We start from the raw sequence: 144,179 nt of genomic DNA, 5'->3' as shown, positions 1-144,179 counted from the left end.
CAGCACTGAGATCAAAGTAAGGAAAGTGCAGTGCCTAGTATTGTTCAGGTCCCAGAAATCTGATGATTCTAACATTTGAGACATGTTTTCTACTAAAATTAAACACTAAATTATGGATTTCAGCAATGCATGAAATATAGCTTTCTTCTGAATTTCTACATTGCATATCATAATAACTATTATTCTGGATATTAAAAACGGTTCCTTTTTATACCATAATTTTAATTGATGTAAGGCAATAATAAAATAAAAAAACTGCTTTGTTCTAAGTTTATCTCCTAAGATTAATTTGTCATTTGAATCGTCTTTATTCAAGCCCTTTGCTTACTTTTGTTTTTGTTAAGTTTAAGTTAAAAGTATTTAATTAAGACATTGTCTGATTTGAACAAGGCTTTTAATGATGAAAATATTTTTTTGCTTAATTGCGTGTTGAGCCTGGTTTTGAAAAAGAAAAATTACATGAGTAAAACAACATGTTAGAAAGAAAAACAATAAGTGGCATTTTTTTATTGGGAAGAAATTCATTATCTTTCAAATTCCTCACTAATGAAAGGCAGTATTTTCCCTCTCTCCATGCACACATTCATTAGGAAGTCTGGTGAAGGCCTTCTGCACTTACTTTCCTCTAATTACATCATCAGATCCTAATACTGTTACAGTCAGTTGCAGTGTAGTTGTATGCAACTAAATCCCTGCTTCTAATTACTATTTTAGTCTCTTTTTCCCTATGACATGTTGGTGATAGATCATTATTTTTCCAGCAATTTGTTCGCATTTATATGCAATATAATTGGATCTGATTAATTATTATGATTAATGACTGCAGAGGTTCCATGCAAAGCTATTAATACTGGTGGTATCAAATAGAAGACATGGACAAATTAAAGGCAGTGCGGTACTGTGCTTGAACTAGTATAGCCGAGGCTTTTTAATAACCATTTGCTGCATTGAATCAAAAACATATCATGTAAATTATTTACTTGCAGTGCAAGAGCCTTGTAAATCTCCATATGATAAAATCTATCAATATGGCTGTGGACAGAAGCTGGAAAAAATGCAAGACATAGGTTTAATAACTATCTAAAGAAATTCAATGAGGTAAATATGAGCTGTAAAAGACAATCTAGTACTTGAGAACAGTGCTTCTGAAGATATATATTATATCATAATGTAGATGTCTCTACTGAAAATAGTTTTCATTATTTTTTATATTAATATTATGAGGACAATTAGAGTTTTTTGTGTAAATCACACAATTTTTTTACATCAATTGTCAAAAGGCTGTTTATTCAGTACAGTTTGTGGCTACCTGGAGACTATAGTGCAAGCACAGGGCATTAGGCAGGACCACAGCCTAGACAGAATCTCAGCTCATTGCAGGGCACACACGCAAGCACACACGATGCTAGTTTACCTAGCCAGCATGTCTTTGGAAGGTGGGAGCACTCACCTAGATAATACCCATATGAACAAGATGGGAGCATGTGAACTTCGCAGAATTGAACCCAGGACCAAAGAGCTGTGAGAGCTGCACTAACAGCTATGCTATCAAATTGTTTTATGTGACATCTTAAGCAAATTTTTCAGTTATTTTAATGGAGTCTTTGCTTTATTTCACAATAAAACTTCACAAATCCTTCAAAGGAGGACTTTATATTTTGGGATGTTCTCTTTTAAAATAATATTAGAAATTAAGGTAAAGAGGCTCTTAAAATATTACAGTAACTATTTATCAAAATGCCTGAATTTCATAATACAAGTACAAATGACATCCTGAGAGATGAGATCCTGGATTTATTGATTAAGGATCTCATCCAGCTGTTTCTTGGAAGAAGACAGGATATCAACTTCAAGAGCATGGCTTTTTCCACAAATCCACAATCCCTTTCCTAAATATTGCCTCCAGTTCTCAGTTCTTAATGCACTTCAATGTTATTATGATTAATGTTTTTGGAAATCATTGCTAAACCACATCTCTTTCTTAAATAGATTTATTTCCAATAGTCTCGGCTCAAACAATTGTTACATTATTTCCTCACAAAATAATTAATACATTACAAAATAAATGGGTAATCTTAAAATGAAAAATGTGTAAATAGTCAAAATAGTTTTAAGATGTTTACTGTTATTCAGTACTGTACATAAATCACCATAAAATAATGTACATGTAAAGGTTTAGAGACAGTACTGTTACATTTAACAAAATCTCTGACTAGAAAACAGGTTTGGTAAATCATATCAGATTACAAATTTAAAATGTATGATCATGATGTTCCTCTCTCTATACATCTTTCCAGTTCCTTAATTGACATCATAATTAATATTTTTAGGGTTCCTCAGAGTAATCTTTTCAGAATGTCTATTTCTGACACGTATACAGGAAAATATTTAGAAACATAGCTTTTGTTTACTGTATTTGTATTTACATCAAAATGCTGGTTCAAAATATGTATAATAAACTATGTTGACTACAACTTTTTGCAAAGGCTTTTTTTTTGTAAAAAAAGCATTAATGAAGAGAATTTTCAAAAAAAGTTGCACGGTTAGGCAACTCTTTCAGCATATATGTTTTCATTTCTTATACATATCACAAATACTTTTTACTTGCCAATCATTCCAGAGAAATCATTTACATTCAGTTTCATTAAAGTTAAGCAATGAATGGCTTTATGTTTAGTTTATGTCCAGCAGGTCTCACCTGACTTTGGTGTTTATACATTTGGATGGCATGCTTGAAATCCACAGAAATAGTCAATAGGCTTTCAACTAACAAGAGCTGATGATATTAATAGGGATGATCAATCTGTCCAATAGCAAGCATACTTTGGGTTTTTTTATTAATGAAGAATTAAAACTGTCAAGTTTTATTTAGCCCATATTTAAAACCTAGCAATTTAGCCCTTTCCAAAAAATACTGGCAGAATGTTCGCGTTAGACAGTAGTCAATTCATTTTGCATAGGAATGGCTCATTAAAAAAGTGCTGTGCATTTGTATGGAGCTCTGATTGGACAGTGTGCAAAATGGATTTATGGTGTCACTCAGTGCTGAAGAAGGACTAATGAGAGAGGAAGAGAGAGTATTGTGGTGTGGGTAATTCTAAAGTACATTCATCCCTTCAGCTGGCATTGCTGGGGGAAAGGAGGTGTCCCTCATTATGTATGTGTCTCAGGAGCTTTCTTTAATATTTTAATAAATAACAACATCAGCCCAACAAGAAATTAATGAATAGTATCATTAATAATGAGCTAGAGCCTTGTAGTGATAGGACAGATATTAAATTGAACCACTGTGGGGCTCTCTCCAGAGACTTGGGATTTTTCCAGCAGCAAACAAGGCCACTGAATGAAGCAGCCATCGCTCTGTGCCAACAGCTTTTACAACAGGTTGAAAGTAATAAAAGAGGATTTTCTGTGCGATAAAGTTAAGCCCTAGAAAATCTGCTGGTGTAGATCGGTGTGAAAAGTACTGCCAAATGTGATCCTTAATTAAACTTTAATCAAGATAATGCTGTTTGCAGTAGAAGTAGCTAAAAAGAGGTGTCTGCTGCAGTACCTCAAACGTCTGCCTAATAGTTTTATATTGTAGCTCTTTCACATTCACTTCTTTTTGTACTTTCATTTATTTATCACTTTTAAATGAATGCATCTTTTTGCATTTTTTAGTTATACCAAATCATTTAACTTGCTCTTTTTTCCCTTTGATTAATCCATTATTTGATTAATTGTTGAAGTATCACACTTGACTGCCTAAACTCAGATCTTTTACATAACAGGATGGTAATCCTGGGAGAGGTGTGAGTGATGGTACTTGATGCTTCTGGTTTTGTGGGAGACTGGAGTTTTCTTGCTAATCAGAAATAAACACCACCACCAATGTAAGGATTCATCTTGGAAATACAGTATTTTTTATAACATGATGACAGGCTTTAACAAGGTGTTACAATTTATTTCAGCAAAAAATAAATAATCTCCAGATACCTTCTCCTGCTTTGAACCTGAATGCTTTGTTTCCTTCGATTTGTGTCTAACAACACGATTATATTTTTGAGCAGTTTACATCCACTGCATTCTAGTGTTTGTTTTTTACCTTTTGGCAATTTTATTTAAAATAAGTAGCACTACTATTGCAAAATCTAAGCAACAAACTCTAAACCTATTTCCTTTTCTCGCAATGCCAACATTATAACGTGATATAGGAATTTGGACCTGCTATAACTGCTAACTATCTGTATCTTAAGGTACAAACTCACCCTTGAGATGTTGAATTATAGTTATAAATTAATTTTGCTTTACAGATGAGATAGAGCAAACCTGGTCTCATATCCTAATATTTAAAATATGAGCATTTCTGCTATGATTTCTATCACAATATAGAATATTGTATGTTTAGACGTTTGCACCATACACCAATGGCTTTTAAATATGAATTTTCATAGGTAAAGATACATTCAAATTTAAGTTATATTAAATACATTTGGGCAACATTCAGGTACTATCTCATACCTGGAGTTTTTATGTTTTAAGGAAGCAATAATAAATTGGTATCGGTTAATTGGGTGTGCTTTAACTACAGAAAATTACATTATCTACAATATCTTGCTGAACTGTTCAGTAAATATACCCAATTTATACATTATGTCAAAGTTATGTCTCTACTACAACTAAACGAGTTATTATGAGACATTCATGTGGCCAGTTGATTAAAAAAACCCTTTTTTTTCTTAGTTCTGTCCCTTCTGATGAAAGAAAATGAAAACTTAACTCACAGTTAACTCACAGTCCATGTATAAACTGGAGATTTGGGATTAGATACAAAAAAACAAACAAGCTGACAAGTATTCACAATCACCAAAGTTTTGCACACAGTTACCAGAGTTGGTTTCTTTTGGTTGAATTTTATTTTTCTCCACCTCTTTAACTGCAGGTGAAAATGTTAATTGAGCCATTCAAAAAACTGGCTTGAAATTCATTTTAAGTTAAGGGGATGTGTACATGTTATCTATCATAATCCAAAGAACATAACATAACCAATTCCTAAAACACTGATTTACTGTAAGTACAAATCCTTTTATTTAGTATTTTACTTTTTTAGTTTTCTTACTTTTGAGGTTATTGTGATAACACAGAACATCTTGATTTATAACTAAAAACAAGAAAATTGAAGGAAAATGACATTCATACATTTTTTACCCTCTATTTTACACAGTGTATTATGAGTGGGGACTGGTGACACAAGTGCTCCATGTCCCCTCCTTATATTATATTTATTCATTCCCTTCTGTATCTGAAAATACAGGCAATTTCTTCATAATAAAAACTGGATTAGCATGTATCACAAGGATGTACCACCAGCTGTCACTGAGAAATTAGACCATCCTGCCCAATGCTTCTAATGATAATGAACACATTAATAAATTAATGGCTTAGTTCTCATACTTTTATTAAAATAATAATATTGCTGAATCCCTAAGAAATAAAATAGACAGAACGTAAATGCACATTACAAAACCACTTATTTTTAATGAGAAAATTAGTCTGCAGTGTAAGTCCCAATTCCACACTATGGTCATTTTTTAAGTAATTTAATTTGCACCTGTTGAGCTGCTGTAAACCTAGGTCCATGATTAATTAGACCATGAATATTTTGTGCACTGTTTTAGACCAATCTTATCTTGTCGATTGTCTACTTGTATATAACATATAAGTGAATACTGTACATGTATTTGTTTATCTTTTATGTCAAACAGTCTTCAGGGCTCCAAAAAGCACCAGGTAGAAGAAATAGTACAGATGCTGAACACGGTCACAACATATCTGTGTGAAATATTTATCGTTCCAAGTTGCCTGCTTTAATCAATATGATAATCAATCATTCAATCAAAACCATTTAGAGGTCAGACAAAGTGTGCTTTTGTCAGTCACTAGCAAAATTAATGGGACACAATTAGCTCACAGTTATTAAATATTTTAAAAACACAAAGCATGGATTTGAAGTCCTATCTTAGACTTCTTGGACACAGACCATTGAGGAGGTGAAACAAACAGCCCAGAAGTAAAAACAATTCAAATGCCCTATTCTTCTAGCATAAAAACTGGTGCCTCACTTACAAAATATGTCGAAAGTTTTTTTACATCATGGTTTACTGAAAAATATTTAATTTCAACCAAAATACATTTTCTGCACATTCACATACATGTATAGGTTGAGCCTCATATTATTACAATGAATATACAGTATGCATTATAATGTAACAATTTTCAACATTTTGTAAAATCCTTAATATAGTGTATATATAGGAGATTGAAAAAATTGAAACCTGGATATGAAGGCATATAACTTGTGATAGACTCCCAGCTCATAAAAAAATAAAGCACACCAAAGCAGGAACGTGTGTTGATATAAAGTACACTCACTGACAAAATATTAGGAACAACAACAGCTTGAATATAATGTACCATGCATTTCAGTCACAGGCCAATTCCGTCCTGTTTCTAGGAAGATTTTCTTCAGATGAAGCCATGGTGCACATTATGATGTACTGTATAGCATTGAACTACACATTCCTCCAGTTTTAAATAGGACTGAGTTGTGAGAACTGTTCTGGCTATGGAAGGGAATGAGTATCAGTCTCATAGTCTTCAAGGCAAGTTTGCATTGCCTGCCACTGAAAAAAATAATTAATGTGGCTGAAGAGTCCTAATATTACAGTAATGTTATACTATTACACCCTTGTATAACAGTGTAGGCCGCTGTTATGGAAGCAGGTCTTATCAGGGTCTTGTACTCAGCTCTTGCTTGAAACATTGAGTTAGACTGCAATCTTTCACATGGAGATGCAATGATTCAATGATTAAGATTTTGATTGACACAAAGTCCAGTGATTAGTGTCGCCACCTGATTTTTTTTTACTGACCTGGACAGCTTTTTTTTCTGTGAAATTGGTGTCTGCAGTGAAACACTGAAACAAAGCTATTGCTTTAAATGAAGTTTTTCATTGGAGGAAACTAAACATACAGTGACAACAAAGCTACAGTGCAATGAGCACTTCACCTCCACTTGTTTGTTTTTTTAACTGCAAAGATCCAATATGGGATACAGTATTTCCATCTCAAGAGCCATTGGATAGGGTGGGTTGTTTTTTTCCTATGGAGCAATACTCTCCTCTAATATTTTGGAGGGTGGTGTATATCTACACGTGTTTATACAGCTAACAGCTGTCCTGCACAACAATCAAAACAGAAAGAACAAATTATCCTTTTCTATAGTTTTGCAGACTAGTTTTACTATTAAATGCAATTATATTAGACCAGTAAAGAAGTAAAATATCAACATTTTTGTAACAATTAATTGCCTCTCAGTATCGTAAGGATATTGAATGTTTTGTTTTTTATGGAATTGTACTCAAGTGTGACAGTTCAATTTGATAGTGGGGGGTACGGTAAAAAAATCTAACTGCCTGAATTAAATCCTTCAAATTAAAAGTACAAAATGATTCATAAATCATGTGACATTGTCGGAGTATCTCAAAATAAGAAGGTATGTGGAGATTGATATGCACTCTGTGACATTCTGTTCTGGCCTGTTAGGCCACCAGAGATTTGTTAAGTATTGCCAACATTTTAATTAGTTCTCAAAACAATCCAAACCACAAACATTCAGTAACTGTCATAAACAAATTCAAATTGTGTGTCAAATGTATTAACGTTCTTTAACATTAAGGGGGAACTTGACATCCTGAATTGCCATAGTATTGATTAGAAAACCTAATTGCAAAATTGTTTGCCTTTTTTGCTTTTTGACTGTAAGGTAATGAGATGAGATGGAGATCCCTGGGCACATGTTTTCTGATGTACCCAAAAGAAAAATGAAATTTTGAAGGTATATTCAATAGAAGGTCTATTGGTCTATAGAGATCTTGCAATGTGACTTTATCTATCTATCGCCCAACCAAATTTAGACTTGACAATGTGCAGACCTCCAGGAAAAAGCTGCCCAATAGCTGTTATTGGATATTTAATAACATAGCCACTTATAACACTATATTTACTGAAATCAAAAAAGATGGTCATTATCTGTGCTGGTTAGAATTCCACACGGTACCATGCCATGGGGAAATGCCCTCACCCCCTCTTTTTTAAAAATATAGATTTTTATATCCTCTCCATTTGGAATCACAAATTATCGACCTGGCCCCCTATTATAAACCCTATTATTACTCTTGGACAGCCAACCTGGGAGTGTGGACTGTGCTCCCTTCACTGATTCAGATGATTCACATCAGACCACTTACAATTTTATGAATGGTGATCTCAGTAGTGTCACCCTCATGGGTGTCATGTAAAAAATGACGCTTCTTACCTTGCCTCTTCAGGTTCTTAAAGTCATCATCTCAGGAGACTATTGTTTTAACATAATGTGTTTGCCACTTGTTTGAGTTGTATGAATTTGGTACTCCTTTGATGGTGGTTTAACTCAAGACTATAACAACTACAGTATGTACTGTACAGTACAAAGCGTTGGTGCTTTTTGTCTAGCCCTCATTGGATGTACTGACTTAAGGGGTCATACTGAAAAGCATAAAGTGGTGTAAGAAATGCTCCCAATCAGGAATCAAATCTATCTTAAACAATCATTTTCATGTAGCAATTATAAGACCATTGCAGCCTATACCACAAACTGTAGCTGTTATCAACAGATAGAACACTTAAATTGAACAGGGGTCTGTATCAGAGATTGACAGAAGTATAATCAATTAGTGATTAATTCTTCATCTCATGAGCCACTACTGATTCATTTATGGAAGAACTCAAACCTACTTTGATGGTGATTACGTGTTGCTATTTATTTAAACTTTTGTTTTCAGAGATGAGGATTTCAAAAGTGTAATGATATGTTAACAGATTCACCTTTATTCTTGGAAAGCATTGCAATATAATATTGCTTCCTGATGAGAATGTTCACATAAGTTAGCATTTTGGTAAGGAATGGTAATGCAGAGTCAAAATGTGTAGAGATCTAATCTATTTGGCACTCTATTTAGTAAAAGGACACAATGACTTGGCCCTTTGTAACTATTTCAGCCCAAAAATGCTCTCTGTGTAAGTGATTATGTAAATCAATACAAACCTCAATTTATCATTGTTCTAAGAAGTTATTTTTCAGGAAAACTGTTTTAATAAGTAAAAGTCAGGTAAAGTGATATTTTCCTTTGTGCTACAACTGTGATAAAGGGACTTACTGTGTAGACATGTTTACATCCTAGCACCCCATTCAAAAACAACATTTAAAACCAATACTCAATAAGCAAAATCAGTTAGGTGTCAACATTGTACAACTGAATATACTTTTGAGTAGAGGGAATAAATAAATGGAAGGTAAAACCAAAAACATTTCGATATTTCAGTTAGGTCTATAGTTTTAATACATATATACATTATATGTATACAGTACATGTATTAATACAGTATACATATCCTTCCATTTTCTAACTGCTTTATCCAGTGTAGGGTCACAGGGGATTATAAACCTAATCTGGCAAGCAGAGTTGCAAGGCCACATACACCCTGGATGGGATGGCAGTTTGTCACTAGTCACACAGAAACTAACACAGACATGCACACACTCACACTAGGACCAATGTGTCTTTGTACTGGGAAGAAATTGGAAAACCTATTGGAAACCGACATGAACACTGTTGGAGCATACAAACCCCAGGAGCTGGACCCAGGGCCCCAGTGCTACAAGTCAGCAATGCTAGCCACTGTACCAGCATGCCATCCAACATTACCTACTGTATGTTGATACTCAACCAAGACAATTCTAGGCACCTTTTCTCCACTGTCAACATCCTAAGTGCCCCCCCACATTATCTGCCACATCCCAGCTTTGAAACACATTTTCAGAGTGTTTTAGCTCCAAGATTGACAACATCTAACAACATTTTCTCCACAACGTACTGTGTGTTACCACTACACCTCCTCTCTAGTTTTGCTGGTTCCCTTCTCTATAGTTTACCTCTACTGTACGTGATGCTGCATGCCTTAGTAAATTCACATATGAAATCAGCCTCCTGTCTATTAGATCCCATTCCCACTGCTTTATTTCAATCCCGTTTTTCTACTCTCTGCCCCTAAATTGGGAGTGATATTGGTTCCACATTTTGACGTTGACCCACATGTGAAACATATTGTAAAAACATAATTTTTGCACCTCAGAAATACCAGTAGACTACATCCTATGTTGTTAACTGTTGCTGTTTCTGGTCAGCACTTTTCTCTTTTCTTGAATCGATTACTGTAATGCCCTGATGGTGTATCCAAATCCACATTGAACAAGCTTCAACGTGGATTTAGGTATGTCCAGAATTTAGCAGCCAGAATCCTGACCAGGTCCTGTGCAAGTGATCCCATTACTTAAATCCTGGAGTTCTTGCACTGGCTTTCTATCAGGTTTCATGTCGACTTCAAAATCCTCATGCTTATCTATAAGGCTCTACATAGTCTGGCACTTCAGTACCTGTCTGATTTACTATCATTCTACTCCCCACCTCACAACCTTCGTTCACCTAATTCTAGTCCCCAGTTTGTCCCCCAAGCCCTCTATGTACTATAAATGACCGGGCCATTTCCTGCTGTGCCCCAGAGCTCTGGAATTCTGTCCCTAAGGATATTAGAGAGTAACCTTCCCTGAGCACTTTAAATCAAGACTCGAAACCTTCTTCTTTAGAAGAGCTTTTATTTAACTGGTTCTGTTACTGCCCCCACTGCTTTTCTACTGTATTCTAAGCACTAATTTTAATTATGTAATTCTGCAGTCTCCTCTCATTGTGTAATTTATTTCTTACTGTAAAGAACTTTGAGAAGCCACTTTAAGGGAGCTATATAAAATAAATAAAGTTCATTAAGTAAATATGTATCAAGAAATATCATAAAACAACATAATAATTACTCGTTGAGTTGGGTCTAAATGTAGAACACAAATATCCTTATGCATCAGCTTTTTTGATTCTACAGTTTACTTTGAGTCTGTTTCACTGCATTACAGATACCAGAAATCCTGGATAATATTTAAGCCTTGTTACAATTGTGTATTTTCTTTTTTATGTTTTTACAGTGACACTTTTTATTGCTGTTAGAAGAAGTGCTTTCACAATGGATGTTTTCACACTCTGGGGATAATCTTCAGCAAATGTATTCATCTCTGTTTTCATATTATTGATAATATGAGCTACAGTAGGTATTTTTTAAAATCCAGTAAGTATGAAAACTTGACACACACCACTTAGCATTTCTCCTTTAAAACAACATTTATTTTCAACAAAAAAGAAATCATACTAATATCAAATTATACTGTATTTCGAATCTCTGAATAAAATACCTAAAATGTTAGAAACTGGAACCTTCTGACGAGACTTAATATTATTTTGAGTATATTAAGTCAGACAAGATCTGTTTTAAACAGACATCTGTTTTTTTCCTTTTGTAAGGTGCAGCATAATATAGTTGTTTACAAGAAATATGGGCTTACAGTATATAGATCTTGTAAGCAATGCTTTATAAGAAGCAATATTACTAGTTTGTTAGATGGTCTTGCCTTTTAATGTTGTGAAACAGTTACAACTAAATAATATGTAGAAATACCATAATTCATAGCAGCTTCTCTATGTTTTTAATACAAGTGCTCTTAAGAAAGTCTATATAAGCCTTATTGCATTGGTTGAAGTGGAGGTATACCTCATTGATGACCCCAAACAAGAGGAAAACAGCTGTCTGTTGTTTCTTGCTTTGATGTAATATGTGCAAAGAATTAAATGTCTCTTCAGAAGATTCTACTTTGGAACGCTGTGCAACACTCATAGATGATTAATATTCATATATCCTATAATAGATAGATAGTGGTTTATGTCTGGTCTGGTGCCAGGATATTTCCAGAACCGCACTTTGGAAAAAGTATTGTCTGCTACCATTTAAACAGTGAGAACAGATGAACAAAAAGAAATCTCTGCATAGACAAAAGAAGGATTGACAACATCTAAAAAATCATTATGAAATGACAAGGATATTGATTTTTTTCCTCCAAAACAAACAACCATATTTTAGGCGCTTAAATAGCCTATTGATCATTTTAATAAATGTTTGCATCTTTACCCTTAAGTTGCAAAAGTGCAGGAGCATTTATATATTTATATATGAATATGTATGTCCAAAGCATTTTTTCATGTAAAGACTGAAAAAAAAATAAACATTTAACCACACAATAGTTCATTAGTCTTGAAGGAAAATCTGACTTAATTAGGTTTCATTTTAACAAATTTTATTTTTCAAAACAATGTAAAGTTACAAAAATTTTACTACCGTTCTAGCAGTTGTACAGGATGAGTTAAAATGCTAAATGCTCCCAAATATGATGATTACATTGTTCACATTCCTAAACACAGTACCTCAAGAAACAGAGTTCCCTTCATTGAAACATGATTTACTTAGTTGACAAATTTCTTAAACAAGTATTCTTGATCTTAAAATAACAGGTAATTTAGAGTGACCTACAATATAAGAATAACTGGCTTAGGGCTTTCCAGGAGTTTTAGAGCACCTATTATACAATATACAATGTAAAGTACAAAAAATAGGTAACTGACTTTGAAAGTAAATAATCTTGCTTAAACACATGTTTAAATATGTGAATTGTCTAAAATTTCTTTGGCTTAAGATTGGCTTGAGTTTTGGGAATACAAATACTAAGGATGATTTAGTGATTATTACTTTCAGAAAATAACTATTTGATGAACTATGATAGGACAAGAAGGAAGCAGACCACAAAGAATTAGGCAGAAACCAGACTCGCTTTTGATTAACAGATCAGCTTACAATTCAGCTTAAGGCTAGTTTATTTTAACAGTTAACAATGACAAAGCCATTCAATTTAAGATACTGTACTAGAGTGGTTTTAGGTGTATAAGCTAAATTAAATAAGAATACATTCCAGAAAGATGTTGATTTAACTACTATATTGCTGGACCATAGAACACATAACACACGGTGTTGTTGTGTGTCAGTAGTAAAGCTATACTGTAACAGCAGGTAACTGCAGAACCAAAGTGATTTAGTTATTAGTACTGTGACAGTGGAGCACACCTCCCACTTCACTCCCAACTCCGCGGCACGCGGGAATGCGCACCTACAGCACCTGAGGCTCGTCAGGTTTACTATTTAAGATCCCCACGAGAGCGCGGACCATGTTCGAGTGCTGAACCAGTGTTCTAGCGAAATGGTTACCGAATTATTATTTCTTCCCTTTAGGGGAAAAGACTCGCCTTATGATACGACTACATACCGGCACACCGCTCGCTCCCTAGCTAAGGAAAATAAGCGCTGTGCCGGTGCTCAGGCAGTCCACGCACTCCCCGACTTTTATAGTAATTCTGTGCTGGCGTATCTGTACTGCCTTCCGATTTTGTACAGTATAGTACTGATTTTTAGAAAATGGCCTTGCTTACCTACAAAGCACTTAATAGTTTGGCCGTTGATTCTCTTGTTTACTGAAGTTAGTAAGCATTCTAACCTCACAGTTGAGGTTAAAGAGAAAAGGTGAAGCTGCTTTTTGGACTGGGCTCCAAATTGCTATGTACTTCACTACTGTTATAATTTAAACTGTTGTTTTCTGTGACAAAATGTTAACTTTTAGCTTTTAATAGAATTATTACAGTCTACTTTGGATTCTGATTTTACCTTTTTATTGTTACTTTAACTTGGATTTTAATTTTAATACCTACCTTTACCTCCTTTACTGTTGAATTTAATTCTTTTACTTTTCTTTTTCTCAGCTTGGCATTAGTCTTAGCTTTTACTATTTAGCAAGTTTTTTTTCTTTCATTTACAAATGTTAGTATGGAAGCCTATTACCACCATGGAGAAAAGAAATATTGCTTTTAAACACAAATTGTTGCATTTGTGACTGTGATTTCTTCTGAACTGGTAATGTTCAGAAGAAATAAGAAGGCTGTTCTTAATGTTATTACAGGGCTAAGGTAGCAGATGGGATGAGTTATAGAGCTCCACCTGTCCTGTAGTAACTGCCTTTACTGCTGGAGCCACATTGTTTATTTTTAAATGTAGAATTCCCACTAATTTCTTTTTCTCCTTCAAACCTTTTGTATTACTCAATCACCTAACGTCAGCTCTTGTAGTTGTGCAGGAGAGGTGTGGACTGCACTTGTAGGTACTGCGGTATGAACTTATAAAGATGTTCTCCACTATTCATAACTATTTATACTGCAAGCCCGTGACAGGAATGAGAAAGGAAAGAGTGACTCAGCCCTCAGAAAGAGCCGTGAAGCTGCATTGGCGTTAGTGACTTAGAGGAAGATAAGATGAAACTTGACCGCTTGAACATCATCTCTAGGAGAACCCTGGCAATGGATAGCTAATGACGTAGTCCAAATCTCAACAGCGATAAGGACTATAGGGCAAAGCCACCATTCTGCATGGATAACTTTATTTGTTGGAACATTGAGGAGTTCTGGGACTGGATGGAAAAAAATCAAATACTTTAAATGTATTTTCTCATTAAGTACCTCAGGAAACAGCGTGCAAGAATAAACAGAGAATTGTTTTCTAAATCTGAGTGTTGCCATGCCATTGAATAACAAGCTAGATGGTAAACTTTTACGAATGCTAATTGTACGCAGCAGTGCCATGTTTTATTTTTGTGTGTCTGTCGTCCCTCAGGCAGAGAAAAAGCCAGCCAAGGCCTCTGGACACCCGTTTTAACACTGTTCTAAGGTTCAGACATTTCACCAGATTAACCGACATCTGGCCCACACCAAGGGAACACTTGGCACAAGTCAACGGCGCCACACTTCTTGACATAGAACTCTCTAACTTTCCAGTTGCCCCCTTTCTCTTAAAAAAAAAAAAGAAGACAATTCCAAAATCAGGCGACTTCAATTTTTTTAAAAAAAAGAAATTGGCATTTGTTTTAGTTTATACCCACTCAGTTCACAATTGCTGATTGTGTGTGACTCGGCTTTGCAGTTGTAACCCCTTTTTTGCTCGAGATAGATTTTGAGTTACATGCACATCCCTCTGACAAGCCCAACTGCAGATCAAATTGTCATTTGACATGTTGTAAGCTCACAGAGCCTTGCAGGAATGTTAGTGATGACTGGGAGGGGTTTAGCCCCTCTCACTGACATCACTGCAAGCCCAAACTCACCAGGGAGTCGATGTCTGCCAGAGAGACCCATGGCTCACTAATACCAACCCTACCCAGGCAGCTCTCTGCCAATCTTGCGCTGCCACTTGGGGAATCCAGGTCACAGTTGTCTGGTGACATGACCAAGGCTAAAACCCGTGATGTCAAGGTTTTTATTTAAGTATTAAAAGCTTTTTAAGCCCCAATATTCCTGCAATTCTCCCCTGAAAGCAGGATTTATGAACTTGGAATCCTTTGAGGCATCATGTTGTTTCATAATGGTATGAAATCCTGCATTGTCAAGCTTGTGTTTGTTTTTTGCTACAGTTCTGAATATGGAGATGAATAGCAATGTCTATTGATATATTCCTGATAAAGATTGGTTTCTCATCAATTTTAAAATCACAAACAAGGGAATTAATCCCAGGGAGTTTACATTTAAATGCTTCTGGGACCAGACTGTTCCAAAAAGGAATATCAAAGATATCAAATCCAATGCGATCTGACATTGCAAAGGCTGAAAAGGGCTCACAGACACCCAGCCCAATTGTTATTTAAGACTGCTCTCTGTAAGAAATTGCATGAAATAATCTTTGGATGTTTTCTCTCTAGTGAACTGCATAAAACAGCTTTTCACTTTAAATAGTTAGAACAGACCTGCATGAAAATGGACTTAAAGCATGAAAAAGCCTACCTGATGCATAGCTCATCAACTACATGACGAATTGCAATGCAATAAATGCAGAATAATGCATTTATATATTTCTAAATGGTTAAAATTTGAGCCTCCAATTTAAAAAAATGTATCACGATTTAAATAAAAGTAGGAAACTGAAATGCAACTTATGAAACTTAAATATGTATTTCCTTGAGTATCCATAAGACCCTTAAGTGTTACATAATCCATTACTCTCAGTTACTGTTTTGTTTGATAATACAATTCACTAACATTCTTTCTACAGTTTTTTTTTTATGGTTTACATATTTTTCAGTCATATTGTTTGCTGTAAATTGGTTTTCCATTGTAGGATCACATTGGATTTTAAATTTATTGTTTTTAAAATATATTTCAATTATTATTATTTTAGTTTTGACATAAGCAGAAACGAATGTGCTGGACTAGCTGCAAGTAAAGCAGAAAGTGTTTTTGTCAAAAGGGTACGAGGACCAATCTTTGATTTCCCACCCACTAAAATGCAAAGGGCTGCAAGTCTCTTGTCACAGGTTCGAAGAGTGACCTTATTTGTTACAGATATTTCCCAGGGTTATGTGTAGTACATTACAGTTGTTTTCTTGCCACTAAGAGGCACTTCTTGAAATGAATTAAGTTCCCTTTGCTTTGTTAACTTTCATGGCATGTTTTCTTACCAAAGCCTTCACCCTCTGAAAAATTAGTGGAAGAATTTGACTGATTATAGCAGCTGTGTTGCTTGTTCTGTTGCTTGTTCTAAAAGGGATACTCAGCTGAACTTGCATTTTTTTTCTTTCATTTTGTGCTGTCTGCATGAGTAATTACCTCCCTGATTTCTGAGATGCAATTGAGTAGCTTCCACATTAGAAAAATCCAAAGATTGATAGAGCCCTCTCTCCTAAAGGATTAGTTTTCTGTTGTAATTCCACTGTGTAGGTCATTCAAATAGCAAATAGCTACAAAGTTTAATTTGTAGCAGGTACTGCCACCTAATAAAATCATCTGAATACAATACATTATGATTCACAATATGTGATTAATTGATTGATTCATCCATTCATTCATTGATTTTTAAGGTGGTATTTCAGTTTTGCAAGCCTTCCTATCCCTTTCTCAGGAAAATGTAAATCTTTGATTTAAATTTAAAGTTCCATCACAATATGATGGTACAGACTACTGCAAATAAGTATGTTCCACTCCATGCCTTTGTGCACCTTTTGATAACATCTTTTGATCATAATGACCAATCAGTGAACAAAACAGTTGTAATGCAAGAATAATCCTAAAACATTATTTCCCATCTATTTGAAATTCAGGTGCAAGCTGTGCCATTATAATAGAAAAATGTTGCCCTGAGGTCACACTTTGTGACATTTGACAGTAGAAACAATTAAGTATTACATTTTGAAGAATTCAAGAATGTCTAATTATGTACGTTTGTGTCATGTGAAGTGTTTTGTTTGACAAACAGTCAAGTCTTTCCATATACTGAACAATTGAATAGAAACCTGGAAAGGATATTTGAGTGGTTTGAATTTTCCTACATATTTTTTTCGTTAATCTTATTTTTTCAGAAACTTTCAATATTTTAATTAGATTCTCAATAGTTTTCTCATAAAATTATGGCATTTAATACAGAATTATAAGAATACATATTTCATCTGAAGACATTTCATTTCCAGTAATCAGCAGTGGCTCCTGAACTTGTCATAAGCTGTGAAGGACAACATATTTGACTTCCACAGTATTTTCTTCTGATGAACAAAGTGGGGAATTTTGAAGAATGAGTTTTGGTTCCTCAGTAATTCATAAAGCTAAAAATACGTCTGAAAAGTAAGATTATATGTATAAAATTACCTATGGTGCACAACAGTAACCATGCATTGTTCTGGGAGTTTTATTTACTAAAGAGTATCAATCTGGTGTTCTGAAATATCAGGTGGAAACTGACAGATATACCACAGAGAATGGGAAAACCATTACAAATGAGATTATAAATGTATAACAAGTCCAAACATAACCCAAGTGTAATATTGTTTTTCCCATTGACCATTAAGGGGCCTACATCCAATTTTGCTTTAAAATGTAACTTTCTTCACTTGTTTTTTAGAAACTATTGCAAATGTTGTTTCTTATCTCTGGCAAAATTACTTTTTTAAAAAAGACTTACACAAAATCTTCCCAGTGCTTGGTAACTCCGAACAATATAAGCAGTACTTTAAAGGTCATTCCTGTGTATAAGTGTATTATGGCACTGGAAACTGATATTACTGATGGACAGCAGAGAACACTGTTTATTTGGCCTCTCCATTTTTATACATTCCTGTCTTTAACTTTTGAAAAAAAAAAACATGACGTACTCATTATAATTGAAGATGAGTTGTGAAACAAGAGTAAAATAGTGAAGATACTTTTATATTTCAAATCTTCTAGCACATTGTGGCAATATGGTATATTACTTGCAATTAGTAATGGAAATCCTAGGTCCTAAAAGGAAGCAATTGTTTCCTCCATTGCTCCTCCTTTGCTCCACATACTTTTCAGTGCTCAGATTTACTATATTTACTGCTCTGCAGTAATAAAAGTCATATAACTGAAGTTCATCTATCCATCCATTACCATTGTAAGCTGCTTGTGCTAGTGAGGGTCACAAGAAAACCAGAACCTATAGCAGAAGCACAGTGCATGAAGTGGGATTGATTATACACAGCTTTTTCTCTATGGTTGGGATGTCATCCCACAGCCATGGAGAAAAGGATGATTTAGAATGACCAAATCACTTCTCGTTGGTGTGTCTTTCAGAGTAGCAAACTCATACCCATGCCAACATGTTAATAACAATGAAGATCACACATAGAGATATGCTGAGGAGTAAGAGCACTAAGTCTGGATCATATTGTCATCATTAACTCTAGTAATACACAAAAATATCGCAGAGACATTTTTAGAATTGAATGTTGTAAATCTAGTTTCCTACTCAGTCTCTGTTTCTATTACTCTGTTCAATGAAACAAAATATTCTGCCCTTCTAAGATTGAAAAAGACTAGAAGACAGAAAAACACATATACATTGTGTCCTGAAGCTGTAGTTATGATACCCCATAAAGTATTATGATATGAAAAAAACTTTTGAAGCCTGCTTATATACAGTATACAGTAAAGTATGAATTGTGGTTGCTGCAATGGCTTTAAGCTAGTCAATTAACAGCATGGCTCCAATATGAAAAGCACTCAGACATGTACTGTAAATCCCCATTGTTTCTTATTGGGTTTTTAATTCTTAATTGTTCTAAAATGGGCCCTTGTAATATTATCAACATCGTGATACCTCTTACAATGTCTTGACAAAGGACAAAGTACATAATGGTTAACATCAATTAAAAAAAATCAAAAACTAATATCAAAACTACTTCCTTATTTTAAATAGTTTATGCTATAATTTCATTCTGGTGATTAAATTAGTGAAATGGAAAATACCTTTAGAATATACTTGGATAAAATTGCTATCTTATACTAAAGTATGGTCTGAGCTAAAAGACCAAAGCTAGTACTTTGATATTAATTTTCAAATTCTGATTCCTGAACCAAACAAATAGTTAAACTAATCCCATTACCTTAAAATATAAATGAGAGTCTGTGTTAGGAGTTGTCACATATTGTGTGAAAACCCTGCACAATTCAGAACACTTCCTTACTCTTGCTCTTACTTACTCTCAGAACTTTGTGATGTTGATAAAAATCCAATGAATCCAAAGACAAATCTACTGAATGTTGATCACGTTATCTAGAGCCCTGTCAAGAAAGTCTGCTCTTGTTTTTTGTTGTCACTTACTGTTTATGATTTTTCATATGGAATCCACTAGCGGTTTTTCTAATTATGCCATTGTCATTCTAATCGATTAATCACCCGATCTGGGTGATTAAAGCATTTATTAATCTCACACGCTCATTCAGAGTTTCACGTTAAACTAAGAAGTGCCTTTAATTATTGTTTGATTACTGCAGTCTAGCAGACTTTATTACTTATGAATTGTTCATACTGTCACGATTGTAGTCCCTCCCCCTTAAGGGCGCTCCGGCTCTTTCACTTCGAACTTGATTTTGTGCCCCTGCCCGCTGTTCCAGCCTCCTTCCAGCCCACCTTAAAAACCAGACGCCCACTCTGTTCCGGGCTCTGCATTAGATCCCGGACTCGCTTGGTACGGGAACCGAGCGTCTGGTCCCGTTCCCCCTTTCTCCCCCCCGACCCTCCACCAGATCCCACTCCGGTTTTTAATCCTGTTTGTCCTCGTCTCGGATGGACCGCCCGGCTTTGGACCTTTTGCCTCCCTCTTGGATTTCCCTTTGGACTCTGATTTGGATTGTTTGTCCCGGACTCACCCCGCTGAACACCTGTACACTATGGACACGCCCCCTGTTTACATTCCCAACTCCTGCATGCTTTTTCCCCCATGTTTTCCTCACTCATCCCCGGATTGTGTTGTCTGCATAGGGTCCGGAAAGAACACTTTCGTGACACATACAGTACCTATAGCTGTATGACTCTTACAAATGAGGACAGATTTTTTATGTCTTTCATTTCTTGTTATATGTGGAGGTAGCCAACAAGAGAAAATGCTCCAAAATAAAAGATGATACAAGGGAAACTCCATGAGAACAGAATACTTTTAATACATTTACTTAATTGTGGAAAAACACATCATAATAATGTTTGTTAATTTTTGCAAACATTATTGATACCTTGTGTTTGACAGGCATCAAAATTAGATGTAGGCCCCTTAATGGCCAAGGAAAAATGTCCTAGGCTGTAGGTTTTGTTTAAGTTTTAAAAATGTTGGTTTTATGTTGATATAATTCACTTGCCATTGTCATTTCAACTGTTCTCCGACACTTTCTAGATTTTCTTCTTGTGTGAGTTTTCACTACAGAACAAGGGTACAATATTTTAGTAAATATGAGATTTTAAATTTGTTATATAAAGTCGCTGATTTATTAAAATATTGTACCCTTAGTTATTAACATATTGTAATGCCCAAAGTTATTAGTTAAATAAGTTAAATGCCAAGAGCACAATTAATCATTTAATTCTCCTATATTCAATAATCACTTTTTTAGCTACTGCAATAATAAACCTAAATAACAGATGATGTTGAACTATAGTACTCAGTATAGGACACTTTTAATGATACAGCTCATTCAGAGCTGATTGCTATTGGCTGGCTGAAACAGAGGTGCAAATAGCAGAATCAGTTGTATCACAGTAGTGTTGTGGATTCTAATTCAGAATTTCTTTCCAGTACGTCTTTTAAAGGATTCCTGCTATTTCCGTGCTGCCATCCTAGTATCAGATTTTATTATGCCTTTGCCTTTTCAGGATTGTTTATTCCCATAGCAAGTATTTACAGCAGTAAGTATTGGTGTTACAATTACTACCACTGCCCCAACAAACCAATGAATATTATGCACCACATTTAAATTATGACGCTAGTTGTTTAGATGAACACTGTTCCCTTCTAATCAGGGCATCAAAAGGATTTTTCAGCATACCAGCTGTGTTTTAATGTAAGCCAATTTTGTAGTCTTTTACCATGATGTTTCTGGAGATGTTTTGGGTATTTTGAAAAACTGAGCATTTTTCAACAGGAAACTTTGCTGAAGCATTGCTAAAAATCCAGATAGGATGCTTATAGGACACATTCAGAAAAATGTTTTTATTTCTTGATTTAAAATTTAGATTGGAAAAGCAAATAAAAACTTTTTTATTCCATAAAGGTACTGTACCAAACCAATAATAAATAACCGTATTTTCTCCATACAGAATTTGAATTTTACACCAAATACAAAAAAGGGAACACCACACTTTATTATTTAATACCTGTTTTCAAACTATACAGCCTAATTGATGGAGTGGTACACCTTTACAACACTACCCATTATAGTGAGGCAATGGCTATTACTGCATAGATACATTTACGGAATGTATACTTGTCAAGACCGTAAATATCATTTTGTCAGATCTCTGCTCCAAATGTTTGGCACTCCTGGAGTCAGGAGTCAGGTGAGGAGGCAACCCCATCACCTTCCCTTTTCTGATTATGCTTTTCTTCCTCCAATTAGCCCAAAAAAGCAATTGTCTGGTGCAAAAACATACAATATGGAACAAAGTTAAGAAGTAAAAAAACTAAAAAGAAACTGCAACCAATTCAAGTGCAAATTGGTGCTACTGAGCTCTAGAAAATAGAGATGTCAAGTTCTCAGTTCCATTAAGTTGCTGGACTTGCATATATGAAGTAACTGTCTTTTAGAAAAACTTTTCAGCTGTTAATGATGATAACACGGGGTTGATAAAATAGGGTTTCATTTTGTCAGAACTTTTTTATTTTATTACAGTCAATCAATCTCCCCATCATGCAAAAACCCCATACCACAAGAATTTATACTGTATAACTGCTGACCAGACTCACCGAACATCAGAGACAAATTATCCACAAGGTACAGACTCTCACAAATCGGTTTAAGAACCCCAGTAACCAAAGCCCAAATGTCCCAAAAGAGCAGTCTAGCGTCTCTGTCTCTAAAACCAGCACTTCTTTGTGACCTGGCATGACGTCTTCCAGCACATCAAAGAAACTCTGAGTAGTTTAAGAGACGTGTTCCTCAGTCCCGGCCATCATGTAAAATGTGGTCATTCATGTGTTCCCCCTTTTGCTTTTCGTCACATACAGCTTCGGATAGAGGGGAGGACCCTTTTTCTACTGTTGAATGTAGAGTCCCTAGTGTCCAAAATCTCTCCTGGATGCTGCGGTGCAAACTGTGTTCCTCTAGTTTCTTCTGTCTCTGTATGATCCACAATTCTTCCCTCCCAAATTCTCCTGAGACTAGCCAGGGCTAAGAATTCCTTTTTGTGGGGATGAAAGCTTCTCTGTGATGTCTTGAGTATGGTTAGAGCACTGGCTCCACTGGCTGTATGCAGATGGAAAGGTGTAAGGATGTGTTGTACAAGTTAGACATGTCTAGCAGTCCCACAGACAGTTGCCACACTACTGCAATTCTGTATTTCATAAGTATACATCATGTGAATGTATCCATTGTCTTACCATAACAGTCTTTATTAGCAAACATGTCAGTATTTGGCACTAGTTTGCTTCATAAAAATCTGGACTGGTAACATGAAATTTGTAACGTGACAGAAGTAAGGAAAAACAGATCTTCTATTTTGAGAGCCCAAGCTTCACAATCATAATACCTATCCTACATTTTCTCCTTAGGTCTCAAAATACATCTGAACAGTATAATCTTTTTAAAAAAGATCTCCATTTGGTATAAGGAGAAAAGATGCAATTGTTCATGAAAAACTGAAAATACCCTAGCCCTCTGAATATATTCTGAGCATCAGAAGAAACGTAACACTTTCAACTGCATCAAAAGTCCAAAGTATTAACAGGAAGTCGACAGCAATCTTGTGTAACAGATGTACTAATATTTTATTGAGAAAATATAACAAGATTAATTATGCTAATTAAAATCAGTCATCAATAGGATTGATTAACATTGGTGGAGTGAGAAAGTCCTTGGCCAGTAGAATGTGTGACCTCCATTGAAAGCAGAGCAAGGGATACATGTACCAGGTTGCAGATGCTATCTTTTGGGTTTCGATTCCAATCCTCTTTATAGAGCCTGCACAACCATGTTCCTGTTCACTGGTCTCTGAGCCCTAGACAGTGCATCGCATCCCATTGCCAACAAATGTTCAATGGGGATCTGCTCTTGCAAGTAGGGCATCCATGGTCAACTATCATACTCTTGCTCTGCAAGAAAACCGTTGTTACACGAGCAGCAGGAAGATGTGCTGTGTTGTTCTCCCACAATGTTGGCGTGTTAGGCTGAGATTTCAAGAAAGGCAGCAGGTGAAGTCCCAGGACTTGATCAATGTCCATCGCAACAAGTCAAACTCTGTAGAAACACTCTCCACTACTCCTCATCAACCTCATGATACCTGGGCTACCAGATTGTTATTGGCTGTTTTGCTACAACTTCTCACCAAGTTAGAACTTATGTGAACACCCCAAATGACCCAAATGACAAGCAACAATGCGTTGACCATAGAATCCAGCACCTAGCATAGCAATAGCAATAAGGTGCTGTTTTTTAAATATTGGTTCCTTTGTGTGTGCTTTTTCTTGATTTGTGCCAGGCTTAACATTCAACAGGCCAGATCACCTCATCATCTGTGCCCAATCAACTCTATCACTAATGAGGTGTTGTAGTGCTTATGCAACAAAGCCACTCATGTGCATCACAGTCATCAATGATTAATTAATCAAAACACCACCACAATCCATGTACATTATTGTTCTCAAAACACAAATGCATAAATAGATTGATAAGTTTCTTTTTATGGTTAAGTATGTTTCTTTTATATGTCTTTAATGTGAGATGCTTGCTTACTTTTTTCTTATTTTGACTCTTGGGTTGCATGAATCAGCAGCATATTCATACACAAACATTTAATTAGTGATCACTCCATTCAAGCTCATTTAAATTCACTATCTCTGACTGACAAATCATGGATGCTTTGCATATTAGGCTCAGTGTCTCTAAACCAGCTGTACGGATCACTGTATTAACACTACCCTGTAGCTAAACATCTGGGCTGCACTGGGAAAGGCAGAATACTAAATATTCCTCACACAGCAGTGGCCAGATGGTGGTAGACAATATTATGCAAGTATATTAGCAACTTTCAACTTTTAAGGTATTGTACTAACTGGTATTTTTTATTTTAACAAGTATTTGATATTAAATTACCTTGTAAAGTAAAATGTTACAATGACATACCTATAATTTATGTCTGTCCAAATTATACTGTATGCTGTTAAGTGTTCATTTTATTTGATCTTGCATACAGATTTCAAGTTTTCTAATTTACTATAGTTTATGTGTCTCACTCCATTAAATCAATAGCTTGTGGTGTGTTATGGTGCTGCTATCAGGACTATGTACTCTCTTCACTTAATTGTACAGCAGTTTCTAGCACCTTAGAAAAATAATGCAATTTTCTTTTCTTAATAATGGAAAAAGGAAGCAAAAATGTAGTGCTACATGTTATTCATTACAAAGGTGTCCAATAATTCAGATGTTGAGACTTTCTCATTTTCTAATTTTATTTATTTTGTGTTCAATAAATCAGAACTGCATTATTACAAATGCAATTGTAATAATAATCAAACATTAGCTTTTTGGTAGTGATAGCTATCACTTTTCTGTCACATTCACAATTCATTTTCTCAACTTTATTTTTCTATCTTCAACCAACATCAACCATTTGAATTCTGACACCAAAAAGGTGCTTTACTGCACAATTCAAGCATGTGTCCACATTCTAATCAAAAGTGAGTGAGATGAATTACTTAAGAATGGCAAGCTATATTTTAGAGAAACCCTGTCTTCTTATTGCCAATAGTATCAAGATACATCCAGTATATGTTGCAGAAATTGCCAGCTGCCAGGACTATAGTTTATCCATCTAGATATTAAAAAAACAAATCCCCAGACTTTGTGGTTATTTGTGCCATGGTCCTCCGGGACAACTTTGTATACCCATACAACATAGCACACTGCACTGTGTTTTTTATACCCAGTTCTGTTTTCTGTCAGCTTCATAATACTGCATTTTACCTTTAAACGTGTTTTAGCAGAATATGAACAGCGTGGTGTCTTGACCATTTTAACATTCAAGATCCTACAGTAATTTTAGTACATTTCAGTGACTAAAATATACTGTTCTCTTTTCTTTAACTTAAAACATTATTATATTTCCATCAAATTATGCATGAGAAACACTCCTCTGTATTAATACTATTCTATCAAAAATGAAAAGGTTTGTCAAAGTGCAGGTATTTTTACATATTTGTGAGGTTCATTTTCAAATACTTTCACACTGATTTTGTTTCTACATATTCATTGAAAAATACAGAATTATTTACGCATTAACTAAACAGAATTAAGAAATTCACTCTGAATTTCCATAAACACCTATTATATGACTCAAAGTGATTCCAAACCAGGACTTCAAGATGTTAAAGTTTCATGCTTTGTTGAACGTGTTTGCATGATGTCCTGTCGGCTGGTCAATGTGCTATGTTTATAAAAGGATAATGTGTAAAAGCGGAGCAATTTCTGTTGTTTTTTTCTACACTAAATACCATTTGATAGTTTCCTGAATCGCTACAATTAGGCTAAATGGAGGACATTAGCAAAAGTCATTGTTTTTCTTCCAGTAATATTTGCAATATTTAAAGATTTCTTTGAGATGGCATTATCTACAGGCAGTTAGGAGTAAGTGGATCTTACAAATTTTCTGCTTGTTTCCATAGAAATTTATTGATCGGTATTTAATTTCAGTTAATATTCCTTTCTATCAGAGTGGCATCCTTGCTTACACTCACTGCACCTTCCCCACGCAATCGTTTTTGTCTTTTGTTCGGCTCAGTAGGTTTCCTAACCGGTCTGTTTTATTGAGTAAATTCAAGCTGTCACTTCATATGCCTGAAGGATGACTCAAATATAACACATAATAATAAAGGAAAAGTAGGATAGAATAATCTTGTCAAGCCTGTAAAAGTGATTGCTTGAAGTTGTAGCATTCAATCAATACACTAATTCCACAATTTATACTCTTTTCAATTGAAGAGGAAAGAAACCCTGATATGGTATTTCTTGGCTCACTGACCAACTTTGACCTTCTGTATATGTGAATGCAGGATTAGTGTGTTCTGCTTAAAGAAATCACCTATAAAAATTGGGAAGCAAATGTTTGACATTTAAGTTCAGATCCAAAACCTAAACTGATTAATTCCACAGAGTAACAGCTCTTGAGCTTTTGCTATCTTTAAGGCTTCAAATCCTAGACATTCATCTGGCTGGGGAAATGAAACCGTTGTTGAAGGTTTTCCTAAAATCTTGTTTTTTATATAGAGTTAAACAGTTTCTCTCATACACCTGTATTTGTGATGCTTCATTGTTTAAATCGGCAATGCCTGATGATTTAAGGAATGTTGTTCTAATGCAATATTGTATTTTAATAGAAAAATGTGCATACAGCTTACCTCCTCTTATGCAATGTGATGTACCACTTTATTCCTTGAAAAAACCTTTATATGGAATGATGACTCACACTTATCACACTTTTATATGTGGTTTCTTAGGGGATATTACTGGTATATGTTTAGACTTTAACCAGGCTTTTCTTTCATTTTAAGAATATGTAATCAATATTATATAAATAATTTATAAATTTCAGTTTCTGATATGTCACAGTATCATTAAATTCTATTACGTAAATAACTGAACACTTATTTACATATGGAACTGTGTTCTGTTTATGAGATAGATATATATTTGATTTTTAAAACCAATTTGAGAGTGTTCTTTAATTCTTTACATCAAAGAGCAAGTGATCAGTGAAAAAGGTGTGTGCAATTTCTGCCCTCTTTATTAAGTATTGCTCTCACATATTGTGTCCCTAATCTCTTTGGAATGCTGATGCGCAAGTAACATCTGTGACAAATACACTGAGCCATGTGTTTCTGAAACAAGAATTTGACATCCCTACTTAATGACTAAAAACTAACACAAGTCATTTTACAACAGGGACTTTAATTTCAAACATCAGGCAGGAAACAATAAGCAACTTCTCAATGTAGCTGGTCATTTTTTTCATTCAGATTAAGAATAGGAGGATAGAGAGTAGCAGACAGATTCAAGTGTCGAAAACACGGATGAGTGTACAATGTTTTTATTCAATTCCTATGAGAATATCCCAAGATGTGCCAAAGTCTGCTATGCTTTTAGAATGCTTTTCATGCTTGATGGGAAATAATCTGTTATAATTTCTATATTTATAGATTTGAATGCTGTCTCAAGCCACGTCAGGGAACATCAGTTGTAGATTCAGCCAACTGTCATTTATGCCATCTCTTCCCCAAAATGTGACTATCTGAACTTCAATGTTTCTTCAAGAGCAGGTTTTTAATAACTGGGATATGGTGTCAATCCTGGCTGGCCCTGTCACATTCCAAGTACCTATAGAGACGATCATAGTTTGCTCTTCTGGCTTTAATTTGTCTCTAGACAAGCTTGAACATGTGTTCCTTGTCCCTAGTAGAGGTCATAGCTGAAGGCTTCATTGGAATTGGAGTCTGCAGTGCATCCAGCATTTGAAAAGCAAGACCCCGGCTTACTAAATATATTGGTATCCCCAATATGCCAATCTTTCCTTAGTGAAGTAGCATAGCTTTAGAGATTTGGTGTGTGGAAAGGTGGACTTTCATGTCTGATAAATCAACTCCAGACACCTGAAATTTTTTTTTTTACCTCTAAAAAAGTTTATTTTCTTTTTTAAATTGTAACTGGGGTACTAAAATGTTTGCTATATACAGACTGTGAGGATCACATAATTATATATAAAAGGTTTTTGTGTTTGAAAGGATCAACTGATTAACTTGTGTGTGAAATGCATCAACTATTTGTTGTTGAAATATCTAGGCTTTAATAGTCATAAGTGTAGAAATTAAAACTCTAAAAGTTATCTTTTATACTATTTTATTTATATATCATAATTACGTCCATTGCTTATTTTAAATTTGACTTTTATTCATTCACAAACAACATAAGATTGCTGTATGTTACTTGACAGTTTGTAATGAGTATACAATTTAATGCCAAAACGGTCTCTAAATAAATAAATATATTAATATGCAGAGTACATGAATATAAAACAAGTCAAACTGTGATTGTGATCTAGAAATATCCTAAACTTCATTGCATTTCAAAATATGTCAATATTTAGAGTAATGCAATAACACTAAACTATTTTGAGATATCTTCGGATAAATCCTGTAGCTGTAAAAAAACTGAATTATTTTTCAAGTTTTTCCTACTCTCCTTCAAAGCTATAAGCCAGCACCAAAAATAAACATATTCTCTTAATGAGATGCAACTATAAAGCAGATAAGAAATTTCAAAACTCTTACTTAATTTGAAGATAACATCGCACTGCCTTTAAATATCTCTAAATGAATCTGAAAATTATTGAATAGTACAAGCTAAAAAAATTAATTACCTCTGCCATTTATTGTCTGCTTTAATGCCAAAATAGTGATGAAGATTTGTAAAGCATCAAAATATTTACTGTGAAAAATACTAAGTGACTTTTTTATCTCCCACTTTTCAGGCACTGAAACAATTGCTTCTAAGTCAATCTATGGATTTGTGACATTTTCACTAAAAATAAAACAATGCCTTTGCATGAACCAATGGCTCAGTTGAGTGGTCTGTTAAGTAACTTAAATGGAAACAGTTGTAAATTTAACTTCAACACCATTGAATGGTGAATATATTTCTTGAGAATCTTGTGGAATGTGTCAAACTCAATACATCTGTTTTCTCTAAGCTCTGTTTTCTCTAATTTGGCTGGCTGCATAGTTGAATTTGTATGAATAGGATTTAACAAAATCAGTCACAATTCAAGGGATGAAAAAAGAAACACAGGTGTGATGCACGAGTTATTAAGAACACATGTTTAAAGAGATGGTCAATGCAGTGTCACTGGCCTGTGGCACAGTGTGTTATGTGTCAAACCAGAAGCCCTGAGATGTCAACTCCAATTCCAAACACTTTATATTTTCCAATTATAAAATCATATTGACAAGTCCTGTCTTCAACTGCTCTGCCGCTGAGAAAGAGGAGGGGAAGAGGCACACAGTGGTGTAAAAAAGGATCTTCCTCTTGCATGGGAAGAAAAAAAAATAGTCAGATGTCATCCTGATCACTAAATGTCTGTGTTGGTCAATTACAGCACAAGATTGACAGGGAAGTCCATGACCCCTGCGATGCTGACCTCCTGGCTAGCACTTCAGTGGGTGTAAAAAGCACAGCCTGAGAAATTGAATGTGAGGGAAAAAAGCTGCTGCTCTCCTTCATGTTTGTTTTCTTTTTTTTCTGTGATGTAAATAATTTTCAAGGATTTTTGTGTAATGCTTGTGACTTTGAACTCCAGCGTAAACTGGACGTGGATATTGAGCATGTGCACTTTGAATCATATGTGAAAACATAGACTTAAACTTGATTCAATACAAAAAGAAAGAATGCAAGGCTCATAACAAAATTTCACATGCTTAGAACTGATGGTACTGCAATCTGAATTGCATATTATCTTTTATAGAAAAAAATAATATATATTTAAAACAAAATATGCCACAGGTCCATGCGATTTTAAAAGAATATAAAAATACATTTCTTACACTTCTGACTTATGTTCACAGGCATTGTAAGCCAGTGGTGTTGTGAGTCAGGATGTTGTGGAATGTTCAGTTGCTGGGGTTACAAGCACTTTTGGCCTTTGCAGATGTGTACAGTAACCATAGCAACAGGTAGCCAATAGCATAGCGTTCTAATTTGTCCTTAAAATGTGTTCTCAATTTTTAATCACTTCTGTAGCACATTTTTTGTTTTGTTTTGAGTTTATTTTTTAGAGTGTTCATCTATGACAAAGAAATAAGTTGTAATTAAACATTTACCAGACTCTTATTCATAATCATATTGAAAGAGAAAATTCACTGATGACATTATACATCCAAAACGTGTAACAACATATTTGGCATGTGCTATACCAGAGAGGTTTCATAGATAAATATAATTAATATAAACTATATAGACTAAACATTCTCATAGCTAGCTCAGTTGTTTCTTGTAAAAATCTGCATTCTGAAATAAATGCAAAATTTGTTTGTATGAGAAATGTTTATCTCACAATTGAATCTGATTTTAACATGACATGGTGAATGTCATGTCTTAATGCCCCGAGTCTTTGCACCAAAGTGCAGAATGAACCTGATTCTCTGTAAAAAGCAGCAAATTATTTAAATATTACTAATATCACAATTATCTAGAATCAGTAGTAATTAAAAAAGTATTTCCAACTGCAGAGCTTTTCTTTTACTAAATCACAGCTGCCAAAAGAAGTACAGTGCAAATGGGAGTGCTTATGATTGTCACTGAATGAGCTTCTTTAAACCATAGTTTTTTTAGAAATCTGGTTATGATGAAGGCTTTTTTAACCTTGCTGGGAAAAAACGCTGTAGTTTTTTTTTCCTCATAGGGTTCAACCATTTAAACCACCCTTTTAATTCTTAGATTTGATTATTGAGTAGAATCCACACTCTTTATCCAAATGTCTGATCTCTCCAGGACATGTTTGGATTCCTCTTCAGATCACCATGGGTCATTATGTCTTCTGGATTACCAGTGAAATGGCGGTGCCATATTTCCTAAGGACACAGAGAGAAAGAGAAGCATGTATTAGTGGCGCTGACATTGGGAACACTCCCAATACCCATTGTGATGCCATTGTAACCCAAGGAACTCAGACAACCTCCAGAAGATTAAAGAAATATTATAGTGTATAGCCCGATCTTTTCATGCCCTTAGGAAAACATCCAAGCACTTTTGAAGTTGATAAAAATTGATGATATAAAATGACACAGACATGATTCTTGCCTGCAGCAATAAAACTCTAAAGATGTTTTAACCTAATCCTTTTTCACCACTGGTGTGTCACATGTGTTTCCCTTATTTATAGACTCACCTGAACAGAACCAGGCTGTACTGAGTACAGTGATCAATGCTACTGGTGTCAAATGTAGATATTTTTCAGGAATGGAGTTCCATTTCATTTTGTTCACCTTTATCGCAGGTGAAATGCTCTCGTAAAGAGTTTACAATGTAGTGGTGAGTTTGGTATATTTACTGATGAAGCCTCATGAATTAATCAAGTTTAGGAATCTACTGTTTTGTGAAATTTCAGGGTGACTGAGCATTGTAATAGTTAGGATTCAGCACTGACAAAACCCAAATGGATATTATTTTAATGCTTGAAAATTGCTATTGATTTGCATAGCTTGTTTTAAATAAAAGATTGTATTTATCTCTATTCCTCTGCTTCTGCAGTATCTACCCTGAGGGTATTTATAAACCAAAAGAATCCCTAATTTGGGTTCCTTTTGATTTGATGTTGCCACCTGCCTAATATGACATGTATAACGTCTAACCAACAGTCAAATGTAGCACAGCACTGTAGAACGAATACCTACCAGAGGGATTAAATCTGCATTTAAAATATTTTTTAATGTCTGCATCATGAATTAATAAGAATATAATTGTTTTTTGTTATTGTGGGAGAGAATCCTGATAACTGCATTCAGTTTAAAACATTCAGTTTATTTCCATGTCTGTAGACCACAGTATAACAAGTATTTGAATCAACCTCTTAATGTTTCACATTGTCCCTGTAAGCACCTGAGATCTTAGCTCATTAACATTCCAATAACAAAGTGCAATACTAAAGAAAGGTAGGGGATACCTGTTTTTTTTTTGCAAAACCTCTTCTTTGGCAGACTAAATTTGCCTGGTACCTGTCATCTCTATACTCTCTATAGTACCTATACAGTATAAAATACTTCTTAAATTCACAGGGCACTATTTTAACAGAACAATAAACCAATTTTATTGATGTTGAACTGCAAATTTGAGGATATATCAAATATAGGGAATCTTTAGGTATTTCAAGGGTAATACGTCGTGTATTTTTATATGGGTAAGTGACAAAGACTTTTATTTCCACCTGTCTACTAATGGCCCTAAAGACTGAATAGTCCAGACTTCTGACCTGCCAGACTTTTATTCAAAGAAATAATTCTAAGTTAATGGGAGAACTGATGTTGAAGAGTTTTACATTTCTTCTGGCACTTGAGTTAAATTTAAATAAATGAATCTAGGCTTAGAGTCATTTTACACCCATAACATTTCCCTCGGAAGGATTAATTTTTCTGTGGTGACCCTGACTCACAGGTCATCTGAAAATGAGTAAACACATACTGTGTACTATCCTTGCGGGAGACTTTAATGGGCCCATTGAATTATTGAAATATTTATAAAATTATATAGAAATTCTATTTTCCTTTAAATCATCTTTTTTTAAAAATCGCATTATCTTTTCATCTTTGGAGTTTAAGTCAGTAGTGCTGTAATTTACAATTTTATTTATTTAAGCATGAACCAGTTGTCATGGGGTATAGCAAAGTCAGACGACCAGGCAAACAGAATGCTCCTCAGACCCATCATTCTGTCCCCAGGGGTGTCCTTAAGTAAAATATTGATTGTAGCTATTTTTAATTACTTCTTTAAATTACTCCATTGTTTGGTATTCCCTCTTGGGTGTCAATAGAATGACAGACCTGTTTTTAGATACAAAACAGTGAAGTTAATGTTAAAATGGAAAAAGATAAAAGGTAACAAATTGACACCACCATGGTTGAACACAGACCTCTATAAATCAGGAATGATGCATAATTCATTCAGCCCTTCTTAAAAAAAGACAGAATTACTACTGCAGATGATTGGAAACAACATTACTTGCTTGCTTCTCTGCATTGGCAGCCATTTATCTGTGTTAAAATAGTCATTTTGTTTAATGTTGTACACAAATCTTTCTTTCAGATCTTTTATTTCTTTGGGAAACATCCTTTACACTTTAAATGACGTTTTTGCACGTTCTTCTCACATTGTTCTATTTTAAAAGGCTATTCAAAATCCAGAAGAAGAGACCAGAGACCATTAAGTACAGTACACTCTAGGTATTTAAGTTTATTCAAAAAGCCATGTCAAAGTTCTGTACTGTATATCTATGTATTTATTCACACCTGAAGAAGTGAAGAAGGCTCCATGGCCGAAATGTTGTGTTTTCTTTCTTCTCTTTTCAGCATGGAATAAACCTATTACTTGTTCCTTTGCAGCCTATGCATGCTGACGCAGCTACTCACCTGAACTGCTACAGTATATACTAATTTGTTCCATACAGTATTTATGCTTTATGTCTTCTGCAGATGTCTGCAGATTAAAATGACATCATTTTTTATGGAAAAGAACACAGTGCTTAAAGAAAATAACAAGCTCGTGTTCAAAGTGTTATCTAGACTCAAAACTACAGTACATACTGTATACATTTCAATGGTTGCCCATCACCAGCATCACAGTAAAAACATATACAGCTGTGTCCCCCTTTTTGCAATAATATCAGGTATATCCAGATGATTATTAATGCTGAGAAATATTTAATCTTGAGGGGATTAGGGGATGTCATTTGAACTCAGATGACCAAGAACCATTGTGCACAATTACTTATTTCCAGCAGAGGCCAGTCTAAGAACCCTTCCTCTGAGCCAAACTAATCATAGATACGGGGCAGTCCAATCCTCTATTACATGTAATCTTATAATACAACACACAGATACAGAAATATTTATATTAAGTTAATCATAAATTATTGCATGAAAAAAAATTACAGATCAAACCACCATAGAACATCAACATGTTTATCAAGAACATTGGAAATGCATAGTGTACTCATGTCCTTAGAAGCAGGTTAAACCTGAAGGTTGACCCTAAACATTTGAAAACTAAAGCATTAGGAGTTTCACCTTCTTCATGTGCAACCCAACACCTGCACAACAACAAGGTAGTTGGCAATGCATGCCATTCTCAACCAAGTGCTGTCTGCTGTAGAGTGCATTTTGTAGGGTAAATCCTCCCCTGAGCCACCAGTCCACCCACCCTTTCTTCCAAACAGTCACTAAAAAAAACGGGTCTGGCAGACCTGACGCCTATCCCACAGTTTCCTGCCCAAGTCATGAGGATCTCCAGCTGGCCTGTTCTGCTGGCGAATTGCATCCTTGGCAGCCTTCAGGTGACCACCATGATCAATACTGTCTCACCATATCTTTCTTGAGGCCTGGGCTAATGTGTCTAGTCAAGCAAGAGCTTCCTGCCTCAGGTAGTCCAGACATTTCCTCCACCTGGCACTTCTATCTACACCATGGCTTTTGACTCACAGACGCTACTGAACTCTGCAACCTTGAATCAGTTCTGTTGGTCCATCATCACAGAGACTTGCAGTAGCAATAGAAGACCTGTTGAAGTGTAACAGAGAGCAACTGTGCCAGACTAAAGTTACCTGCATCTCTATCGGGTACAGTTGGAGACACTTTGGTAGTGCTGACGTGAACAAGCACAGTAGGTGACTCAAGAGTTTGTGTGCATGTCCGGCTGTGTCCCCCCAGCGCTTCTGGTCTCTGTAATATAGTTTACTTCTCCCCCTTGCAGGCACAGTGACTCACACTTCTTCCATTTGCTCCCAAAGAACTCAAAGCACTTATAAGTGCTCTTATATTTTACCATGCACTCAAAAAAAATGTAATGGTATTAGCTAACTTGTCTTTTTATTCCTCTCCTGATTCAGAACGGCTTACTTACTTTAAATAGTGTCACTGTTGATTAGTTACGAACAGTAGCCCTGTTCTTCAAAGCCCCACCCAGGAGAATCAACTTCATACACTCACTTTATAAGGTCAACCAAATTATGAAACTCAGCCCTCACTCCCAGGTCTAGCATGAGCAATGTAAAACGGATACCATTTGTTTTGCAGCTTCAAGGGCCCTGTTGAATATGAATCTGCAAAACATACTATACAATTACATTCCAACAACTCCTGACAACTGGTGCAGCTCTTAGGTTGAGTTAGATCATGTTGTGCAAGAGTATTCAGATCCATGAACAGCTTTGTAATAAATGCAGTGTATCCCTGAGGAAAAAGCCTGGAAGATCAAGCAAATACTATTAGTCATAGTTTAGAACAATAGTATAAAACTTCCTTTCTCTTCCCTTCAGATTATTTTTTTGTTGGTATAATAATGCAGACATGAGTACGTCATTGGATCATTGCTGCAGAAGCCACTAAATTGTGCTAATCAAAACTACATTTTAAATACTGAAAGCACCCTACAGCTTTTGAATGGTTTTATTTCTTTCTTTGCAGGTCAGTTAGTAATTGTTTTCCTTTTTGTTTAGGAAATTTTCTTTGTTGTAGCCTTATTCATTGCATTTTTACAATGTTATTTATAGTATTCTTTTTTTCAACAATGCAAAACACAGGCATTTTGATTTTCTTTTGTAATAATTGAAGATGTAAATAATATTTATTTACACATCCACTGCTTTCACAAATGATCTTCACTAAGCAGTTACCTTTGTGGAGGTGATGTAAGTACTGTATGATTTGGGGGGCTTTTTCTGATTAATTCAAATCACTGTTTTGCCATGATTTACCATTTTTACTCCCTTGTATACTTGTGTCCACTGCACATTTACTATAAATGTAAAATTTTAAAGTCAAAGTTCATAGCATAAGAAAAAGATATTGTTAAACACACTTTTAATGAGTCTTCCAGCTCTGCTCCTACATTTGCCTACTTTTTTTTCCATAAATACGTATTACAACACATAAGAAACACTGACAGTCATGTAAGAATTGCCAGAAGTCCTACACTGTATAGATAATTGTTTATTCATCTGATGTGTACTTTCTCTTAACAGCTGGATACAGAATAAGGAAGTGCTGTTTAATCATTTTAAGTAATTGTATTCAGTCTGAAGGGCCACATTACTGGCATGCAGACAACTATTCATAAACAGCTACTCATAAATGTATATTTTGGGGGCCCTTGTTTTAATTCTGAAGATTGTAATTGTAACTCAAGGTAAGGTAATAATGTAAGGTATTTTATGTTTAATTAAAAAAATATAAGGGTTAATATTGTTTTGATTTTCTGCTCTCATCACCACCCACCAAAGAAAATAACATTTCCTTGCATGACTACAGCTAATTCATACTCCACTCCAGGCCCATTCTGCTAGACAGTAGGGCTGTAATGGTTTCAGGTTGACCTGCAGTAGCATCTGAGAGTGCTGCTCACTTCTTTCTCACAGCAGCTAGGCTTGTAGTTGATATTGACTGATCAGGTCTGAATCCACTCAGCTCTGTCCCTTGGGAGTAAACTCTCCATATAGCTGGGTAGAATGACCATCATGTCTTGGACTATTGAAGTTCAAGAACTCAAATCGTACCACTGCATTGTATAGACCCTAACCTGACCTGTGCAGGGATGCATAATGTATGAATTCGTACAGTCCATACATCAGAGACACAGCAAGCATTTTTTTTCTTTCTGTATCTTGTCTTAAAGAATAGAAATACAAGAAGTTAAATCACTAGCCATCGCACTGACCCCAAAACCAAATTGTTGGAGACAAGGATATGTCGTTTCAGTCTGGCAGTCTTTCTGCACCCTTATCAATTCCAAAGCCCTCTTGGTTTGCTTTAAATTCCTTCAAATTGTAAACTAATTCTACAGTTCAGTGATTGGGTACTCAAAACAAGCCAGCAGAGTCTATTTCAGGACTGTTTGACATATCTGTTTTTTTTTGTTTGTTTTAACCTTAAACTGCATACCTGTATTAAACTTGCAGGACACATATTCCCATTTACAATGTCAAAGCATCTTCATCTGTAGTGCAAGGAGGAGCTTCAACAAAATCAATTACAGAGTACAAAATACAGAACTGTTTACATTTAGAGCTTCTAAAGCAAATAACAGTCTAATTACAAACAACATTCTTCTGAAAAGATTAATCCTTAATATGTCATTATTATTGTTTCATATTTTTCTAGCACCACATTTACCACAATGCTGACATAGACTTTTCTATCCCTTATTGTCACAATAAAAAACAAACCTGAGTGGTTTTTGTTAGGATAGTGAGCAGTTCAGAATAAATGTTGAATTTTCAAAAGCAGGTGTGTTTTCACAAGATTCGTTTTAATTGTCACATGGCTCAGATCTGCCATGATGAGAGCTCATTCAGAGAATAAAAAATAGAAGTTTTATGTTCTTTTTTTGCATAGTATTAGGATGACATTTTCTAAAAATCTCAATCTAAAAGCATAACATAATATGTATCATCAGGGCACTACTGGTTTTTCAAGATGCTGTGTTATTTCTAGAATAAGCGTTTTGCAATTACACTCTACACTTGCTGTTGTCTTGAAAATTGATCATTTATAGCATAAAGGACAGAAATCCCAGCAGTTCTGCCACTTACTTTTTAAAATGGCACCCTACAGGCCTTGTCCTTCAAGCGTAGGAATTAGGTTTTGATTTCCCCAAACATCTAAATTAATTTTAAGCTAAATTGTACTGTTTTTTCTTATTATTTTAAACTGAAAATGCAATAAGGCTGCTTAGAGTTGAGAACATAAATGTAATTCATCTCATATGATCTAATAAATAAATAATGATCTAATAAACTGGAAATTAAGAATTGCCCTAAAGAATTAACTTACTAGAAAGTAAGTTACCAGTGTCCAAATGTTCATTCCATTATTCTACCTTCATCCTGTTTTTTGATGAAATGAACATTACTTTTATTCAGAAAATTCATTACTGAATCTCTTGATGGAGGTTATAAACTGAAGTTCAGGTTGGATACCAACAGGCTACTGTATCTCACCCAGCTGTTCCTAGACATATTCATAGCTACAAATAGTATATTGTATATCTAATACAAACACTTCTTTCACACTGTCTCATGCATCCTTCTCTCACTCCATGGGGTGAATGGGGTTTGAGTCTTCTTGTCCTATTGCCAGGTGGGTGCCCCTTAAACAAGCAGGTTAAACCCAGACTATCTTACCTGTACTATAACACTCAAACATTCACAAAGCATCTGATTCTTGGATGGTGTTGTCCCTTGTGAAATATAATTTGCAAGACTAGATTTGCTAACTCCTCTTTTATAACTCCTGTCAAAGCATGATGGTAGTCCAATGCATCCTTCTTTCAGCAGGTCAGCTGTAAAACTGAGGGGGTGTGTGTGGTGCCTGAAGAACATAAGATTACTTACATGTTAGATCCCAGTGTTCCTTTGTTAATTTCCTCCAATTTATGTAAAGATGTTAAAAGAACTCTTTACCACAAACTAAGCAGTTAAAACATGCATCTTTACATGACTTATAAAAAAGTGCAGACATTTTTTTTCTCTCCTTATGAGTTGCCTAGTACATGGAAAAACAAATCTGGTTCTCATCACCATGAAACAGCATGCCTAATACATTCATGAAGAGGATACAGTTAGCCATTGAGGGGTGCTATATATAAGTAAAGAATATCCAGAACCAAGAAAATCCATAGGTTATCTGCATGTGTTCCACAAATGTCAAAAGAAGAGACTGTCAGTGTTTTCAACATTCAACCTCCCCAGTTGTACAGCTGTCCATGTAAAAGGAAGACACATTCGACTGCTTTCAGTTTTGAAAAACCTCCTCATCAATGTCAGCAGTATATTGTAAAAGCAGAGACAGTTCTTGAAAATTAAGTGAAATGAAAGTTTCATCTTATAGTTCAAAGTCTTTAAAAATACCTTTGCTTACTACTGTATTTTCTTTCTGTATTTACTACTGTATTTTCTTCATTCTTTAAAGAATGAAGGAAGTTTTTTTAATAGTGTACATGAACTGTTCTTGAGGTATATTTTCATTTTAGAGAAATGTTTTGCAGTGGGTAGTGTATAAATCAGTATTGTAAAAAATGAATAATTGTGCTCTTTATTTCATATTAATGACATGATAGCAGATATGTGAGTAAGCAACTTAACCTCATTTGCATTTGTACATTTGAGAGATATCTTTCACATGTAATATACACATACTTTATACTGTGTTTTGAGAAACAAAATATCTTTATGCTCTCAGATATTTATGAGACAACATGTTAATTACCAGTAAAAGAAAAAAAAACACTCTGGTCACAGTGATCTATGTTTGATGTTTTTGTTGGCTGCAACCATAATATTATCAGAAAGAGTATGTGAGGTAAGGAGTTAAGAGTAATTATTTTTAATGACACAGTTAATGGCACGGTTCGTGGTAGGATTTTCGCAGTTGTTCATTTGTATCGTATGTAGGCGTTTGGAGCAACAAACAAAAAGAAACAATTCCTTGAAAATGTTCACATATTTACTCAAATATTTCCCTTTCTATTCTGCAAACCAGTGATTACATTCTCCAACTCTGCATGCGTTAACTTGACACACAGCACACGAAGCAGCTGTTTAAAAAATAGCCCTGCTATCTTTCTAGTAATAGATGATTGGAGAGTGGATAGACAGCTCCAGCTACATCTTTTATCCGCGCTTGCTTTTGACCTATAGGGTTAGTGTTAATCGCCCCTGCCGACACTAATAATTTCCCATATGTGGACTCTGATAAGTTGTAGCACCTTCTTCAACACAAGAAGACTCCAGCTGACTACCCAGTTATCGCACTAGGCTGTTTCAAGAGCTTCCATGTCTTTTTCTCAGCTCAAAGGTTCTATCAACTGCTCTGAGGTTTTTTCTTTCATGTGTTGGTTGGTATAAGCCTGCAAGAAGTGTCTGTCTCCAAAATTGTGATATTATAAATTTGATTTTGGTGCTCTAAATTTAACGCAAAGATTGATTTTTTTTCTTGTTTTGTAATATCGAAATGCCATTGTACAGTTGACAGAAAACAGATTTTGTGGCTGCTGCTTTCTACATTTCTGTTAAAGGGATTGGTGAGACTGCCTGAACAACCTTTGAAAGTTCTGTTACGATTCAGTCGAGGATGGTACATAGAAAATCTCTGTGTGTGTTGTAATGTGTTCCTGCTTTGCATGATATGTGCAGGCCTAAAAAGTGTGCATATTCACATCAATAAAATGTCTTGTGTTTTTCTTTGTTTTAAATGAACATTACAGAAACCTCTAGTTATCTGTGGGATATTGTATTGCCATTATTAAATACAGTATATGCTGCTGTGCTATCTGTTCATTATACAGCTGCTGTGTTGTTAAAATTACTATGCATCTGACAACCTGTTTTAAATATAAAGGTCTCAGGACTTTGCAGGGAGCTGACTGGAAAATTATTTTCTGTTGTATTTAGCTCTTCAAAAAATAGCAGTGCCCAAATACAGTTCTGTATTTATTTATTTTCTGGTCTACTAGAAAATCATTGAATATTATATCTTTCTGTGACCTTTGGGTCACAAGAGGCTACAACAGTCATTGATTACATGAATTGATTTTGACATACACCAAGTTTTTAATTACTTCAAAGTGCTGTAAAATAAAACAGTGGCGCCACTTAATAAGGATGAATGGAGAATTGAGGTCGCTATATCATAAAATATGCTGATTAGATGACTATTGCACTTACACCATGTGTAGTGTGTTTCACTAAAAGATTACTGAAATTAAAATACACATATTTCAACAGTCAAACTAGATGTGAAAATGTGGAGAGAATTTAGTAATGTACAAATATGAACCTAGATTGAACAGTATGAACAGTTTTTTTCCTACTGTATGCGTTTTTTGTGACATCAGTGCTTTCTTACCATTGTTTGATTTTGCATTATCCATTTCTTCAGTTACAATGGCCGAGAACTAGAGTTCTGATGTATGAGGTTTAATATCAGATTAGAACTATTTGTGTGTATAGGTTCAGGTGGGTAGCTGCGTCAGCATGCGTAGCCTGCAAAGGAACAATAATGGGTTCATCCCATGCTGAAAAAAAAGAGAAAGAAAACACAACTTTTCGGCCGTGGAGCCTTCTTCAGGTGTGAGCACTCACACCTGAAGAAGGCTCCACGGCCGAAACTTTTTCTACTGTATATACCAATTTACTTACTGTAACTGCTCTTAAAACGTATTGTGCCATGTAAATTACATGTATGATGTTTTCACACTTTTTTGTCCCACTGCTTTAATGTACCAAAAGCCATTGCCAAACCAGTGCTCTTTCTCAAACGATAGTCGCTTCATATTGAACTGGAAGTCAATTATGTGCCGTTGTTGTCCTGTTTATAATATCTCACACAGACTGAAACCTGAGATGTCATAGGGCAGCTTCTTACACATACTCTAGCAAAATGACATCAAAAGTGATGTCAGAATTTTTTTTAAACAAAGTGAGACAGCAACTTCCTTGCTGCAGTAAAGAAAAGCAATAAGAGGTAAGAAAATATTCACCATTTTTCACAGCTATTTTAACTACCCAATGCCGTGAAGTATTTTGAAATCTTTTACCAAATTGCCCATTTCTCAAATAAAAAACACCATTCTCGGTCTGAAAAGTTTTATATTATTTATATTATCCGATTATTACATTATTCGATTTTAAATATTTTTGTATATTACTAGGGATGCCTTGTCACACCAGATACTACATTTTTTTAATCCTGCAGTAACTGAATTAACTGAATTATAGCATTCATTCTTTAAGCATTATTGCTCTGTTCCTATTACATGAATATTTTTCATAAAACTGTGTTAGCTGCTTTTCCTGATGCCTTTTGTCCTACCTTTACATAGTCTGCCTGTGTACTTATGAAGATACTGCACTGTTTTGACTACAGTAATGTCACTGCTGTCTGACTCTTCTCTCTAATTTTACTTTTACTCTGCACCCAATGAGCCCTGACTTGGGCTCTGGAAGTAAATCTACTGAAGGTGAAGTGTTGTATTCAAATTAGCATGTTTGTAAAAAAAAACTGCAAGGAAGTAAGAAATGTCAAAATATTCATCCTCTAGTCACAGCAGTTGTAGTGCTCTAGTTAGAAATAATTATAATTAACACAATTTGCTCCATGTACTTTTTTTTTACTGTATTGTGTATTGTAGAGATGTCCAGTTTTATATGTTTGTGGTCTGTGGTTTAAATGTGTTACTGGTGGCTACAAATCTGACAGATCTCAATCCTCTGGCAAGGAATCATCTGTGCCATAGCTAACAGCTGTTAAGTACAAAACCTGCTGGCTGCAACTGAAGCTTTTCCTATTGTCAGTTTCCCGAGTTAAATATTCCAGGAGGAATTTGTTACTACATGGTGATACATAACAGTTGAAAACCCCCTACACCAATATTGCTCTCAAATTGGCAGCAAGAGAACAAGGGACATGAAGGATGCTTCAGCACAGTAACCTATCCTTCTTACCCTCCTGGGAGCCACTTGGCCAGCTTTCATCCTCATAATTATAATAAATTTGACATTTCATAGATAATATTGATTTCTTTATTTTAGCATTTCACCATAGGTGACAGTCTAGCGTCAAGAATGAAATTTCTATTGATCTCCTGCGCATTAATCTCTCATGTGTATGTGATCATTTTTATAAGACCTTTTACTGCACATAAATCAATATTTCATATTTCCAGCTATGCCAGAGGAGATGTCATATTTGTAAACTGCGACTTGACACCTGCAATTCCTTCCTGTTCAGCTGCAACTGTGCAGTACCAGTCAATTTGGGGTTGTGGTAGGAGCAGCCTGCAGTGAGAAAGGTAGGAGGAAAACAGAATTTTAAGATTCAGCCATTAGTTTACTTAGACAGCACTATCCCCTTTCAAGACCTATTATTCAGCCACTAATGGTGAATAATATATTTTAGGATTGATTAGCAAGTGTTGTAACCATGCCTGATGTATAATGAAAATGAATTAGCTGATCATTCAAATTGATTAGTTTAGTCTGAACACATTGCTAATCCAGCTGTTAATTTTCCATTTATTTTTTTCTTTCAAGTGAATGAATTATGTATTCATGTTTGTGATGTCAGTCCAAGAATTTAAAAACAATTTTAAATTATTAATCAATTAAAGTTTTGACTCAAGAAGTTAGTTTCTGTTTTCTTTGTGCTGAGAAGCTGTTGATCAATCTATGTGGTTCAGATATCCCCGGCTTTTCTTTACATCCAAACTGGACGTCTTTTTGGAGTAATGTTATGTGCTTGAATTCCAGTTAAGAATGGATTGTATTTTTATCCAAATTAATTAGGCTTTATAACACAAAAATGCAAGATGAAGAATCAATTTTCATTCAATCATAAAAATCATGCCCTACACATTTAACTATGATGCACACTGCACACAGGCTGTCGATTGCAATTTGTTTTCACTGTCCCTTTTGGTGTTTTAACTGTACCTGTGTATTTCAATCTACATTTTAAATGATCAAGATTTTACTGTTGTAAAAAAAAAAACATACAGCAATGGATCGCACAGTGACGTGACTGTAAACACAGGTAATGCCCAGCTGTTTTTTTAAATAGATTATCTCCTGGACTATGCAAGCATTTGACCATCTCCGTCTCTTCTGTAACATGCCCCTTCTACACAATCGGTGATGAGGACCAAGAAAAGAAAGGCCAGTCCATTAAGAGTATATGTTAATCCAACCAGTCTCTCCTAATTGATGCCATTTTACCAGGTAAACAGGATTTATGTCTGAGATGGATCTGTTTCTGCCCGTTAAAAGGATATTACAAATCCACTTTTTGGTGTAATTTTCCTTAGAGGGGCTATTGGCATGCCATTATTGCAAATTATAAGTCTTTTATTGAAAGGAAGTGCTATTCTTGCTGATTTTTAAAGGCCATCCCTTTTTGTCAGTCACCAAAGGATGTTTATTCACATAAAGAAGTGTCAGTGCATGACTGTTTGAACATTATGACAGGCATGCTACCAAAGTGTGACTGACGGCTCCATGACTGACTATTTTCTGAGTTATGTCAGTTGAAGACTGAAGAGCAGCAAAATTTTTTTGAAATTCTAGACAGAACAGTAACATATTGTTGCAGAAGACAGCATTTGATGGGTATCTTTACAAATACCTCATTCTTCCTAATCTTTTATGGGTCTGGAGGATGCCTAATGTACTGCATTGTAAGATCCATCTTGTGCAGCAACTTGCTAATACCGTGTGTTTGTTTCTGGGTGGAAGCAAGATTAATAAACATTTCTAATACAGCAGTTTAAAATGTGTACCCCTCTATGATTAATGTTTAATATGTTCTTACGGTTCCTAAATGTTAAGTAATTGACCTAGGAAATTAATTTAAGATAATATATGGAAATTGTGAAGCCATGGGAAATGGGAATAGTCCCCTCAACACCTTTCCAAATCTTTTTCCAGTTCCTTATTATTTTTAATGTTGTCCTGGTTGCAGTAGTGCTGTAGTTATTTAGCCAGAAATGAACTCATTCTCAAATTTGTACACAAAGAATAATGTGTAGTATTGTGAGGTTAACTGCTATACTAGCTGTAAGACTTTGTATTATTTGTGAACAGTTCATCATTAGCAATGTAAGTGTCCCTTTCCTCAAAGTCATTAATTTACCTCTTACGCACTTTTTATTATTTTAATAAGTTTTGCTGAAGCAATTAACTCTAATATAATAAGACCCAACAGAAAATAAATAAATCAAAGCTTATATCTGCATTTTGTTTTGCTTCATAATCCCCTCCATAACTTAATTAAATTGACTAATGATCTACTTTAGTAATATTTCACTAAAATTCATAATCATTTTTTATTGGAAATATATGTAAAAGCCACATACTGTATTGTGATGAAGTAGCTTAAAATATGCTTTTATGTAATGTTTATACCACTGTGCCTTTAACATTCTTGTCACACAGTTTAAATTGTTTTCTGAATATACACAAAGGCATTACTATGCCCTAACCTTACACTGTTTAATATTTAGTAACATGATTACAACACTTACCTTCAAGACAATAATACATCTTAATATACTGTAGCTGTTTGTGCATGTGTATGACTGTTTCCACATGTTGGCAGTGTCGTACATAAGAAGAAAAGATCTTAAGTAATATCTAGAGACCCAGTTGGAACACAGATGATTCTTTAACATCATTCCTGAACACATATACATACTGTAATGATGTAATGATGCATATGGTATGGGCTAATTTATAAATAGTGCTTTATAAAATATACTCCCTCCCAACAGTTGTCTTCTGTTGTGCAACTTAATGATAAATGAGTGTTTTCTACTGCACTTTGTTGAGAAAAATAAGTTACTTTTACCTGTGTTTAAAAAACGATTCATCTTGATTAAAGTGGAAATGTACCTCTTATTTCTCTGTTTTTCAGAAATATGTATGTGTTCATGCCTTCATCAGCTATTGAGCCCCACTGTCAATGAAACAGTTTTCTCTGTTTTAATAGTATTAATAATAAGAAGTGTTGTTTTTCTTTTTTTTTTGTTCAAATTCCTAAGCACAAAGAACTGTGACCCAAGCTGACGGAAAAGATTTTTACATTGTTGAAAAAACTAAGGAAGATCCTTAATAAGTATCTGAATTTTAAAATGAGACAATGATATTAAATTGGGCAGTGAGTGCATTGTTTTCCCTGCTAGCATTTATAGGCTTACATTTGGCTTTTTCATAGTCAATTATCCATTTGATATGAAAATACGGATGTCAAAAGCATCCCAATGTGTAATTTTGTTTTCCCCCAGGCACGTTCTACTCCAGTAGTCAGTACTCTAGATGAGCGAGATAAATTAAGACAATGGTGACTGAAATGTATGCCAGACCATTTAATGCCAATCTTGTGTATTCTCTGCTCCAGTCTGTGTATTTGCTGAGACTCAGCGAACAGAAATGCAAATGGATTTCTATATGGTACCTACTTCAGAATTTCAGAATTAACTACAGAATAACTAAACTGGTCCCTCTTAAATACTGGGAGCAACAGGAAATTGATACATAAAGTACATGAATTCTTATATTTTGCAAAACAAACCAATTAATATTGCTATTGAACAAGACTAGAGCTGTACAAGATAAGAATAGTTTGTTTTACAATTTTCTTTTTGGTTTTTCAATATAATTTGTATTTTGTATATTTTATAGTTAATAAATTGATAATATTGATCAAGGAAATGACATGTCTGTCATTCTTCCTGGATCTACAGTATTAAGAAACAGATGTCATAGCATGAGGATTGCTTAGTTTCAATTAGCATCTGGTTAAATAGGTGCCATTTGTTCTTTAAGTGATTGTGTTCTCTTTTGAAGAGTTAAGTTTCTTTACAAATCTATAGAAAATATTTACAAATCTAAGTTGGCCTTCATTTTGATTGATCTTAATTTGCTAAAATACTCTGACCTTTTGAAATTAGATTCTTAGAAAAGTAAAATGCTGTTTGCTTTGCTAAAACGATTTAGCAATAAAACAACAAACGATTGCTAGAAATGGACAGTATTGTAATTGTAAATTCAAGAAATATTTAATAGCGGGGAATTAACAACATATGTGGTTTTATGAAATACAATTAAAGAGCAGTTTGCTATGTCATGATACATTTAGAAAAAAAAGAGGTACAGACAAAAATATTGATTCTTTTGTTCATAACTAAATAAACCATATGTAAATTGTGATTTTTTTTATAAAATTAAATCAAAATGCACATATTACATTGTATGCCTTGGAAGAATGACATCAATTGAATTTGGCAGACAGGAATTTAGTTAAAGAGTTAAAGACCTTTGATCTTTGGTTTGCAATATAAAATGACTCCAGAAAAAAAGACACAGACAAAATATCTTTAATGGATCCTTTCAGTTCCTGGGTGGCTATACTTTGCCCTTGCCTTACTAAAGTCACTTTTTATCCTTATTTTGGGGACAAATCCCTCTAATTCCCATTCTTTGTGTTCTATACATTTGCTGCATATGTGTTAGCCAGGAATAGGAAGGACATGGAGCACGTTTAATGGATTAATAACACTTTATCCTCAATATACAGTATAAGCAAATTTTGTTTTTCTGCTGTAGACCCCTTGTCTTTCTGTCAGCCCTTTCCTTCTAATAGGGAAATTATTCCGGGACTTTATGCATTCTGATAAATCAAATTAGAATCAGTGACTTAGATAAATTGCACTGTGTAATTAGAGAATTTTCAATACATTATTCCATGCCACTCATTTTGCCTCTTTGTTAGTTACCTTTATTTGCCCAGCATGCCTCAGAGCATATTTGCTTCTCTTTCCTTAAATTCCTTTGTTATGTCATTTCACAGACAGATCCCAGACCATTTTCTGTCACCCACCCGAGCAAACTGTTCAACGGACAGCACAGTTGGATGGCCCTTAATTAGTGCTACTTGGGATAGTAAGTATCTGTGCCTGTGTCAGCATCTCGCTTAAACAGCAATAGAGCAGTGAGAATCAGCTGACAGCTGGAAATGTGGGACACCTATTTTTTTTTCTTCCTTCCTACAACAAGACATGTACATTGTACATGGTCTGTGGTCAATAGCATTGTCAGGCATGTTGTCATCCCAACCTATTTTTAACACATTTTTAATTCTGTGTTGAAATCTTTCAAAATATATGCTTAATGTCATGTTTTCTGTTCCATACTATATTATCTACTCTTTAAAGTGGAATAATAATAATAATTATTATTAATATTATTATTTTTATTATTATTATTATTATTATTAAAGACAATGAAGTAGAACAGGCATACATTAAAAATGAAATTTCAATGTTACTTTCGTTAAAATAAACATTTATGGGAATATCTGTGTGTTTTCCATGAATTCCGAATAGGATTTCCAGTTGACCGACTGCTTTTCTGTCACAAATTGTTGAAATCTATTATTTTTTTATTAGCAGTCACACAGAGGTATAGAAAATGTTCATTTCAACCAGCATAGTGATTGAAACTGATAGGTTTGCATTGGTTAGTTTAAATGAAAACATTCAGAATGGAACCACTTTTTTCTTCTTTGTTGTTTCACTTTAGCCACAGGAATAAGTTATCAAGATCCAAACGTCATCCGTTCAGCAATTGATAGGTATTAAAAATGGTTGGCTTTGTACAGTAACTGTTCCAAAAAACCTTAACTCTTAGCTACTCACCATTGACATGATGTATCTAGCACACATTTGGAATTATTTGTGCTATTACCTGGAGTCACCATTGTAGATGGTCCACAATTCAGCCTTTACTTATCTAAAGCATATTTATCTATGGAGACCATTTGGTGTTTTTTCCGCAATGGAGTCAACATTTTCCTGCACATAAGTATTAAATTCATTACATTCATATGCAGTACATTAAAAATAAAGAGACAGAGACTAGCTAATTGTTAGATGGAAAGGGCTGGGATAAGCCTTTCAGCATTGCGCCTTACTGCACTCCCTATATAGTCCTGTGCTAAGACTGCCTGCCACACAACCTGCTATACCTCTCACTGGACAAGAAATACATGTACATTGAATAGTAAAGAACTACAATGCCGTTTTTCCATTAGTGTGACAGTGTCCGAGGCCCTTTGAGTTTGGATAGCAAAGTTCAACTTTTGTCCAGTTCAAAGCTGGGGAAAGATAAAAACTTCCAAGAAGAGCTAGTTTACTGCCCTACACTGTACAGCTCTGTACAGCTACGTAGTGGCACTTCCAGACCTGACAGAATAGCCTTTTTTATAAGGATGAATGAAGATGAAAAACAAGACAAAAAGAGGCAAAAGAGGCATTGCTTTATATGATTCATGATAGCTTCCAGTAAGCCTGTTAGCCTCAGCTCAGCTTTCCTCTCCAAGTGAATAATGGATAGTTACAATGTGGATGGTGACATTGTCAAGCCATCAGGAATTGCTGATTATAGTGCTAAATATTGATCTCTGCTTCACATGTGTCAAAATTCTTTCTTCCCTTAATTAGAATTTCCCTTAGCACCACACAAGAACTAACTGAATATATCAGATCTCAGTGAAAGGGAGTGTGGTACCAGAATATAATTGTGACCTCTTGTCTTCCCCTTTTCTCCTGAGTTTTGAGATGGCTTCCAACTGTCTATCGTGTGCTTCCCAGCTCATGTGATAATCATACTCATTTTCCCCAATCTAACCATAGGAAGATTTTTTTTCCAAGGCAGTGGATTTCATCACAGAGACCCGCCGGGACTGTAGTTGCATGGCGGTGAAACTTAAAGTGCCAGAAGGTGCCTTTTTCTATTTGTTTGTTTCATGGTACACTGCACCAGGCAGTGACCTGTGGTAGCAGTGTCGCACAAAACGGAGACAGGCTCACCCAATCAAAGGGAAGCTTAAAATTAACACTGATCTTTCAGTTCTTGATGTAGACTATAGGAAGGGCAATTTCATGGCTATTGTAAGACCCAGATATTTTATACAATTGATTTCTTTTTTTTTCTTTGTTTTAAAATAAAAAAGTAACATCGAGGGTTTTTTTTAATTCTGCCTTGCATAAGTTTAAAGAACAATAAATGCCAAGCCGTTTAGCATCAACAATAATTTAAACATTTAGACATGGAGTGCAAAATACTATGTACACTGAAGTTAAAGCTAAAACATGCTTGAAAATTCCAGACTTGAATACCAAATTAAGACCGCTTTACCATTGCAAATAAACTAAACAATTAAACCAGAGAAAATAGTGAATTGCACAAAAATGTTCCCTTTGGATAAATAAATAAAATTAAATATACTGTAAAAGTCCCTACCCATGTTTAAGAAAAGCTATTTTAAAATCATTTTAAAATTCTGTAAAGTTGAAAAAATATGATTATTTTTTATTTTCCAAGTTGCGTGTACGAATTGACCACTTTGACAAAAAAGAAACATACATATCTTGCAGCTTTACCATAATTGAAATTAGTCTCTTCAACTGGCAAATTTTCATTTTAACAACAGCTGCATTTAACATATTGATACATCACACAGCCCACACTGTGAATTTCTTAGGCTAATATACATTTTTTCCCAAACAAATTAAATGTAAGGCTTTACATACAGTAGTTCATACACAAGTCTTACAAGGGATGTACAGTATATGATGAGTTATGTGTTTCCCACAAGGTTGCCAATGATATTTAACTCTCTGTGTCTGTCATTTAAATCGTCCTTGTTTGGTGAGATCATGTGGAAGACTGTCAGACATGAAAATCAACTTTTCTTGTATATTCACAGTACGCAGTTTCTTCAGTAAAGAAAACATGGTTTACTCCTGGCATGGTTTTTGAAGAGGTTAAAATGTTGCCTTAGCATGACTAAGGGAAGGCTGATTGAACTCCATCTTCACTGTCCCTAGATCTCTCTGAAGCCTCTTCTTTCTCATAATTCAAAACCTCTGAACCATCAAGTGAGATCAAAGTACTCTTAGGTGTTATTTTTTCAGATATCCTGAAGGTCAAAATATGAAGGAACTTGTGCGTGTGTACTTTAAAAGACAGTTGTCAATGCAAACTATTCTCTAAGGTTTTTATTATTATTTGAAAATGTCTTTAAATTGCAAACTAAAGAGGTTTTTCTTCATATCTGGTGAAATAAACCTGTACAAAAGAGCATATCAATGCCAGTTTTATTGATCTTCACTAAGGAGACTTCCATAGAGACCGTTCCTTTGAATGAATTAAACCAAAGATGATATTTAAGGGAATCAACTAAAAACAAAATAAAAAACAATGGCTACCTAGGCCTAAAAAGAGTCTAATCGATTAATATAACAATAATAAAATAAAGTATTGCAATTGTAAGCAAGAACTGGCCAAAGAAAGCAATTATATAACCAATCAGTCTTTCCCTGCTCTGAAATATTCAGTATTGCACTAGGATCAAGTTTTTTGGATCAAGTTTAATACAGTACACATGTTTTTAACACGTGCCTAAAAGCACATGTGCTACAATCCTTTTAACTCTTCTTAATATAAAGTAAACTTAGTGTGGGGAAAAAAACAGTGTATCGTTATATTTAATAGTTTAGTGACTTATAGGCCAAGATAAAATCAGAAGCTACTGTACCTGCCAGTCCCAAATTTAAAAGCCAGTTCTTAATGCAAGGTTCCTGGTAGGTGAAGGAGAGAAAACCCAAGTTAAAGCCCTAATCAATCACTGGGCTTGCAATTTGTGATTGGCAGGTGGACTGGAGTTTTTATTCATTCCAGGCATTAACTGGTATGAGTATTTTTAAGAAAGAAAACCGAGAGTGAAGATGAAACTTCAAGAATTACTAGCAGCTCCTCATCCACAAAATGACAGCTTGAAGGTTTTTCAGCTCTAAACACAAATGTCATCGCCTTATCTAATATTGTTGTTACATTGGTGTGGGGTCCATATACAGTGTACAACGCAGTATGGCAGTTAATTTAAGAAACAGCAGACAATGAAACAATCCAGTCTACAACAAATACAATAGCATATTATACAAGGGACTAATATATGAAGGCACTTTGTCCACTAATGAAGGATACTACTGCTATCTTGGAAAGGCAGAGAAAGACATTGCAGAACCACAAAAGAAGAAATTATAACAGATATTACAAGGGTGCAAAGCTGTGTCTGTCTCAGGTCTGAAGATTTTTCAGCAGTATAGACACTGACATTTATTTTTAGTTACAGTATTTCTATTACACAGTAAAGATAACTGCAATATATATACAGTATTAGTCATGCACATCTTTGCATCTAGAGCAAATTTCAATGTTATTCAATTAATAATTTTATTGTTAGCAAAGGAATATTGTTCAAGAGTACATGGATTTACGCAGAGTGTACATTCTCAAAAAGATGGAACAGCTGTGATGTTTGTGGTAAAGCCAGTAGCCTGCACTCACCAGGGTGCCCATTTATTACCATTCTTATACACAAATGGAACACTGACTTAAAGAAACAGGCCTGGATTCATTATTGATTAAATTAACTGTTTTCACCCTAGTGAATTGTGCCACATTTGACTGTATTTTACTCTATTTTAGTTCTACTTCATATTTGCTTTAATACAATTTATATTTGTTATTATACAGTATATTTACTAATTTTATATTTCCCAAGGTGTATGTGCCTACAATACAATGCTACTTGGCGTTAGAATCAATAATCACTCAACTCTCTATTTGAGATGGAACAAGTAATAGGTTTATTTCATGCTGAAAAGAGAAGAGAGAAAACACAACATTTCAGCTGTGAAGCCTTCTTCAGGTATGAGCTTTTATTCTTCTATTTTATTATTCTTTTTATTCTTCTTCAGCTCACACCTGAAGAAGGCTTCACAGCCAAAATCTCTTTTCAGCATGGAATAAACCTATCACTTGTTCCTTTGCAGACTACGCATGCTGACGCAGCTACCCACCTGCTCTATTTGAGATGCCTCACATAAATTAGAACATTGCTTAGGTCTTTTCAATGACTATTTTACAGATCAGCTGTTCCACTATGTATGCATTATACTGTACTGTATATACCAAGAGAGAATATAGGTATACGGTAGTGTGATACGGGTACCTTAAAAAAAATACAAATTTATGGAGATCACGAAAATACACTGAATATCATTTGAATTACAGTACTCACTTGAATTACAGTTTTTATTATGTGGAACTTTTTTATGAGCACCATGATATAATTAACTTCTTAGATTAAGCCCAACATGGCTAATGCACTTTAAAAGATAACTAGCTTATTGAAGATTAGATGCAGGACCCAGTCTGAAGTACAGTACTTTTACATTTCTACCATTTACACAATGCTTAGAGACCTTACAGAAAGAAAAAAATAAACAAGATCCTTATAACAGCCATCCATCCATTTTTTAACTTCTTTATCCTAATCAGGGTCACACAGGAGCCAGAGCAAGCAATGGGTGCAGGGCAGGATACACCCTGGATGGGATGCCAGTCCATCACAGGCCACACACAGACATAAACGCTAACATGCACACGCTCACACCAGGGTCAATTTCCCAAAAGCCAATTAACCTACCAGTATGTAGGTTAGAGAGTACACCACGTCCACAGCTGAACCCAGGGCCTTAAAGCTGCTAGGCAGCAATGCTTACCATTGCACCACTATGTTGCCCAAGATCCTTATAACATTTTTTGTAGAAATAAAAAGTGCGACTTACCAGTATTAAAGTATTCTTTAGTACAGATCTGGGCAACACTATAAAAAAGTTATACAGGTAGACGTTTACTTGAAAGCACTTCTGTTTGCTAGCCATGTTTGCTTGAGCTTCGAGTCTATTCTTATGCCCTTGTGTTTTGTACAATTTGAAATACCTTGCCAAAAGCATTTTGAATGTATGTATTATCGTCTAGAAAACAGCCATGACAAAATGAAAAACAGCAGAGCATTTTTATGTCTTGTAGATGTGTTCCAAAATAGGAAACACGCAAAAGCATGTTTAGAAATATTATGAATGTCAGAGCCAACTGGTATGTTTGACTACGAGGTATTGTCAGACGAAGGGAGCTGTAACTGCTGTGGTGGCAGAGTGAGAGTGGCCTTTGTGGAAGAGAGCTTGCCAAAGTGTGATTTTGACACCCATGATGTTCTGTATGCTTGAGGTTTCCTTCAAAATTGTGTTTTGAGTTCTATATATACACGTGTGAACTTCAGGTCTTCAGCTTCCAATATATGATCTGAGTGGAAAAGACTGTACTTCAATCAGTGAAGCAGTAGATACATTTATAGCACTTTTCTCTCAGGGACTTGACAAAGCTCGAGCCCTAATCACTACCTCTGATGACATGGCCCCATTAGACAGCAATCGGCAAAGTGGGGCCTCTACTGTTCCCCTTTCTGTCACCCAAAGAAAATTTCAAAGAACTGTAAGCGTGGGCTTCATCATTTCCTACTAAAGGTGTACAGTAGACTCATTAAATTACCAGCACTAAGAAATAATTATTTTCCAATTACACAAAACACCTAGTGAAAAGTCAGGTTACTAGTGGAGAGTTAGGTTTTAATACAAATGTATTAGTTATTTGTGTGTTTATGAAACTTTGGCTCTTTACCACCATTCTGATCCCTCCTTTGATGCATCACCATGATTCCTGTTTCTGTTTTAGTGTTTTAATTACAAAACATGTTGAATATTTAAACAGTCGGGCTTCTTTTTCACTCCCCACTTGTGCACAAAGTGTGTTTTATGTGCCCGTTACATACAAGAGAAAATAATTTAAAAAAAAACATTATTTCTAAAATAAAAAAACTTGCCTTCCTTTTTCTGCGGTCATATCTCTGCTTGCAGTATACAGTAGGGAGTTTTCTAAATGTGTGAGGACAGAGTTTTTTTTTATAATGCTTTGAAATATGAAACATGGTCTGAATTAACTTTAAGGAACCAAGAATTGCGAATGATAGAAAGTGCTTGAAATCCTAATATTTTAATTTACAGAATAATATCTAAATATTTTGATATCTCTAATTTGAACCGGAAATCACAGCAGGTTAATGTAAGGAAATAAGCAGTGTTCAATCAAACAACATCATTAATTTATATATTTACAGTTAATACACATATACTTATATATGAGCTATACTGGTCTGCTGCCATAAAGCTCAGAAACACATGGGCATAAGATATACTGTAGTTTTAAGCTCTGTTTGATGAATCTGAGCACAGTTCCTTTGGGATAGATTACCTTAAACCGTGCTCTTTTACTTTCTAATCCTGACTTGATTTGATTTGTACTTTAATGCAGCTGCCTGGAAATTCAACAGCAAATAGAGACTATTTATGTAATCACACTGTACAGAGTGGGACAGGTAGTCCCTCTCTGCCTGTGGAAAGAGTTTTGTATTTTTTTATTATTTATTGAATGGAGGGGCTTCAGGCTTTGCTATGCTCATTATAATTGGTTTTCTGCTTGAACTTTCAAAAACTGTCATGTCAAAACTCAGGCAAGATTTTGTTGTTTTTTTTTCATTTTTCTTAGAATTTAGCCATGGGCCCCATATTCTGATGTGCCACTTGACAAAGTTGCTGCAATATCTCAGGGGCAAGCTTGGAATTTTGCTTTGTATTAAAATCCACCACTAACAGTGAGTACTGACAAGTGGTTAACAGCCTTATCTGTTTCCATCTCCTGGATTGTTTTATGAAAATAAGGCAAAGTATTATTACACATCTATAGCCAAAACTGCAATGCCCACAAAACACTAATTCTGAAAATGTTCACATTCAGAGTCCATCAGCCCATTCCTTTATGGTGAAAATGACACTGCTGTCAGTGCATTAGTTATAAATAATTAACAATAAAATTACTTTAAGAATATATTTATTTAGAATGATATATACAGGCATATAAACCTCATTTAGAATATATACCCCAAAATTCTAAATTATGTTTTCTAGTACACAATTTCACCATAACAAATCTTTTATTTAAATTTTACAGTCTTAACTACAGTATATATTGAAACATTCTCTTTGCCTTTTCTTTGCTTAAACATAAGTATCAAGGTTTTCTTTGTACAGTCTACAAGCTCAGTGTTTCCCATGTTTTATTTTTAATTTGTGTTTTTGTTATCTGCATGCAAACTCTGTTTACCCAGTTTTGAAAGTTATATGGATATTTTTGAATTTCCTATGCCACTTCTATGTTGTTTGCTAGCCCTCCTACAATCAGTTTCAGTAAGGGAGACTAAAATGATTTATTACTAATTCAGCAGCCATGGGTTTTCAACTAACCTGAACTGAAAGCCTAATAGCCTGATGCTCCTAGTAGCCTACAGTTAAACAGTAATTTGGCATAGGTAATGTAATAAAACATGGCTTGACATACTGTAATTCACCACAGTGAAGCAAAATATTTCCTTTAAGCAAACTGTACATTTGAAAATTGTTCTTTTGAGATGCATGATTTTTTAATATATACAAATTAATTTATTCATTAAGTCATTTTCTGTTTTCTTGATCTTAAATGTCTCGTGGCGATACCCGAGTTTCACCCTAAAGGTGCAAAGTTGTATGGGCAACAGGTATTAGTTGGCATAAGTTTGCAGCATCGAGTCGTATTGAGGGAATCTGGACCAGGGTATCATGGGTTCAAATCTCTGGTGGAACAGTGCTGTCTCTCCCTAGAGCAAGCCAGCGATCCTTCACTCAGATTGCTCCAGTACGCACTCTGCTGTATGAATTATACAACAACGAAGTTGTTATAAATTTACTTACCTGGTGGGGAAAAAAATAAATAAGGGTGCACTGAGGGAAAGCAATGATGTGCTCAACTAGTGAAATTATAGGAAATAAAAGCATGTGCTTATAAGCATGTAATGAATTCTTTGTACAACTCCAGGAAAAAAGTCAAGTATCCTCTTCCTCAGTCTTCTGGCATATTGTGCTGCACTGTACTGTAGCATCACAGTGGAATTAACTGCATTAGCTTTTTCAAACAGTTGTTTGAATGAGAAAAACTTTTTTTTTGATTGCTGGTTAATAATCTTCAGTTCCTTCAAGGTACATTCATAAGTGTACTGTAAACATACTGTACATGGTAAAATACTGTATATCAGATATATTGCGTATATGAGAGTGCATGAAAAGTGAAAATGACTGCTTCACAATATGCATTCAATTTCTTGTTAATAGCAGTACCTCTGTTGTCCTGTGATGCTTTGTTCTCCAGCAGTGCTTCTTCCAAAGACGCGAGTGTGTCATTTGCTGGTTATACAATCTAGTGCCGCTTCACCATTGTTTCCTAAGAGCCACACCAATGCATTTTTTCCCACGTAGAAATTTATACACTTTATTCTAAACCCTCCTTTAATATCTCCTCTCTTACCGCCAGGCATTTATTGCTGTTCTTTCTAGTTCAGTAACCAGTGAGCAGAAGGTTCATTAAAACTAATTGAATCGGAAACATGTCTGCCCTGGGAAATGTTAACTCTTTGTTTGTTGTTGCAGGGAAATCTCCCCTTCTTTCATGTAGAAGATAAGGTCAACGTACAAAGCTAATGTGTTCAATATCAGAGCACATATTTTGCAAACCCCGATGGCCCTTGAAAACTAATTCCTTAAGCAATTCAGCATTCCAGGTACGTATTCAAAGATTCTGTTTCATATTGAACTTATATTCTAAAAATATGTATGTATTCTCCTTTAACATCTTTTATCATGTTTTTTTAATAATTGATGCACTTATATTTGATGCTTCCTCGATGAATAATGAGGAATGAAATCATACAGAGTTTTTAAATGCTGTTTTTTTATTATCCTTTCTAAAATATAATTTACTTACTATGTTTGAGAGGAAAGTGGCCCTCTTTCCCTTTTTAATATCGGTAATAATGCTATTATTTCAGTGTGCTATCCTGAAAACAGCACTACTGAGTTCATGTATGTGAGTTACAAGATGAATTGAGCAAAGAGCTCCTGTTAAAATAGTAAATGGTTGTCAGCTTTGAGAAATCAATGTACAAGAACAAACAGCCCAGTGCTGCTAATAAAAAGTAAATATTTATGACTGATTTGACTGAGCTTCAATACCAGTCAATCACTTTTAAAAGGATCTTTGCAAGTCATTAACCTCCCTTTACTGGTCTTGTCCCAGTTGGTAATAGCCATTAGAAGAGAATAAGGGAGTGGGATTTTGATTTTTCTGTTCTCATCATTCATAGCTTATTTGTTCATTCCCTTCATTCTCTGTACATGGTTGCTAAATTGATCGTCTGTTTAGTCATATGAATGATAAAGTAGCTCTGTCAGTGGGACTGAAAGCAGCCATTAATTTCTAAAGAAGGTGGGTTTCTCTAATTCAGCCATAGCCTACAACTGTTCTACTTCATGTAGCTTCTCTACCACTGCCTGTATGTATGTAAACTTTAGGATTACCAAACCATGGGATTTATGTACTTTTTAGTTTTTGATGTCTAGTGCTATGAGTTTTTATTTTAGATGGTACAAATAAAGGTTATTAATGCAGCAGGTTTATTTGAGGCCTTTTTAAAAAGTGAGGCCTTGGGGTGAAACCATTTCGTAACACATAATACTGACATTGATCACATAATATGCAAGGCAATCTGAAAATATATTTTAAAAAAATACACTCTTAACAGAATAAATGTATTGAAAGGTAATTCAACATTTGATCCCCAAGCAGTGCTATATTTGTTGTTTGCTTTTCTTACAACAAAATAATCATCTGGGAATGATATGTTTTTAATTTTCTACAGGTCTTTGTTTTCTGTATTACCCTATAAAATACATTTTGGCAACTCAGTGTTGTAAAAAAATCTTTCATAATAAAATGTTTTACTGTACTTTTTCTTGAGTTTGAAATTATTTCCCTTGTGAGATAGCATAGATAATAATTAGATCCTTATTATAACAGTGTTGCAACCTCAAGTGTCCCATTCGCGTATCAAAGCACAATGACAGTTTTAGGGCTAATTAAAAGTATGTTCACTAGGCCTCTAAAAAATTTCAGAAAAGGTTTGTGTAAAACTCACACCCTCTCATCAAATTATGCTTGAATCGCTGTTTTCTTTTGCACAACTGCTAAACAAAATACAGTTTTGCAAATATATTCACACACACACCCCCCCCCCCCCTCCAGTGATGTTGAGTTACAAATGATCTATAATGGTCAAACAGAACATTTTTATGGGTGAAAGACATAAAAATCAGTTAATTGCACATGTACCTGTATACAGTACACCCTCTTTACAATGGCTCTGTCTGTGTTTATTATAGTTGGTCACATGATTTCAGAATAAATACACCTGTCTGCATATTTAAAGCAAATATTCAACCATGAAGACCAAAGAGTTCTCAAAAGCACTCTAAGATAAAACTGTAGAAAGGCACATTGATAGAAGGTTATCAATAGTAAGCAGGCTTTTGCAGCTTAAAAATGTGCATACATCATTTGTAATTTGATAAAATGTCATATTGATGGGTTTAAATACTTTTGTTAGTTACTCTATAAGTTTTGTAAGTTACTCTATAAATGACTTTTTCACAAATACCAAAATTTAATTATTTTAAGACAAGAGCAATCGTAAAGCACGTCTGAGAAATCAGTTCATCATTTTAAAGGACGCAAAAAAGCAAAAGTGTATCAACAGAAGACAATAGGTGGTTTAACCTGCAAGAGCTAAAATAAGTCTCACTATTGTACCACACTGAATGTGTGACACTTGGAATGAGTTTACATGTTATTATCTTGGAAACAGAGAAATGCACTTTCAAAATGCAAATTACATCTCTAATAATAAAATTTGGGAGGAGAAATGTGGAATCACTCTGGATAAGCCATAGGTGGCAGCTGTTCTCAGTCAGTAATTGGACATGACACTTACATGAGCAATACTGCTACAAGTGTGTAGATGTGGAAGAAACAGTCCTGGGAAAAAAACAAACAGTACAAGAGTGTCTCACACTAGGACTGTAAAATGACATTTTTTAGGATACATAACCATATAATTGTCTCAGACTACTCAATCAATGCATAACTGAACTATTTAATAATGTCATGCAATATAATATGCAAATAGTGAAAGTAGTAGCATTGTGGTAAAACTGCAAAATACTGTTTTGCAACAGTATGTCTTTTTTTTAAGTCAATAAAAACTATGAGTGGGCAAAATATATGAAGTAGTGCCTTGACCAATATTTCCATACCAAATGTTTATCAGTTAGCATATCTGTGACGGATATAATCAGTAGCAATCAAGTGATCAATCATCTATATGAAGTTTTAATACATGAAGTATCTCTAATAAGAAATAGGTGCATGTAGAGGGGAAGACCGAGAGAATCTGGATCACCTATGTTTTGTGTGATTGCCAACAAACTCTTCTGTCAATTGGTGTGTCCTGTGTAAAGAAACTGTGGATCTGTGGCTTTCATTTCTCATCATGATGGCCCTCTCCCTTTCTCCATTGCTCCGCACAAATCTATGTGTCATACACACAGGAAGGAAAGAGCAATTGCCCCTTTATCTCAACGGACACATGTCTCACTGATTTACGGGAAATGGAACCTTTGGGGCTCTGGAGCTTTGTATGTGCTTCTGGTAAGACTTATTAGGTTAGACATTGTAGTGCTAGACATGCCCACACACCTGTAGCATTGTGGAGAAGCACTTACTGTGCTTTTCAGATTCTCTTAAGTTGAAGAATATAGAGATAGCTGAAATGCATTTGAGTTTAATATGTACAACCTGCCTTTCATTTATCACTACCTGAAAAAGATCTACCTTTGTATAATTCACAACCACGTTTTGGTTTCTGTTTCTTTTCCTTCCATCTGTCATTTACGTGGTTTTCGGGGGAACAAATCCTTCATGATAGAAAATATCATAATGTTTGAGATACCTATGTCTTATGAACTGACTACACAATTAAATTGAAACTTGAGGCTTGAAAGAATTTGAAACATAAGTCACAATAAGAAGAAGTATGAATGTACTGTGCAGGTTGTGTCACATCTTTCCAACGATGGTGAATAAAGCCAATTTCAACTGTATGTTACCCCAGCTAATGATTTTGTGAAGGTACAACAGAAATATCACAGTGTTGTCAATCATATGCAATGTAAAACCTAAACAATACAATTTTACGCCTTATTTTAAAATAAATAGATGCTTAAAATAGCATTGTCTCCATGGAAGATATTAACTGATGTTCGGGAGCGATAACCAAGACAAGTCAATCTCACACAGTTGCACGTAATACTATCAGCACCAGACTAGCTACATAAACTGAGAAATGTAAGCCATACATTTCTCACCAAATATTCCAAGCATTCAATCCTTGGATGTTGTCGTCCCTAGTGAAATTATTTTAAGATCCTGTGTGTTTTGAATACATGGCCTAATTGTACAAAGAAAAATATTTATTTTTACAATAAGTTTAAATATAAATAATCACAATCAAAATTAACCCATTTCTTTCTTGAAGTGTAGACATGAGCTTAAATTTCCATGTCTCTTACAAGGTAAATCACTGTTAATAAATAAATATGGATATTTGTTCAGTCCACGAATGTTTAAGTTGATGTACAATACATGTAGCAGGAAGGCCCCTTGATTCATCTTATTTCCAGCTAGTACCTACAGTAGGTACAGTCTTTACAACACTGTCATGACCCTGTAGTCTTGACAAATAGGGGAAATAGATCAGAAGTGGAAAATGGCTAAGACATAATGGAAGGTTAGCAGTTAATGCCATAAGTGTTTGGAAGGTTATGGTGTTTAAACCACACTTAACAGAATAGCTCTTCAGAGTGAAATCATATTTGAGAGTGGCTCTCTTTGAGAAGATTTTTTAGTCAACTGTTTTTGTTGGATAAATATTTGTTTTAATAGGATCCTTATGAGTCAAAAATGCCTTTAAATCCATGCATTTATAAAAAACAATTCTGAATCATGGTTCTGAATATCTGTGTTCCAGACACATGAATACTTCTTTCAGTATTTAAATAGTATCAACTTCACCTTCTGCTATGATAAACCACTTCAAACTCTATACAGTCTGTCAGTACCTTTTTTTCCCTCTTTACTGGATGAACTTGGTTGTAGACCATAAAAGTAGCATTCACAATAACATATTTTGCCAAAGTTTGCTTAATGCTCCAGTTGAGTAGGTTGCAATTCGTTTTAAGAAGAACAATGACAATTAAAAAGAATTTTAAACGTTCTTGTTACTGGAAAAGGAGGGAAAGCATTTTACAATTTGTATACCACTGACAGGTGAAGGAACTTTATGAACAAAGAAGATTAAGAGGGCACCTCATACAAGTATATAAAATCCTCTAAAGCACTGATAAGTCAGCCTGGCGGATTTCTTCAGAATGAACAGTGAAACATGAACCAAAGGGCACAGGTGGAAAAATGTGGAAGTGCATTTATAATTGAGAACAGGGGGCACGTCTTTACCCAAAACGTAGGAGAGTATGGAACAAGATAGCCCACCATGTTATTAAAGACAATGTTCTGGCTTCTTTCAGGCAATGGCGAGATCCTTGGATCATTTAACTCATAAAGAAATTAAACATAAACGCTAAATAATTTATTTTACATGTATTGTCTTAACATATTTTTATGTACAGTATGCAAAAAGCAATGCTGTATTTTGTCTGTGGTTTTAATACTAAATAACTTTAACAGACAATCTACCACTATTGTTAATTTTTAAATGGATTACCTTCATCCTTTTACATCAGAGTATACATTTCTCTACTCATTGATATTACTCAATTATCCTTTCATTTATATATTGACATTGTCATTGAGTGTTCAGTACCTTCTAAAATCTGTTTTAGGAGTCAGCTCAAGGCATCATATACTGTACAGTACATCTGGAACAGTAGTAGAATTGTATGTAATATTTGTGTGAATATGTATTATATATAAAGCAGTGCACTGCTAAACCTCTAAATCTGAACTGAAGTGTGTCATCTTACTGTATATCAGATGTTAATAGGAGGAAAGGTCACTTTTCTCAGGAGTGAGGTCAATAGAATTTAATCACACCCAGACCTTCCCTATCAGTACTGCTCAATTGAAGTCAACTGCTGCTTCTACTTGGCTACTTCACCCAAGAAAGGGTCAAGGGTTATGTTAAGTGAAGATGAGGATTTGTGGAGACTCAACTACATTTTTTAAAATTCTGTATGTTACCATACTGTAATGAAATGGGGATATTTATTATAACTACTGACTGGGTATTCCAGGCACAAGACAAAGATATTTCCAAATATGTATATTGTTGTACATGTTCATTTGATTATCACCCGAGTTTTAATAGAATTTCCACAGGTGAAAATTTATAACCCTGTCCTTGATGATATGTTTCTGTTGGATAGATAATAATATAATAAACTTAATTTTATATTGCACCTTTAAAGGTGGCTTCTCAACATGCTTTACAGAATGACAACAGCAACAACAACAATTAAAAATAAACAATAAAAAATACACAAGATAAACACAATGAGAATATGCAGAGGAGACAGTAGGTGGTAGTACTAAATACAATAGGAGCAGAGGGGTAAAGAATGGAACCAGTTAAGTAAAGGCTCTTCTAAAGAAGAAGGTTTTGAGTCTGGATTTGAAGGAGTTTAGAGAAGGTGACTCATATCCTTGGGGAGAGAGTTCCAGAGCTTGGGGGCATAACAGGAGAAGGTCCTGTCACCTATAGAGTGTAGACGGGCTTGGGGGGCAGTTAGGAGACCAGAAAAAGAGGAGCAAAGGTTGCGAGATGGGGAGTAGGGCAATAATAGATCAGACAGGTACTGAGGTGCCAAGCCATGCAGAGCCTTATAGGTGACCATGAGGATTCCGAAGTCAACACGAAACTTGACAGGAAGCCAGTGCAAGGACTCCAGTATAGGAGTAATGTGATCACTCGCACTAGACTGGTCAGGATTCTGGCTGCCAAATTTTGGACATACTGGAGTTTGTTCAATGTGGATTTAGATACCCCAACGAGTAAAGCATTACAGTACTCAATTCGGGAGAAGACAAATGTGTTGATCAGCTTTTCAGCCACAGTTAGTGATAATATAGAGCGCAGTCTAGCGATATTTCTGAGGTGAAAGAAAGATGTTTTAACAATATGCACATGTGGGCCGAATGTCAAGTCTGAATCAAATATCACCCCAAGCTTTTTTTAATTTAGACTGAAGCTCAAGTACAGTTCCACCCACAAACAGGGTTACAGGATTGGCTTTACAAAGTTGATGGGGGGTGTCAAGAAGCATGACTTCAGTCTTGTCACAGAAATTTTGAGTCATTCAAGGTTTTATGTCAGAGATGCAATTAGATAGAATAGAGACAGCCACATCAGTGTCAGGTTTGGTATGGATGTATATTTGAGCATCATCAGCATAGAAATGATAGCTGAGGCCATGTGATCTTAAAAGGAAGAACCATCTGGAAATCAGGAAGTCATCATGTGCTGGGTGTGAAGTTTGCAAACAGCAAGTGGAAAGAAAATTTGAGATAATCAAGGATGCAATTGTACATTCAATCATCTGTTAGAACAAATCACTTCATTAGAAAACACCATCAATATCATTTTAAAAGGAATGCAAGAACACAAACTCACATTTTTGCTTCATTTCATCAATCTTTTCTGACAATTTAAAATGCATCATCAGAGGATATTTTGTAAATAAATAGAGATCATGTCCGAGACTGTTATGACTTACTGATTATAAGATGACAACTAAGATGCAGACAAACTGAATTTCAGACACAATGGTATAAAAAACAATATACTAATTCACTTCATTTCCAATTCATTTTTTCCTCTAGTTATTTCCATTTGTGATTCAGTTGCATGGAACTTTTTGTTCACGTTTGTATTTCGAGGTTAAAAAAAAGATAAGAAGTAAGCACTCCACACATTTCAATTAGAATCAACACAAGCCTTTTATATTTAATAGCTGTCCTCTGGCCCTGTGGAACCCAGAGAAAAAGGCTGCACCTCTATAATCATGTGTCTTGTCTGCACTCTCTGCCCCAGCACTTAAGGCACAGAACATCTTTTGCCAGTCAGCTTCTGCTTTAAGACCTTGAACATATCATTTTTACTTCTTTACTTCTGTGTTTATTTTGAGAGAAATCAAGAACAGTCCAGGCACATGTACTGGCATGCCTCATTGAAGAGCATGTATTTTCTGTAGCTGAAGTGTGCAAACATCATTGGTAGGTATTTTTCGGCTTGAACGTTAGAACATTGCTTATTGATGTGATATCCTTGATTTTTTCCATATTTTTAAGTGCTCACTTCAGACTATAAGATAGAAACAATTATAGCTCTAGATCAAATAGGGGCTTGGCTCACTATAGTGTAGTATGCATGCACACCATCAAGCATTCTATGTGCCTCTTTTTTCTTTCTTTCCATCTAATAAATTGAAATGTTCAAACAATATTAGACTTCCAGTTGATAGAGATGAATGCCTAAACCTGACATTGTACTTACTGTATAATGTGCTAAACATCAGGCTGAAGACGGTGGTTTTTGAATATATATATTGCTTATCTTGTACAGTTATGTTTGTATGAGAAAGATTGTTTATATAATTCATTACCCATAACAATAACTCCTAAAAGGATCCACTATAGCTTTTTGTATAACCATAAGATCCATAATAAATCTTTATGAATAAGTCCCATGAATACCATATGAGGTTTACATCATTCTTCTTCTGAAAAAAAAATTATATGAGGAGAACATGACGGTAGTGAAAATACATTTCTGAATAAATGCTCAAGGCACTTCTAGAGTAGTCATTGGTTTGCTTGTTGTTGTTTTCATTCTTCTAATTGCTAATTGATGTAGTGTCAGGCTGTAATTATTCTCTTCAAACACAACATTAGCTTTTTTTCCACAATTCAGATTTGATTTCCACCTTACCTTTAATGTTGATCTTTCCTTTCCTTTTGCCTGAAAGACATACCGTAGATAAAGCATATTGTACCTCTTGGGCATTAGTGTGGCACCATAACAAAACTGTAAATTTCTAAATGAAGCCCTTCATAATTTTAAATGTTTTGTTTTATTGCAAAACTGGCTATCAAATAACCTTTCTTTCCTTAATATTAAAATACTGTGCATTTGAAAGAGTTGAAATAGAATAATTTTCTAAGACGGGATCAATAAATTTTGATTAAACATGATGATACATAATGATTTTGGAAAGTTTCTTCAGTGACGTTTTACTTTCTTCCATTTGTCCCATTTTTACTACCCAACTGAGACTTGACAAGGTTGGCTTTGGTCATCTCTATGCCCGCAGTCTGGCAGCCTTTGGTCCCTGAAGGAATCTAGCTAAGGGTTATGAGCAAAATGACTAGACTGCAGTAGTTCTGCATCAGCAAGAAAACCCCCCAGAGTATCATAACATAAGAATAATTTCATAGGTGAGAAAATCATTTTCCTTATATCAGATAGCTCACCTTTTTTGACATTACAAGCAACAACATAAACAATGGGAATACTCTTATTAAATTGATTCAAAGTGTTATTAGACAATTACAGTACACATGGCCTGTTTTCAAGATAATGAATTCTATTGCCCCTTGAGGTTGAGAAACTCTACTTTGAATCATAAAAAGCCACCTTATTGAAATGACCATTGCTGTTCAATAAATATTTATTAAATTTAAAAAATCACCCTTTGGCAAGTAAGAAACATCCTGTTTTAACAGAGAGACAGCTGCTCTAAGACAAAAGCTAGTCACTCACCCATCTTGATATGGATCATTTAAGGTTAATTCTCAGTAACTGTGTTCTTCAAGTTAAAACTTCACCTAAAAAAATATACAAAATATTGTGGAAGTACCATTTTCAAAATACTGCAGTAATGTTAATGCATGTAATTAAAATTGTATGTGGTAGATGTTTATGAACATGCAATTAAGCATCATATATGTCATTATATATTGATCTAACATTTGTAATGAGGGACTTAGAATTGAACAATTACCAGCATTGTGTGATGTATTGGACTGAACTCTTAAGAAGATGAGTAGAAGCCTTTGCAATTACTGGCATACTGACATGTTGATTATCTTTGAAGTTCATTCATTGTTATGTACATTATGCAGACTTTGAAGCCTTATTGGTGCATACAAAATTTAATAAGGTAGCAAGCTAATTAAAAATAAATAAATCTTAAAATGAAAGAAGACTTTCACAACTGTTTTTATGCTATATTATGGATTTCTATACATTGATTTTCTTATATTTGTTTGGGAATATAATTCCATGCCTGAAAAGATAGAGTAACAGTGCCATCGCTCTTTAAACAGAACTGAACATTTAGTTGTACGGTATGTACTGTAGCATAATTCCACATCTGTGTTAAGTGTTGCAGTGTGACTGTGTGCTTTTGAACAGATCATAATGAAGAGAAACGGACACATCAGATTATGCTAAATAAACACTCAGAACTATGGTGGCCCAGATTTGCAAAACCCAAAAACAAAAATGGATGCATAAACGTGTTCAAACCGAAAATAGGTTCTCATAATGGACATTGACATCTGTTGCAAGGTGAGAGGGCAGCGCTGAGTGGAGTGCAAGTGTTAAGTTCTCGATGAGACGTTTTTGTGAGTTTTCTAAAACAGTAGGATGTTCTGTCCATTTTGTGGAGGGCAAATGGTGAAAACCATTTTGCTCAAAGCAATATTCTATCAAATACTCCAACCTTTCCAGAGCTGTGCTTCTATAAGAAGCTCATATACTGTATATGGCTTCTTTCATAAGTTTCCCACTCTAATACCTTTAGTATTTTAATTTAGAAATGTAAATATGACGTCTGTCGAATTTTAAATTAAATTATGGGGTTACTTACTACTATTAAAAATTATTTACATGTCCATATTTATATATATTAACCTTTAAAATGGCCCAGATAAATTATACTTCACTAAAATGAATTTTTTACTAAATTATACAGACCTCACACTGGTCTGTAGCCTCCCCTCTCACATTCCAACAGATGCATGTCTGTTGTGAGAACCTATTTCCGTTTTGAACACATTTTTATTTGTGCACTTATTTTTGTTTGTGTTGTTGTGGGTTTTTGTGCATTCTTTTTTTGTGCTCTCATTTCTGTTTGTACAGTGTCATGTGTTTTGCTAGTGCTCTCATTTTTTGGTTTTGTTGTTGTTTTTTGGTTTGTGCACACATTTTCCTTCACACACTCATTTTTGTTTTTGTGTTTTGTTTTGTGTTTTGTGTAAATATCTGAAATGGACAATGAGAGGAACGTATATCTCTAACATGTCATTAATTTTCATGACCACATAAGGCATTAATCAGGGCTAAGCATAGCAGTTTCCATGCTGCTATGCTACATTTTGTACAGTATATTGCATGTTGTTCCCATCCATTTTCCTTCTACTTTGTAAAGACACTAGGGCAGGTTAATTTGTCATGCTAAATCATCCATTCTATTAGGAATGGGAATTGGGTACCCTCTTCTTTAATCTATCTTGTCCGGATCAGCTGTGATATAATGTTGATCCCAAAACATCTGAGATAAGGTTCAAAGGTAGAAGTAGCTCTAACTATGAGCATGCATGAAACTGTTGCAGCCTTAGAATGGCTTTGTGTTTTAGCAATTTACCGTTCCCACCTCACTTCACCTTGAAGTAGAAGAGTAGTTGTAGAGGAGTTTATTGCCATATTTACATGTATGCTGGAATTCCTATTTGCGCTGATCTCTTGGGATATACACAATACAGTAGACAACACAGTACAGCAGACAACACCACACAATGTAGACAGTACATTTCAAACATAATAAAAAATAACAACCAACTGAAGTTTGTTTATAAACCAACTTGAAATACTAGTGCAAGATTGCATAATTAAAGACTAACCTGAATTCAATAAATGCAGAAGCAGTGTACTTATTCAGAAAAGCAAGATGTATAAATCTGAGCTATGATTTAAAATCCATGATTAAGGAATTGCTTTTTATATCTTGGTTCTTTCTGATGCTATTAAATCTTCATATGGCCACTCCCTTTCTTGTAACTTGTTTTTGGGGTTCTATTTGTAGAGCATTTCTGTAAGAACTACTAATACATTTTTTTCATTAATGGAATTGCATTATACATCTTTACAGTGAGTAAAGAAGTAAAACACTGACAGCTTACAATATCTAAAATACCAAATATTAATTTTCTGCATTTATAATTGGTGATTTTTTGCATGGTGATTAGACTATACTATTGATTCAGAAATCCAATCTTGAATGCTGTACTAACAAATAGGTTAATCTAATTGAGACACAGTATTAAATGGGGTTCAGTTGTCACCATATAAAACTTTCTAATACTCTACAAAAATTCAAAATAACTACACTTCTGAAAGTACTTATGAAGGAAATATTAAACACTGGTCTCCCAGGATTAGATTGTATAGTGGAGAAACTTCATTTTCATCAGTTCTTCAGGAAATAAATACATTAGTTGGCTTGTAATAAAGCTTGTACAGAGACTAAATATAGCACATAGAAACGTATTTTTAGAATGATTTAAAATCAAATAGAAGGCCTTCTGGTCTTAACCGTTGTTTACGAACATATTTCTAAATGGAACAATTCCATGTGACAACAAGGCATTCATATAGCAATCCTCCTCATAGAAAACTGAATAGTCCATTATTTTTATTTTTAAGCTGTCCTAAGAGATACTCTCTGGGCTAATAACAGCTACAGCACATGTATACTATATATATATTTCACTACATGTAAGAAATGCAAATTGTCATAAAGTTTCTGCGTATAAAGTGTGTGTAATTTATATGTTTCTAAGACTAATTTCAGAGTTTTCATTTCAGTACAGTACTGCACTGTATATTTTGCTCATTTAATACCACTCCAAAAAAACACGTGTTTCCATTTGTCTTCTGTAAGCAGCTTCTCATTACAAGGCACTGGCTAGAATCAGCATTTCAGACAGTTACAGGTGGGGTTAAGTATTTGTAAATAAAAATGCACACATTGTAACTAAATGATGTCTATAGCCGAGGCATATTAAGAACAAAGCATGGTCAACAATGATAATTTCATTTGTTGGTGAATGAATGTTCTTATACACATTTAATATGTTACATCTAAAGAATAACAAAGCATAAGCACAGACAATATACTTTCTAACACTAATTTCCAACAAATTCATGTTTGTAGTGTAAGAACCATTTTTCCTGCACCACAGCATACATCATTTAAAACCCCATATTTAGTAGGAGTAAAAATGCAAAATTAAAAAATAAAAGTATTGTCTTTTCAAAACACAAGAAGTTAACTACATCTCCACATACAGTAAGTGGAGAACTGAGGAAATGGAACCTGTCTTTGTCCATCATGTACAGTAAACTAGGAAGTGTACTGTTGACATAGATGTGCTTGACTGAGGCAGAGCTCAAATAATACCTAAATCTCAGAGTATGAGATTCATAAGATATCCGGGATATCATAAGGTTTATTTTGGCAGTCAGTTATTCATTCATCTACTGTACACATGCATCAATAAGCATGCATATAGTATGTACATTTTTCTACAAAAAGAAAACTGTTCTTACCGCAGATGCATGCTTGAGAGGATACTTCACACATGTACAGTACAGTACTGTATTTACAGTACGTTGTGTGTGAGAGACAGAAAATTCAGAACAGGTGACAGAAAAGTAAGCAAAACCGATGCATATAAACTTCTCGATTTCAAAAATTAAACCAGTATTCTGATGGTTGAATTCATCTTTATAACAATTGCATTTATATTTAAGTGGATAATGTTTTGGAGTTTTATGTCCAATGTTTTCGTAGATTATCAACACTTTACAAACCCTCATTACACAGGTACATTTAAGCTGTTTATATCAACCCTTAATATTCACATTTTTTGCATGATTAAATGTTTTATAAAGGCTATTTCTAGCCACACACACATATACATACTGTAGATATCTAAATGTTGTGGCTCTGGCATTCACATTTTTACATACTTGCACTTGCATTGCTATTTTTGTGGGGACTTCCAATTGAATATAAGTCTACTTTTATTTTTCTATACTCCATCAAAACATAATTCCACACAATTCCACAGATTGATTTAAAAGAATATGCTAATTGGTTTATTTACAAAATAATAATTTACACCACGCAGACGTCTACATACAGTATGTTCTGTTTGCCATGAGTTACTATCTTCGAAGTTTCTCAGAATGTTCCCCTCATATTGACAGTAGTATACACTTATCTTTTATTTTTATTATTAAAACCAAGTCAATTTGTAATGTTCAGTAAATGGGAAACGTTATACTATGGTTAACGTTAAATCATCAAACCGGCTAGAGATTGGTGCTCATACATCTCGATGATACATTAGCAAAATCTAAAATTTTTGAAACTATCAGAAAAAGTCTTAGTTCGCTGAAAATCAATGTTAATTAAGGGTTAAAACATCCTTTAGATTCAAGGAAATCGCAACCACTAATATTATCCCTACCGTTAAATCACTGTTTGAAAAATGAGCACCCCCACCATCATGCATGGCGATGATACTGTAGGTACTGTATATGGAGTAAGGAAAACTCTTTGGTGTTGCCTATAGTTAATATTGCATGGTCTATTATTGTATGTTAAATGATACAGGTGACCCTAAGTCTTGGGCTAAAACAGGATCGAAGATATTTCCATGTATGAATTTAACTGTCAAAACTCTACAGTCGATTAAATTATTTTAATTGTCTTTGCAAAGAACGTCCTTAAATGTTCTCTTTAGAAAACGAAGTCTGTTCAAAGGCTTTCATAAACGTCAAATGTAAAAATACAGTTAGTTGTTCAGTTTATGGATCTTGGAAATTGCCTATAAAGTCATTATATATTATGCATATAACACGAAAATAATACGGCTTATGCGAAAACATTTAATAGCAAATGTTTGAAAATAAAAACGTTCAGTAACCTCAAAAATAAAACAATCTAAAAAACTTTTGCATATAAAAAAAAGATTTCTATATTATGACAGCATTTTAACTGAAAATGATGAACACAAAGTTAAGACCTAAATGAACAAGTTTCTTGCGGCAGAAACAACATATGGTGAATTAACCTAGGTTTACTTTACTAATAAATTATTCATAAACCACGAGGAAAATAAAAATGTCCAGATCACTTTTAAATGTCTTTAATCAAATAATAATCAGGTATTTTAAAAAGGTGTTCGAAGCTCATATGTTGCATTTTATTGACAAATACATACCTACTCAACAAGAAGTGGATTAATACACAAGTTAAACAAATAAATATAGGCCTAGTTTTAAGCCCTTATTTGTATTTGTTAGCCGTTGAATGCTTGTATTAAACGAGGTATCTTTGTGAGAAATAGAATTTGTTACCATTCTTTAACAATGAATGAAGGTTTTCCCCTTCTAGACTTTAAAACACACACAACATTCAAAAAGCAGGTAGACAAGTAAGTATAGTAAGATTACATTTTTAGTTTTTATAACAAATTCCTGCCTTTAGCCCTCACAGCTACATGTCTGTGTTGATTAATTTTATCAAGGACCTCTTGATACGCATCAACTCTCGCTCAATTACAAAACCTCCTTAACTTACATAGAAGTTTTAAATATGCCGGTATTTCGGTTTTCCAAATTTCATGTTGTCTTCCTGGAGAAGAGAGAAAAAAAGGACATGAAAGCGTGAAAAAACAATACCTATAATTAAGCATGTATGAAAGATAACCCATGTAAGGTGTCCGAATATTGCAGTAATCAACTTGAAATTACTGGCCAAACCCATCTTCTTTATCAGATGAGTCAAGAGACTTGTCCTGCGATAAGTCCGGCAGTGCGGTACTACAGTATATAGTTCCAGCTAATCAGTTTTTTCGCAGGGGTTAAAAAGAAACATCAAGGGTTAACATTTCTTGGTCAGGTTCATAATGAGCTACAGTAGTAGCTGAAACAATCGGAACCCAGAATTTCCTGATGTCCTATACTCGGGCCTTAATGCTTCCGGCATTCTTCAATATTAGGTCTTGTGGAACACACAAAAAATGTTTTAAAAAAAACAGAAGGTCACCTAGATCCCTAGTAGCTTACTTTCTTTTCGTTATAAGCCCATAGATATGAACAGACCCAAATAAGAGGAGACAATCAGATCTTGTTCAACAGTCCTACAGGCTGATGCTTGCCGCCGAAGACACAAGCAGCATATTCGGTTTTGACAGAGAAAAGTTTTTTTAGCACCATTTACATTTGGATTAATCTTTTGTTTTCTTGATAAAACGAGCATTAGTTTCTTTAGTGTGAAGTTTCACATTCCGTTGTAGTTGAGTGACATGTCATCCTAAGACCCATCAACACTGTTAAATGCAAAATGAATGGCATCGAGGGGATAAACTGTAACTCTTTTAAGTAGGCTACATTCTGTCGCTCTGTTGATGCTTTTAATAGCCCCAGTATTGTTAAACTGTACACTTTTGGATAGAATCTAAACAAAGAAAATAAACATATACGGAACACTGGTATTAGTGGTTAGACTTATTCCGAAAATCAGACGTTTGATGCATTAACTGCAGTGTCCGACTGGAACAAGTAAATCGCTCTCTTCATTTTACCGACCTGAATTAGGACGGTAAATCAGAACTGTTGCTCATTAAGATGAGAACAAGAATTATACAATTTCCTTTGTTTTTTACTGTATCCATTTTAGAAGTTAGATCCTGTGAATTTCTTTTTTTTATTATTTCTTCTCTTTACACCGCTGTAAAGGTGTATTACTAAATTACTAAAAAAAGTAAGTGTTAGAAGCTGACAGGCTTTGTGTTATTTAGCCCAAGACAGCATTTAAGTCTAGCATTTTTCATATCTGCCTTTTCGTTTTAAATTAATACAATTAAAATTTCTTTTGTCTTTCGGCAAAACTCTGTGCTACTCAGCAGCGTCACCATCCGCCCATTCTTCCATCAGTCACTTTCTCAAAAGAAACTTTTTCTTTGCTTTCAAGATTTTTTTTTCAGAGATTTAACACATTTTTCAAAATCACTGCGTAAATTCGTTTGCTTATTGAAACATTAAAACCGGCTTTTACGTTCGTGTAATTTAACATATGGCCGAAAGAATGCGTTTGAGAAAAAAAGGTTTGAGTATGTTGTACTTTTATTTTTTGTTTTTCTTAGGTTTTGTCACGCATGTAAGATTAACTTTGTCCGTATACACTTCAAATAAAATCTAATTTATTCATATAACTTAGAAGTAGCCTAAAGATATTACATATCTCAATCGACCATTTATTAAACCTAAAAACTCAAAGTGAAAAATGGTTTCATGTTACTTGAAATAACTAATTAGTTAAGGTAAAGCAATACAGACCGAAATCTAAACACTAAACTGTCGTGAACTCGTTACATATGCTGCTTTCTTTTCGGAGTTTTTCGTGTTTTCTAATTTAGTGTTTGAAGAAACATTCTCTATTTGCATCAGCGAATACAGTTGGGTTTTTAAAATTGCCTTCCGTGAATATAACTTCCGTGTTCTATCATAGTTGAAACTAAATTCTTCAATATAATTACGCTTAATTTTGTTAGTTTTGTATTGAGGAAGAATGTGGGCGTATATTTAAATATAGGCAATTGACGTATACGTTGAATAAAGCAAAAATAAAAAAAATCCCACACTTTGGAAATTTCCGATGAACGATAGAGTATTGCGATTTAAATGTTACTTTAATTATGTTTAAAAGTTGTATTCTTTATCATTGACCGTTTTATTATAATCTGTACAGCTATGAATGGGTTTCTGAAAAAATGTAGGGCTAATAATTAACAGGTTGAAGATGCTGATAAACCTTGGAAGCTTGTTTCACATTCCTACTGCGCAAAGATTATTACTTTTTTTCAGGAATTGAACTGCTGCCTTATTTATTTTACTTAAACGGCATATGTTCAAACAGCATAGTAACAATAATATAAAATGTACTTCTTTATAAATACAAATCGATATTTATGGAAATTATTTATTAGCATTACAGTGTAATAACAATGCAACTAAAATCTTTGTATTTTAAAATAAAATACGTTCTATTCTTTGGCATAGTTTTTGTAATGTTAAAATTGATCGATACAACATAATAGCTCATTTTACGTTGCCTAGGTTGTGTATCTCAATAAAATACGAAAATTGGGATAAACATTTTTTTATCATTTACGAAGCTAGAATTTGTACAGATGTCAGTCTTATCTGAAGAGAAAATAGCTAAACAAGCAAAATAATTTGACAGTTTTATTTGTAAACATTAAATATTTCCTTCTTAAAGAAAGATTTATCGGAAATGTACGGAATGCATTGTAATACTTAATTACACCATAGAAAAAGGCAGTGACTTGCGCAATGTACCGCACACATAAATATGAAATATACAAATTAAAGACCTTTATGTAAATATAAAAAAAACTGTCACTCAGACATGAAATTATATATTAACTGTCCATTCTTCTTTTAGACATTAAAACAAAGACAGTGCTCAATCATTTTCAATGAACTGTGATACTCCGAAAAATGGTTAAAAGTTGCAGCATGCAAAATGTAGATCTTGACAACAAAATAATAAAGATAGAAACTTTTATATTTAACATCAACAGTACATACAACACATACAAACAAGGAATGTTGGACATATTTTACAAACACCATGAGTCCCTTTCAATAGCCTATACAGATGAGATATTTTGTTGTTCACATATTTGTTTTTTTTTATTTTTAAATAAAAGTTGTCCCATACTACCAATCTTTATAAAATCTATCAGACTACATAGTGTCCGGAATATAATTTATAATATAGACATCACCTTCATAGCAAGTGCCTATAGAATTCCTAAAACCTACAACATGCGTTCCCCTTTTGAAATACTTTCAGATTTTTCTCATCGTTCAGTAATCCTGACAGAAACACATAGGCACAAAATATAAAAGCAAAACTGAATCTTGTCATATACAAGCTCATATACAAGCTTTATGCACCTTGTTATAAACTGACGCATTGGACGCATCACATTAATTTATTATATATAAATTGTATATATTACATTATAGCACGTGTTTCCCATACAGCAGATATTTTAATTAACAATAAGGAATGCCATTTCAGGAAAATGTGTAACTTTTGTCGACTGTTCCAGTAGCTGAGCCACGCCTTGGCGGAACGTTTCACCCCGAAACGAGGTCGTTCAGTTTGTCAAAATAATTAAACGGTTAATGGAGAAGAGTACACATCACTCACTTCAGTTTGTTTTTTATACTTTTGTTTGCTTGCTGCGTTTATGGATCCTTAACCAGAACCTAAAGTGTCTGTCAGAAAGGGTCAGCGCTTGACAATACATTTCGGAAAAGCGCCGGGGCTTTACCGTCCTGTTAAAGGCAGACTTGAGGAAAGTCTGTGGAAGTTCTTTGAGGTCACATCAAACGTCACTGTCAAGTATATTTAAAAAGGTAGTGTGTCTAGGAACAGCTTATCAATTATTGCTGGCGGAGGAACCAAGTCTTCAAGTTTTAAATAGAAGATACGCTGCAGACCTTGTGTACATAACGTGCGCAGTTCAGGAAGTTTCCCCAAAAGTTTCGACAAGTAGTTTGGACGATTCAAGCCACCGCTATTAAATGTCACGTGGTCTTTAAGACAATTTACAATCTTGTTTTGGAGTTCTTCTACCCTCTTGGGTTCCTTTAGCCCGTGTCTCTCTGCAGTGAAATAGATGAATAATTATTAGAATTCCTGTTTGTAATAATAATTATGAATTAATAGGTTATCGATGCTTAACTTGCAGGTTTACAGTTACACAATAAGATAAAGTAAACAAAAAGTTATTTCACGTTCACGGACCTGTTACCATGGCGAGCGCAGCTATGCAGGAAAAAGCTGATATGTCAATATTCATGCTCTGAAGGTTTGACGAAAATTCCACAATGGAGTCGATCCATTCTCCAAACCCACGGACGCACTGCAGCCGGTGCAAGACTACCCCGTTGCAAAAAATGAGCTTGCCTTCCACTGGGTTGGACCTGCAATTAATAACAACGAGCAATTAATTACTGAGAGAGTAATAAATGCGGATTTAAAAGGCGCCTAATTATAGGCGAGCTAATAAAATCCAAACCAACGGAGCTTGAAGGGGGTTGATCTTTTGTTATGGTTGATAATTACGTACCTGTATGCCAGTCGCAGGACGAAAAGTTCCAGAAAGGCCGATTCAAAGAGAAGATCTTGATCCTGTTTCGGAAGATCAGCAAACCCCGGGATCTTTTCCGCCCAGCCTCTGATTATCTCCATGGAGCCAGTCAGAAGATCGTAGAACTGCTGGATGTGCTGAGTGTCGTCTCCAGTCATTTGGTAGTCAGGGTTAGCTTGAAACTGGAATTTAATTTAAAAAGTGCTTAATGAGGTCCTCTAAAATATATAACCCGTGAAATTGCAAAGCCCATTTCTAGCAGGGGAGTCAGGTTTTTACAACAATTAAACCCCTCTCTTGCAATGATAGAGTTCTCCGTTTCAAAGCATTTCAGTCAAATAAGGTATGTTTAAATAAATACACTAAGATGCCAACAGAACAAAGCAACCACAGACTGGCTGGGTCTTACCCTGGTCCACAAGCATACGCGCAGTATTGATAACAGTAGAGAGAGCAAGCCTAAACGCTTACACAAACGCATTGTTTTTACAAAGCATGTGTCAGTTTTTGCAAGATTGCCTGAGAACAAAAGTGTTATGAAATAATCTAGCCACAAACATTGTTGTTGTTGTTGTTGTTTTTTTAATGTCGCAGAGTATACCGACAGTTTAGTAGTTAATATCATAACGAAACAATTACTCCTTTAAAAAACGCTCGGGCCGCCGTGCTTCAACTTAGGAAATCACTAAACCCGCAGTGTCCACTTACTCTAGAGTAATCCAGCCCGGACATCGAAGGGTTGGAATCCACATGGGCCCTCACCAGGGCACTTATGAGACTGACTGGTGGCGAAGGCGGTGAAGGCTCTTGGGGGCTTTTGGGTTTGGAAGGTAACCGACCTCTCCGCCCCTTTAAACTGGCTGTACGAACGACTGAAACACGAGGAAAAAAAAGCTATATATATATACAGTATATTCCGTCTCCCTCTTAACCTTTGTTGCTATTAGACAATTACCTCTTTCATTACCTCTTTACTCTGTTATACCGCTCTAAAGTACTAAAATATACTCGTTAAAATATCATTCCTCTGTATTTAGATATTTCCCATCCAGACGTAAATTGCTGAATAACAACATGTAATTGCAGTGATAAGGAATACATTTACTACTCACCTTCTTTGACCATTCCGACCACAAGGCACTTTTGGAAACGGCAGTACTGACATCTGTTCCTACGGCGTTTATCCACTGGACAATTCTTATTTGCTAAACACACGTATTTAGCATTTTTCTGAACCGTGCGCTGTAAAAATCAGAAAGAAATAATATAAAAGATTGTTAGACGTGTGTATGGATTTCCTGGGAACAGCACCAAGACCCCCGAAAAGAATGGTCTCGCAGCTGGGATTTTTCAGGACATTAATAGAAGAAAATTGATAGTGTTAACACTACAGCTAACCCTCCAGTTTATAGCTGTATTTTATATGCAAGGAGCAGAAGGAGTAGACATTCAGTAAATACAAATCCGTGGGCATTCATATTTTTACATCCCTTCGAGACCCTCTCTATTTAAAGTGATAAGATTATTCAATCAGGATGGTGAAATAAAGAGACCACTTAATTTTACCACTGGGAATTCTGTTCCACTTGGTTAGCTTAGACACGGTTCTCTGTCCCAGCCAATTTAATTCTAAAGGAAAGGGCTGTGTCAAAAATGCACACAAGTGCCCACAATTAAATAGTAATTTTTAATGTACAAGATTTTCTGAACGCTGTCGCTGTGAGGGAAATGCCTCTTATTTTTCTTCTTTTTAAATCTTGTACCATCTGTGGTCGTCATGATAAAATTCGTCAGTTATTTCTTTTCTTTCACATTAGCTAGTTAGAGGATTGTACAAATCCAGCTTAAAACAAAAGCTGCCGTTTCATATTGCTATGCTTGAGAAATGATACCGTAGTCCACCCTACCTTAAAGAAGCCTTTGCACCCTTCACAAGTACGCACTCCATAGTGCTGGCAAGCGGCATTGTCCCCGCACACCGCACACAGACCCTCGTTGGAAGGCGATCCCCTTGACGGAGGCGACGGGACCTGGCTGTCCATCAGCTGGGGCCCATGTCCGAGCTGAAGAGAGTGTGGGAAGCCTATGTTTGCCTGCTTCCTAATAGCACTGGGGACGGCAAAGCTCTGGCTGTCTACCACATGATGGGCACCCGGTGTCTCCGGGTTCATAGGTACGTGAAGAGGACCGTCAAACCTCATCTGGCAGCTTGACACCGGGGTACCAGGAGGTGACTGCTTAAACGAGAACAAGGAAAGCCTTGACACAGGATTCTTGCGTTGATCTATCATATGAGTGGTGGCCACGTAGTTTTGATGGAAACTGTGAAGTGAACCAGGCTCATCCCACATAGGGCTGGGCTGAACCTGGAAGTTGGGGGTAGTGGGAGTAGGGGGCGAGGAGGGCTTGTAGTACATTGAGCCAGAATGGGGCATCATCTCTTCAGCCTGTGGTGGCAGGTGGCTCTGTTGATGGTAGCTGTGCATCTGAATGTCTTCCACCTTGATGGCGGACTGCTGTCCAGAAAGAGGCATTTGGTATAAGCAGGGAGGCTTTACGTCGTAACTGGTGTTGTAGTTGTCCATGAATGTGCTGAAACTGGGAAGAGAAGTGGTGGCTGTGATCTCAGTGTTGGTCAGGTCCATGCTAAACTTAACAAACTCAGGAGTTAGGAAATCGGAGCTGTATTCTCCAGTGGTGTGGTAGCTGTAGCTCTGCGAAGCTGGACTGGCTCCTTGAGGTGATGACCCATACTGAGCCTGAACACAGGGCATGGCTGTAAATGAAAGTTTCACAAATGCTCACACTGTCAAAGCAATCACCCTCCAAGCACAGGCTTGATTTACTCTTAAACATCCAAAAATGTAGCATGCCATTGTCTAGATAAAATATTTAATAAATCCAATGTCTTCACTTACATTACATTAACAAAATAAAGCCATGCACACATCTTTAAATGATATTTTTGGATGCAGAAAAAAGAGCAACTAGCCAACAACATAGTATTTCATAAAAAAATATCATATGAAAAGGGTAGCATGTCTGTATTAATCTCTGAATATATACAGTAGATGTGCAGGAGAAATCCGTGATGATGTATTCTGAAACATGCTGCATTTTATTATCAATAAAAGACACTACAACAGGACGCTTCCACTGTTATTAAAATTCATTGTACGTGTTGCTTTTGACTAAGTTAAACATTTATAGTTTTCATTTACAGAAACAATATTAATACTCCATACCTTCAGTCGACGGACTGTGTTTTCCGGAGGAACTTGAATTGGACAGTGTCGTTTAGTCTTGTTTGAAGTTCAGGTTTCGAGAAAGTAGCGCGGCTCGGGACTCTTCCCTGTAATACAGAAGAAATGTAGTTTATAACCCCTGTTCATTTTTCCGTTACAATGGACAGTGCACATATGTGTGCAAGTGCTTATTTAAAAGAGTTTCTTTGTAAACAAAACAATGTATCCAATACAAAAAAGCTACATATAATAAAAATCTGAATGGTTTCGCGTAATGTAACAATCTTCACGCTTATAAATGGAAATCATATTTCTTCACTTTATTTAGGTCATTTTTGTTTCCTTATTCCATGTCAGATATTTCATGAAGCACTTGAAATGTTATATTATTATTTGAAAGAAGCATCATTAACAGGGATAAACAGAAAGCATGGTTATATATACGCGTGAGTTTCAACAGGAGGCACACTTTAAATATGAAGCATGTACATAAAGTTTTGTGAATATTTGTATTTTGCTGCTTTTACAATTATGCATTATTCTATTCTCTCTAAACTTAATTTTTGCTGTTATTAGCAGTAGAGGTAGAAGTGCATTTGTAGTTGAGAACTGTCTAAAATAATAACCGCAATTGCTATTAAGCAGCTAATTATACCGGCTTATACTGTCATTCACGTGTCTGAAAGCTGTGAAATCGCCAATCCAACTCAGTAGGCGAACAGAAGAACAAGGTGGAGTCAGCAGGTGAGTTAGAGAATAGTTTTAGCCACATCAGTCAAATGCAAAGGAAAAAGAGTTTTAACGGTTTCGCAGTAGTAAGAGAGACAGCGATTGTACACTACATGTGAAGTTGCTTTATCTTTTCAATAACATGGTCAACACATTATCGACATTTAAAATGACTTCCGTAACAAAGCAGGCGAACTAAAGAACATTTTAAAGTACCTGACAACCGATAAAAGTAACAGTAACACTTTCAATTAATGGTCGTTTTTATTGCCGTCTACTCTCAACATTTTATCATTGCTATTAATTTACGTTACTATCATTAGCCATATCTTCCTACGAGTATCAATTGTATACGTAAGTAATTCTCTCGCCCAACATATCACAATTATGAAAAAAAATTGCATACACAATACAACACGCAAAAATCATGTTGAATAGTTAGCGGCTGTAGATGATGCTGTGAAATAGCTTATTCAATCCAAGCCCATATGGCACAATATAATAAAATATACCTTTTTAACTGCAGCGTCCCGTGCTATCCATGCAGAAGATCTGCTAGTAGTGGTCTAACGTAGTTGTAAAAAAAAAGAGCCCCAAACAATAAGCGACAGAACAGTTGTGAGAACAAACAGAATAGGATTAAGTGCGGCTATCGCACAGAACAGTACAAGACACAAGCCGAGACTGGTCCTTCCCTCCAATGTGCCTTTGTTTATGTGAGCTCTGAATACCACAAAAAAATTTTACGTCATCGGCATCGTCAATGACTTAGGCCAATCAGTGTCTCGAGGGGGGGGTTAGACTTCTCCGTGCTGTTGGCCAATTCCTTGACGTATTAAGCTGAGCAGCGTTTTAAGGTAGTAGGGTACCACGGTTCGCTTCACCCGTTCCCAAATCAGAAAACCCAGAAACGTAATGTTTGTAAACAGGTGTAAAATGATATACAAGTCTGATATTCCAGTAATGGATTTTAACAATTGCGTTTTTGCTTACCACGATGTGTCTCCCTTCTGCAAGTAAGCGGCGTTGTGTGTGGCCTTCGGAATACGCTGTCGCCTCAGAAGCAGATGTGAGACACACGACATTAATGAAGTTGTCAAAAGAACTGTGGCAGATATTACAATCTGGTCAAATATAAACCCGTTTATTTTATGCATTTGTTTTTTTTTGGGGTGGGGTGGGTAGGGGTTACTGGCATGTTGAAGCGTCTTCAGAAAAGTGAGGTGTCCCGTGAAGTGTGGAACTAGATGTAAGTTTGCTTTAGGGAGTAAACCCCTTGACAGTACAGTAACACCGCCTGCAATCACGTAAATATGCAACAAAAAACAACAACAATTTGAAATACACACTGATGTCCTTCGGCATAATGAAACTGTATTATAGATTCGGTGATATCACTGTATGAATGTTATCCTAATTTTTGTTTTCCGTGCTAAATGCTGGTCCTGCAGGTTTTTATAACACGCGTTCACAATATTTTATACCGTGTAGTACTCAGTCGTTGCACATACGGAATACTTACATTTATAAAAGTTATTATAACAATGATTGAGGTCCAATTCAGATGAATTTAAACTCTAGAAACACATGATTACAGATGTTTATTTTTCCCTTGTTAACTACCACCCTCTGTCCAACATGAATCACTGCACCCTTCAACTCACGTTCTGTGGATACAAGAGGCAGTCAGAAAGTTGCCATTTCTTGTAAGTACACAATCTGCCACATTTCAAATAATGTATCTAATTTTTATTAATATATGAGATTGTTCTCAGCCCTCCTCTATCTTGCTACACATCTAACTGATTTGCATGCGTTTCCAAATTTAGACCTCTAAAAAGAGTGGGTGTGTACCTCAGTACGTGACTACCTTAATTTTCCCAGCTGCTTGTGTTGTGAGAGCAGACAGAGGGAGCTCATTAACAGCGGAGCAGCGTCAGTTGTCGTGGGCGAACCAATTTAGTCGAACGAAAGGGAAAAAGTGATAGGGGATGGCAGAATGGTGCATGACGCAGGGAACGCCGCCTTTGACGCAACCAACAGTCTCTGCCAAAAATAGCAGTCACAGCCTTTTCTTGTTTTTGGTGCTCTATTATTATTACAGTAGGACTGTATTATTGATCTTATAATGGGCCGTGCTTCCACCGACTATTTTAGCTGCGATCGGAAACTGGAGAATACATAATTAAAGAAAGAAATGGTCTATTTTTATCCCAGAACAACACCACGTTGTTGTTTTTTCTAAATTGAAAGCACGAGTGAACTTTGGTGCTTAGCGCAGGAGCCATGTTTCTGCATAAATCCCATGTAGCAACTTGTTGCGCTGTACTTGGGGAAATGAAGGGATTGCTTTTCAGTAAACAAGCTAGCTTTCACCGTTTGTCTGTAAAACACGTGTCAACCTTAAAATGCTAGTCTTTTTCTCTAGATATCAACTGGGTTGTGTTTATAGAGCACAGTCTGGTGTGCATCGTTTCATAATTTTGTAACATTAACCCGGAAAATGAAACTTTCTTGCGTGCTACTTCAGTGATTCAAAGCCCATCCACTCACTTGCATCCGAGTTTAATACAATAAACGATCGTGCAGTGTAACCTTGCACTGTATTCACAGTGAGGAAGCCACAGGGGGGAAAAGCGCATTCAATCACATAATTCAAAAATTAACATCGATTCGCTTTTGTCATTGTTCAAGCTTTTCGTACCAGCCTTTCGATTATTAGAGAAAAAAAACGCAACATCCGTGTTCAGTTCAAAGTTTCTTTATTGGAAATCCAGCAATAAAGAGCAGTATTTCTAATACTGGTATACATCCTACGTTTTATGAATTGCAATGATGTCCACAAGGTAGCATGCTACCAGCCCTCGTCAGTTCATGAACACTTGAACTACTTACAGGAATATCACTAATGTGGTAACATGCCCGTTCCAGACAACTGTGGGGTTCTGATCAAAATAAATGAAATTCACCGCCCACAGTATTTGTGTCCATTACGGCACATGAGACTAGGACTGTTCCTGGACGTTTGCTCTCTCCAGTAGAGGACGGTGTTCTTCATTGCCCATCAGCACGTTTACAAACATCACCACTTCACTGCCCAGGCGCCCCTGTATATGAGAGAAAGTAGATAAGCACAGTATACGGTATATAACATAATACAACACATTCTTAGTATAGTTCATAGTACATAGACATGCTTTATTGCTAGTTTCACAAAACGTTTTTTAGTTACGAGACTAAGTGGCGGTTCATCAAATATCACTTTAAGATAGGATCATTAGGAATCATTTAAAATGCTGCGTTTTTTAAGCACTTTCTCGTTTTAAAGATAAATGTGCTGCCATTATTCTTTAGCGATAAATGATTATTTGAACTTCACAGAGCGTGTGCACGGTAAGGCCGGATGCTGTACTATATTTACGGTACTTACACCAGTATACGTTTACATCTACATTGATTTTTTTACATAAATGCATTTCTTTATGAAAGTTGAAAGATTTTTTTTTGCTAGCAAACTGTGACAAGTAAATAGACATGTCTTACAACTATATTTTGTTTTTTTCTAGCTAGGAAAACTAGAAAATGAATTCACATCAGGCTGTAAGAGGTGGAATCCACATTGAAACCTTCAGCCATTATAGTCAATGGTATTGGTTAATTGCTAAAATAATGTGGCACAAAATCAGCAATCGGTGATATTCTGTAGTTGTTAATGATACTAGTGTGAAATATATTATGATAGTTGTTTATTGTTTTTCGATACACAATATTTCTTTCACCTCTTTCTTTTTTCAAATGTTATTGGAGATGTTACAATACAATTAAAACATAATCTATATAAATGATCAAAAATGGCAAATGAAGCAGTTACCAATTTAAAACATGCCATTGTTGGACCATGCCTGGCTGAAATGGCAGCCCAGCATCTGAACTTACACATGAAGGAGAAGCACAAGGCTCGCGCACACTACCTAGACTGGGCTTAACAAGAGTCTAATGAGCAAACACTGCCAGCAGGACATAGCTTAATCCTTTGGTTGATACCAACAGGCACCTACTGAATATTGGCCAATTTAAGAATGGCACTGGGAATCGCCACTTGTCCATTTTTTTTCTCTACAAAGGCGATTTTTGTACTTCGCTTGGTTTGGCTGGAAAAGCGATGCCTCACAAGCAAAATTCCAGATCTGTATTGTGCCCAAGTGCATCATTCAATATGACACTCTTGTAAACCTGGCAAACGGCTTTAATGAACTTTTAGTCCGCTATCACTTTTCACCCACAGAAATCCGCCACAATCAGGACTATAAGAAGTAATCTGGTGCTGCACAGCCCTGTTATACAGTATTTCCAGGAGAAGTAGCAGAATTCAGCTTTTCAGTTGTTACCATAGCATCAAAGAATTAAGGCACTGGTGCTGTTCTGAAACCAGGAAGCGTGTTCTCATAATGAATTTTGATAATGATCCGCTAGCACACTTAAGGTTAGTATTGAATGCAGGATGGGGTGGTTTGAAACTAGACTGGTGGGGAAATTTGGTTTATTTTGTGACTGTCAATCCTAAAGAAACACAAAGTTCTGTTTTCTTCACTTGGCTGATTTTCTTTTTTTTTTTTAGTGTCCATATGTTAAAAATCTAAGAATTGAATACTTTGCATTATTAATTGATTTTTAAATAGTGTGAGAGAGACAAGGGAAAGCTACAAGCTACAATATAAGCTGCTGAATTACAATGATTATGGCATTTCTTGTTTTTCACTAGAGATGCTATAAACTTCACTGCAACCCTGTATTAGATAAAGTAACTAACAAAAATGGACTGATAATGTTTTCTGGACCTTCGAAGATTATCGCACAAAAAATAGCACTGCCTACTTGTATGCAGTTAAGTTGCATAAATATACAACCTGAGTGATGCAAAACAAATATGTGAAAAACAAATACAATTTCAAAAAGTGTCCTATTGTAAGGACAGAACTGAGACAGAATGGAGGTAATCTTATTCCTTTCCCCTTGGTCACTTGCCTTGGTCAAGGAATGAAGGTGTAAATCCTTATTTAAACTGTGGCGGTGTGCTGCATTCAGTGAACAGGATGCGAATACTGCCCTGACCTGCTGTCAACCTCAAACTTTAAAGGTTTCACTCTTTTTCAAGTAATTGTTTAACCCATTACATATTTTGAAACAGTTCCCAACAGCTTTATATTGTATTTACTCTGAAACCAAGGAACACACCTAGGTATTTGAGAACAAAAAAAAACATCTGTTCAACTGTTTGGCCCAACGTTCTTGGTGGTTTAAGAATAGTTTATTGATTCACTTATTTTCAATTCATATTTTCTTATTATTTCCACCACAACATTCTTAAAAATCTGTGATTATCAAGGTGATAAACTAATATTCAAAATATTATTTAAATGATAACAATCAGTGTTAATGTTTTGTTGATGCAAATGCATGACATCCATAACACACACAGCATCTCTTCATCACTCTTTCTGCGGTTAATTCCGAGTTGCGATTGTTCAGATAAGTTTCCTCTGGTGCAGTTTTGTCTGTGAATTCAAGGGCAAAAGGTTTGAGACTAGCTAGACATCTGCTACAGTGTTATTTTTTCTTTATTTTTACAAAGCTAATTGCCTTATATAAATTACACATTTAAAGTACTGACAGCTTGACTCCACCGATTACATTAATTTAGGGAACCCTTATATTTTAAAAGGCAGATTTTGCTACATGTTATGGAGTAAATATAATAAGTGTTGAATAGCAGCATCAGCCCTGTCCTGTCACTGGTACAATTTACCAGCAAATATGAGAAACTAGTAAAGGTGGTAGGCATTTGGAGTACACTTTGAGCTCTATAACCCAGACATCACTGATTCACATCCGGACTATGTCATTAGCCTAATGTCACCAGGATTCCCCAAACATCAGCCCACACACATGGCTGAATGCTAGAGTTCAATGGGCTAGAGGTGACCAGGGTTTTTTCAGCTTGCCTTGCAGCAATGACTCCTGGGACCTGCAGGGTACGTAGAAGTTGTGCAGTGATGTCCGCACGCAGATAATGAAAGGGTCTGACAGGGATTCATTTCAGAGGAACGTGACTTCTCTCTTTCTCTGACATATGGGACATACCTGTAGCATAAAGCAGTGTTCACAAACAATTTTAACTAGTGTCGGCAGGAAACCCAAAATAACTGTCCATTTAACACTCAGAGAAACAGAAAAAAAAATTGAGGAATAAATCTTTGTAAACTAAACCATAAAGTTCTCATTGGTAATGTGAAAGAATTTCAGCATTGTTTTGACACATTATGAGTATCTGAATTACTAGCTGAGTTAATTTGGATGAATCTGTATATTATGGTCCCTGCATCATCTTTTCTTGTTGCCAGCTGAAACTAATTTCTTCCAGCTGCTTGGCAAAATGATACAATTCACTGCAGGACCTGAAAAGACATTTGCTTAAGCATTTTTTTAATGGCCTGTGGTTTTCCCCTAAAAACACTTACAATATGCACATGGAATAGCTATAGAGCCACGTTACAGCCAAGTGCCCATGTAACAAATTAGTTTACTCCCTAGCATGACTTACAGGCAGCTAGAGAGGCAGACCCACAGAGTGGACACCTAGAGGTACCTGCATCTTAGCTTTTATCCACAAGGTGTTCTGAATATATTTCTCTCAGAATGAAATACAGTACTGGGCTGCAGGAGACAACTAAAACTCAGAGACACCTACAGATTGTTAAAATAATGTCATACTGACAGCACCTCAAGGCATTAGGTCTACTTACTGTAGTTCAATTAATCCAGATCACTGCTATACTCCTACTGTGCACTGTGGCAAGCAGTTCATTGGGCCTTCCCAGTAAGCCCTTATATCTTTGCTTTATGAGGTACACACCTTCTCAAGCACAAATAAGAAAAGCTACAGGAGGTTTGAATGTTGCATACTAATTTAAAGAATCACTTTCTGAGAAACACAAATGCATGTATGACCTTTCTTGGTCTATTACACAATCTAACAAGAGACCACAGGACATTTATTTTCACATACAGTACTGGGATCTGCAATTTAAACACTCATTTTCATTTTAAGCTTCTTTAAGACTAGATGCAATATACAATATACTGTAAGCTGTGAAGCTGTGAAAACACAGTTTACGGAGTTCCTTTTAGATGCTGAGTATCTGTTGTATTATCTGAAAAGTAATTTTTACTTTACAGATTGTATACAACAGCAGTTAGTCTAACGGGTATAACATTCACATAAGTGGGCACTTAGAAAACAAATGAAAGAGACAAAACATACACCTTAGCCAATGTATTTTTGTTAGAAGCTGGTATCCAATTAAAGTCAAATTCTTCAATTTACACTTACAAGCCTGTAGAACCCCTTCACCAGTACACAGAACTACTTTAGAAATGTGATAAAATTTTCTCTCCTTATTCTCAAGCCATACTAACTCATTAATGTGTTTTAGTATTATAAGAATTTATGTTATACTTAAGAAAATACTAAAGCTGTCATCCTGTTTTCAGACAGGAGGGGTTATCTTGTTGTTATTGATGACAAACTCACTGCAGCCTACTATGCAGACCACACTGAGACCTGTTCTCTAGCCATTACAGACACATCAATGTCCAGCATAATCTCTTAATCTTTCATCATGAAATACTCATCCACAAATAGTTAGGTTACTCAAGACGTCCTATATCAGTCTGGGATCAGCACTATGCACTTACCCCCTTTAGCACTACATCTAAACCCTATTGAGAATGTTTCAGGAGAGATGGACAGACACTTATTTTAACATCAATCACCACTACATAATGTTGTAAATCAGGCAGCTGCTTTACAGATCGAATAGAGGAGCATCCCTGTGGTTTGTATACAGCATTTCTGCCATCTATGCCATGTCATTAGCTTATTTTCCAACTAATTGTTATCACACCAGGTTTACATCAATTATGCAGGAGCTCCTGACTTGAACACACCATGTGACCAATGTCACACGTGATCATCTACCTTTCTTCTTAGAAACTAGTTTAGAAAAGATTAAATTATATCACAGCAACATCTTGTAGAACAAACCCATCTTGATCTTGTTTACTGTTTATTTTTAATGTGGGGTTGTGTTTTAAGGTGTTTCACATGTTTTTGTTCACTCTTTCTTTGTAGAAGTTTAAGATGAATCATCAATACTTAAAGTGTTGTATTGGTATGACATCAATCCCTGGCACAACATCTACATGAGGGATTCTCAAGAAAGAGGTGTACTGAGATGGTTTTATTCAGATTGGTCAAGGAAAGTGCACATGTGCTCTTACATATGTGCACTCTCAGTAGCTTCACTTCTAGTGACTGGTCAGGTCATACTGGAGCTGAGAAGCTTGGACACAATATCTCAGCATAGCATATACAGAAGAAGTACTGTGACCTTTGACACACAGTGTAAGACTTCTCTCTTGGGGAATGGTGATATATCAGGCAGCAGTTAGACTTCCATTACAGATGTCCAGTTGTGACCATCTTGCACCCCAAAATGCAATCCACATCTTAGAGAGTCAGGCCTATCACCTAGGGAACTAAATTCAAAACCTCACTTATGGACTACAAGGCAAGTAGTAGAAAGCAGCAGTGTAGAGTGAGCATGGAGTAGGAGTTAAAGATCCAGACTCTGGACCATAGAGTTGTAGACCCAAATCATGGGTTCTGCTGTTGTACACCAGAGCAAGGTACTCCATTAAGCACACTCCACTTAAATCTTTTGTACAAATAGGCACTCTCTCCAGGTCATCACTGTAAATTGGCTCTCAGTTGACTTGTTTGGTTAAAATAAAGGACCAAATAAATATACACTAGAAGGTCACAGATGAGACGGTACCATTCAACCAATTTTGCATGTTTGGTTCTATGTATCTATAGTCCTAGAGCCCATACAGGTTACACATTATAGTTACATCTTATATTTAGAAATAATCTTTTAGGGCTAAAGATTACTTGAAGCCCTTCCTTGAAAAGGGCCAATTTGGATTAGCCAATGATTGCTAGCCATCGTATCTTTGAAATGGACAAGATAATCAGAGCATCAGGCAAAACCCAAATGAGAACACGTGCAAAACTCTATACAGGCAGTTGCTCCAATTAGATTTGAACCCAAAATGGTTAGAAGGCAACATTGCTAACCACTACACCCCCCTTGAACAACATTTTTCCTATGGTTAAGTTTTTTTGGGGGGTGAACAGCAATTACTTACGACAGCTAAAAAATCCTCAAAAAAGGCTTCTCAGAAGTTACAGTGCATAAAAAACCTCTTCAGAAGTGAAACACAATTGACAAAACAGAGAATTAATCATACGATTTATTGAAATGTGTCACTGCTTTTCTTTGTAATTCCCATGATTTCCAGATAACATAAATATGTGAACCAACAGAGAATTCAGCCAGTACCTTTTTTTTAAAACTGGAATGCCTTGCACAGTTATCAGTAGAACAATTAATTAATTGACTGATTCATTTTGAATAAGGGATTTATTAAAGTATTTATATATAATATCCTAAATCTACTGTTATTCATTTGCCAATTACAATTAAGAGTTTAAAATATAATTAAGCAATTTAATTGCCCATTGAACAGTTGAATTACTAAGTACCTTATTTATATGCATATTTTAATTGCCAATCATTACAGGGGAGGGAGCTAATCAAGTGCAATCAAATCAGCAGAGCAAAGTTATTTCTTAAGAATGAAATGTTGAACTATCAGAAGAAAAAAATATGTTCTTAGAAAAGGTCAGATTTGAAATCTGTAGTAAATAAACACCTTTTTCCATCTTTTCAGTGAAACACTACCACTAAATTACATTTTAAAAAAGGGCTGACACAGCAGACTTAAAGACGTTTACTCCACTGAAAAAAGCAGCACCATTTCCCTAAGAGGAAAAGAAAAACAAATTAATAGAGTTTGACTGCATAATAATAAGTGGCTAACTAGTAACTAATAGATTTTAATGTTTGTATCATATGTGGATACTGTCAACTTTCTAAAGAAAAAATGAATTAATTCACTAAGCAATATTGATCTAAGCAAATAAGGCTTTTTTAAATTAACAAATTACAAAAAGCAGAAATACAAAACATATAGTAGCCAATAATTGATCCAAAGCTACGTAAGTTAAGGACTTACAGTAAAGTAAAATAAAGTGATAACTTGAAATTATAATGCTATGTTTTCTTTAAATAAACTGCCCATACTGGGGTACTCTTTTGAAAACTATCTGATAACTTGGAGCATGTATAATTAAGTATAAATAACGCTATTACAGTATAAATGAGCTCTAGGCTACAGTAATATTTCCATAGAGATGTAACAATGTAAAAGCAGGCCTTACTTAACAGACAGCAGTTTAAACATTTTTACACAACTATTTTAGAATGTTTAAAATGTATGGATTCTTATAGATTAAGATTCTGTTGTGCACAGGAGTACAAAAATATTTTATTCTAATTATTAAGAAACGTGACACATATTTACATCATACAAATTAACCTGCACAGACGCTTAAGCCAATGTATGAAGTGTAGCACTCACTGTACACGTAAAAAACAGCAACCTTTATACTGTATGTCAATGCATTACTGCATACAGTAGGAAGCTTTGTCCAGCACGAAGGTAAATACTTCATAAACTGCAGTATGTACCTTTGGCCACGATCATGGCAATTTAAGGTATAGTATCACTTATCATTTTAATTTAATCTGGAGCTCTTTACCTCGCTCAAAGAAATTTATCATTGCCAGTGCAATGTCACGGTAATTTCATTCAGAATGTGTATGATTGATTTACTTCAAGGCAAAAGGCTAAATAAACCATATGGCGACATGTTGCTTCCCATATGTTATTCGCACATCAATGACCAAGCAACTATTATGAAACATCTGCAATGAGCACAAATCCAGCTGTTTCCATGGCTGAAAAATGCCTTTATTAATCAAGCGATATAAACCAACAATACTGTATATAACAGACCTGAATTAAATTAAAATACAAAGCAGGGAAGATCAGAAATTAGGAAATATTCTCCATGCTCGAAGTTATTAGTCTTTGCCTTTCTAGTCCACTGTATTTTTGTTTTGATGAAATGGTCAGAGTTTTATTACGAATGACACAACTACTATATCGGTAATATAATATTTAACCACAGACCACAGCAAACTGCATGAGAACTCTGCACAAAACTAAGGACTTCAAAAACGACATGCATTACTCTAGTGGCGGTAAGGATTTCCTTATCCCCACACATACCGTTTTCCTTGTCATATTTCAGTTATAAGAAATACTTACGTTTTAGTTAAAACATGTCGCAGAAAAAAAAATGGCAAAATGAATACCATCCTCGGGTAAACGCGCCTTCTAAGCTCGCTAACCTGCCGTCTAAACACAAGTAGTCCTTTTCCCCGTATAACAGGGCGTTGATGATAGCTGAATCCCGCCAAACATTATTCTAAGACTGAAATTAAGGATATTTTTCCCCCAGTGCAAACTCCAAGATCAGACGTTTCATCTCATAAAGACCTCCATTGTAGCAATGCAGCGCAGCGCGAGCCAGTCCGAGCACACTATTGTTCATCACAGCAGACAACTGCGTCAGTCAGAGCGTCACAAGCCTCCGTCTCCGTGACGACAGAGGCCGTGCGCCTTCAAGACTGTATAAATACATTAAGGAACCTCGCGCACACAGCGGAACTCGCTGTTTCCATTGCAGTGGGATGTGCTACCTTTATAAATGCCCCCCCCCCCTCCTCCCCCGCCCACAGAAAAACACGTGTAACGCTTCATATCGAAATACCCAGGAAGAAGGAAGAAATGATATTCTTATGCTTAAAAAACAGATTTAAATAATAAGAGGTTATCTCACATATTTACCAATTCGTGTTGATTAATATAAAAGTCGTGGTTTTTGTTGTTAAACTTGTGACTTTTCATTTAGGCGGTGGTGGTGTGTGCCTTTTCTAACACAAAAGTTATAAACTTCAACGGCAGGTCGTGCCAGAGAAGTAAGAAGGAAATATCCCAGTCTATGTAGTTTGGGCGAAAAAAAGTCTGTGATGTTTTTATTTTTAGAACTAAACTTTAACACGAGAAATGCACACATATTGCATACATGCAAGCAACATAAGTTCTTGTTTTCCGGATTTTAAAGATTTATCATCTGATACTTTTTAATATGTCAAGATTAAATGCGGTCTTTTCGGTAAAAGTGGAAGCAATTTACCCTGGGTACTTTGAACGAAGAGAAACGGTAACGAGCCGGTAGTAAAAAATACCATGGAGATGCCGGGGATTGAACCCGGGACCTCACACATGCGAAGCGTGCGCTCTACCACTGAGCTACATCCCCACGTCGGAAACCATTGAACCCTTTTATACTTTAGTAGAGTAAGATTTTTTCATTATACGATTAATTGCTATAAATTATGTATTTTTCTTATAATTGATTATTCGTCTACTCAAATATTAAATATTACATACCTGCTACTAATATCCTGTAACGAAATAATTTGACATCGACATTCAAGTAAAATACAAAAAAGCACTGCGTTAACTCGTGTTACACAAGTACCGAACAGTATGTTTAAAGAAAAATAAAAAGACTGTTTTATTTTCTCCTGTTTGAAAATATTAGTTGCCAAACCGCTTAGAAGACCTGGACACAAGTTGCTTATTAGAAAATATGTATTTTTAAAATTTCAAATTAACTGAAAGAAAACCGCTTTCAATACGATTATGTCTCTTTCATAGATTTTTATTTGTTTCTATAATAATTTCCTTGCAAATGGGTACTTATTGGAGACTCTTAATATTAACCCCTCTGTAACTGGCCACTTTCTAAATTAGGCCACCTTCCATCTAGCATTGCTGCCTTACAGAGCTCTGGTCCTGAGATCAGTTCTTGGGGTTCGATCTGTGTGGAGTTTGTATGTTCTCCCCGTGATCGAGTGGGTCTCCTCCCACAGTCCAAAGACATACTCTTTGATTTGGCTAGGTTAATTGGCTTCTGGGAACATTGGCCCTATTGCTTGTGTGTGCGTGTCTGTGTCTGTGTGTGCCTTGCGATGGACTGAAGTCCCATCCAGGGTGTAGCCTGCCAAACACCCCCTGATAGGTTTCATATCCCCCACATCCCTGTGTTGGATAAAGTAATTAAAAAATGTATGGATGGACTGTCCATCTCCAACCTATAGCGTGATTTGACAGGGAAATCACACTATACATTACCAAATAGCATGAAGTGGAGTTCAGACAACCTCATCGACACAACAAGCTGAAATGTTGAAGGATGAAGTGGCAATCAGTTTCACAGCCCTTGATTTAAAAGCATAGGGACCACAGCCCGGTGGACTACTGCCAAAGAGCAATTGCAGCAATCTTAAAGAACAGTGAGCAAGCATAACCTGGAGACTCTCAACCTATTAATCTTATTTCACACTCCAGCAAAATCCATTCCCTATGCAGAATCAAATGAACCTGAAGCAAAGACAGTGCATTCCTCACACCCAGTCCAAGCACCAAAGAAGATTATGACTTCTTGATTAGAAGACATTTTTTTTCCTCATGAAAAATGTGCAAAGAGACTTACAGACCAAGAAGACCGTTTTGCCTGCTGTTTGATACAATCAGAAAGAGATTGTAAGCATAGCATACACATTAACACAGTTTGGTTATCAGAACCATAGGAGTTAAATAGAAATATCTACTTTTCCTTATCATTGCTGAAGGAAATAAAAACTTGTACAATGTAGGGTTTGTCTTGAAATTCTAATTAACCTACATAGGTAGTATTCAATGCTGTTTCAGGTAGGCTGGCATGCACCAGGTTTCATAGGAAATTTATAATTGGCAATAAGTAAGGGCCTCTCAAGGGAATTGGTAATGGTAGTGGTAATAAATATCAATTAAGTGTGCAATTGGGGCAATAAAATCATTAAGAGTCATAAGGTGGAATTAAAACCTACAAAGACAGCTGTCCCCCAGGACCAGGAATATCAGTGATCAAGAGCACAAGATGCACTTAAAAATAAACTGACATTACATTTGTACGTATGATGTTACTGAAAATAATTCTTCAGTGTTCTTAAGTTACCACAATTACCTTGCATGGTGCCTGTTTGCTGAGAAATCAAGAAGGTCAGGCAAGGTGCTGTATTCTGTGATAAGGTCAGCATTCTCTGGATGTCATACAAGTCACAAACTTTTCCTCTACTCTGCAAATGCTGGTGCTGCTGCAAGGACCACTGAGAGAATAGTAATTATATTTAATTATTATGAAGGAGCAAGTAAAGGGTTACCCCATGCTGAAAAGAGAAGAAAAGAAACACAACGTTTTGGCTTTGGAGCCTTCTTAAGAGTGTGAAAAAGGCTCCATAGCTGAAATGTTGTGCATCTTTTCTGCTCTTTTCAGCATGGAATAAACATTTATTTGATCCTTTGCAGCCTACACATGCTGTGGGAGGTACCTACCCGAACATATTTAATGTATTTCAGCCTGCACTGTGCAGCTTATCAATAATTAAGTACTGTGAATTTGACTTAAAAATCACTTTAAAATGAGTAATTATCACGAGCGCCAGTTACCCCATAGTTAAATTAATGTTCGCCTCAACTCACATCACACCTCTTAACTACTGCACATTAGAAGAAAGTTCTGGAAAACTTTTGTCAATACCAAAATGCATCAGTGAACTCAACAATAAAATAGTCTCAAGTCCTATATTACATATTTAGATTAAAAGATTGTGTAATTTTGTTGAGAAACCACCAGCGAAAATGTATGCCTTCAGTTACCCCACTACAAATAAAATACAGTAGGTGCGTTACAACCTAACCCTGTTAATCGAATGCACCGCCCCTTTTAGAATATAATTGGACAAGGAATCTGTTCCTGGCGCTCGACTGGATTGTTACACGCGTCAATCATACCGCTTTACTTCCTGGTAAACTGTTACCTAGGCATAGTTATTTATGACAAGTTCATGAAGGGATATTACTCTTGTGCTGTTTGAGTGTGTGACACAGACACTACCAAAAGATCACCAGGAAAATCAGTAAGTTAAACAGAAAATGCTTTTAACAGAAAGAAATAGATAATATTTTTTATACGACGGTATGGGCATTAATTGATCAAATCTGATAATAATTTTATAAGAATCCATCATAAATTTAAATGCTACCTTTGATTTATTCAAAGAGATTCGTTGTCTATGATATTATGTGAAATTTAGGTTAGTGGGGGAATCTACGTGTTTACTGCTGTGTCATTTGTTTAATTTTTCGGTCTTTGCGTAGCATTTTTACTGGTTTCTGTGCTTAATCCAGACTAGTGTGGGTTTCAGATCGCACAGTAAAGGAAATTATTATTATTATTATTCCTGTTGCTGTTGATGTTTTCAGAAAATAATACTTTAATAAAATGAAGAACTGTATCCACGCACAGTCAGAGTACTGTGTAACTACTGTAGCATCTTTGGTCTGGTATGCTGTGTGTAAACACTCAGACCCCTGAATTTAATCGGCGTGCTTAAACTTGTGTCTGGAGGAAACACGGCATGTGCTTCAGACACACCCTTTCACATCCTGAGAACAGACTCCTTAAGTTAGTATTATATAAAACTTTACTGCTGTTGATGTGTGCGAATTGTACTTTTAACCATTGCCGATATATTTCACTTTCAGCCAAAGGGCATTTATAGTTTTGGTCATCAAGGACTAACGAATGTGTCCACTACACTACTTTTACAAGGCTATAGTTTAATTTAATTTGCCAGGATATTTAGGGTTAAGGTCTTTAAGGTCATTATCTGTTACTGAAGCTTCTCTGAATAGCATTTATTCCTTTTCGGGTCATGACGATTCAGAACATGGTTGTAGCTAAACAAACCTTTTTCCTTAATAGAGATGTTGTAGTTTATGACTGTGAAACACCCTTGTCGTAATTGTTAGTATAACGAATCCATTTCTTCCTTCAAAGTCCTAACACGCTGCTCTTCTTCCTAGATCATATTGCGTTATTGTTATAACGCAAAATGCAGAACAAACATGTGAACCAGCAAAGGGGAAAAAAAACAATTGAACATCTGTAAAAAAATCGAAAAGGATATTTTTTTCTTGTTTATGATGGCTGCCAGTTATGGTGTCATTACTGTTTATGAACGCCATATATGGATCTGCAGTTAATTCAACTGAATCCTTTCCTGCTACTCACTAACTGTAAATGAGTCAATGCTAGATAACCCTCAAAACTCTATTATTGGTAAATAACTATAGTTAATTAAAGACTATTAATTAATTTTAAGTGAATTATTGGATAATAATGTTCATGTTTCAAATAAAGATTGCCAATACACTTTTGTGTTAGTCTGTTTACAGAATGATGACAAGAAGAATAGATATAGTTATAGATTTCTGAGGAATCTTTATAGCTTTGGGTTTTATTCACTGTGATAGTATGTTTTATGAAGGTATTCAAGCTCTTGCATACTTTTCGCATGTTGTCACTTTAAGGCTTGCAGTTATGACACTTTGAAGTAGCAACTAATAGGTCTATTTGTTATATACACAACACATTCAAAGCACAAAACAAAAATATTAAGTAAATAGGTAATATTAAATAAAAATGGAAAAATGAAGACTGCCTAAGTACCGTATTTAAGCCCTTTGCTTTGCCAAAAGTGTACAAAATTACCTCTGTCTGTGTGCATTAATAGGGTTTACATGATTTCAGAATAAACACACCTGTTTCTGTAAGATCCCCCTATCAAAAGCCTGCAGAGAAGCAAAGATTCGACCCAGAAGACCAAAGAGCTTTCAAAACAACTCAGAGATACAGTTCTATAAAGGCACAGACGAGGGAGAAGGGTATAAATGCATTTCAAAAGCCCTTAACATCTCTTTAAGTAGGGAGCAGTCAATCATTAAGAAGTAAAAGGCACTCGCACTGCCTAGATCCCGTTGTTCCTTCCAAACCAAGCAGGTGGTCAGGGGTGGGAGGATAACAGCGACTGGGAAGGAGCTACAGAGTTCACTGGCTGAAAAGGGAAAAGTATGAGCTAAGAATATCCCAGTCACAAAGGATTTAACTGATACTGCAAACATGTGGTGAAAGGTTTTGTGGTCAGACAAAATTAGAGCTCTTTGGTCTTAAGTGCAAAAATGGAAACCCATCATACTGCAGTGCACCACTCTGGTCAACACCATCCCTGGTGGCAGCAATATGTTTTAGTTCTTCATTCAGCGGAACAGTATTCTAGGGCCAAAGCTACAGTGTAGACTGGGAATAAAAAGTAAATGTCCTTGAGTGGCCCAGTTAAGGACCTAATTTGAATCCAACTGAGAAACTATTGAAACTGCTGTCCAGGAGCAATCCTCTAGTAACTCCAGAGAGCTTGAGCAAGTCTGCCAAGAGAATGGGCAAGAATTGCACCAAGCTGTCACGCAAAGTTGGTAGACACTTGCTCAAAAAAACACTTGACGCTCTGTTTGCTGCCAAACTTGTCATTTTAGTGCAAATATTAAAAATAATCATTTAAAAACTCAAATAATTTCAGGTGCAAAGTGTACTCTTACAGCTCAATCTGTAGGGTGTTTTGAAAATGTAATTTTATAAAGTGTCTTTTTCCTCAGGCTCTGCTGAAACATGCTGTTTTGTAACTCTGTGAACGTTCTTTCATTACACTAAGGGTTAAATACATCAAAAAATACTTGACATTATGTGTTGGTTCCCGTTTTCAATTATGTAAATATGTAATGTTTCACAGTTATTTTAAACATAGAAGACAAGTAATTAGAAACGTCCTTTTCAAATTTTCAATACAGAACAATTGAAACAATTGAGCGGTAGTGGTGGCATGGTGGTGCAGCGATTTGCACTGCTGCCTTGCAGTTCTGGGGCTCTGGAGTGCTGTCTGCATGGAGTTTGGATGTTCTCCCTGTGTTTGCATGGGTTTTCTCTGTGTGCTCCGGTTTCCTGCCACAAACCAAAGACGTACTAGTAGGTTAATTGGCTTCTAGGAAAACTGTGCCTGATGAGTGTGTATCTGTATGTGGTCTGTGATGGACTGGTGTCCTGTCCAGTGTATACCCTGCCTTGGGCCAGTTGTTTGCTGGATAAGGCTCTGACTCCCCTGTGAAATGGATGTATAGATGCAAAAACGACAGTTTAACACAGACACTAGGCAGTTTCTTATGTTTATTAGATTCTTTTTTATTAAAAAAATTACGCTGAAGATAAGTTGTCATACAAGATGAATAATCTACAGATTCAAAGACAAGCCACTTTCTGAAGACTAGTTGTTTTTGTTTGTCAAATGTGTTTGTATGATTCTATTTTCTTATTTAAAAAAATAATTTGATGATTACTGGTCACTACTAACTAATGTTAAAATCCCTTCCAAGAAACAAATGTGTACTGTATATTGTGTTATTTGCTCGGGTGAGCATTGTGCTAGGAGAGTAAATATAAGGGATTAGCCTGACCAATCTGCCTGTACTGTATATCATAGTGAGGCATGCCCAGTTCACTCATTAAAGATTCTTTCAGTAAATATGGCTAGACATTTTCTAAAGATTTATAAAAGGGTCCCTGTGTAAAATGAGATTGTTACAACTTCTAAAAAGATTTTTGTAGTTATTGCTCCCTCTGGCCTCAAATGCCTCATGCAAACGGACCTATATTTTGATTTTAGCATGTTCAACTCTAATTTGGGCTGTTTGGAGACCTGGGGAGTGATATCACTGTCTCATTTTTCATTATGTGTCCTCCTACATTTTCACAGCGGATATATAACTCGTACAGCACCTTCTTATTTTATTGGCTTTAGTATTTATACCAAAGGTACAGTCATTTTTAAAGTGACTGGCCTAGGGGAGAGAAAACTGTACTTTTGTCAATATTTCATACACATTTTGACACTGTAAATAATGGTGTTGTACCAAGAAATGTTTAAATACAAAGCATCTTGCTTTTAGGAAGACCTAATAATGCCTCGGGCATATATACCAATAACAGTGTTGTGTTAAATAAGATGCTTTAAAATAGTTTCACAAGTACAGTCCGAGGTTTATTGTTGGATATTAAAAATATAATGCTTAAGCACTTGAGCTCTGGTCCAACTGTATATTTCAACTCAGAGAGTCAAAGGTGTTTTAAGGCAATTCTACTAAATTCATATTCCATCAACAGTGTTAAATAATCTCCATACTGTACTGGTGCGCATGCATTTGTAGGAATTAAAAATGTATTTGTATTACAGTGGTGAGTAGCAATGTTTTAGTTTGCCTAGGGCCCACTAGTGGTCTTTGGTAATACTGAGATCAGTAAAATCAGTTGAGTTCTAGTCAAAAAGGCACAGTGGAACAGTGGTCAGGCCTCTGCACTCTAGCTTGGAGGGTCAATGGTTCAATTCCGTTTTCCAACACAATTCTAGTTTAGCAGAGCACATTATGCAGGCTGTTCCAAGTAAATGCCTTGTTGTAGAAAAAGTTGTCATTGTCAGAAAGAATTTTTTTTTGTATGGCTTACCCAGTAAAATGAAGGAATAACTAAAAGTCTGCAAAGGGGCTCCCTACACTTGCTGAAGAGTTGTGTTTAGGTATTATGTGTCTTGGGCCTGAGGAAAACAACTGTCTGCACACTGACAATTTTGGATCTCATTATTTAATAACTGTAGTAGCTTATTGTTGCCACTCATTTAATTGTATGTTGGTATTTGTACACATATTTTTAGTTTTGTTTGTTTTTGATTGTTTGTGGACACATTTAATTGCCTTTGTTTTGCCAGGAACCCTTTGTAGGAGAATGCTTGCTCTCTGTGGTATCTCTTTTGGGTAAATTATTAAATGGAGTTTACAATAAAGGTTTAATGGGGATGGCCCCATCAGGCCTCTCATATGTCCGTATAAATAAGAGACATCAGACTTTCCTTCACAAGATTATTGCTCAGTGCTCCTTCATCAAACTTGTGAAGTGTTCCAAATTTGCCAGCAGCTGTATCACCCTGCAACTCATAACTGGCAGTCCACTGAAGCTAAGCAGGTGTGAGCCTGGTCAGTACCTGGATAGGAGACGTTCTGGGAAAGCTAGGGTTGCTGCTGGAAGAGGTGTTAGTGGGACCAGTAGGGGGTGCTTACCCTATAGTCTATGTGGGTCCTAATGCTGGAGACACTATATTGTAAAAGGGCACCATCCTTTGGATGAGAGGTAAAACCCAGGTCCTGACTCTTGGTGGTCATTAAAAATCCTAGGGTGTTTCTTGAAAGATGTAGGTAGGTGTTACCATGGTGTCCTGGCCAAATTTCCCATTGGCCTTTACCAATCATAGCCTCCTAATAATCCCTATCTATGAATTGGCTTAATTACTCTGTTCTCCTCCCCACTGATAGCTGGTGTGTGGTGAGTGTACTGGCGCACTATAGCTGCTGTTGTATCATGCAGGTGGATGCTAGAGGAGGGCAGTCCCCATTACCTCTAAAGAGCTTTGAGTGGAGTGTCCAGAACAGTGCTATATAAGTGTAAGGATGATGATTATTATTCACTGCATCTTCGCTGCCCTTACAGCAGCTCTCACTCAGGGGGACAAACGACCATACCCATGTGGCCAGATTGTCATCTCACTATGAAGCAGTGTGAAAGCGAAGTAAAGATCTAAATGGATCCATGGATTGTCTATAGCTCCTGAAATTAAATAAATAACTTTGCACACCTTTTTTGGGGGGGGTGGAGGTGGTTTATGTTAATGCTGCAAAATCTTAACAGCTTTGCCATAAATTGAATCTGGAATGGAAATGTGTTATTTGATAATGAGATTAACTATTCTGTGCTGTGGCATCATTTACATCGAACGTAACTTTAGGGAACATTTAGAAGTAAAAATGTAGGGCCCCCTCAAAATATTTCTTATCATAGATCTCATTGCTGTTAGCAAGGGTATGGTTATGGGATGGGAACTGTTGTCATAGAAACTATAAAAGAATACATTCCATGGATACAGTACATGGAAATAACACTGCATTTAAGTCCCAGAGCATATCACAATAGTTTATTTTATGTAAACGTTTGTAAGAGCTTTGCTGGAATCCTGCTTGCATAGATACCTTAACATAATAAATCACTGAACATTGTGCTTTTTATTTACCTTTGTTTTTACTTGCAGTCATTTAATGTGTTGTTACTGATGTACTGTATAGTAGATACTGTAGATATTAACAGGAGATTCACTAAGTGACCCACCTTGCTTAAATGATAATGCAATAATTCTGTGTATGCCAGAGAGTGTTTCTCTATAGAACTACACAATGTTCTGTAATTTTTACAAAATACATTGTTAAATTACAGATAAAAATACTTGAGACTCATTTGGAAAACATTGTTTTGTGTCAGATAGTTTCCACTGCATATTCAAGAGCAGCAGCAACATAAATTTTCTTTATTGGTCCATTTAGCTCACATATTGTAACAGCCAGCAGTGCAATGCTGGACAATTGTTGAGTGAAAAAAATAAAATTTCTTTATCTATTTATCTGAAGACACAGCCATGCCACTCAAAGACAAAGAAGTGCAAAGGAACCCTCAGGAACTATATAATAATAACTTTTATTTAGAAAATACCTTTCCAAACCTAAATATTCTGTACATAGTGATAAAGAAAAACACAAAAAAATTCAACAAAAAGTAAAATAAAAAAAATAAACAAGAACATAAAGGATAAACTGTAGGACCATCAGACACAGGTCTTAGTAAAAGTATGATTTTTAAGTGAAGAGCTGGAGAAAGGGCATTTCATAACAATGGAGCAGCGACAGGAAAAGCACAGTCACCAGTAGTCCAAGTTTTAGTCCTGGGTACAATGAGCAACGAACCAGCATCAACTGAACAGAGTCTATGGGAGGGAGTGTAAAGAGATTTGTGATGGAGCCAGATTATTTAAAACCTTAAAAGTCAGTAACAAGAACTTGTATTGAATACAGGACTTTATTGGAAACCAATGCAGAAAGTTAAATGTAGGAGTGATATGTTCCCAGCGTCTGGTGTGAGTTAGAATACTGTATATATAGTGACCTCCAAAGATTCACTGTTTCCCTGGGGTATAAAAGGAAGTACAGTAATACAGGGAAAACATTGAGTTGTAGCATACATCATCATGGTTAAGGTCATAGGCTCGTCGAAGAAAGCAGGCACATGGCCATGTTGGGGAATGGCTGTAAATGTATCCAAAAAAAGCTGAGTCTACGACTGTCCACTGCTGTGTCCATTATTTGGACACTTAAGACTTCTGGTACGGTGGCCAACCTGTCAAGAAGAGGACACAGGTGTATTTTTGCCACCATAGGCTGTGAAGTGGTTGGGGAGGCAAATGTAAATCCAAAGGCAGCAGCTGGGGATCTTCAATGCCCACTGGCATCTTCAGGGTACAAAGTGTTGAAAACTAGCATTCAAATGTGCCTGTATGAGTGTGGCATTCATTGCAAGGAAGAAGCCTCTTCTGAGGAAGAACCACAAAGAGGCAAAATAGTTATATTTCTCCTAAGTGTAACCGTGCTATTACTGTATTTACCATCAACAGAATGGCAAAACAAGTGGTTCATATCAGTTTTGATACTTAAGGATACTTTTAAGGAATGTTGGCCTGTTTTTTTTTAAAAAACAGAACCTTTCTAAAAAGGTTCAAGTAAGGTAGCTGCGTCAGCATGCGTAGGCTGCAAAGGAACAAGTGCAGGTTTATTCCTTGCTGAAAAGGCATCACACCCGAAGAAGGCTTCACAGCCGAAATGTTGTGTTTCTTTTCTTCTCTTTACAGCATGGAATAAACCTTAACTTGTTCCTTTCTAAAAGGTGTTGTTTTGAAGGGGCTTTTTCTTGCCTGACTTGCTGATTTCGGTCTGGCTCCAGGACATGGCTCTCCTGTCCCTGAACTGAATTAACATTCCTACGTGGCACAGTGGGTTCATGACGGTGTCAGTGTAGCTCCTACCTTTGGCAAACTTGCCAGATATCATTTGAATGACAGTGGTCAGAAGAAATGAAAATTGAGTTTTTTTGGACATGCTAATCAGATTTATGATTGGCATTAAAAAAGGTAAAACTTGTGATGAGAAAATGGAGAGGTGGCAAAGGATCTGCACCTGTGGCTGGGAGGTTGCTGGTTCAAATCCCGCAGCTGGCAGAGGAATCCTACTCCGTTGGGCCCCTGAGCAAGGCCCTTAACCCCAACTGCTCCAGGGGTGCCTTATAAATAGCTGACCCTGTGCTCTGACCCCAAGCTTTTCTCTCACCATCTGTGTGTCTCATGAAGCGCAAGCTGGGGTATGCAAAAAGACAAATTCCTAATGCAAGAAATGGTATATGGCTAATAAAGTGATCTTAAAACAATCGTGCTTACTCTGAAATCTTATGGGACATCTATTATATTTTGGGGGTTTGCATCTAGGGGTCCTGAGCCCTTGTCAGATTATTGAAAATTCTGAACTCCAACATGTAGAAGGCTATTTTGGCCAGAACTTAATTCTTAAGTTCAAGCTTGGCCGAAAATAGACAGTCCAGTATAACAATGATCCAAAGCATATATTCAAATTAACAAAGGAATGGTTAACAGAATAAATGTTCTCGACTCACCATCTTTGTCTCCACACATCAGTCCAATTTAATAGAATACAATTTGTGATTCTAACTTAAAATGGCAGTTCATTGACAGAAACCAAAGTGTCTAAAGGACATAGAACAGTTGTGCATGGATGAATGTTTATCAGAATGTTTATCATAGAATGTCAGTTGTGCACTGACATTGGCAGAACCTCATAGCACACAACAGGAGGCATCTAGTCAGTGCAAAACCTGCCAGAGGATGATTTATAAAATACTTACTACAGGAGTGTGAATAAATATGACTCTGGTGTTTTCTAGATTTGTGAATTAATTATCTGTAACAGATATGGCTTTTCATTATGTAATGCTATTAATATTACTATATAACATTTGTATATTTATCAAACAAGCAAAGAACTTTATCCAAACTGTAAATATTTCTGTTATTTGTTGTTGTGTCAGCTTATAGTAGGCTTACTTCATGTACACTATAGGCCTACAATTTTTTTCTTAATTTTAAAGGGAAGGGAACTGTATTATTATTTATTTGTATTAATATTGACTGGATCTTGCATTAGTAGACAAAAGTAGTAAATTAGGTTTTATTTTCCTAAAACTATGTGAGTGCATTTATTTTTTAACAAGCAGCCCATACAATATATGAACATACATTGCTAATAGGACTTTATTTACGTTCTGTCTGATACATATAACTTGGAAGCTAGATTAATTCAAATAGCTTAATAAAATGCCTGATTTATATTTCCAAACATAAATCATGGGTCTTTAAGTGATTGTTGAGAAGACCCAAGTCCATAATCCTGTATTTAAGCAAAAAGATATGTTCTTCTAGAAGTGCAAAATTCCCGGTATCCTGGTGCTGTGCCTAAAAAAACATAAGCTTATTGATGTTGTGAATGAACTATCACAATATGAGAAGGGCTATAGTGATAGATATTGCACAGCTAATTACATGTGCTATATTAAACACCTTATTTCAAAAGCAGAAACCTTTTCCTGTGGGCAGATGGAGATACCTGTTCACAACATATACAAAAAGACAGAGAAGTGGAGACATGAGCTGTAGCTGCAGGGCCTGTATATCAGGAGTGGTTGAATATGCATGAATCACAGTGTCATGACTTGCACTGTAATTGGCAACAACATTAGTAATGACTCCATTGGCATCTCAAACTATGTGCATATTCATGGCTGGGAAATATTTCCATATTTCTAGAAATTTATTCAGAAGCTGCAGGTGGCCTGAGTACCACATAGATGCAATCAATTGCCCTGTATAGTTTGAAAATCGAGCAACCTAATAAAACGCATGTTTCATTCTCAGAGAGGATGGCTGTCGTTTGGGGGGAAAATCTATTGATTGGTTTTCTCTTGTAAAAGCAGGACAATTCCGAAAATGGTGATTGTCATGCTTGGCATAGGGATATAAAAACTGGATTGTAAAATAAAGAGAAGTATTTGGATGGATTTTTAAAGTGAATGCCACTACAATTATCTGTATATAATCATCTGAATCTGAATTTCTGCATTTTAGCCTTCCCATACACAAAAAGGAGTGTGTAATTTTCCATTTCCTTTCACGTCCTTCAGTTAAGATCCATCCTTTAGTGGATTACTAGCATAGTCTCAGACTTTAGACTTTACTGTAAGTATTGACATACTGCAGAGCACAAAATACATTCCTTCTCCTTTGTTTTGGCCTTTCTGGCTAAATAAAGATGTGGTTTGAAAGTTATGCTTTGAATATTGTTTTTCTAGAGTATGAGTAACATTCACTTCCAATATTAATGAAAATACATATGTGGTAAATAAATCTCAGCAGTGTTTAAAACAAAGTTGGTCTGGCTATGTACAGTATCAGTATTCCTTGGTGCAGATGATGTACATCTGTACTTTGTGGTTTCGAGATATTACTTGTGCATATTTTTCAGCAATATTTTCATGCACTCTTTAACAAATAGAAAAAGGACCTTAAGTAAACATTTGCTTCTTGTCGTATTGTGAAATACCTTACTTTAGTCTATTTGCAGAGATTCCTGTTGAGTTATTGTAATAGCTGCCAAAGAATCCCTGAGTGGATGGTGGAATTAACAGTAGCTTTGCATAAGCTGCAAGGCTCTTTTTTTCGTTATGAGCATGATGGAAGGATTTCTTCTGTGAATTTCTGTTCCTCCAAAGTCTTATTTTTTTGTTGTTGTCAGTCTTTTAAAATCCTGGCACCATTAAACAAAGTTTGTTTTACGTCATTTTTCGAGAAAGCGCTTTGTAAAGGTCCTCTTGCTCTTGAAGTATGTAGACTTCTTTAGCATTTGTGTCTGAGAACAATGCTTGCATAGGCATTTGGAGATTTATAACATATTAGACTGTGAGTTTCATTAGGAATTTTAAACTTTGCTGTGTGTGAATTTCAAGGGGAATGACCCTGAGGCTGGCTCTATTTTGTTTTGTACAGAAAGTATGTTTTAATATGTGAGTAGTGTAACTTCAAGCATAACCCATTGCACTTGCACATATATGCTCTTGAACATATATGACATAACAGTGTGCTTCAAACATGACTGTAGATCTGTTTGGTGAGCGTTTGGCATTTTGTGCTGCTTTTTCTTCTTATAGGAGGACTCAGGGTGGATTGTACAAAGATACTGTATACACAGGTTTAGTTCAGTGGTTGGCAGACAGCTAAAACATCCATGCCCATGCTGATGTTAACCTGCTGTATATCGTACCTGCAGCACCAACCAAAAACACGAAGAAGCCTCTGGTTTAGTGCTAAAAAGCTCAGCTGCCAATTGAAAGCCAAGGGGCAACCCTGAGATTTGTATTTTAAGCGCATAAACTCATTGATGGCACTTTTCCAGAGTTTGTCTTTAGATTGCCCATGAAGAAAGAAGCAGCTTTAGCATGACATGTAGCCGCTGTCACTTAACTTGTGCTCAGCACGGATGGTTTGATGTGACATTATTATATGTGACTTTAATTTCTAAACAGGCAGAATGTCAATTACAGTAAGAACAATAATATAATCTAAAATAGTACTTCTAAGAAAAATTTTGCATGTTTAAAATAACATTCTAATATTTCTAATATAAAATGTTTTAGCGACAATTATTTTTTACATTCCCTTTATCATGAGTTTAAACATGAGTGTGTTACATTTGTTCGCTCTATTTGCTTTACTTATTGTCTGAAATTTCATTCTGCTATTTGAATCATCCAAATATAAGATATAATATGACTATATTCATTAAGCAGTGCTAAAACTTCTGTGGTTAACGGACACATTAACCTTATTCTTTATAATATAACTAAATTCCTGAGATAATGAAGGCTGTGTCATTTAGATCACTTGACGGAGGTTAATGAACATTCTTATAAGATTCTGTTCATAGCACTATGGATATCGTTCACAATTATCAAAGTTTTAATGAAAAGGTGTTACTTCATGATATGTATCCTATGAAAGAAAAAAAAAACTTTTTTTTTTTGCAGGGGAAGATATGGCATTCCAAAAGGCTGTAAAAAGAACGGTTCTTATTGGAGGGGGCACCCTTACTACAATTTATGGCTTGGCACAGCTGTCAGAGCACAGGAAAAAACAGGTAGGTCTATACTTTCAATGAAAAAAAACTACGTATAATCTAACTACAGTATGTACGTAATACTGTATGTGTCAGATTAGTAGAATAGTAAAAATAATTTGCCTCCCAAGTAAATCCAAAAATGTACTATATAGAAGACCATTTAGGATTTATTGACTGTGAACCCATAAAGTCTTGACATCTGAAACATTTGTTCTGCTTTGTTAAAATGTTTTAAATGTTTATTGAAGCGGGTTTTTCTTCTAAACTGGATCTGATGCTTTGCCGATTTCTAATCCAGCTACTAATGTAGCTTTATTTTGGGAAGCTCATCAGGATAGCACCAGCATAATTCACAGTTGACCAATGTAAAGAATCTGCTTCTGCCCACCAGCAGCATAGGAAGGGTAGGGAAAAGATCAGGGAAGCTCATATGTCTGTGCATAGTATATAGGTTTACATAAATGGAAACAGGAAAACAACTATAAAAACAACCAGGTGCCCAGCAATAGCAGGTATCATATAAACAGATCTCTGAAGTCATAAGAAAATTTGGTTTTTAGAAATATTAGCAACTTAATTTCTCAATCAGTTAAGGCACTTGTTCAACAGATGAGCCTTACTATGCAGTCACCATCTGGACTGTCTTTTTTTCTGACTGGGATTTTAATTCCAACTAATTTTTATTTGGCTGCTGCTTTTATCCACAGCAACATACATTTGCTGTATATACTGTAAATTTACTGTAAAATATACACTGTCTGTACTGGGTGAAGTAGCTTGCTTGAGTGTACAGCAGTGTCTCACCTGGAATTTGAACCACAATTTGAACCAGAATTTAGAATTTACACAATGAAAAAACACAAAACACGAAAAAAAATTAGTATAATTTACTTTTGTGTTGTCTTTTATTGCAATTGGTAAAAAGCACCACTGTGTTTTGAACACAATTGGACCGCTTTATGTATTTTGGCTCATGGCCTTGTTCATTAGAGCATATTGAACTTTGATTTGAGCTTTGAAAATAAAAAAAAATCAGGAATAAACAATTGGTTAAAAATGAATAAAAGGGACAAGTGGCCTTTTCCCTAGGCAAAGCCTCCTGCAATTTGGAAGCAGGATTGATGGATGGCTGAATGAAGAAGAAATTCTAATGAATATTGGTGAAGAATCCATGTTTCCATGTTGTGCTTCCTGAGAGTTTGCCTTTCAGACATGGCAGTGTTACTTCCAAATACAAGTGTAAATCACCTAACATTCTTGGATGCTTATTGAATTCAAACTGCAGTGCACTGATTTGCAGCTATTTGATCTCCTCTTTGTAGTTTTGAGCAAGAAGGAAATTCTGTTTACCCTCTGAACCTGTGATATTTGTGTGAGTGCATGTTTCATGTTCCCTAAATTGCAGTTTATATTACTCAAATCAGCTTGTGCCCATTACCCATCTACTCAAAGCCTTAGGAATTTTCGCAAGCAGTTTTCTTTTACGTAGTGGTAAAGTCCAAGAGAAATTAAATTACTCTTGCAGACCATTGTTCATTGACAACTTTTGTTTTAACTCTTTATCATGAAACATAAGTATCTCTCAGCAGCATAGTGGACAGTTTCTTAAGCAGTAAACAGAACTGTAATAGATAGCCCTACCTCCTGTTATACTTTATGCAAGTTAGTGTTCTAGCCTGTGTTTTGGAACACTTTACTGTATAAATGGTTGGGTATTAAATATCCATTTCCATTTCTATAATGGTTATTTAACTTTCTTTTCTCTTTCTTATTACATCCCCCATTCTGTGCTTGTTTGATCTTGCCTTTGTGGAATTAAGTGCTTTTGTTTTGCTTTGGCATGCTTTAACATTTTTTTAGTTTACTATCTCCTTCACCAGTATTTTGCTGGTTCTGTTTGTTTTTGTAAACACCAATAGGCCCTAACTTATATTTAAAATATAGCATATAAGTCATTTAAGAAATATCTGTAGCAAAAGCTATTTTTTTTCCCACAGCTTTTTGTCAGATGTTGCTGAGCTAGTTCATATAGGCAAGGTTTGCATAAACAGATTTGCCTGTGTCTCAACTGCATAATGGTTATAGTTATAAACAGTATTTTTTAAGACAGTCACTGATACAACAGGGCAAAAAATAAACATGTGAACATTAATACATTTTACTTTTAAACATTACTATAGTTTGTGTTATTACAGTTGTTTTATTTCGTTTGCTACATAATCAAGGATAATACTCGTGCAGTATTATTTTACAAAGGCATACATACAACATAATCATGAGACTTTATCATGAAAAGTCCATGTATTATTATGATATAATTATTGTTTCTCACTATGCTACAATATTCCTACTGTATTTAAGTCTGTGTTCTGACCCTTTCTGCACTAACGAGTTCAAAAAAATGTTTTCCAAAGCACTTACTGTACATTTATTAAACCTGAAGAAAGATTTATTGTTTTTCTGAAAAAAAAAAAAGATTTTCTTTGGAGTTTGAAGATCAATTTTCTCTCTTCTGTATTGTTTCACGTCCTGGTTGATACTGCAACGAAACACGAGAAAGAATTGCTTTGTATACAGGCCCAAGCAGACTTGTTTCGCCCAGCTGGGAATGAAATACAATACTGGGCTGCGTGACAGAGGTGAACTGAACTGGAGTGCTCTGTGCCTTGACCAAACCACCCATGGTGGAATACATAGAAAAAAGATGTAAGGGGAAACCCAGCTAACCAAATAATAATGTGACTGCATCATAATAAAAGTTGCAGCTTAGTACCGATGTGTTTTGGAGATACAAATGTGAACAAACCAGTGCTTGTTATCAAAATAATCTCAACAATGTTATTACAGTAAAAATATAACATTAACACAATTCTTCTCTAATCCTCACATTTTACCATACAATATTTCGGCATTTAGAGTGTTGCAATATGGGGAGGATTATTTACCACTACATCTGTTACAAAAAAATAATCGCCCGTCTCTAACCTGTTGATTCACTTTAATAGTGAATGGTGGTTTCTGTACTGACGTGCGTGTAAATCACTTGAGTGTGGGACTATGTCCCGAAAGTAACCTTGTTTGTGGATGAGAGATGTCAGCCTGTAGGGTTTTTACCCTAGTGGATTGCATGGAAATATTTGACCAAATACAGACCGTAGCGCTTGCGGTGCAAATTGAAAAATAGCACAACAGCCAATGTCAGACATGTAACACCTGTCACTGAGGTCACAGGTTACTGCTTCAGCCTTCAAGAAGTGTGGAACTCCCAGAGGAATTCTGGCTGAATCATGTATGTTAGCATGTCAAGCAAATACTTTTACAGTTTAATTGGGATAGCAGGCTTGGCTTTTTTGTGCTCTGTATATGGATTGCTTGTCTCGTGCTTGTTGCAGTAGAATAATTTTCAAAGTCATCAGATTTTTGAGTCGTTAAAAATTGCTGCATGGTTTCTATCAAAATGTTCTGCAACTTAATATATTTTAAAATACATAACACAAATTGCTTTAGCATGCAGTTTAAAAATTAATTACATTTTACAATATATAGTACATATCCTGTAGTTACACAATATTATTAGCAGACACATAAAGGAACCAACACTAATGAGTATATTCAGTAGACAACACTGTAAAATGCAACTGGATTCCCCTGTTTATTTTCAGTTTAAATATAATATGTGTAGAACAAGCATTTGAAATAGTACTATTTTAGGATATGTTTGCTGTAGAGATGCATTTGTTTATTATGTATTAGAAACATACATAGAAAGATATTTTTGAGTAAATTAGCATTAATGGTGAAATGAACAGGTCTAGTTCTAAATACAGGGATCCTTATTTTAATACTTTTAAGTTGTATGAAAGGAATGGAAACGCTGTAACTTTTAATTAACGGACATTTTTGAAATATTTGCATTTGGATAATTGAAGAAAATATGTTTATTTTTATTTGGCATTATTTCCACAATGAATTGGGGATGTCATTAAGAAGAAAAAGTTATTCATAGTTTTTTGTTAGAGAATATAAAGGGAAAATGACATTTTTAGTATTTCACGACATTAAGCTTTACAGTTAAAAAAGAACAGGATGCTGTGCAGTCGTCATATCATTATAGATAACATGGAAAAAATCAATTCCATCTTGTTTTCTAATTTTCATTGGCAGTTATTTTCCGCATATATAACTGTGACTGTATGATGATTGCTAATGGTAAATCTTCTTTGTTTTTGTCACCTCATTGCGTCGTCTTGCTGAAGCCTACAGGGGTAAGCCAAACTATATCAGTGGATGCATGTCAGACTCTTACTCAACCTTTCTGCAGCATAGTAACTAATTTTCTAATACCAGACTGACAAATAATTGTGTTCGTGTATTTTTAATACACCTTACTGGAAAGGCTGCAGTAGCAACCTTGCCGAAAAGTTTTCTGCAGAGTGTACTAATAATTTGCATGAAATCCAGTATCGCACTCATATATTTTACATGATTGCAGGACAACCTGGTTCTTAATTGTCAGCGGTGTTTAAATATGCACATCTTTAGAAATAGACACTAATTATTAGATCTTGTTTGCTGTTACAGTCTAAATTGCAAATGTCTAGGTTCATTCACAGATTTGCAAGTCTAATGGAGCATGAGCTTGGAGAAGATTGATGTAATCATTTAGAATGAATGCGAAATACAAAATGAATAAAATGTTTCATTATTATTGAAATTCTTATAAACACATTTTGTTTTTCAGTTTTTTTTTTCTCTAAATCAGCACAGATTTTATGCTTTACCAAGGATATAAATAGATTTTTTTAGTTCTACCTTTTCTTACATACATTTGAAAATGGATGTATTGTTCTGAACAGACAATGAGAGGAGAGGTTTTAAAAGTTAAATTGACTGAAATCCTAAAGTTATATTTTAGTGTTTGTGTATTATAAACATTAGTTCTAGTAACGTTTACAGTTAATTAACCAATTTGTGAGTTTGAATGCAAAATTTGGTTAAACCCCTCTTCCTTTAATATATTATACATTGAGACCTGTAACATAAATTGTACTGCAATAGTCCATCCAAATAGTCTTCTACTTCTTCTACTAAAATAAATATATACTACTGTATTTAAAAATACTATACATGTCCTACAGGCCTTAAAATCATAATACAAACAAGAAAACAGAATCTCATATTCAAAACGATACCATCTCACAAGTGCCTTCAGCGCAGAACAAAATTTTAACATACATGTTTTCAGAACATTTTTATAAACACTATTTCCAAGGAACTAACATGAATTAAAGTGTGATTTATTTTCTGCCAATCTCTGACATTTAAAAAAAAAACGTAGTTGTGATGTATGTCTAACTTCTAAATCGATCATAAAGAATACTAAGACGTATGCATAGTGCTTCATGCCTTCATTAGTACACCGTCCCCCCAAGGTACAGTGTGTGGTAATGAAACTGATGAATAGGTGGTGTGTTTGAATTGTTTAGAGCCGACTGTCCTACGTGAAAGCCGCAGAGCCAATTGGAATGTACCACTATGATGAGTTGCCTTCAAGAGAAGCTCAGCTGATGGCCCTCAAGACCACAAAAGAGTTCGACGTGCTGATTGTTGGAGGAGGAGCAACTGGCTCGGGCTGTGCCTTAGATGCTGTTACTCGAAGTAAGTTCAGGTTCCTCATTTCCACATATTTAATTCACTTCTGTGTTTTGGAGGAGTTCTTTTGCTGCAGTAGCATGGTAGCTGTTAACAAACAGTGGCGCAGGCGGCCATATTGTCTGGTTGTCCCTTGTGGCAGTGGTTACTTTACCATCGAAGGGAATTATTCATGTTTTAGTTGGTAAAAAATAAAAATGTAGATGTACTCCTAAAATACAGTGTTTTTCAATAAAATAACCTTCTCACAATTGTAGACAAATTATATCCCGTTCCAGATATAATGAATATATTGAAATACATCATTTTTGTTATTGACAAAAATTGATTTTTTATACATTGCATTCAGCATCATGGACAATTTATATACTGCAGTCATCCATGAGTGTTATTAATTAATTCCTTTTCTGGAATTGATTACTGGAATGGCGGCATGCCTTTTTTAAACACATTTCGCATGGGAGTTACTTGCTTTCTCAGTTCCCCCGTGCAGAGGCTGGCGGTTATTTTCCATGCCGATGTTGCGTAATCTTGTACGGATGTGCAAGAGCGGCTTCTGAAAGTCTCCCTGAGGGTTTGCCTTCAAGCGGCAGCAGTAGGAAGCTGTGGTTGGGGTGCAGGAACGTCAGACTCGAGGAATTAGTGAGCAGAATGAACAACGGGTGGAGCCCAGCCACTGGATCTAAAAGACGACACACTCGTTCCCCAATGAGCTTCTTCTTGCTGCTCCTATTACAGTACATTATTAATCAATTAGCTATGGTGCTGGTTAGGGGTTTCTGTAATCTTTTTTTTCTTTTATCCAGTTCAACTTTCTAATGGCGCAGCAGTGGGGAGTTAGATCCTCTCACCCCCCTGCTCCTAATCCACATTTATTTTTTCTTTATTCTTTTCAAAATTGGGATTTGTGGGTTTGGATCCACCAGGGAACCAGTGCAGCTTCTAATAGAGAAAGGATAAATGAGACAATGTGTAACATTTTCAATGTTAAAAAATGTTAGGGAAATTTTACTTTTTGTTCCCCCTCCATTACAAAAAATAACAGTTTCCCTTCAAAAATTGAAGCTGAGTTGTAGTTGTAAACATTTAATGTTAAAGAACATTTTAAATAAAACATTAATTTTAAACAACCAAGCCTTTTATTTAAGAATAATTCTAATGGATGTCACAGGCTTGTAATACTTAACTGTTCTAGTTTAATTTTACCCCTGTGCTAAATATTGTTCGATTGATTGCACTTATCCAAATGTAACTAAAGCATTCCACTACCTGTGAATTAGCAGCAGCATTTTTGTCCACCATGATTTGGCGATAATGTTTTTCTCATAATTGTTTCAGTGAAAATACCATCAGCATAATTTTGTGTTTTAAGAAGGCATTGTGAAGGCCAATTCTCCCTCATCTGAATATTTATGTCTTGATATTTTTCAATGCATATCATTTCAGAAAACTCTATATAGTGGCGGCTTATATAAAAGTGATATCTGATGTGTTTTGAACGATCTGGTCATGAGGACACTTAACATTAGACTGTTGTTGATGGTTTTTTTTGGGTTCCCTTTAGATCTTAAAACTGCCCTGGTGGAGAGAGATGATTTCTCATCAGGCACAAGCAGCAGGAGCACCAAACTTATTCACGGAGGAGTAAGATATCTACAGAAAGCCATTATGAAATTAGATTATGAACAGGTAAATGCTTCATTTTTCTGCATAGTTGACACTTATCAGTACAATTCCTGATCCATCTGGTCATATTGTTTTATTTTCTTTTGCATTCATTTTTCATTCCAGCTCAGTTGACTTCCTCTTCCATATACAGTAGAGTGATTCGGTTTTAAAACTGTAGAGCTTCGGATAGTTCACAGCTTAATGGAAATGCATTAATTCTTTGGGACCATTCTAATGTCTCTGATTGAAATGAGGTATTTCTAATATGTGACTTTTCATTTTTGTATTATTTAATTTTTCTACACTTAAACATTAGAGAAATTCTTTATTAATTAATAAATGATTTCTAGATCTGGTAGTATGTGCACATCCAGTGCTTGCATTTTGCACTTAAGGAAAGAGACCTTATTTTCAGTGATTTTTTAAAAGATGCATTTTATTGACTAAAACAAGATGTATGCCTTCCCCTGAATTGTACTAGAGGATTAGTTCATTTTTGTCTTTTTTTTGCTAAATCCCATTCAAGCTAACATGGTAATTTGCTGGAGATCTCAGATTTCTTTAAGAAATGCATTATTTTAAGCATGGAGGTTTTTTTGTCTTACTCCTGACTGTATAAACATGTTTAGGTCTTTAGGTGGAGATTTTGAGCAAGCCAATTAGTGCAATAACATGGTATACAACTTTTGCTAAATCAGCAAATATGTAATAAATGGTATGCTTTGCACACCAACTCTCTGAATAAGTAATGAAAAGTAAATGATTACAATAAAAAGTGGCATTTGCTGTCAAAGTCACAAGTCTAGTTTGACTTTATTATGGTCTGTCAAAGGATATTTTGTTAGCAACAACTTGAAGTGTAAGTCTTCAATAGTGCATGCTAACCTAATTTAAGGCAGGTCTACATACTGTATGTGCATAATTAAAATAAAAATGTTGTGAATAATATTTCAAGCTTATTTAAATGTGGTGGCAAACAGCTCTAGTACTTTATGTTTGCAATAATGCAGGTTTTATTTGTATCTTTAATATTAAGACAATCTACTTTTTAAAAGAAATTGGTTCAATTAAGCAAGTAATTAGTCTAATTAAGTAATTAGGACCAAGCAGCCAAGAACAAGAATAACTCTCAAATGTTTAATTTAACTTCAGTATTGCCTTTTACCAATTAACATCAATATTTCTTAATATGCTTAATAAATTTTATATATTGAGTGCGTAAATATATTTTTAAATATATTTTGTTGTTCTTTTTTCCAGTATATGATGGTTAAAGAAGCCCTGCATGAACGTTCAAATCTGCTGGAAATTGCTCCACATTTGTCATCACCTTTACCTATAATGCTTCCTGTGTACAAGTAAGAAATATAATGTAGAACCATTGATCACATCACACATTAACTTGAAACTCAAGAAGTAAAAGAAAAGAAAGTTTGGATAACAAGATTGAATTGCATAACATTTCGGACTTAATTATGATATGTTACGCACCTCTGGTATACTTCAGGTTCAGGTAAACCTCATTAAACTTTCGAAAATCTCAAAAATCAAACTTCCTAGCACACTGGAGGTTATAGTAAAATGTGGAATGTTCTAAGTTTCTGTGCAACAGGAGTCTTCCTTTCTGCCATTTCTGCCTCTGCCTTCACCTTGGATGAACTACGAGGCTTGATTTGAGTTACTCCAGCTTATATTATAAGCTCTAATTGCACATGACATTTACAAACCTTGTCTGGTATTTAAAGCTGTATGCAGGTGTGTGTAATTATTGAAGGTAGCGTAAAGCTTTGAACGGTGATGTGCAGGGGGGTCTTGTTTCCCATCGAGCCAGCAACCTCACACTAGAGTGGGACACAGGCTGACGGTTTGTGGATCCATTTGCTGTTTTAAGTCTCAGTTGTTCACTTGGCATGAATTTGAAGATTATTGCCTAGAGTGCTTACATATGAAGGTGATATTGTCATGCACAGTAACATTTGCATGACTGTATAACACAGGGACTTGAATGAGTAGAAGGGTCTTTTTAATGTATTTTATACAAGTATTTTACGTATATTGAAGATATTTTCCCCACTAGCCTGTATGTTTCTCACAGTTTGTTTTCTTTCAATCATATGTTAGGCCTGTGTTTTCTGTGTTTTAAATCCAAGCTTTAGGGGTGAAAGAGGCAGGGGGGTTGCCTCAAAACCAGACAGCTGTGAGCCCCCAGGATTCTTAGGGACATCACATAATTCTGTACAATCCTAGGATTCCAGTTTATGGAATTGCAATAGCCACATCCAGAAATACATATTGATTTTCTAACATCCCTGTGAATTTCTCAGATGGTGGCAGCTGCCATACTTTTGGTTTGGAATAAAGATGTATGACCTGGTGGCTGGAACTGAATGCTTGAAGAGTAGCTATGTCCTCAGCAAGACCAAAGCTCTAGAACTTTTTCCAATGCTGAAGAAAGACGAACTTGTCGGAGCAATTGTTTACTATGATGGTAAGATGCTGCTGCAGTTGTTATTGATTATTATTATTATTTTTATTATTATTATTATTATCTGTAATGTATAAATATTAGAAGAAATTCACAAAGTTATTATCAGGAAAATGTTTGTTGTAGCAGACACACTGCCATTTTATTGAACATACATCGCATCACTTTCAATAACCACTTATTCATTTCAGGTTGAACAGACATTTCATAGCTAAATTGATTATGCGGATTAACTATTGGCATCATCCTGGTTGTCAGCTCTGCAAGCTGCAGTTTCTTAGTCTGCATGATCGCTGTTGGAACAAATACAAATTTCACATTTGTGACGCATCTTTGCACCGGGTTGCAGAAGCTGCCTGGTGGAATTCCTGTCATAGAGACTGGACAAGCATGTGCCTGTTCGGTGGTCATGGCTCCCTTAGGTGCCACTCCTCATCTCAGATCAACCCACAGATGTTCAGTGGCAAGTGGGGCTTTCACAGTACAACTGTCACATTCCGTGACACGGAAAAGCCGTTTTCTGAAAGTGAAACATGAGTTCATGCAGTGTCCTGCTGGAACGGTGAATGTGAGGATGAGCATGCAGGAAAGAAAGCGAGTGAGGTCTGGACCTGAGCAATGTAGCACAGTACAATCTGGTTGCCATCGAATAACTTCGAGAGGAGCTTTGCTGCAATTTTAGAAACCGTTAAAGTCTTGTACAGTCCGTTACACTTGGACTTTCTCGTTGATATGGGTGAGATGTCATGACTTTTGGTTTCCCCAAGTCATGGCTTGTAATTGTTAGCTTCTCAGAAATTTAGAAATTAGGTTAGAAATTGCTGGCTGTGAGCAACCCAGACAGTGAATGACAGTGTGCTGATGTACTGTATTCCAGCCTCTAACATCCAGTTGCCACAAAGACACTCTCTTGATAAGCAGGGGAATGTTGGTTCTTTTCTGTGTTTTTCTCTCTCAGTTTTCACCAGGCTTGGCATTCAACAGGTTCAATCGTCTTGTTATCTATGCCCTATGAATTCTATCACTAATGAGGTGATTTAGTGCTTATGCAACAAAGTCGCTAGAGTATATATCAGTCAGTCATGAATGATCAATTAAACAAAATTATGCCAAAAGCATAAGCCATAACCAAAATCTGTTGTTTATTTTTCAGAAATGTGCATGCAGAAGCATTTTAATTTTTAATCTATTATTGTATGCACTGGTTTTTCTTGTTTTTATATTCAAATACCTGAAGAATGATGTACTGTAAGCAGTCTTCACTGATTGAATAAATCAGGTCAATAGCTTACCTAGTATTTAGTACTGTAGATCCTAAAAGTTTGTTGCAAGTGAATCACTTATTCGAGATGTTCAGAGATGTACTCAATTTTCATCACTTTGTGCTGCAGTTCTTCATTTGTAATTTTAAAAGAATGAATTGTTGCTGAGGATATGAGGTATAAAACACCACAGACTATAGGGATATGTGATTAAAAAAATCTAGTAAAAATTCATATTGAATTTAATGTCTATAATATCATTTAATAAATTTAGTTACAACAAGAAATTAAAAGTGTACTTAATTTGTATTATAAAATATTTGTGCTCTTCAAATATGACTCAATAATGACTTTCTCTTATGAAAATGTATCTCCTGCCTCACACTGTGGTGTACTCACTGACTATGTCAGTGCAAACAAATAACAAACAGCATAATTTTTGTTGATTTAAAACAGAAAATAGCCACTGGGTATTTAATCTAAACGAGTCCTGGAGTATTTCTTTCTGCAGGCTAATTGTGCTCTGTCTTGGCATCAGAAAAACAAAGCATATGTTGCTAGTTAGCCTGGGTGTACATGGCATGTCCTGTTTACTCAAGGTTTCCTTTGTAGCTGCAAACTCACAACTTTGTTTCTTAGGGGTATATGTCAGACTTCATTTAGCATTTGTTGATATCTGGATTCTCTTGTACAGCAAAAAGGCAACATATTTTTTAAGGGAATGCGGCTGCAATCTGAGCAGTGATCTGTCAGGTTTACTCATGAAGCAGAAGTAAAACTGGAAAAGAGGCATTATACGGAAACTAAAGAAAGAATTTATGGTATTTCAAAATGTTTTTTTTCTCTATGCCAAGACATCTTCCTATAACCTTTCCTCGAGGGGGTTTTAATAAAACTGATATCAAAATGTTTGGTGGTAAGACCAAAGAGACAAAGCAAACCTAATGACTGATAAATGAAATATTTAGTATTATAATGTTTTTTTTTCCTAACATGCATTTAAGATGTCATTTCTTTTCTTTCCAATTATTCAATCAAGAACAATTCATTGCTATGACATTTTAGGATGTGACCTTCTATATTAGAGATTGGGCTTGACTGCATGAGTTCATTTCTCTTAGGACTTTTCAAGCCATCATGTTAAAACGATTTCAGTTTCTAGACATGTCTGCATTCATACCCTTAGATTATGTGGTAGTGCCAAAAATATAATTTTCTGTGTTAGTACATAAAGTAGATCCTTACCGATGCCTTGCCTTTCATTTAATGTGGTATTTTCATAACAGTTTCAGGTTTTGAGCACATATTTAAAATGATAGATTATTTTTCAGCACCCAGGGATATAGATATATCATTGAAAGAACGCAAGACTCTTGTTATTCTTTGTGAAAACAGAAGTCCTTTGTGTTTTCCAGCCTTCTTTAGCCAGAGGAGTAATTCCCAGAAGCATACAGATGATAACTGCATCTCCTGCTGTACCTGCAACAATTTAATTGGACAAGTCAGCCCAGTCAAGCATTTCCAGCTCATGACTGGGAGACATGAAATTCATTGTCATTATTGTCCCTGTCATTTTGGAGCATTTTGTCCTGCTGCAGAATTTTTCTCACTTCAGTGCATTTTTTACCTCCAGGAACTGGGGATTATGTTTGAGGTTGGGGTGGGGGCAAGACTGTGAACTGCATTCACCTCCAGGGAGTCATATATTAAATTGGCTTTGCTCACTGATGCTGTGTTTTGTGTGTTAGTTCACTGCTGTATAATAATAATGATAATGATGATAATACATTGTTATTATTATCATCTATTATTAATAGTAGTAATAATACATAACAATCATAGAAGCAACAAACAATAATAAAAATAATGAAAAATGTTTTCTTAATGAAAGCACAATTTTACAACCTTACATTTCTCAGTTTTGTTTTCAGTTATTGCAATTCAGAGACCATCTACAAGTCATACTATGGCTATGACATGATAGTTTTCAACTGAGAAAATTCTGAGTGGTATGTTTTTATTTTGGTTGGTCAAAGTGTTGTTTTAAATACTCATTAAACCTAAAAAATTGTTTTAAAGCAGAAACAACTTTACTAAATACACGATACAAATCTCATCGTCTATCATCGCAGTAGGTGTTCGTTGGTGTTGAACCACCCCTTCCAAGGCTGGGCATACTTTCCAACCATGCATAACAAACACAAGCTTGGATTATCAAAAAAACTTGCAAGTGTGAGTTTCTCAACCCAGAATGTGAGGATTATATTAAGATACATTTAATACAACGACTGTGCATGCACCATAACATACTATGGCAGAAGATATACTTCTGTACATAATTAATTCTAAAATGTGGCCTTTAAATCTGTTTCTTTGGCTTGCAGAGTTGCTTCCAGCATGTTGTAGCATTAACCATCCCACCAGTTACCTAGCCCCTAGTTGTTACAAATTCAGGGCACATAGAACGTGTTCTCCTGCAATGCAGAACCATTTCCCTCCCAGCCAACACTCAGGATTTGAACTTCTCTGGCAATAATAAATAGAAGAAGTCTCTCAAGACACCAACATTAAAAGTGATTAATCATCTCTATTCTCAGTTCTCTTTAACCAGGGATTTTCCAGCAATAAATCTTTAATGATGTACATAAGAATCACTTCCTAATGAAACCAGGCTTTGTTCATTTGTCACCTTTTAAACCCTTTAATTTAAATTACAAAACTTATGACCTCCCGACTTTGAGAATAGATTTCTGGTATTTTAAAGCTGCTAAAGGATTAATCCATAAATCTCTATACAAGATTTTATTTTATTAAACTGGTTTCATGTGAGTATTTTAAGTAGCAATACATGAATATATATAAATATTTTTAAGAGTAAACTGCCCAAAAATTGTTGTTGAGCATCATAGGTATGCTATGAGGTATGAGCTATGAGTGCTTAAAGGTGTTTCTTTTTTTCTTTAGCAATCGCTTAGAATTCTTCTCGTCAAGTCACCAATTAAGATGCTTCTAATTGCTGTTTGCTCTCAGCAGCTTTGTTGACTGTACAGAAGAGCAGGCCATTGGAGGTTATATCTCTGTAACATGTCATATTACACAATATAGACAGGGGGAAAAAAAAGCTTACGACAGACCAAATGGTTAATTCTGGACTCTTTCTGCTTTTCACTACTAAAGCCTGTGTTTTTCAGCATTCCAGGAGAAGTCGTCTTTCAAAGGAGTCTACACAGGCCAAAGAGCTGCTGTATCTTTAAATGTGTTTCTTATTAGACCAGACCAACCATCATGTATATGCAATGTGACAGGGACAGATGTGACATATCGGTTCCGACACACTTCCATACCACCAGTCACTGGCTGGAGGTGACTCACGTCCTCTCTTTGGTTTTGTCCCCTGCTGCAGGACAGCACAATGATGCACGAATGAACCTCGCCGTCGCCCTTACTGCTGCCAGGTATGGTGCTGCCATTGCCAATTACACTGAAGTAGTACGCCTACTAAAGGAGACAGATCCCGAAAGTGGAAAGGAGCGAGTCTGTGGAGCACGATGCAGAGATGTTATAACAGGTACAAGAATGAAGGTCTCTTGCTGAGCATTGCATAGTTTTAGTACTTCAGGTTCCTGTTAATCAGTGCTTTTCTTCACACAGTCATAGCGTTAGAATGTTAAGCTTTAATATTTTATAAGCCTTTTATGGTGTGTTAGGTCCTTAAGATCTGGTAGCAATGTATTACCAAATTAGCGTACTGAAAATGGCCTTACTTACCTTTTAAATGTCATGAGCATGAATGGCTTTAAAAAAAATAACTCTGGCTCTTAAAGAAATTGTTCTCAAAATTTCATGAATAACCATGATTTTTTTGATCTCTGTACATGACTGCCCCCTGATGTTTTTTAAGTATAGAACCTTAAATGCTTTCCAGATTGATAAGAGATAAACTAATCTATTAATGTACATTAAAATGATCAGCGTTAATGATACATATTAAAAAAATATTAGTCATAAGTCAAGGTATTATATGAATTCTTCATGAATATTTTGTTTTTATTGAGAGCAGTACAGCTAGTTTCTGATTTACGATGACAATGAGTAATGTGCATGAGAGTAATTTATTTCAGGCAAAGTTGGTGTTTTTAAAGATAGTACCTGGAAATTCAAGGGAATACTATTTCTTTTGGTTTTTGTAGAAAAAAAATATTTTGTGAAAAAATTATAATTAAATGGCACTTTGATAAACACTTTCTAAAATGACCCAGACAGATCAAGATCTCACTACATACTTGGACACAAACGGAAATTAGTTTTATCTGGTCCTTATTAATTACAGGCTAGTGAAGTCATATATAGACTAGCAAAAGCAAGTCTATTACAGAGATGTGTTCACTAATAAATTAATAATCCCAAACGTCAAAGTGGGCAGAGATGAATGGGGCTGAATGATGGATGCTGTTTTCTTTCATAGGGCAGGAATTTGATGTCAGAGCCAAATGTGTTATCAATGCCACGGGACCTTTCACAGACACGCTACGGAAAATGGATGATCCGAAAAACTCTAACATCTGTCAGCCCAGCGCTGGCGTGCATATCGTCATTCCAGGCTATTACAGGTAACAAATGATCTTCAACAGCCCAGCATACTCACACCCAGGAAGATCTCTGCCATGACTAAGGCATACCAGTCTCATTAACACACAGTACCTTATTGCCTCATCAGATCTGCAAGTTTGGTCATGTGAGAACACGTATTTCCTTTTCTTTTAGCATTAAATCAATGAAATGTATGAAGCACTTTCAGGAGTCTGTGTATGTGTACGAAAGCATGCACTTTTTAATTCTGTAAGTTTGTAAATGATGAGCAGTACAGTGAGGCATGACACTACAATAAAGGTGCATTTGTGCCTTGGTTGCGCTTGAATTTAAACCACCAGAATTAATCTCTTCAGTAGACCGTTGACAGGAGCAAGATTATTGGGAGACTCCTTGTTGCGGAGAGCACCCTAATCACACCCCCAGTAGATGAAAGGTTAATGCAGTCAGCATGTTTATTCTTACAGCCCTGACCACATGGGGCTTCTGGACCCAGCCACTAGTGATGGACGGGTTATCTTTTTCCTGCCGTGGGAGAAAATGACTATTGCTGGGACCACTGACACTCCTACTGATGTTACTGCACACCCAATACCTACAGAGGAGGACATCAATTTCATTCTGACTGAAGTCCGCAACTACCTGAGTCCTGATGTTGAAGGTAATTTTCACAACAGTGTTCAAATGTGGCGGCTTGAAAACAAACAATTGACTAGCTGTTTTTTTTTGTGTCTTTTTACAAGTCGTATGAAGAATACACTACGGTAGCTGTTTACTATTAATAATAAATTCTTTTGTATGAGAAAATTTGATTAGTTAAGATGGGTGGTGAAAAATATTTATAATTCTATTTTCTTTTAGTAAATACTACTCACCTGAATTTACAGTAAATCTGTTTTAATCCATGCTTAAATCCTTCTTCTGAGGTTAGTCTATACATATTTCTCATATCCATCTCTGTGTTTTGAAATCAGTTTAAATAAAGCAGACCTCTAGCACTGTATGATTTTCAGAAAACAGAAATAGCTTTGATCTAAAGCCTAATTCCTTTCATGTCCTTTATAATTACAACAGCTATTACTTTATTAAGCTTTATGTTTTTGAGCTTTCCTTATAAAGAAAAGAGTAGAAATGCACAAGGTAAACTAATTTTTCACAATAACTTGATGTGCAACCAATGATATAAGCTCTCCTTTTTCTAATTAGCTTAATTCTCTAAACTGGTACAGATAAATACACTTTTGTTGCCATATATCCTTTTTCCTCAGTGTCAATGGGACTTATAATTGATGTACCACAATGTTTTTACAAAAAAACAGCAGGCTAAATGATGTATGGCTAAAGAATACCACAATCCCAAAAGTTTTTTCCTTGTGAAAAAAAGTGTACAATTGAATGCTAAAATAATTACCACTAAATAATAATTTCAGATTTTTGTGTTTACACATCTGAGAGTCTTGTAGATTTTAAGATGTACTGTAAAATCTTTATGCCCTTGCAATTAAGCAATTAACAGTTATTATAAATAGTCATAGTTGTTGAACCAATAACGGTTGTTGCTGTATCAACCTGCTGCAGACCTGTGTTTTTCTGCCAGTAGTCATGCTCCTTGTATCACTACCCACAGTCCTGGACTCATTCCAGCAGCTTAATTATAGGGTCACGGGCCCTCAAACCTTCCTTTTTGTAGTAACCTAGCAGGAGTATCGCAATTTCAATATTAAGATGTTCATTGAAAGAGCAAAGTTATTTTTATTAGCTAATGCAGTGAAAATATTTTTTTTGTTTTTATTCATAGTTCTATTTTCTAATAATTACATTTACAAAGTTTATATAAATGTGGATTTAAATAATTGCATATATATATAGATGTCTTGGTTTGAAAATATAAAATGTAAAACACCTCATTAAATTGAAGTTTCTGAACAAAGTATTGTAAATGTTATCACTGAAAGCAAGGTTATGTTTCTCAAATAAGACAGCAGTGTGAGCTTTGCGTTTGTGAAGGATAAGATCTTTTAATTCATTATGTAAAAATTAATGTTTGAAATGATAAATAATTAACAATGTAAAACTTTTGTTCCTTTATTCATTAAATGGTGGAATACTGACAAAATAACCAATTGAGCAAGCATCTTACGAAATAAATTAGCTAATTCCACAGAGAAATGAAAAAGACAAAGATGTTTTTGAAAGATGTGAGACATCCACATACAGTATAAATTCCTGGTTGAATGCTGTCTGGAAGTTTGCATAAAACAACAGATATTAACACGTTTTTATATTACTTCTGGTACTTTAATTGCAATCACTGCGTATTGAAAAATGCTTTTCAATTGTTATTCCGTGTTTCTTATCGACATAACTTTCAGGTCTGTTTCAGCCCAGCCGTTTCTTTTAAAATTGATTTTTTGAGTCTGGATTCTCCTAGTGGGAATAAATGCTAATAAATAAGTAAAAATAATGAAGCAAACATTAAATTATATTGTTTTCGATTAGTGGGTTTACGAGACCTCTCAAGAACCTTCTCTGCTAAGAGCACGAAGTGGATGGCAGACAGACTGGCAAGTTTGTCAAACCATTGAGGGACTTTATTAAAAGAATGACAGGTAGATATCTAAACAGAATGCAGTGTTATTGATTTTGGAACAAAAGTCTAATTGTTTTTGGTGTTCTAGACACAGGCTTGATTATTTGATTGATTAGATTTATATTTCTCTGCCTCTTTGGCTTCCACCTTGATGCTTTTAGTCCAGTCCATTTTAAAAAAAAATGTGCCTTTTAGAGACATTCTTTTCCACAAGAAAATGAAAATAAAATGGAGCGTTTGCTTTAAAAAAAGCAGTTTCTCACCGTTTTCCGTGAAGATTTTCTAATGACTTGTTATTTTTTTATGACTTACAAATCAAGTGCCGGTTTTAGAATTGGCTAGTTTTTTTTTCAGGTTGTTTATGTACACCATATAGTGGTCATAATAATAAAGAGGGATTGTTGCACATCATACTAAGGAATTGTTTTCCTACATGGTCTGAATTTTAAGTTCATGTGTGTGTTCCTACCTCAGCAGAAGCATGTTTTTCAGGAAAAAAAATGTAGGTCTCAATACCACTGTACGCTTGTTGTGTGTCTGTTGTGTATGCTTGGCTGGAGGCCTGTCTCTGCAGTGATGTAACAACTGCCGTGTGTTTGACAGTTGTAAACTCTTTCACCGAAAAAGTAGGAGCCACTCACCACATTAAAACAAGGAAATGAGTGACTTGCAAGGCCAATCGTGTTCAGGGGTACAGTATATCCATCTGGAGACCTGACCCGGGAACCAATTAGGAACGTTAAGTAAGAGAGGGGAAATCATTCCGGGTTATCATGTTCTAGCTAATTCTGTCACCCAGTGATAGTCATTTGAAGCTGTCTGCTTCCTGTGGCAAGGTGAACTGTTTACAGTTCAGAATGATACAAAATCTTCAGTGTTAATTCAGTGTAAGGCTAATTACCATATTGACACATTACGTCTGTACTACCAATGACATTGGGATCAAATGTAATGAGTGGGCTTTCCTTTATGGTCTCTTCCTAAAATAGGACTGTATTTCATTTGGATCCCGGTACAGTATGAGAGTTAGTCCTTTCTTTAGGCAACCAGGATCAATGCACATTTTAAAACATTTTCTGTTCCTCACATTAGAGACTTACATTTCTGCAGACTACCTAATCTCCTTTTTTTTTCTTTTTCTAAATCAATTTTTGGTGGCCAGCTTCCATGTAAAACCAGGTTAGAAAATAATGCTAAATTCTCTTTTGTTGTGTTATTTTCCTTCTTTTACGAGTATAGATTTATTTAAAATTTGATCACTGAACTTTAGACCTCTTGTTATGATTGTGTTACAGAGACGATTACAGTCATCCTAAGTAAAATGCTTCCCACTCACTTTACTGTATTTTAAAAAGAAAAAAAAATCTTGTATTATGAAAGCAAGGCTCCTTTCAGCCTACTCCTGCTCCTCCTCCTTCATTATGGTTTAATGTGTGTGTGTGGACATTTTAAAACAAATTTAATGAAAAGTGCTCTGTCTCCAGTAGGTGTCCCTGAGGTTTTGTACTGCCTTTTGTCTTTGAGCATACTCCTGTGTGTAGTCCTTTTGATTATATTGCATTGTGCAGCAAATACATACTGAACTGTTTTCAGTTGCTTGTGTTTTATTGCTCAAGGAAAGCATGCTGAATCCTAAGGTACTGTTCGTCATAAATGTTTTAAAAATGCCCTTTGATAATGAGTTTGTCGTTGTTTATTCAGAAATATCACCAGACCCATTATGGTGGCAGATATTTGTTAATCAATACACAGCATCATATTAATATTTAATTCTTATATGTCACTACTATATAAAAGAGAGTATTGCGTTATGTAGCGGCCGACATATGCAAAAGAGCAGCTTTCAACATGAATTTATTCTCAGCTGATGTACCTTTTATTATAAAAGACTTGGCAACTGCTTTGATGTGGGATCAAGATATCGGCCCATCAGGCTCTGCCTAGCCGGAGTGCAATTCTGTGAGGGGTGACAGAAGTGTCTGATTCATGTATCTGTCTGCCTAACTGTCTGTCACCTCTTTAAACATCTGTATAAGTACTACAGACGCAGCTGATAACAGGCCAAGATGGGCTAAGTAAATATATTCTACTTCTGACAGCTGAGTTAGGCTTTCAAGCATGGAAGCCTCTAGTGATTGTAAGGATTTTTCGTTTTATTAGGCTTCCAAGTTTGCTAGAAGTCTGTAGAGATTGTACAGAATTTTCTTTTTTGGCTTCCAAGCAGTGAAAGCCTGTCGTGTTTGTAAGGATTTTGAGGCTTCCAAGTAGTACAAGCTAATCGCGATCGTAAAGGACTCTTTTTTCCCCACTTTTGAAGCTCGTCATGTTCAAAGATGGAGGCTGCACAAGCTTTGTACTGGGTCGGTCGAGACAGATAAGTCATTTGATTTGTGACAGAAATTAGGGTCCCGTATCGACCAAGGAAGTGAGCTAAACTGCATATTGGAAGACCCTGTCAACACCTTCTCAGAAACCTGGCATATTTCAGTAGCAATCAGTAGCCTTTTCAAGCTAGGCTAGTTGTTCTGATAACGATTACATTGGAAAAACGTTATAAACAATTTTGAGAAAGGCATGTGAATGCCTCCAACTCAAAAACTGTCAAGTCAACTCAGAAATGTGTGTGTATAATTCTGTTACAAAAAGGATGAATATATGCTGAGCATTAGAAGGAGGTTTCCACTTTTGCAACAAATTCACAATGTTCATATCAGAAAATGTCATTTTTAGAAGCAGGTGTTTCAACATTATATCAATCACAAATGACACAAGTAAATTTATTACATTGATTAACATTTGTCACAGACAGGTCTGATCAATATGGGCTGTGTTGTGAACATGACTGATAACATGGCTAGCATCTGGACACTACTGTGGACACTGTTAGAGGCAGTACAAGCTGTACATCTGTGGCTCATGCTTTGCACCAGGTCGTAGGCGCTATCCTAGAAAGCTCATGCTCTCTTCATATAGAGACTGCACAAGCATGTGCGTTTTCACTGGGTTTCTGAGCCCAAGTTGTCTCATGTTGTTCCAGCTCACCACACATATGCTCAGTGGGTCAAAAGTCTAGAAAGCAGGCCGGCCATGGTATAACTGTCACATGCTCATGAAACACAAAAGCCATTTTTACAAGAGCAAAATATAGGTAAGCACTGAGTTGTAAGAACCTTGCATGTCAGGATGAGCCAGCAGGAGGGGCAGCAACTGAGGTCAGGGTCTGATCAGTGTAGCACCTTGCAGTCAGGTTGCCATTAATAACTAGATGTTGAGTTGCTACAGAACTCAACTTTCCTGCTGAGACCATTCCGCTGCCCCTCCCCACCTATAGGGCATTAATCAGCGAATAACTGTGAACATCTGCACCATTTGCTAACATCCATCAGAGAAGACCTACAGACAGTGAGTGTTCAGCAGCCTCCTTACTAAGGAGCTACCTGGGTTATTGTGACTGGCAGTGCAAAAATGCTCACAAAAAGACAGCGTGATGGAACAGTATGTTGACTTTGGCAAGTTGTAATGACTCCTAGTCTCATTGTTTGAGGCCTGTCATAAAAGGTCTGTGTTGGGATGTAACATCTTGCCAGGTTAGAAGTTGCTGGCTGTGAAACAGGGCTGGATTAAAGAGGCGCGAATGGGACGTTTTACTAGGACACAAATTCTAGGAAGTCCCATAGAATTTTTTTAAATTAATTACAGTGTGATTGTTCATTTACCTGGTATTTCAAAGACTTAAGAGATGGGGAAAAAGGAATTGGTTTAAATCTTGTAAAAAAACCATGGCTCTGCTTTTTACTTTGAAATACAGGAGCAAGGGATGAGTGAAACACAACTCAAACGTTATACTGGATGAGATAGGGAAGCCATCATAATTGAATCAGGTTGTGTAACACAAACTGTATATTTTTTACACTGTACTGTTGACTATGGCGAGATTCAGTGGCACAGATAAATATAGGAAACGGAAAGAAAAGCAAATATTTGATTTGCAACATTTTTCAAATGTTCATATTCCAGATTTAAACAATTTTAAAAAGATGTGCAATGATGGAAACAGACCAAATCAATAGCTTAACTGTCATTGACAGATCCTATAAATTTGCTGAAACTTTAAGCCTGCGAGCAGAAAGTAACCTCCATTCAGCTTCAAAACCACTGCATAGTCCCATTTACAACATTTATCTTGCTGTGAAATTTGCCCTTAGTAATGATCTAGGCAAATAGGAAGAATTCAAGTCATTTGCATGTAATGTGACCGGCAGTTCTGCTTCAAATATTGTGAATGGCAAGTGGCTTGTGAGAGAAAATGCAAACAGATCTAACTTAGCACATTCTCAAAAAGTTTTTTTTAAACTGCAGAATGGAGAAATAGTTAATTGTGAGTAGTTCCAGTTCTTCTCTCCTATAAGGTTGTGTATTTTTCTTTGTGTGCAAATTATACTTTTCAAATAAGAATCAGTTTATGGATATGTTGAGTGGAAGCATGCCACTGGCAGAGAGCTGCAATAAGGACACTCACGAGAACAAATATGATCTATGATTTTGTGATGTAAGACAAAAGGAGAATGGAAGAATTGACACCTCATTGGTTATTCAGCTGACGTCAATACTGGTGTGAAATGCTGTAATGTATTATTCATGTTGAACACAGCCTGGCATTTTGTGGGTCTAATGAAACGCTCTGCTTTCTACATAACTACAATTTGGGATATTATATTTCCTTGTTTGAGTTTTTTCTGTTAGACTAGCTTGCTAGGTTTTAGAATTCAGGTAGTGGAGTACAAACATATTTTTCATCTAGTATCTGTGATAAGGAATAAACCAAAATCTGCTATCACTAAAAGTGATACAGTGGTTAGCACTGGGTGCCTCGCAGTGCTAGGACCCTGGGTTCAATTCCAGCCCTGGGGTGCTATCTGTGTGGAGTTTGTATGTTTTCTCTGTGTTCAGATGGGTTTCTGCCAGGTTCTCCAGTTTCCTCCCACAGTCCAAAGACAAACTGCAGGGAGTTTCAGCAGAGAGTCCATATGAAAGCAGAATGTGATGTGGAAACAGATATAAGGCTGAAACTGTCACCCCTCCAACCTGACTTTACTATTTTTTTTTGTCTTTGAAGTCAATGAAACGCACCAGCTATTTCAATGAAGTTGCTCGATACACATATGTTCACGGATGTGCACGGCTATGCTTTCACAAATATATTTGTTGAAGTAATGAGTTTACTGAGTGCAGAATATTAATGTTATTACCATTATGATATTTCCATATATAACAAGAGTGTAAAAAAAACAACCTGTAACGTCGCGAAATGTTTGGAAATTGAAAAGGAGCCTGCATACTTGGGTTGAGAACTGCGGGTGTAGTTTATAAACTCCAGATTCTGCAGATGTCATTCACATACAGTTTTCAGATTTTAAACTAATCAAATCATGACAAAATTTAAACTGTTGGTGCTGAAAAAGTGTATAACCAATCAACTCCTGTCTGTTTAAACACAATTTCTTAAAGGTCTTTTAAGGTTTTGGTTGACATAAGTGTACTTAATTAAGCTTAGTTTAAATTACAGTATGAAGTAGTTTATAATTACATAGCAGGACAATGCTGTTGTTTGTTGTGTAAGACCTCAGTGACCATAGCTGTAATAAGCAAGATAGAATATCTCAATAAAAAATTACAAATGATTTCAATTCTTAGGCTACATACAATTTGATTAAAATACAAGTGAATCAAATGTTAGTAATTACATTGCTGAATACATACATAATTATTATACTGCACATTGTTCTTTACAAATAAAATTCTATAGAACTTTTATTCTTAATTGCAACGTTGCTTTACTACATAATTTCGTAAGAAGCCAATAGTTCTGAGGCATTATTTTTCTGCTAACTAACATTTCATCCATAAGAACATTACTACCACATTTACTATAGGTGCTGTACCAATCAATGATGATTGAACAAATTTGTTAGGCTTCAAAGCTGCTTGCAGTTCTAATTATATTTCTTCTCCTGTTTTGCATAGTGAGAAGGGGGGATGTCCTGGCAGCCTGGAGTGGTATACGTCCTCTAGTCACTGACCCGAACTCCAAAGACACACAATCCATTTGTCGGAATCACATTGTTAATATCAGCGACAGTGGACTCGTTACTATTGCAGGTATCAGAAAACCTTAATTTGTCAGATTTTTATAAATGTGGATTTTATTCTCTTATTGTCTTTGTTTTATTGTAGAAATCCCATGTCTTGAATAATTGAAAATGTGTTTTAAAATGTAATGTCTAATCTTTTCTGTGACATTGAAACTGTCAATTCTCCATCACAAAAACTGAAAAATACACAAAAGGCCTTGTATAAAAGTGACAAAGACAAAGTAGGAATATTTCTATTAAACCCTAAATAAGTTAACCTATTAAATTAGTCTGTTTTCCATATTACTTTACAGTTAGTTAATAAAACATGGAAAATTGCAGATCCTGTTGAAAAAAAGGCATACAATGCAGAGAAAAAGTTTGTGAACCCCCAGTATAATTATAACTGCATTTTCATATTTACTATAAATACCATTGTTTAACTGAAACAGGACTTTTCTTAAATAACCAAAAGGTTTTATATTAATCAATTCAGTGTTGTTGGAGACACAATCATGTCTGAAGTAGAAAAAAATATTTAAGAGGCTTTCTACTGTTGGTTCATTTTTGTGAACTAAATGTCTTGTCTTGGTGTTATATGTTTAATAAGTATAAAACTTTTCTTATTTTAATCAAATTTTGTAGTTCTAGTTATGATTTATGTCTACAATATACAAAAGTACAGACCAAACCTTTATAGATCAAATCAGAACTTCAGATGGAGCACCTCAGTTTTTCCAAAGATATATCTGTCTTTGCAGATTCTTGTTTGTCAGTGTCTAATCATCTTGTTTTAGGTGGAAAATGGACAACCTATCGTGCAATGGCTGAAGAAACCTTAGATGCAGCAATTAAAGCTCTCAAACTGAAAGCAGGGCCAAGCAGAACTGTGGGCTTGATGTTGGAAGGGGCCAAAGACTGGACTCCTACAATGTATATTCGGCTAGTTCAGGACTATGGGCTGGAGATAGAGGTATAGCCACAGCAGAGTCAGAATTGTTTTTGCTAGACTTGTGTTGTATTGTTGTAGTGTTGTAACATGTTTGTCTTTTGTGTCCTTTGACTAGAGGACTTTACTATTGCTTTGTTTTAGCTACCGGAACTATAACAAATGTTGTTATATTGAAATGATCAGCAATATTTTTACAATTTAATTTATGGACCAAATATTCCAGATGTGCTCCAAATTGTCAATACCTTTGTCTTGCAAAAAGAAAAAGTTCTTGCCCGAGGGATCTTACGGATTTCTGCATTCCAGTCCAGTTAGCTCTGCATGTAAAGATCAACTTTACACATACAGTATACAAAAAATGAGTGCTCCTTCCCAGATTGGGAAATCATGAAAATGTGAAATGTGTTGAAAATTTCTCTGTGCTACCAAATCAGAAGTGAAGCACTAGGACCTCACTTTGTCAGCAACGCATAAAAAATACAAATCGTGGCTGACTGCTGGTGGGAATTATTTTAAAAACAATAAGGAGGGAAAGAGGACTGAACTGCTATACTCGTATCTGGCACTACACTACAGTGCACTATTGTAATGAACAGGAAGAGATTCTATATCTTGATCTACAGTAGCACACAAATAGAAATAAAAGTAAGAACTGGATCCACCTGTGACTTTAAGACTTTTTAACCCCTCGTTAGGAAACATGCTTGAAGAAAGCATAATCTATGATCCTGATGTCTCAGAATGTTTAAAAAGGTCAATATGGTGATATTTTTGACAGCACCTGACCTTTTATAAAAAGTAACAATACCATTGGAATTGAAATAACTACCTCTTTGTTTAGTTCTGGCAGATAATGTATTACAATCAGTCTTCACTGTCTGCGTACTATAAGTCCATTAAATTAACTGTTAAAATTTTGAAAGCAACATCTAATGTATTTAAAATAATTATTTGCTCATATACACTGAATTATCAATGAACATTTTGAATACCTAGGTTGCTCAACACCTGGCTTCTACATATGGGGGAAAGGCTTTTGAGGTGGCCAAAATGGCACAAGTCACTGGTAAGCGGTGGCCCATTGTTGGAAAACGTTTGGTGTCGGAATTCCCTTACATTGAAAGTGAGGTATGTATATATAGAAATATGGAAAGAAACGTTTTATTTTCTTTACACCACAATAAATGCAAAATTGAGAACCAATGATGGTTTGCTAATTGCTATTGAGCTTGCTGCTCACATCATGCATTAACCTTGGAGATTTGTAGAGACACACTTTCCCTGAAAGACATGCTGGTCGTCCAGTTGCTTGTTTTGTTTCACTGTTGTTCCACATCACAAACAGCAGCGCACAGGTGTCACAACAATTCCCATTGATACCATCAGTTTCCAAAAATGTACAGCCTTTAAATGGTGTTTAAAACTGAATTTTGTGTGGCGGTTGAATTTCTAACCTATCCCACCTCCACTCTCCTACTGTACAAATAAATATCTCACCTCTAAGCACCACTTTTGTTTTTTTTTTCTTGTATCACACCCTCCACTTCATCTTTACCCTTGCAACAGCTCCCTGGCTCATTCCTCAAGAAGAGGGGATGTCTTGGTAGCCCCGTCCTCTTGGGTCGTTCCCTCACATAAACTTTAATATTTTTTGTCTCTACATCACATTAATAAGTATTTGGCCTGATTTTGACCTGAATGTTGAGCTGCTTGGTCAGGGAGGTTGGGGTAAACACATAAAATATCCCTGCATTTCAGACTTTGGATGAGCGTTCTAAGCATACTGTACATCGAGTAACTGAAGAAAATGTTAACAAACGTATTTGTTTCAAATACTTCTGAAGGACCGGAACACTGTAGTTGGTTTGCATTTGTCTGAGTTTCAGTTTTTACAAACCCACACTTCCTTGACAAAAACAGAAAATGAAAATACAGCTCTGCCCATTTCACCTTCCCTTCGTTATCTGGCTAATTGATTTCAGGTCCAATACGCAATCAAAGAGTACGCCTGCACGGCCATTGATGTCATTGCGCGCCGAACTCGCCTGGGGTTCCTGAACGTGCAGGCAGCTGATGAAGCTCTCCCACGAATTGTGGAAATAATGGGGAAGCACTTGAAGTGGAGTGAGCAAAAGAAAAAGGTACAGAGTATGTCTGTAGTTGTAAAAATATAGTCCAAAAAGTCTTATCACAATATCACAGTGATAAACTATTCAGTACTGAATTCATTTAAAATTATCATTGCTTTTAAGTACATTAAATAGGAAGTGGTGATTTCTTGTTGAATACTCAATTTGTAAATTTGACAGTGCTGCGTTATGTTATGTCTTGGGTTTATATTCCTAGTCATTAAGCATCATGTTTAGGAAATTTGTAACAGATGTGGCTTTCTTCACTTGAATTTAAATTTTGACCAACCAAGCTTAAATTTTTTGCTTCTCTGCTTGTGGTATGCCAGCACTGGTGTTTGTTAAAGAGGCTTTAACAAAAACATTTCCCTAATTTTGGCTCTTCGGTATCCACTGGTGATGTTTTTTTCTTCTATATACAGATGATATATACATTTTCTTTATGATAACGTGTTTTTACAGTAGCACAGTAAAGTTTCAACAATTGGGATTTAACATTTGCAGATTCAATTATCCATGAGCTCACTGGGACAGATTTGGGCTATGATGTGAAAAATAAATTTTGAGGGAAGGGTCTGGGTGGCTGTGAGGCGAATTTCAAATCGCACCACACCAGGTGAAACTGGAGAATTTAGAATTTGGAAGGGTTTTAAACACCTAACCCTTGTGAATGTTCAGACACTATTGTACTCAAAATGTAGCCTTGCTGCTTTCTTTCTGAAATAAAGTCAGGCCATTCTCACTCCTGTGATCTAATTGTTATACAGTAAAGTAGTCCCCACCCATTCCCATCCACCTCTTGGGGGTTGTTAAAAATTTTAGTCTCTTGAAGTCTATTTATAACCAGTGAAGGCCTACTCTTTGCCAAACAATTTAGTACGGCACTAAGTATCATGCCAAGCACAGACTGAAAAACACACATGTGAAAAGGCAGCAGCAGGTTCAGGAATTTAAGTTACTCTCCAGATGGAAAGGACACATTTTCAAAAGAGAAAATGGGAACTGTGTTTACTTTGCTGTTAAGTCCTTTTATCTGAAGGGATGCAGTTGAGTGCCTTTGGCCTTTGTTTCATATTATGATTTCACTGAATTATATCATGGATAGCACACTCTGATTTCTGTTTGTTGTAAATGGAATGAAAGATCTCCCATGTCAATCAGCTGTTTTTTGACGCATTATTAATATTTGTTATAGGAAGAACTTGAAGCAGCAAAACAGTTCCTGTACTATGAAATGGGCTACAAGTCACGATCGGAACAACTAACAGACACATCTGAGATAAGCCTAACACCTTCAGAAGCCGAGAGGTAAAAACATGTGTTATTCTTTAATGTAAATTAATGGAACCGTTTCTAAATTAAAAAGCTTAAGGATAGTCAATACACTGCCTTGCATTTAATTTGTTAAATATGCATTTCTGTATGAATGTTTATTGTTTTTATTTCCAGATACAAAAAGAGATTTCACAAATTTGACAAAGAAAAGAAGGGATTTATTACCATAGTTGATGTTCAACGGGTATTAGAGGTAAATATTTTTTCATTTCTTTTTCTTTAAGCGTGAGTGATTAATAGTAAGATTTTTCATACATACCTTTGCAAAGCCCTGTGAGATTTCACCTTTTTCTCTTTCTCTCCTTTAATATATTTGTTCCATTTCTGGGTTCTTCTTTTAGCTCAGTAACCATGGTATTGAGCTTCATAGCTATCAAATATCATTGTCATAGCTTATCTTGTAGCTATTGTTGGTTAGGATCCTTTTTAATGCCCAGCAGTATATATTTACAAATTTGAACCATGGTAAATCACTAATCTATGTATATGTTTAGCTTTGCTTTGACTTCCTGTTAATTTTAAATTATTCTTTCTGTACATAATGAAACCAAAAATTCATGTCTTAGAAAAGATATCTGAATTTCTAGTGGATTAATGTATGCTCCTTTGGGTTGATCTGTACATTGAAAATGCATGTGTCATGTCTAAATGGGTGTTTGCTACCATTCCTCTACCATTAGCAGTTAAGTGTCGGTGTGCCTTGGTTTGTGACAGAATTTGCATAAAGTTTTATACATCATCCTCTTCTTGATCTCCATGAAGTTTTATGATAAATAACGTCCAGTTGATCTTAAGTATAATTATTTTCTGTAGTTGTCTGATTAAAGCCTGTGAGCCCAGAAATGTCCACTTCACCTAAGGCTTGGTTGTGTGTAATGCCATTTCTGAGATTAAGAAATTTGATTTTCTAAAATGTTATTTGTTTCATTTAGATCATGTGTTATTACTAAACTGAAATTGATCTCCTAGTATTATACATTTCTATCATTTTTTTCCTAACTAGAGTATTAGTGTCCAGATTGATGAAAATGCACTCCATGAAATTCTGAATGAGGTTGACCTGAATAAAAATGGACAAGTTGAACTTAATGAATTTTTGCAGGTAGGTAATTTACTGTATATCAAGAGTGAAAGACGAAATCTTAGGTCTTCCTTGCTCTGTTTTGCAATATTTTTGTAACCCATTAAAAGTGTTCTTTGCTTGATATTTTAAAAACATTATTTTAAGTAGCAGATTCTTATTTTTCTTGATTTTTGTTACAGGTATTCTTGATTTGGTCTTTGCTGATGGTCTTTTTTTCTTAATCCTTAAGCAGATTTAATTCGTGGTAAACAGAAAATTTAGAAAGTGTTGTTAATAAAGATAAACATTAAATGATTTATTAAATGTATTTTGAGTATTTTATTCCAGCAGAACGGTCTGCTCACATGTTATGTGGTACTCTTATGGAAAGTATTTACTCTCCATTCTGAAGGATAAACAATTAACTATGCAAATTAATGTTTGATGAATATAAAACACTTTGGAATTTGAAAAACTGATGGTTAGTGTTGTTACAATATACTAAGCATTTGATGGAAAATGTACATTGCAAGTATTACAAGTAAATGTATTTTCATGATAAGTTGAATTTAAAGATACTGTATAATGTACCGTACTTTAGACAAAATACAATGTATAGTACATAACAACAGCTAGTACTTCTATGTAAGTGATTAATTTGCTGGGTATTGAAAATAAAAAGTCAAAGTACAGGTACATCTAAATGTTTCATATAAATGTTTCAGAAGCTGAGCTGTCATGTTATCTAAAATTCCACTTGACTCCTTTTTTGTGTGTGGTCAGTTTACTATTCACAATAACCTAAGTGGGCTTATTGAACAGTCTGAACTAGGCAGGTGTTTCTAGTGACTGCCAGGTTTCTCCTGCAGTGTGACAATGATGAATGCTGAACATGAGATAAATTAATGCTAGGGATTTTGGTCAATGTCAGCCCTTTCTTCACTGTGTCAAGTTAAACAAACAAGATCAAGGCAAAGGAATTGGTAATTGTCCCTCCTGAGATAAGCCCCAGATAACAGCATTGTAGGAGCACAAACTCTAGGAAGACAAACCTGGTGTACCATGCAGAATTGAAAAAACTTTTTTTTATTCTATGTTTCAAGATTTTGATCATTGTACTGAATTAATACTGTTTGCATGCTCTGTATTTTTAATTGCTTTATCATTTCACTTTTGGGTTTTAATCATGTTTTATCAATATCACTAATCCAATTTAAATATGTTAGTTTCCAGTTAATTAGAATATCCATTGTGTAGAAATTACTGATACTTAAATGATGTTAAAAGTACAATGCATTTTATGTAAATTATTAACTAAAATAATGTTTTAGATTTCTCATAAAAGGCTGGCATTTAAGAAATCTTACATTCTACATGTCTTGTGAAAACTTGACAAATACAAACACTAGACTTTTCAAGTGAATCAATTACAGTGAGTTAATATTTTATACCAGCAGGAAAATTAAAGTAGATCTTTCTTTCATTTTTCTATGTAGTCTATGTAATCTTTTTGATTAAAACATGATGTTATTTATAGGACTAGGAAAATGTTGCTAGAATGCACTAATGCGTTGGTCAAAAATGGTCTTATGGGAAAATGGGAAAAATTAATATTTTCTCAGGGAAATGCTTATGAAAGCAACACCAGCTTACACCAATTTCATGTAAAAATGTTAGTGAAAATGTTCAGTACTGTCTCTAAAAGATGGCAGCACCAAAGTTAATTTTAATGTTAACATGTACAGAGACTTTTGTGGTAAACAGCACGGGGATCGATGAGGGACTGTATACTTCGATAATTTAAATAATATTTCTTCCAGAATTTCCCACATTTGCATTTGTTTGAGTTTAGGGGAAACAGTTGTTGAATTAAAGGCTTTATAAGTAAATGCAAACAATGCAATATCCATGCTTATTTCACGATAGAAAGGTGATCAAGCAGGGAAAGCGCAAATGTTAATGCAGCCATTGACTAAACAGAGGATTGTGGGATCCTGGAATGAACTCCCTAATAATGCGGTTGAGGATGACTGAATGGGATCATTTAGGAAATGGATAGTTGGAATTCTTAGATCATTAAGCTACTGGTAACCAATTGAGTAAGATGGGCTGAATAGCCTCCTGTCGTTTGCTGCTGTCCATATGTTGTGAAATCAACTCTCTGATTTTTAATTTACAGTTAAATATACTGTTTTAAAGCAAGCCACACTTTAATAACTTTTTGTGACTTTTTGTTTCCTGCATGTTACAGTGGATTAGAGGTGTAATATCAGTAATTTCTTGTTACTACTTATTTCTTGAAGCTACTTATTGAGTTGTAAGGAAATCTTGGAAGGTTTACTAAAAATCATTGCTTTTTTAAAGCTGAATGGGAATCCCGTATAGCTAGACTTGAATTACATAATTTTATTCTAAAGTAAGAGGACCAACATCATAATTATCACAAATTACTTTTTGCATTTGATTTCACCTTCATTCCTACAGAATTTAAGAAGAACCATTGTTGTTTGCTTTATTATAACAGTAAAGCAAGAGGACTGGCCCTGTGTTTCCTTAATAGTATTATGGGTAGACATGGTCTTCCTCATGAAGGGCATGATGTGACTTACAACCAGTATAGTGAGAACACAGGACATGTTCCAGCATGATAATTACCCTCCACACACACAGCCAGAAACACGCACACACATCCAGCACCAGGGAAGGACTACTTGGAGAAGACATGGGGACACAGTTGAAATTTAAAGACTGAACAGCGGATCTGGAACTTGTGCAGATTGTATAAACATCGTGCCATTTGGATCTACTGTACTGTATATGTTATTATAAATTATTATTGTAAGACGTTAGCGGTTCAGAAACTGTATGTTAGAAGTCAGTTTAGTGTCGAATAGTGACAAACTTGTTTTCTTATTGGCTGTCACTGGATTCTTAACATCGTTCTGGGAGATTTACTGTAGGAAAGACAGTGAAAACACATTATTATGAATTAATGAGAACACCAGAGACTCAATATCAGATTATTGGTTTTAGAATTCAGATCCCAATAATATCAAAATGAGGAATACCTGTAGCTGTCTTCAGTGCTTTATCGATTTTTTTTGTTTCGTTTGCATTGTTTTCCAGTTGAAATCTGATGTGTGCTTCGTTGTTTTCAGCTCATGAGTGCTATTCAGAAAGGTCAGGTTTCTGGTAGCAGGCTTGCCATTCTGATGAAAACCGCCGAGGAGAACCTAGATCAGAGGGAGCCGGTGTCCGTGGACCGCAGTGGTGGAGGAGTCTGAACCTCCTGGTGCCAGATGTTCCCCTGAGAACCCCTGAATGCAAATCTGCTACTGCTGCTGTGAACTGAATCTCACCTGAAAGTTACTGAGAGGCTTTTCCACTTCCAATTCACAGACAGTGCGCTCTTTATGTGTAGTTTGTGTTAGTGAGGCTTTACCACTGCTGAAATATAGCGTACCTTTTAAAAGTGTTTGTGTTTCTGTTTGTACTAAAATGTCTAGTGGAATAGTGATTTTGATTTGTTGTTAAAATATCTGCTTTTAACTCGAGGGAACATGATACTGTATCCGTCTTGATCTCCTGTGCTCTTTGTTTTATTTTTTTTAACTGGACATTAATTACTTTCTAAACCTACTGCAGACAGTTCACTTGTTCAAGCGCACAAATATGTGAATGTATTTTATAATTAACTTACGCAATGGAGTATTAGTTTGTACTTCCGATTGTTAGATGATGGCTTTGAAAGTGCAAATCAGACTGTCAGTGTTCTGCGGCAGAATCTTGTTTTGTATTAAGTATTGAGTTGTCCATTTAAATGTTAACATTTGATGTTGTGTACCTTATTCCTGTGCCATTTTATGTCTATTGTTATACTTAAGATATAATGGGAAACAATTTTGTATCAGAACTGTTTTCATATTATAGATGTATTTAAAGCACTCCCAGTAAATCACTGCAGTTTACTTGGAACATGTGGTAATGTTACTACATTTGTGATCTTCTTGGAACATTATTGCATTTTATATTCATTGCCATTTAAACCTTTATGTTTTATCATTTTTAAAAAGTGACTTTAAAATGTAAAATATTTGATTAATGTGTTTCAGTGTAAAATGAGCTACAAATCAACAATGAGCATGCCTAACTATTCTGAATGCTTATGGGAATATGTGATTGGTTCTTGGAAGTGTTTTTATGTAACATGATTTTATTATGCTGAATGGGATTAAGTATTGTATTTGAGCCTGGATTTTAATTTCTGTATCTGTCTGTGCACTTGGTGTTTTTATTACTATTAATTTACTGCTTGTGGTATGGCGGGTGAGCTGCTTGCATTTATAGAGTAATAAGGGAATGTATTTAATGTGCCTTGCTTTCAAAGCCAGTATGAATTGAGAGCATGAATCAATAGAACTGATTAAACTATACACTCACTGGCTTTTAGCATGCTTAATTTCACAGTCTCTATAAATAATACAATTACAGTCTCTTGCAGACTTTTAATATAAAGATTTCATACATTTACTTCAGACAAAGTAGTCTGTTGTTTTTTTAAAAATAGTTTTTGTGTCTTTCCTTAAGTGTGGTGGTTTGACAGAATAAATGTAGTTAATAGGAAGATCATTCCTTGATAGTAATTAAGCATTACCTTATAGCCACCATAGCTGTGCTAGTTACAGTTCAAATACCTTTTAGAGAAAGATTGACAAAAGCTGTTACCAAGGATATTGCAGTACAAGAGTGTTGTAATCTTATGGATCCTTTTTTATAAATGTTGGATCATTATTATTACATCACATTTCAGTTGTAGGTAATTTTGTTCGGTGTTACAGCCCTGGTATGAGATAACTAGGCTGTGAATGAATGGCTTAATTGATGTACAAGGTAAATGTAATGGGCAATGAGCAGGACTAAAGAGCATATTACGATTTCCCCCCCACCCATATCATTTTTAGAGCAGAGTTGAAAAAAATAGGCTAATTACTAAAACTGTGTTGAATGGAAGAGATTAATTAATTTTAAAAAAGTATTCATAATAGAAGGCTGGGGAGTGATAAATGATTATACTGAACAGCTTTAAAAATGCATCACATGTTTATAGGGGCGGTGAAAATATAGTAATTTATCATACATGACTATAATTGCATGTAATTAAGCTTATTTTGGAACTGCAGACTGCAACCACACTCTGCTCACGTGCGAATGTGCGTTGTCACTGTTGGAAGGTGTGCAGAGCGTGATTCCGTGTGCACAAATGTGCCCATAATCATGGTTAATTCTTAAGTGGGGCATGTCTGTCCATCAGCTTATACCTGAAAGACTTACTGTAAGAGATCAGCACTCCCTGAAAACCACATTTCTGTGCAGGTGAGAGTTTTCGGTGATTAGGGTAAGGTCTCTAGTACTGCCCCTGTCTTGGTAAGGCAGTGTAACCTATCTTGTCTCGGATGTGGAGATCTTGGCATCTATTGACTTGCTACATTTGAAATTGTTTCTTAACTGGCTAATTTTATGTCACGACCTTTGAATGTAGATGCTTGAACACTTTCGGAAGATGTGGAATGTGTATGTCTATAGCCACTAGAAAGAAAACCATTTTACTGTCGATATATCACTAAGGTTTTAAAATTTAAAATATATGTGTGAATATTTTATCTCTGTGTACAATCCATTCACCTCCAGTACGCCATTTTCAAACAATGTACAGTATATCTCCTCTTCTTACTGGACTGATTGTCTCAGTGGCATTTTGCCTTGTTGCAAACAAACATGTACAAACAGGTAAAAATCATGAACAAACAGGAAAAAACATGGAAATTTTGTTTGTGGACAACTTTTAAACAAAAAAACAGAAAAATGAATCCCTTTTTAGAGCATTTTCAGTTTGTTTTTCATTATTTTCGTACTGT

The 144,179-nt window shown here is 35.5% G+C and overlaps 2 protein-coding genes, 1 long non-coding RNA gene and 1 other non-coding gene across 5 annotated transcripts; 1 reads left to right on the top strand and 3 right to left on the bottom strand.

The window, feature by feature from the left end:
- Window positions 1-74,959: 74,959 nt before the first annotated feature.
- On the bottom strand, window positions 74,960-81,841 carry LOC148822072 (nuclear receptor subfamily 4 group A member 2). Its single transcript, XM_088930423.1, has 8 exons — window positions 81,668-81,841; window positions 80,427-80,533; window positions 79,089-79,957; window positions 78,294-78,423; window positions 77,890-78,053; window positions 77,161-77,363; window positions 76,836-77,014; window positions 74,960-76,693 (listed from the first exon to the last, which is right to left on the bottom strand). Exons 3-8 carry the CDS (start codon window positions 79,953-79,955, stop codon window positions 76,437-76,439), a joined length of 1,800 nt encoding a protein of 599 aa, XP_088786549.1. The 5' UTR covers window positions 79,956-79,957; window positions 80,427-80,533; window positions 81,668-81,841; the 3' UTR covers window positions 74,960-76,436.
- A 2,061-nt stretch (window positions 81,842-83,902) lies between these two features.
- On the bottom strand, window positions 83,903-92,791 carry LOC148822071 (uncharacterized). The gene is made up of 2 exons (XR_016093897.1): window positions 92,514-92,791; window positions 83,903-84,262 (listed from the first exon to the last, which is right to left on the bottom strand). It is a non-coding gene; the product is annotated as an uncharacterized LOC148822071 (long non-coding RNA).
- A 707-nt stretch (window positions 92,792-93,498) lies between these two features.
- Window positions 93,499-93,570, bottom strand: trnaa-cgc (transfer RNA alanine (anticodon CGC)). Its single transcript has one exon. It is a non-coding gene; the product is annotated as a tRNA-Ala (tRNA).
- Window positions 93,571-96,172: 2,602 nt separating this feature from the next.
- Window positions 96,173-142,701, top strand: gpd2 (glycerol-3-phosphate dehydrogenase 2 (mitochondrial)). Of its 2 annotated transcripts, XM_088930539.1 has the most exons (17): window positions 96,173-96,274; window positions 108,316-108,425; window positions 113,894-114,065; window positions 115,624-115,748; window positions 116,988-117,085; window positions 118,052-118,215; window positions 122,878-123,042; window positions 123,940-124,084; window positions 124,532-124,725; window positions 132,679-132,813; window positions 133,583-133,758; window positions 134,734-134,865; window positions 135,720-135,878; window positions 137,062-137,174; window positions 137,316-137,394; window positions 138,205-138,303; window positions 141,423-142,701. In XM_088930539.1, exons 2-17 carry the CDS (start codon window positions 108,324-108,326, stop codon window positions 141,546-141,548), a joined length of 2,184 nt encoding a protein of 727 aa, XP_088786665.1. In that variant the 5' UTR covers window positions 96,173-96,274; window positions 108,316-108,323; the 3' UTR covers window positions 141,549-142,701. The 2 variants fall into 2 exon arrangements, with proteins under 2 accessions (XP_088786665.1, XP_088786666.1); XM_088930540.1 differs by lacking the exons at window positions 96,173-96,274; window positions 108,316-108,425 and adding an exon at window positions 112,593-112,672.
- The last annotated feature ends 1,478 nt before the right edge of the window (window positions 142,702-144,179 follow it).

Source organism: Atractosteus spatula, chromosome 13 (genome assembly GCF_055471065.1).
Source record: "Atractosteus spatula isolate fAtrSpa1 chromosome 13, fAtrSpa1.hap1, whole genome shotgun sequence".
NCBI lineage: Eukaryota > Metazoa > Chordata > Actinopteri > Semionotiformes > Lepisosteidae > Atractosteus > Atractosteus spatula.
This window is presented reverse-complemented; position numbering and strand designations above follow the sequence as displayed.

What these genes read in the sequence shown, in the direction of transcription:
- LOC148822072 (XM_088930423.1), bottom strand. Translation starts at nt 79,955, where the DNA reads ATGCCCTGTGTTCAGGCTCAGTATGGGTCATCACCTCAAGGAGCCAGT. An exon ending in GTCCTGCGACTGGCATACAG is followed by an intron (nt 77,015 to 77,160) that starts GTACGTAATTAT and finishes TATTAATTGCAG; the next exon opens with GTCCAACCCAGTGGAAGGCA. An exon ending in TGCGCTCGCCATGGTAACAG is followed by an intron (nt 76,694 to 76,835) that starts GTCCGTGAACGT and finishes ATTTCACTGCAG; the next exon opens with AGAGACACGGGCTAAAGGAA.
- gpd2 (XM_088930539.1), top strand. Translation starts at nt 108,324, where the DNA reads ATGGCATTCCAAAAGGCTGTAAAAAGAACGGTTCTTATTGGAGGGGGC. An exon ending in CTTAGATGCTGTTACTCGAA is followed by an intron (nt 114,066 to 115,623) that starts GTAAGTTCAGGT and finishes GGTTCCCTTTAG; the next exon opens with ATCTTAAAACTGCCCTGGTG. An exon ending in AACTTAATGAATTTTTGCAG is followed by an intron (nt 138,304 to 141,422) that starts GTAGGTAATTTA and finishes CGTTGTTTTCAG; the next exon opens with CTCATGAGTGCTATTCAGAA.